At 42.4% G+C, this 143,381-nt stretch overlaps 5 protein-coding genes and 3 non-coding genes across 8 annotated transcripts; 5 read left to right on the top strand and 3 right to left on the bottom strand.

Moving 5' to 3' along the window:
- Positions 1–22,026: 22,026 nt before the first annotated feature.
- On the bottom strand, positions 22,027–70,828 carry MSH2 (mutS homolog 2). Its single transcript, XM_054290185.1, has 16 exons — positions 70,578–70,828; positions 68,252–68,406; positions 67,597–67,875; positions 67,146–67,292; positions 65,996–66,145; positions 63,683–63,816; positions 44,677–44,876; positions 39,540–39,649; positions 37,391–37,514; positions 36,225–36,375; positions 33,272–33,369; positions 31,540–31,785; positions 29,768–29,972; positions 28,721–28,968; positions 24,471–24,643; positions 22,027–22,433 (listed from the first exon to the last, which is right to left on the bottom strand). Exons 1-16 carry the CDS (start codon positions 70,795–70,797, stop codon positions 22,263–22,265), a joined length of 2,811 nt encoding a protein of 936 aa, XP_054146160.1. The 5' UTR covers positions 70,798–70,828; the 3' UTR covers positions 22,027–22,262.
- A 6,790-nt stretch (positions 70,829–77,618) lies between these two features.
- On the bottom strand, positions 77,619–82,970 carry EPCAM (epithelial cell adhesion molecule). Its single transcript, XM_054290467.1, has 9 exons — positions 82,910–82,970; positions 82,460–82,567; positions 81,637–81,877; positions 81,275–81,340; positions 80,024–80,087; positions 79,649–79,750; positions 79,299–79,496; positions 78,870–78,911; positions 77,619–78,017 (listed from the first exon to the last, which is right to left on the bottom strand). The coding sequence occupies exons 1-9, from the start codon at positions 82,968–82,970 to the stop codon at positions 77,976–77,978; spliced, it is 924 nt and encodes a 307-aa protein (XP_054146442.1). The 3' UTR covers positions 77,619–77,975.
- Positions 82,971–95,047: 12,077 nt separating this feature from the next.
- Positions 95,048–101,320, top strand: SPDYA (speedy/RINGO cell cycle regulator family member A). Its single transcript, XM_054290596.1, has 6 exons — positions 95,048–95,276; positions 96,294–96,352; positions 96,604–96,689; positions 98,297–98,468; positions 99,372–99,663; positions 101,229–101,320. The coding sequence occupies exons 1-6, from the start codon at positions 95,048–95,050 to the stop codon at positions 101,315–101,317; spliced, it is 927 nt and encodes a 308-aa protein (XP_054146571.1). The 3' UTR covers positions 101,318–101,320.
- Positions 101,321–101,497: 177 nt separating this feature from the next.
- Positions 101,498–107,813, bottom strand: TRMT61B (tRNA methyltransferase 61B; the record flags this gene model as incomplete). The annotated part of the gene is made up of 7 exons (XM_054290598.1): positions 101,498–101,623; positions 101,805–101,885; positions 102,464–102,699; positions 103,104–103,195; positions 104,432–104,622; positions 107,093–107,195; positions 107,301–107,813. Coding segments are annotated over 7 exons (1,260 nt in total), but the record flags the coding sequence as incomplete, so codon positions are not given.
- Positions 107,814–108,070: 257 nt separating this feature from the next.
- On the top strand, positions 108,071–132,041 carry WDR43 (WD repeat domain 43). Its single transcript, XM_054290595.1, has 18 exons — positions 108,071–108,290; positions 112,641–112,778; positions 115,154–115,275; positions 118,936–119,056; positions 120,193–120,332; positions 120,817–120,919; positions 121,994–122,058; positions 122,433–122,601; positions 123,107–123,193; positions 124,850–124,981; positions 125,496–125,633; positions 126,444–126,530; positions 127,765–127,796; positions 128,604–128,667; positions 129,517–129,630; positions 130,065–130,134; positions 130,753–130,808; positions 130,905–132,041. The coding sequence occupies exons 1-18, from the start codon at positions 108,096–108,098 to the stop codon at positions 131,022–131,024; spliced, it is 1,953 nt and encodes a 650-aa protein (XP_054146570.1). The 5' UTR covers positions 108,071–108,095; the 3' UTR covers positions 131,025–132,041.
- On the top strand, positions 115,670–115,747 carry LOC128946662 (small nucleolar RNA SNORD53/SNORD92). The gene has a single exon (XR_008483983.1). It is a non-coding gene; the product is annotated as a small nucleolar RNA SNORD53/SNORD92 (small nucleolar RNA).
- On the top strand, positions 120,433–120,516 carry LOC128946663 (small nucleolar RNA SNORD53/SNORD92). The gene has a single exon (XR_008483984.1). It is a non-coding gene; the product is annotated as a small nucleolar RNA SNORD53/SNORD92 (small nucleolar RNA).
- Positions 123,908–123,984, top strand: LOC128946661 (small nucleolar RNA SNORD53/SNORD92). Its single transcript, XR_008483982.1, has one exon. It is a non-coding gene; the product is annotated as a small nucleolar RNA SNORD53/SNORD92 (small nucleolar RNA).
- Positions 132,042–143,381: the final 11,340 nt, after the last annotated feature.

Genomic DNA, 143,381 nt, shown 5'->3' on the forward strand with positions numbered 1-143,381 from the left:
AGCTTTTGCTGGGAAAGCAGCCGTGCTGGTCCCTTGCAGTGATGATCAGTGTTTGATCAGTATTTTGGGTCTATCAGAGGTGCAGATCCCCTTGCCTCCAAATCCTCCTAGTCCCAGGGCTGTGTCACACCCAGGTGTGTCCCAGCCAGCTCCCAAGCCCAGACTCAGCATGAGGATGTAGCTGGGTTTGACAGTGTGTGTAACATCCCAGCATTCTATCCTCAACATCCCAAGTGTTTTCAGGATCAGACCTTCAGCAGGTGATGCTTTTTCAAACCTAAGGAATACAAAGGAGTCTCCATATTCCTTTTTTTGCAGACTGTAAGAGTGCTTTTTAAAGCCAGCGAGTCAATGCAAGATTAATGCTTTTATAATAACATACATAAACAACATGAAAAAATTACTTCTATTTCTGACAATGTGCAAATCAAACACCAGGTATTCTCAATGGGTATAATTTCCTATTCCATGCAAGTAAAATTATGTCCAGGAAGTTTTTGCTTATAGTATCATCCATGGGCTGCACAGGCAGTGCAAGAATTTAGTTCCAGTTTTACTGTAAAACCTCAGTATCTGAAAGCACAACAGCTAAAAAATGGTTTGGGGATTGTCTGTGGGGGGGGTTTTGTTTGTGTAAACATTGTTTATTTACAAAAATAAAAATGCTATAATTCTACATATACAATCCCATTTTTAGTTTTCACTAGATTTCTATTTGGTTGGATACTCTCAGCAAAAATATTTGTTCCAAATTTCCAGCCAATTTAAACCGCTTGAGTTTCAAGATAACCTGTTGAAAAGTATTCCCATTTATTTTGTTTCTGTTTGAAAGGGCACAGCTTGGTAGATATCTTTAGCTGAGCTGGCTTTGCTATCTCCTACTACAAACCTCAAAATTTTACTTTTGGAGCTGATTCCCCTGGCTTTGGTATTTGCTTATTTCTGCATTGAATTCTAGAAGGAACGAGCAGTTCTGTGCTGTTTTCTGGTTGGTATGATTTTCCTTTTTGCATTGATTGCAAATAGCTGAAATATGAACACCAGCAAATATTCCCAGACCCACCAAAATTAGTCACTTTTCTGAATGTTTTTCTTTTTTAAATTGTTTTGTAAAATCTAGAATCTGATTGTAAATTACGTCATGGTTGGAATTAGCAAACTGAATATTTTTTTTAACAGAATTGCTTGTCATGAATTCTGTGAAGGATGCTAATGATTCAGTTTCATGTAAAAGGACTTGCATATTTCATTTGCCCATTCTATCTAATTTCTTTCAAATTCTTAAAGTCAGAAGTATGTTAGTCCCATTTGGAAAAAGCCCTACGCTGAACATTTGCTCCTGTGAATAGAGCTTTCAGAGGGATTGAAACAGAGCCTGCCTGATTGCTGCAAACAGAATTGCATGTCTAGACCTTCAAAACCTGAACATTTGTACCTATTTGGCCATTGCAAACCAAGGGCATGCTAATGTAATTCCAATTCAAGCAAAGAAACATAAATCACAGGGTTGCTAACCACTTTTATCAAAAAGGCCACACATCTTCAGGGCCAAGGGTGATGGATGGGCTCTTGACACACAACAATGTTATTTTGGAGGTTGGTTTGGTGGCTGGGAGGTGGCTCTGGGGTGGTTAAAGCAGCTTGGCTGGGTGGATCCAGGCAGTTCCCTTTGCTGAGATGTTTGCAGTACTAAAAAAGTAAAAAAGATAATGGATTGAGCCCCTCTTGAGAAGCACAGCAAAGTGCTGTGGCCTGTGCTAGGCTGTTCCTGGTTCTGGCCACCTTGGAACCCTTGGTTGTTCCTGAAACTGGAGTGTTTGGGACAGTCCAGTTTGCTCTTTTCAGTGTCTCTGCACTGGCAAAGCAGCAATCCTACTGTGATGCTTCTCTCCTCATAAAACGGACAGAGAGATTTGTTTTGGCTTTCCATATGATGACAGCATATATAAATATTAAAAGACGAATCAATTACCGAGTCTGGCTATATTTGCTAAGAGATCTTTATCAGTGAAAACAAGAAGAATTGTCTTACCAGTACAGTGAATCAACAAAAGTAAGATGTTCTGAACAGAAAGTAAGGTGCTAAAATATACAATTGGACCCCGAAGCTCAGGCATGTGTCACCAAATTACCATTCTTTTCCAATGCTCAATGCAGCTGTGTCTTCTGGGAAAAAGCCTTGGTTTCTGCCTGCTCTGGGGCATGCAAGGCTTATCTTTTCTTTATCTGTTAGAAAGCAAAATGTATCTGAAGACATGCCTTGGTCTGCACAGCACTCAGGGGTGACCTTGCCTCCATCCCCAAATTTAAGCATGCCTGTGGACCGTGAATACTGATCCAGCCCCCATCAAAAAATGCACAGAATGTCCCTGCTTGGGGTGCCTGTGGTTTTTGGAGAGCAGCTGAAGGTCATGGCAAAGCACAGCTGCCTCCTCCAGCCCAGCCCCTGCCAGGGTGGGATCCATCCACTGCCAGCCCCTGGGCTGCAGCCAGGGATTGTGCTGCCAGGAGAGTGGTGCAAATCATCAGCAGTGTGCTCTTATCCCTGCCTTCCTAATGGGCTAAAAACAGTGGAAAACAGAGAGATCATTTTCTATTTTAATGATCAAAAGGGTGTTACCCATTATTCACAGCCTACACACAAGATGTTATGATTTTCAATTTTCCTGCACTGATCGTTCAGTCCATTTGGCAGCTGACCTTCAATTGGTCATGGTTTTCCAGAAAAATGAGGAAAAAACCCCCAACAGAAAACCCAAACACCCATTATCAGCATTTCAGACAAGAAAAATAATCGTGAATGTGGTGGTAAGGATCTCACATGCAAAAGCTTTGAGCAGAGCTGCCTCTGTTTGCAGCAGCTCGATGTTTTCATGGCAGGGGGAGAAGTTTGGGTTCAGGAGAGAACCAGATGGTTGTTTGGGGTGCTGGAAATTGCCCTACAAGCAGCTTCAGCATCAAAATGGCACTTTTGGAACAAATTTCTGCATCTGTTTTGACACTGTTAGGGACATTTCACATCCCTGCTGCTGAAATCAGAGGATGGCAGCAAATGTTACACGGGCAATTTACTGTCACATACTGTGCATATGGGTATTAGCCAGGGACATTTTCAACAACCAAGAGACATTTCAGCCGAGTGTTGGTCAGAAAAAAGGACATTTTGCCATTCAGGAAGAGCTGCAGCAGGTCCCAGTGCCTGACATCACCCAACATACTCCCAAAGAGCCGAATCACACAAAGATTACCTAAATAAACCAAAAGAGATGGGAGGGCCTAAGAAGCAAGTGTTCCTGTGGCTTGAATCTGGAGTAACTTGGTTGAATTACAGGTAGTAAATAACCTAATTAAATAGATGTCATGATTTAAATGCCTGCTAGAAGTCTAAAGGAGATGCATGTATTTTTCCATCACAATTTAGATTGTGTTTACCAAGAGGTGAAATGAAGAAACATAAGTTCCTGTAAATTGTTGATTGGAAAACATAGATTTTTACTCTCTTTCAGATAATACTTCCTTGCAAAACATTAAACTAGAATAAATTTCAATATTGAAATCTGTTTAAACAAGTGTCAGTATTAAAAATGCTTTAATCCTGGGTTGACAGGAACTTAGTCTCCAGCTCATACCAAAATTATGAGTGCTCTTAATGAATCAGTCCCACTTTTGATGTCAGCTCAGGATTTTTCCACTGTAAGATCTTTGAATGAAGAGGACTAAAAGCCATAAACAAGCCAATCAAAGGCAGATCACGTTTCTGCTGGTTCATTATGTACAGTTTGCAAACAAAAATGGGTATTTTGGGCTTGGCACCCCTTCATTCACAGAAACATGGTTATGGATCCAGGAGGCAGAGACAGCTGAGGTGCAGCTGCTTTGCAGAGCAGTGCAGAGGCATTGCCAGAGGATGTGTAGAGCTGGAGGTTAAGGAGACAGTGAAAGAACCCACTGGTGGTGTCCAGGGAACGTTCCTGTGTGTTTTTAATGCCGTGAAACATGATGGAGTATGGATTCTCTACATCTGGGAGGATGTCAAATCCCAGGTGACGTTTGGAATGTTGCAGCTAAGCTCCTGCAAAGACTTTTGAAATAAACAGGACAAAAAAAACTGTTGCCTGGGATGTGCATGTGAGTGCTCTTGTGTTTTCTTCTGAGCATGGAGGGTGGGAGGCGAGGCAGAAGCACCTCCTGGGTGAGAGACCCCTTGGAAATGGAAACCTCAGAGCCATATGTGGAGACCCAGGTGCTGGGTAAAGTGTGTATGGCTGAGCAGAGGCAGGAGGGATAACAACTGGTGGGATGTGCTGCTGATGTGCCCCATGGTCATCTGTTAAGTTCCGCAGCTGAGTGATCCTTTGCTCTGCAATAAAACAGAGAGCAGATGGAAACTGTTTGCTCTGTAAACAGCTACAAGGAACTCCCAATATATCCCCTCTCCACGACTCCCATTCTAATCAATAGAAGCCATCTGTCCAAGGTATTAAGATAAATCTTGGGAATTTTGATATTGACTGGAAAGGCACTTAAAAGATCAATCATAGTGCAGACAGAGAAATGTCATTGCCCCAAACGTGGAGGCTTGCTAATCTTGCCAGGTAACATGGACCCAGAGGGCAAACCTTCCTGCTTTATAAACCCAGGCAAAGCCCTCCCTACTGCTCTCCCCATGTCCTCAGCTAAATAAAACAGGCCCCAGCAAGAGCTGGTGCTGGGCACAGGCTGGGGATGGCACCTGCTGCTGCTGTGGCCAGCCAAACACAAAACCTGCCAGGGCTGCTGCAGCAGCCCCTGCCCACCAAAGCACACACAACTTATTTTACCAGCAGAAAGGATAAGGGTGGAAGAGTTGTGGCCACCAGAAGTTATGCTGGGCCCAGCAGTGAAGGGGAGAGGGAAAGTTTTGGCTGTTTAGTACTCATTTCATTCATGGTGGGTGTCCCCAAAATTGCTATGCTGGGAGTCTAATTCCCCTGGGATTTATTCAGGGGATTTATTCAGACCCTGGCAGGGGGCTCAGAGACCTTGGCACGGAGTCAAAGACACCTGTGCCTTCGACTTTAGCCCATGGAAACAATTCCCAACTTTGTGTGAAGATTTACAAGCCTCAAGAGTTTGAGTAGAATGATAGTTAATTTGTCACAGGCTGAAAAAGTAGAATTTTGGGGTTTTAGAATGGGGGTTCAGGGGGCAAGATGGTGGAATCTGGGTGTGTCCTGTCCTTCTCCTTCTTCTCATCCTCCATCTTCTGCTGTGATGGTGGCACTTTTGGATTGGTTTAGAATAGAGGCAGACTGTCTAACATAGGTGATAGGCTTTGGGAAATTATTGTAAATAAAATACAAAATTATTGTAAATGAAGTAGTTCATAGTATAAAAAGTTAACACCACCCCAAGGGCAGTGACTGTGCCACAACCTAACCTGCTGGACAGATCTCAGCAGGTCAGAGAAAGAAAGATAAGAGAATAGATATAAGAAAGATAAGAGAATAGATAATGTAATAGATAAGAGAAAATAAACAACCTTGAAAAGCAGAACTTGGCTTCTTCAGTCACGGGGCTGGGAAAAAAGACTTTCTAATACCTCAGGAGTCATCTCAACCACAGAAACCAGAGAAGAGCCCTGCACAGGGCTGGTGTTTAGGGATGAGGCAATGCCGGGGGGTTCATTAGATCCTGAGCACAGAGATTTGGGGATTTATCATGTATTGGGGTTTTCAGCGGTTCCAGACACCAAGCTGGGAACTTCATCGGGCTGAGATGACTGCTGCTGGTTTTTCCTGGGACTGGGTTTCATTGTCCTTCCATCTCCAGTGGCACCTGGTCACACACACCCAGAAACACACTGACACCTTCAAAATACTGGAGTGAATCCAGAGGATGAGGCTGGTGAAGGCTCTAGAGGATAAATCCCATGAGGAGTGACCGGGGGAGCTGGGGGTGCTTGGCCTGGAGAAGAGGAAGCTCAGGGGTGATCCTATCACTCTGCAATTCCCAAAGGAGGCTGTGGCCAGGTGGGATTGGGCTCTTCTCCCAGGCAACCAGCAACAGGAGTAGAGACACAGCCTCAAATTGCGCCAGGGGAAGTTCATGCTGGACATCAGGAAGAATTTCTTCATGGAAGAGGCTGTCAGGCATTGGAATGGGCTGCCCAGGGAGGTGGTGGAGTCACCATCGCTGGGGGTGTTCAAGAAACAGCTGGACATGGTGCTCAGTGCCATGGCCAAGTTAACATAGTGGTGTTCAGTCACAAGTTGGGCTGGATGATCTCAGAAGTCTTCACCAACCTGACTGATTCTGAAATTCTCCCTACACCACATCCAAAAAGTACATTTTGTGCAACTGTTGCATTTATACAGGAACATTATATAAAGGTTAAAATCCACCTCACCCTAGTCATGTAACCAGTTATTTTGGTGGAAATGACGCTATTTGAATGAGTCCCAAAGAAGATTTCACCTGAAATACCCTTGAAATGTGCTGTACAAGTCGTTAAAGTCCTCACCATGCCCACCCTTTTTCTCATTGCTTTTATCCACTTTAATTGGAATCTCACCCCATTTATTCCTCTGCCTGCTTCCAAGTCCTCTGTTTCCTTCCCACTGCTTTATTCTCCCAAGCCAATCCAAGAGCTGTGTGTGACCCTGTGACCTGCTGAAATCAGTGCCAGAACCCCCATGGCTGAGCTGATCACCACACCAGCCCTAAAAATGAATCACACCCTCGCATCTGCACTGAATGTCCTTGTTCCCCTTCCCTCCTTCATGCCTTGCCCCGAGTAATTCCTTCAAAGGACAAAATTCTGTCACTGAGGGTAATTAAAAACAGTTCATATCTGCTAGGATTGCAGGTTTAAAAATCTGAGTGCCAGGGAATCAAGGCGTTTGCTGTTTTTGGAGGAAACGAAACTCCCACAAGAAACATATAACTTAATTTTGCTGTCAGATGTTCCCACAGACTCTTCTTGAAAGTCAACCAAAGCTGTATATATGTTCCTGAAGTCAGTTTTAAAAAAGAAATTACATTTATATTTAGATTATCACCCTCCAGTCATTCAAAATGGTTCATGTGGGAAGTTTATAAAGCTATGATCAAACCCTTCATTTTGGAATTTATTGATGTTTGAGTGTCTCGGGTCTTCTGCATGAAAACTTCTGTTTGTCTTTCACACACACTTCGTGTTGGCACCAAGAGAGATGGTCCTGAGTGACCCAGCCCTGTAGCGGTGCCAAAAAACTGGGGACACTTTCCCTTTGGGACTCTTGGCAGAATGGGAAGAAGGAGAAGGAGCCCCCTTCCCTCACCCCAACAGCTGCAGGTGGATGCCTGTTGGACAAAGTTTTATGTCCACATGTCCATCACTACTTAAATGCCAATCAGTTGGCAAAATCCTACATGCATGGCTCCTTGGCCAAGGAAACTCTTCTGACCTTCTCATGCTCCTGGTGAGCCAGAGGAAGGAATAACAAAACACTTGGTGGGGAGGATGCAGTGCAGCCATAGCTGATGTGCCTGGGTTTGCTGCGCTAAGAGAGGCCATCTCATGGCCCCTCTCTGCTTTCAGAACAGTTTGCTCTCCTGTCACACACTGCACCAAGGGCAGGCCTGCGCACTAGAGGCACATGGATTCTGGCAGAGGAGTTCTGTGCTGTTCCTCTGTCTCCCAAAAGAGATAAATCCTCCATCCTCGCTGAGCTGTGCACCAGTGGCCATCCCTACCCCTTCCTGGGGACATTATATGGGGCAAGTGACTCCAAGCCTCTGCTCTTTTAGTAGGAAGTGTGGGAATTTGAGAGTGTCTTTCAAATAAAGGATTTCTGCTAACCTGTGATGTCCAGGGAAGAAAAGCTCCTCAGCCTGACACACTGCTGCAGCTTAATGACATGGAAAGATAAGTGATGAAATCAATGGAGACCAAACCAGAAGGACTCCTCTGAGGCAAGATAAAGGGGTACCTTTGCTTTATCCATGTGCTTCAGGCTCTCCCCAGCTCATGCCTGGTCAGACAGGGTCAGAATTCCTCTCCTGCACTCCTGGCCAGAGCCCTGTGCATGCCAGGGGCTGCAGCAGCCCATGTCTCATTACATCAACTGCATTTGCAATGCAAAATCAAACCAATTCATCTGAATTGAGCAGGGAGAGAAACACTCATCCCTGAAATCTCTGCAAACCAGGTGAAAAACCATCAGCAATGGGAAAGGAAAAAGCCAATATGGACAAGATTATTCATACCCATATAATAATGTTGACTTGTACCAATATTTATTTTTATCGCTCATCTTTGAAAATGTAGGTATAATTAAACAACCTCTCATGAGCATCATCTGTGCTAGTACTGAAGAAGTGAAATATTCCTACATAGATCTAATAGTTGATGGTAAATGTTAGCATATCCTTGAGATTTGCAAGACCATTAAAGCAGAAATTATCTCATATTAAAAATGGTTATAGGCAGTTACAGGCTGTATCCACAGCCCTTTAGGGAAAAAAAATGAACCATCAAGGATAATTTTTTAGTCATTGTTTCCATCTGAAGTGCATTACCTTTTTTCTAGCCCCTCAGAGCATTGTCAATAATGAGAAGCCTGTGGATGAATCAGACACTCCATCTTGGCTCCCTTCTGTTGCTGGTGATTTCCAAGCATCTCGTGACCAGCTGTAGGCTCCTCCACAAGCCTCTGAATGAGACATTTTTGGCACCCTCATTTCGTATACATTATTTGATGGTCTCGTGAGTCTTTTCCAACCTGAATGATTCTGTGAGTCTATACACAGAAAGATACCAGAGAGTCAAGGACTTGTCCACCACAACATGGGAGACCTGTGCAGGAATTAACAGCAAATCCTTCAGCCCCAGACCAATGTTGTAGGCAGCACATTTATCTCCTGAAGATGATCAGAGTCCTGACTCTAAAAATCTTGAACACCTTGGCTCCAACAGAAACACAGAGTATTCATCAGTTTCTGAATTTTTCACCAGACCAAATCCCTTGTGCACACCAAGTTGGTGAAAGTGGACACCAGGCAACTGAGATTATTATTATTATTATTATTATTATTATTATTTTTATTGGGAATTGAAAGAGCTGGAAGCAGATGTTGCCACATAAAAAGCTGATGGGGACAATTCCTCCCATCATGCAGGTATCAGAATTAGGGAGCAGGAATCAGAAAGCAGCTCAGCTCAGTGGGATTGTAACAAAACATCTATTTATCAAAGCAGTCTAAAAAAAGCATAGTCTAGGTTTTGAAACTGCTAGTGAAAAGACAGCTGCATCTCTCAGCAATTTTTAAAGCTATCCTAAAAATTACTTCATTTTTGCTTTGTACCTAGGCACTGAAAACCCAACAAGTTTTTTATGGTATCACGTCCCAGCCTAAGTGCATTTTGATCTACACTGCAATGCTGTAAAAAAGTTACATCAAAAGTGCAAGTGAAAACAATCATGAAGGATTGTTCACTCTTTTTGACTGGTTTCACCTACAAAGAGCAGAAACTACAGAGAGACCTGGAGCCACAGACAGGCTCTGCTGGAAAGTCCCCAGAAATATCACAGCCCTTTCTTGCCAGAGCACGTCATTTTATTTTCCAGAGCAAATAGAAACATATCCAATGCAGAATCCTGCCTCAAGCCACAGGTGCTCTTGCTTGCTTTCCCACAGAGGGGGTGAAGATTGGCACAGCCAGCAATACCATCAGAGAGGGCTCATGCACCCTCTGAGCATCTCCGCAGCGGAAAATACAACTCAACCCAGGCAGGGGCAGCAGCTGATGTGGGGGAGATAACTCCCTGTGCTCTGCCGTGAGCAGGGGCAGGTGCCCAAAGCCCTGAGGCCAAATGTGGGGAGATCTGGGTGGCTCTGGGGGAATTTGGGCTGCCTTTGGGGGCTGTCCAGCATCCATCTCTCAGCAGATCCTCCTCCCAGGGCTATTCCTGCATGGCTGAGAGGGATGGGGATGCCATGGGGGTCTCAGCACATCAGCTGGGGTGTTTTAGCCATTCCTCACCTTCCTGCCTCTCACTTTGGTCAGGCCTGCAGGACAACTCAGTGTCGGGATCTCTGGCTTGTCAGAGTGACCCCGAGAAAGGTTAGAAAGTCTCTTTTCCCAGCCTGGTGCTTGAAAAACGAGCCAGAGCTCTTCAGTTTTCGGTCTTGAAGATGTTTATTAATTCTTATCTATAAAATTTTCTTTCTGCCCAGCCGAGATCTGCTCAGCAAGGCAGCCAAAGGCACTCTGACTGCCCTCAGGGCCGTGTTGTCTTTTTATACTACAACCTATGTATAACATATTTACAATTACTTTCCAATGCCTATCACCTATGTTAAACAGTGCTTTCTATTCTAAACCGATCCCAAAGTGCCAGCATCACAGCAGAAAATGGATACCAAGAAGAAGAAGAAGAAAGGCTAGACATGCCTAAGTGTCTCCATCTTGTCCCCAAAACCCCCATTCCAAAAATCCTAAAATCTACCTTTTCACCCAGTGATAATTTTATTATTATACTATTTAAATTTCTGTGACTTTCAGGTCCTCATACAAAGCTGGTAATTTGCTCCATGGGTCAAAATCAAATCCCCAGGTGCTCTGGGCTGTGTGCCAGGGTCTCCAAGCCCTCCAAAAGGGGCCCCAGCAACTCTGGACATTCAAAGGGATGCACTGAGTTCTGACACCTCAGGATCCAAGCTCTGAGCAGGGCAATGGGTGCCACCAGAGTGCCCAGGTGTCCCTGGCAAGGTGCTCTTGGGGACCTGCATCAGCTGCAGGGCCACAGGGCACAGCCAGCATCCATCCCCTCTGCAAGCAGATGGTTTGGCACTGGTGCCCAAAATGCTCCTGGATGCCCTTCAAGCAAATAAATATGTAACTCCAGCAGAGGAGATTCAAAAAACATTTTTTAAAATTAAGAATATAATTTTATTAAAGGGTTTTGAAGACATTGTCTTTGCCCAAGAGAAGGAGAGGAGGGCTGGTGTCTTGGCAGGAGCCTGGTGTTCAGGGTGACATTGATGCTCTTTCAGAGAATCAGAGAATTCCAGAATCAGAGATTTCCAGAATCATTAAGGCTGGGAAAGACCTGTAAGATCACTGAATCCAGCCATTAACCCAGCACTGCCAAAGCCACCGCTAAACCATGGCCCTGAGTGCCACATCTACATCACTTTTAAATACCTCCAGGGATGGGGACTCCACCACTTCCCTGAGCAGCCTGTTCCAATAGCTGACAACATTTTCCATGACAAATCATTTCCTAATATCCCATCTATTTCCTCTCATCCTGTTTACCTGGCACGTTTCCCCTCTGCCCGTCAGCCCCTTGGCTCAGCAGTGGCACCAATCCCCCATTTCTGACAAAAATGATGTGGGATTTCTGATGATTTCATTCCCACATCCTCCACTTCTGATGAAAATGTGGTGCTGACACGGAGGCTCTGCACAACCTGCTAGAAGAGAAACAGCCCCCATAAAGAAAATCATTCCAAGGCACTGGTGGTACCCACAGATGCTCAGGGCTGAGGGGGTTTCTCAGGGTAAGAAATTATTTTGATATGCTCAAGTCAGCACCAGTAGCATCCATATAGTCAGGAGAGGATGCATTCATTGCATCATTCAGCACTGTCAGCCATCTTTTAAAGATTTTTAAAGTCATTTAAAATCTTTTAAAACTCCAGAAACTGCAGCTGGGTGTTATTAGCATCAGTCCTATACCCTGCAGTATTTTTTTAGTACCCCACAAAGGTTTAATATGCCATGCTGGCAGCTCTGGGAGCATCATCCTGCAGAGAGCTTGCTCCTGCTTGGTCCAGTGCTTTCCAGGAAATTTGTTGTGGGCAGGATTAAAGCACCTGCAAGGCAGATGTTGAGACCACGAGGAGAGCTCAGAGTAGGCAATATTTGCCTTGGGAGTGGTGTGGAGTTCAGTTCAAACTGCAAAGGTTTCTCTGCTCTGGTTAAATGACAAAGGGTGTGGAGACACCCCAGGGACAGAGAAGTGACAGGTCCCCACATGGATTTTCTTCCCCTGAACAAATTCAGCCATTCAAATCCCAATATATTATCAATAGACAGGCTCATATCTCCATCTGGACAGGCTGCAGAGTTGCAAGCCACTAAAAATAAGGGTTAGAATAAATGCTGCTCTCCCCAGAGAGGGGCTGAGTGGGGAGGGGAGGGTGACACAAAAGTGGTGCTTTATTTAGGGTCCAGCTTCAGGGGGGAAGCAAAAGAGTTTGTCTCCTTTCAGGACATCCACGAGGATGCCTGTCCATGTGCGTCTCCACTCTGAACTGGATAAAGACCAACATGTTTCTATATTGTTTTTCCAGCAACCATTTTTGGCCACTCAGCCCATTCTAAGGCAGAATCTGCTGACTTTCAGGGTGCATTGAAGCTGAGAACTTATTTCTGTTAGGCTGGTTTCTAGGTGGTCTCTCTGAAACTGCTACAAGCAGTGCCTGGCCATGGTTTCTCCACAGCTCACACTCTGACATGGAGAGTCAAATCCTACTCACCACAGCTCTCATGGGTGTTATTTACATGGCCTGACAGGGGGTGCAGAGCAGTGGGAAAAAAGCATTTCTAGAAAGGTGAATTTTCAGCAGGCACAACACAACCTGATGGCACCAAGCTTTCTGCCATCCAGTTCCTGGAGCTGTTCTGCCTGTACACATTCAGGAGCATCAATCAGCAGCCACTTTCCTCCTCAGCTGGAACTGAAAGACTTTGCTAGTGTATACATTTTTTAAAAAGAAGAACTAGGACTACTTTCTGTGTGCAAACATCTTTTGATGGTTTGTTTGTTTGTTTGTGTGGCTTTTTTAGAGCAGCATGTGAAGGGCACCCAAAAATTACAGCCTCTCCCACACTTCAGCCTTCAGCAGCCCATTCAGTTTCCAAGGGCTCAGGGCTTGGTTTCACTACCCAAAGAAGGGAGAAGTGAAACATCACACACAGACTCAGTGACTTCGTCCTGCTCTATTCAAACTGGGGCAAATTTTGTCACTGACTCACATAACAGCAAAATCAAGCAGCCTGCGGTTCTCCCTTTGTACCACTTCAGTTTAAGCAGATACTCCTCATGGCTGTGCTTCTCTTCTCCCCTTTGTTTGCCTGTTGAATTCCACAGTACCTAAAGCAGAGGAATTTCATGGAGCATTTGCACTGTGCTGGCTGCAGTGCAAAGCAGGACTGTGTCTAGGGACAGAACAAACTGCAGGAGAGGCAGGGCAGAGCTTCCCTCCCTCAGCAACCTAAAGGCACACAAGGCTCTTGGCCACTACAGCCAGGGGAGGGTTTTCCAAAATCCTCCTGTACTGATGTCTGGAGCTTTCTTTGCGCTCCCTGTGAAATGCTTTAATGGCTGCCTGCTCTCTATAAACCAGATCCATTGCAATCGATTTCCTAGACTAAATTTTCCCATTTGGATCAAGATCCTACTTGGGCAGGCCGCATAAAGGGACTGGCCCAAAGCAGGCACAGCAGCTCAGGATTTCACACCAGGCATCCCTCCCATGCTCCTGTGTCCTCCTGGAAGGGCCAAAGAGCAAATTTTCAGGCATTGTCTGCAAATGTCGGATTACTGCACTGTAGCCATGATATTTTCTGTAAAATCCTTTCCTTGGGATTTTTCCTCCTGAGAAGCTGACAGGCCTCAGAACCAAATTTAAACATTGATTATCTGCTGCTGTGGAATGCAACAGGTGGATCTGTGATTGGCTTATGTTGATTTGTTTCTAATTAATGGCCAATCACAGTCCAGCTGTCCAGACTGTCTCAGTCAGTCACAAGCCTTCGTTATCATTTTCTTTTTCTATTCTTAGCTAGCCTTCTGATGAAATCCTTTCTTCTATTCTTTCAGTATAGTTTTAATGTAATATATATCATAAAATAATAAATCAAGCTTTCTGAAACACGGAGTCAACATTCTCATCTCTTCCCTCATCCTAAGACCCCTGTGTACATGGTCACACTGCACTGGTTACCACACTCCCCCAAAAAACTCCTTGTTCACATTGAACACCTCCAAGCAGCCCGGTGCCTTGCATGATATCCTTTGATAAGGGTAACAGGGGGAAAAAAAATCCTAAGTGCATGCCTCAGGATGTGTGGGAGGTGCAGCAAAGGCTGGGATGGTTTGATTTCCTCTCATGTGCACAGGATAAATAAGCATCTAGTCACTGATGGAGATCAGTTCTCATTCTTGAAAAAAAACCACAATAAAACTGAACTTTGTAATACTAATGGACAAGATACTCATCAGCTTTCCAAGTTTTCCAGTAAGAAAATTACACTTTTATCTACAAACTACACTCCAGAGAGAAATTAAACCATTGAGAACTACTGAGAGCACAACAGCATTAGCATGGATTCATGGGCCAAATCAACAGCCAGTCTCATCTCAGGGTAAAAAAAGCATTTACTTCATGCAGCTCCTCTGATTCCCACTGAATGAGCACATCTCTTACAGGAGAGATTACAGAGCTCATCCTGTAGCAGAAAGATAAACAGCACTGCAGCTTTCTCATAACCACTGCTGTATCATGCTACATGATGCTTGATATCCAGCCACAGCAGCACAGAAAGAGGGGCTCCTGCAAGGTTTCCCACTCAGAAACTGATTTCCTTCTCAGAGTAAAAAAAAAAAAAAGAAAGAAAAATAAAATAGAGAAGGAGCTGTTAAAACACTGCTGTAGGGGAAATTGGAATATGACTCAGGTCTGCTTAGCTCTGCTCCAGGGCTGTGTCACTGCACTGCAAGGGCGGGTCCAAGTTGGAGTCTCACAGGAATTTCCCCCTCAGAACACCAAATATTTTAATTTGGCAAGCCACCCAGCCCTGCAAGTGTCTCACAGTGCTGGTGGCCCACTGCCTGCTCAGCAAGTGCTGCTCATCTTCTGGGGCAACTCAAACAAGTGGGTTTGGTCTCAGATGGCTTTTTTAAGTTAAAGGCAATAACCAGAGCAGAACAGCAGTGGCCAAATGAATACTGAAATAGCACCTTCCAGAACACTTCTGGAGAAAGGCCCAGCCTGTGCTGGGGGCCAGGGCTCCCACAGCAGCCAGAGTGCCCCCAAACCGGACCAGAGGAGACCACACCATGGACTCTGCACTGTCTGAGCTGCTCCCAGCTGGTGCAGTCACTCTTCTCCTCTCAGGCTCCTGTGCCAGCAAGGAGGAGTTCAGTTTTAAACCCTCGATTTTCACTGGGGGTGTTCCCACAGAGAGAGGGAACATCTCACAGAGCTCTGTGCACCCCCTGATTTCCTGCCCCTGCACCACCAGCCTTGGGCATCATCACACACATCCTTTCATACAGCAGGCACAAAATAAGCAGGCTCCCTTTTTTTTTAAACCTTTTAATGTCATTGACTCCCACCAAGGTGGGAGTGAGTTGCTCCAGTGCATCCCAGTGTCCCTGAATGGAATGATAAATGCCACAGCAGAATGAAGATATGAAAGATAACTTCCTGCAAGCAGAAAGGGAGTGTGAGCTTGAATCATCCATTACTGCCCAAGGTGAAAAGAGTCAGTAGGTACAGAAACCAAAACTCCCACACTGCCCCTCCAGGTTATGGCAAAAAAAGACTGCAGCCAGAGCATCTGCACTAAAATGAGCATCAGAATCATCTTGCTGGTAATTTGGATGGTGAACATTGATATGAAGCTTGGTTTTTAATTTTTACCTTCTTCATTAGCACATGAAAGCATAAGGAAACAACCTGCCATTATGCTGAGACCCTGAAAACCAAGAAAGGGACACTTAGGTCAGCAACAACCTCCAGCAGAAAGGCACAAGGAAGAATTACTGCAGATATCCAGCAGGAGGGAACTGCTTCTGAAACAGCATTTCCCCAGTCACCCAAAACCCAGGCTTGCACCATGGTAACACATGCTGTCATTCCTTGCAGGGCTTGGGACCACATTCTGATCAATCAGCTACATTTCTGATCCTTTGTAGAGTGTTTTTTGTTGAACCACAGGCCCTGGGGAGGAGGTGCAGCAAACGTGGCACAGTTTGCTGGCTCTGTGTCCCTGCAGTGCCACTCTGGCTGCACCTGCACAGGGAGAGCCCAGGCAGCTCTGGATGGGCTCAGGTGGGTGCAGAGAGGTTTAAAAGCCTGGGCTGTCTGCTGTCAGAGGCATCTGGGAACAGCCACACCAGCTGTGGGAACTAGCAGGCATGCTGAAAAGACTGATGTCGCAGACAACTTTTATGAAAAATCCCTTCCTTAGGATTTTTCCTCCTGAGAAGCTGACAGGCCTCAGGAACAAAATGTAACATTGATTATCTGCTGCTGTGGAATTCAACAGGTGCATCTGGGATTGGCCCATCTTGGATGTTTGTAATTAATGGCCAATCACAGCCTAGCTGGATCGGACAGAGAGCTGAGCCGCAAACCTTTGTTGTCATTCCTTTCTATTCTATTCTTAGCTAGCCTTCTGATGAAACCTTTTCTTCTATTCTTTTAGTATAGTTTTAATGTAATATATATTATAAAATAATAACTCAAGCCTTCTGACCTTCTGAAACATGGAGTCAGATCTTCGTCTCTTCCCCAATCCTAAGACCCCTGTGAACACCATCACAGACTGACAATCTCTGCTCTGAAGAGCACAGCAGTGGATGTTTTCCTGAAGTTCTGTGCACAAAAAGAAAGGGGCAGTGTGACAGTGGTCACAAGGGGTTTCAGGGTGAGAGAGAGACGAGAATGTAGACCTCATGTTCAGAATGCTTGATTTATTATTTTATGATATATATTACATGATGACTATACTAAAAAGAATAGAAGGAAAAGTTCTCAGAAGGCTAGCTAAGCTAAGAATAGAAAAGAATGAATAACAAAGATCTGTGTCCCAGCAGAAAGCGAGAACAGCTCTGCTGTGAGTGGTCAGTAAATCCAAACATCCACAGGAGACCAATCACGGATCCACCTGTTGCATTCCACAGCAGCAGATAACCATTGTTTATATTTGTTGCTGAAATTTCTCAGCTTCAGCAGGAAAAATCCTAACGAAAGGATTTTAATGAAAAGATGTCTGTGAGAGGGCAGGACAGAAGGTATTTCAAAAGCTCAGTATGAAAACAATTCATGTTCCTCAGGGTGTGAAGCAGCATCTTCAGGCAAGCACAGACACTCTTTAGAGTGCTGCCCAGCTTCTGCCTCCCCCACAGCATGGTCCAGCAGTGGGTTGGAGATGGGACCAGACTGCCAGAGTGATGTGCAGCAGCCCTCCCTGTGCAGGTCTGCTCTGTGCCAGGGCCATGGGCCCATTGCCAGAGTCCACAGCAACTCACAGGGGAGCAGCTGCCCAATTCTTGGAGAAAGAGGGAGCATATTGAAGCCACCCCCTGTGCCCTGCCCTGACAAGCCATGCCCTTGCAGCATGCAGCAGGACAGGGTGGGTCAGCAGGGGAAATGTTCTCATAAACACAGGCTATTTATTTATTTATTCACAGCTTTTCCCCCACTCTCATTGTTCAGCACTGGTGTTTCCAGTTTTCCAGCCATCCCCACAAAGGCAGGACCATCACATCCTTAAGGAAACTGCCACAGAAACCAAGCAGCTCAAAGCAGGTGCCAAGGCACCTTTTCCCCACAAAGGCAAGAAGGCAAACACATTTTCTCACCTCTAGGAAAGCCCTGCTTGCTGTAGCTGGAGGAGCAAACACAACCTGTCATCTGCTTTACACAATTGCTTCCCTCAGCTACAGGTTGGTACAGGGGACATCGAGTCAGGAGGGCAAGTCCCAGCTGCCACTAAAAGGGAGGATCAGAAATTGTCACTTCCCTCTTTAACAGCAGAGGTTGGTCCCTCTCAATTTGACTGGCAAAGCAGCAGGTGCAGGGATGCATCTACCCCTGTCCCACCCCATGCAAATAAAAATCTTTGCTGGCAGTGAGAGAGACACACACGCATAAAAGAAGCACTGGATGGTGCTCCCTGTGCACAGGAACAGTGCAGGAGCTTGGCAGGAACAGGGAAAAGGCTGGGAAAGGCTGCAAGGCTGGGAAAGGAACAGGAATATCTGAAAGACAACTGCTAACAAGGCTCTTTCAGCAAACAGCACCAAGAGCCAAGTTATACCTGCAAGGATTGTAGCCATCTCAGAAGATGACAGCATCTCTCCCCTTGTATTTTAAGGCTTCAGGCTCCTGAGGCCACTTCTTTTCCTTCTTCCCAGGTCAGCAAGAGGCAAAGAACTCAATGCTTGACCTCACACTTCTTCAGACGCAGAGCAGCAAATGCTCCCCCTTGATTTTTCAAATAAATCTGCCCCAGTGCAGAGTAGCAAGACCAACTGTCTCACTGCTTCATAGCCACAGAAATTGCTCAGCCTGTGTAGTGGCTGGGTGTTGAAAACCTCATTAAATTAATGCCATGAAAACCAGTTTAAACCAGCATGGTAATCTCGCACCAAACCAGATGAAACTGCTCACACAATCCCAGAGCTCAGCAATGAGCTCTCCCCCAGGCTTCCCTGGATCTGGAAAAGTCAGACCAGGAGCACTCCCGGCACTGACAGGGTGGTTGTCAGCCCAGAACAGCCGCATGCCCTAAGAACCGATGCAAAGTTGCATTGCTCTGCACAGCCAGGTGTCACGATCTGTCTTTATGAATGGGTTTCATGACGGTTTGTGGATTGATCTCAGGGTGCAAAAAGAGCTGACACGGTACAAGGGGGTTTGCAGTGATAATCAAAACAAATGCACCTTTATTGAATGACCACAGCAAAAAAAAGAGATTAAGGGAGAGAAAAAATAGAGAAAGAGAGAGAGAAAGAGGGGGTATAGCTACCAAACGTAGAGACGAAGTCCTTTGGTCCAGTCCAGTCAAGGATCTGCCTGTTACATCGGGGAGATCTCAAAATCTCTAGCTAACTCAGAGGTTTTTATTATGATAATTCTATTGAAAATTGTGAGAGGGGCAGCAGAGGAGACCCAGAGCCACTTGGTGACTGCATTGTTATTTGACATGAACAGGCACAGCTGCAAGCTGGAATGTGCAGACAAGCCCAAATCTAGCAGGCAGCATTCCCTGGAGTCTTCCAACCCTAACTGGAGCCTTTGACCACAACCCAAGAGGTAAACCCAACACTTCCTCATCAGGCTGGCTACCAGGTGCTCCTGATCCCTACAAGGGCAGTGAAATCACCAAAGGAAAATTAATTCCTTCAGTATTTGCTCACGTCCCCTCTTTTTTTTTACCTCATCTAATGCAGTTTTCTTCATGAAGAGCCTTCAAGATGAACAGAAAGACCATTTGCCTGCAGCCTCCAGTGCCCAGATTTCTCAGGTGAATGAGCAAAGAGAACCTTGCATCTTTATTGAAGGCTAACTCTGCATGGCCTCACTGCTCCTCAACAGCCTCCTTAGTTTCCTTTGGAATTTTGATAATATGTGCATCCCTGGCACAGCTCTGCAATAAGCAGACAGGCTGTGGAACTGCTCCTGCCCCATAGGTACATTTCTGAACAAAAAGCTAAATTGGGACCAGCAAAAATAGCCACTCAGCCTGCTCAGATGAAATCACAGTACCTGTAACCCAGTTTGCCAGCAGCTCTGGCATATGGAGACTTAACCCTGCCTGATCTCCTCCTGCCTATATCCAGCAGCAGAGGGAGGGGGAAGTGTAGTGTAGAAGAGAAAAACAGTGCAAAAGATTAGCTTTAAAATCTTGTTAACTTGCACCTTTCTCCCTTGAGAGTGTTGAAGGGAAACCTGAAAGGAAAAAAAAAAGAGAAAACCTGAATCTTCTTTGCTGCAGACACGCAAGACCCTCTCTGAAGCACACAGAAGGTGCTGCCCTGAGCTGGCCCATCACTCCTGAGTAACACATGAGCACCTTTCACCCTCAGACAGGCAAACCTGGCCACACAGGAACACTCTATCAGCCTCCAACTGCAATACAGAAATAGAAGGAGCCTGTCCTCAGCACACTGCAGGTACACAGAACTGAGGCACTGCACCCAGAAAGGAAGAGTGGACACAAAGAACACAAAGGGAATGAGGGAAGCAGAGAGGAACTCCTCAGTGAGGATCTCCTTGGCTAAGCAGACCCTTAAAGTGCACACAGGGTCAGAGGACAACAGAGAAATTCCTGGGAGAGATGACCTCTGCTGGTTCTATGCCTTGGTTCTCTTGGTTACATGGACACGACACTGAGCAATGGGTATTTTTGCCCAGACCACAGGGATCTCAGCATGCACAGGCAGAGGCTGTCAGTACCAGCCATTCCAGTCTCACAAGAATGTTTCTATCAATAACCTAAAGCAGTTTGAGCCAGCATTTTTGGATACTTTGGTGTCTGAAACAATCAAAATTGCAGAAACACACATTGTTACTTTATGCAACAGATTTTTCATTCTGATGCTTCTCCAGACCATGCATTAACTGTGCTGTTTGTAAATGCAAATCTGTTTTTGACTTTGTAAGCAAAATGCACTTTAATTTGATGGCCAGAAAGGTGTTATGCAGCACCCCAACCTCTCAAACAAGCCTTTAGTGCTTCTGTAAAGCAGATCTAGCATGTCCCAGTCCTGGCGTAAGTACAGGCATTATCCAAGAGCAAACTGAACATCCCACCTCTTTTATGACTATTTAAATGTTTAAATGGAGACCAGTGCAACACATTAATCTCTGACACAGCACTATAGCACAGCTTTAACAGCAGCACTGCTGTCCCCAGCACACACCCACTGATGCAATCTCTGAACACAGCAAGAGTTTGCCTAACATCTCCAGCATGATTTTATTTCTATCCTCTCCTGTGACAAACAACTTTTCCCATTAGTCTTTCAACACTGACAGTTTTAAATATAGGTAGCATTCTTCAGTTACAATTTAAAATGCTAAATTTCAAGGAGAAAATAAACTTGTACCAGAATGCTTTCAAACTGCCTCAATGAGAGAAGCACATCAGATAAAAATCAATGTATTCTTACTTTGTAGACAGCCCTCACTAATCATGATCAGCTCAGACATTCCAGTTGAAATGTAACTTCACCCCAACCTCAGCTCCCATTACAAAACCACAGCTCAGGCAGGAAGAGCAGCCTGCAGTGTATTTGATTCAAGCATTACCATTCACATGGCAAACAAAAAAAATCCCTCCCACCCAATCACCCAGCTCATCCCTTCCAAGACCTGTGCAGGTACACAGAAAAAAATCTCTGACAAACTGCAGGCACATCTGGTTGGAAAAGACCAAAGACTGTGGAATCCAACCATTAACCCAGCACAGCCAGGGCCACCACTGAGCCACGTCCCCGAGTGCCACATCCATGTGCATTGCCAATACCTCCAGGGTGGTGATTCCAACACTTCTCCAGGTGTCCTGTTCCATGGTTTGACAGCCCTTTTGGGGAAGAAGTCTTTACTACTACCCAATCTAAAACTCCTCTGGTGCAATTTGAGGCTGTTTTTTCTTGTCCTATCACTATTATCTGGGAGAAGAGACCAATCCCCACCTGGCTACACCCTCCTTCCAGGGACTTGTAGAGAGGGACAAGGTGTCCCTCGAGCCTCCTTTGGTCCAGGCTGCGCCCCCCCAGCTCCCTCAGCTGCTTCTCATCAGCCTTGTGCTCCAGACCCTTGTTCAGCTCTGCTGTCCTCCTCTGGAGCCTCTGCAGCACCTCAGTGTGTTTCCCATAGTGAGGGGCCCAGAACTGGACACAGCACTGGAGGTGTGGCCTCACAGTGCCAAGTGCAGGGGGACAATCCCTGCCCTGGTCCTGCTGGCCACACTCTTGCTGACACAGGCCAGGATGCCACTGGCCTTCTTGGCCACCTGGACACACTTTAGATGGTTTTTTTTTCCTAATGGAGCACTAACAGCATTACTAAATCTTCAGTGAATTAATTGATATAATTGCATCACACAAAAAAGAATCATGGCCTAGGACGAAGACTTTGTGTACCTACTGCTGCTTTCCAAGGCTCTGGCAACTGTTTGACACCTCAGCTGTCAGACTTTCTAGCACACTTCTGGTAAAGCATTACCCATTCTGTCTGTGCAGTCAATAACACTCAATATGAAAAACCATTTTATTGCAAACTTCTAACGGGACAAAATGATCCCAACTAAAGCAGGAATCTGGCACGTAACGTGCTCAGAATTTTTTACAAAATAATTACAATCCAAGAAAAAAATGCCTACATAAATGAGCGCAAGTTTCATAAAGTATAAAAGCTACAAGACAAGAAAATTATAGTTCTTTCAATACAAAATATGCTTCAGGAGCTGTATCCTGTTCTTGCACATTTCATGAAGTAACTTTCGTTCGAGAAATTATTTCATTCACAAAACTGTTGTTCTTTGCCAGCACATCATTTCTCAGCTGCTTCAACTTGACTTTGATGTCTTCTTCTGACATATCTGTCAAGGGCAATGCTTTCACTTGACAGAGAAAATCCTGAATAATCTTTTCACCTTCCTGAAATGAAGAGAAGGAAAAGAAAACAGAAAAGGTGTTTAGATTGCAAGCAGGAATTTTCCAAATTCCCTAGAGATACAAAGTATTTTTCATCAGCAGAAACTCAGTGCAGGCAAAAATCATGGCTATTTTTGTCCTTGCTATCAAGTTCTGAACACCAGAACAAACCACTTACACTGGTACCAGAAGTTCTTTTTCCATGCATGAGCAAAAAGCACCAGCTGATCAGCATAAACACAGTATTTAACATTGCAATCTCCTGTAAGTGTTCCACACTTAATTCCAGTGTGCAGCAACATGAGGTGAGCACTGCCAGCAGTAACAGCACCAGAATGGTCACATTACCCAAACCAGTTACTTTTAGAAGGGACTGTCAGTCAAAAGCAATGCTTCAACATGCAAAAGGAAAGGACAAATTGTAACCAAGCAACTGCAGAGTGGCCGTCACCAAGGAGAACAGATGATAATTAAGCTTTATGCATATGCTTTTACACAAACAGGCAAAGTGGAACTTCTAAACAATCTGACTTAAATAGCAAGAACAAACATTGCAATGAACAGCACTCAGAATCCCTGTACTGGAAACAACTGGTCCAGAATGCAAAAGTTTGTCCACTCCTCTGCACTGTAGAAGTCTACTGAAAAATTCACTGTAGAATTCTACTGAAAAGAAGAGTTTTCCTCTGATCATTTAAGACTGATGCAGTTGTTTTCAGAGCAGAAGTTTCCAAAAAGCAATAGCATCCTTTTCCCTCAACACATGATGTTAACCAAGGCAGACAAATTCCCTCTGCCATCCTATTGCCTAGAGGGTTTATGGTATATTTTCTATGACTGAAACACTCAATAATAAAACATGATGCTGTATTTGTCACAAGCTTTTGCTATGTCAATTTAATTTACACCAACTTAAGACCATGCAGCCAGGTCCAACTGATTTAAAAATTCCCTCACCACGATGCCTGACACAGGAAAGGTAATAGCGGAGCAACTGAGGTAGCTGGAGGGAAAGCCTTCTGGCAGTAAAAGGTAGAACAAACCAGAGATTGTTCCTGGCTCAGTAAGTGGATCTGATGCTTTAGATGAACAACAAATGCAGTTGACCTCTGAAACTGAAAATAAAGTAACAGGTAACGGCCTCTGTCTAGAGCAAAGGCTTTTTAAATGTAGGAAGTGTTCCGGATGTGGACTAACACTTCAAGGCTTCCACACACTGGAGTAGTCCCTAGTCTCTGCCAGAAGGAGATCAGGGTGGTACAAGGCTGTGGAGCTTCAGGCTGGCTGCTGGGACACAGAACCAAGCTCTGTGGTTTTGCAGCTTTGTGTGCATGCAGCCAGGAGGACCCAGCTGCACTGCACAAAAACCAGTGCAAGCCACAAAGCAGCAGCATGGATTTCCCAGGAGAATGCCACAGATGCCACTGTCAGGACTCTTAATCCAGGAACAAGACAACATAGAATATTCTGTGAAAGCTTCCTGGAGCCTTTGCTTTCCTCTACACTACTTGCAAAGGAAGGTTCTCTAAAGAAACTTTGCTTTGTGACACCTGTAAATCAAGTGTAAATCAGCCATTCAGGTACTGATTGGTGTGTAATTTGGTATGATCAGCTGCTGAGATGTGACAGGTCTCATGGGACATGGAAGGGCACCAAGGAGAAGTCTGGGTGTTCAGCTTTCCTCTGATCTGCTCACACTGGGCGCCAAGAACACCATGGCACCAATGAACACTCAAACAAGGAGGGGCAAAACCAGGTGTGACCCAACTGCAGGGCCAAGAATATTCTACACAATGGCAACAAAAGCTGTATTTTAAATCTATAGTTTTAGATAAAATTCTTGCCTACATTAAATTAATCTAAATCAAACTCACTACCCCTGAACATCTCTTCAACTCCTAACAAACATCGCAGCCAAACCATTTTGTAATGGAAAAATACATTACAGGGTAATTATCCTCAGGCTTTGGGGAAATCTGAATCCTTAAATGATTTTGCTTCAGCAATTCAAATTTTAAAAAAATATTTCTGACAGCAAACCTCTCTTTCTCTGTATAATTTCTTGGCTGGTGGTTCTCCTTCGGATTCCTTGGACTTGCCAATGTTTTGAAACTCCTCCAGCTCCAGTGCTTTCTCTCTTGCACTTTCTATCACATGTTTTGGGAAAGCCGCCAACTCTGCTACATGTATTCCAAAACTCTGGTCACAAACACCTGGATGCAGAGGAAAAAACCCAGTTAAGAATTCTTAGAAGACAATATTGGCTACACAGAGATTATATGGACATGCTTGTAATAGTTCTTTGTTCTGAAAATTAAGTGCAGGACATTATTTGTTTGTCCTCAAGATTTTCTGATTTCCCTTTTCCACTAAAAATGATAAAACAAAGAATATGCTCTTATTTAATTAAGCTCTATTAGAGCAATAATTGTAGAGCTCCAAAGTGCTTCAAGAAGAAATAGAAAACTCTTCAGACAGAAAGAATTTCCCTCTAGTATTTGAATCAAATTGAACAATGGTTTTTATTAAAGTATTTTGGCACAGTCTGTAGAATATAATAATTTGCATGCTTTTAATAGGTACCTCTGACATTTACTCTATACCTATATAAATATATGTGTGTGTATAGACAAATATTAAAAATGTTGTATTCTTGATCATCTCTCTCCTCCTTTGCATCTGTACCACATAATTCCTCAGTCTCCAGAGTCATCTTTAATTATATCAAAATCTCTCAACTGTAACTTCACACTTACTTCAATTAATACACTGTTCATAATGTGTTTGAGAAAAGTCCTCTTAATTGCTCAGAATGTGTAAATTATACACACTTACATAAAACAATTTTCACTTCAGTATCAAAAGCCCTCTGATAAAAATCTATCAAATCTTATTTGTTTACATTATCATAATTCCATTTGTCCTCCCACAGATATTGCTACATCCTTTTAATTCTGGTCTCCAGCAAGGAGTTAAGAATAAATTAATTACACTTGCAAAATGACAGTTGTTTTTGGGTTTTTTTGTTAACTAATCATCTATTAAATACCAAGTAACCAAAGAACAGGTGAAGGAAAACTTAGCATTTAGACTTTTTCTGTTTTATTAAACCTGTAATCTCTCAGGTTTCTTAAAGGAAATGAACCCATTTAAGCAGCAATTCATGTTCTTGATTTTGTTTTACAAAGACACACCTGCCCAGACCCAGAGCTAACTCAGTTCTCAGCTCAGAGAATCCTGAGCAGAGGCCTGGGGAACAGCACTTCATGAGTCTCCTCTTCTGGTGATTTTGTCACTCTTGAAGCACAAAGACATGGTTGGAAACACTGTATAGAAGTTCCTTATCATGTTTTCCAGGTCTGGTTAAACATTTCAAACGACATCAAACCTGCTATTTGTTTCACAACACAGCTGTATCCGAGCTGCCTGTATGCACATCCCTGATGGAGCAATGTGACAACCCCAAAAAAGAAAGAGCACAACATTAATGCAGAAACTTAAGGTGAGATATGTTTATCTGATTGGAGACCAGGTATTTAAAGCTGAAGATTTCATAGTGTTGCATCTCCTCTGACAGAGGTTTAAGTAGAAAGATAAAAATTTTGTGTCTCTATGCTCAACAGCACTTCCAAGAAAATGGGTGGAACAAAAAGACACTGCATGTACAAAGATGTGTATGACTAAAAATGGCAAAACTGACTGAAGAAAAATATGAAACTGGGCTTCTACAGTTCCTATCATACCCAGAATGGCTGAATTAATACAGGTTTTAAAAACAAAAGGAGCTGGGAATATCAGGGGGCTTTATTGTAGGAGCTACTGCTCCAGAAGATGTAGAAGGTTTTGATATAGTGTGCATTGATTCTCTCCTCAACCAACATGCTCAAACTGAGGCACCTAAAGATGGCTTGTTGGCAGATTCTGTACATCATCTCCTGCTGCTCAAAAACCACTTGGTACCCATGTGCACTTGCAGCAGTTCATGACTATTTTTATTACTATTTTTATTCAGTTCCAATGCCACACTAAGTCACCTTTTAAGCACCAATTTGAGCGTGAACATTCACTTTGTAGAAAGAGCTCAACATGTGCAGGAGAAGATGGGGAACAGCAAACTAGGAAAGAACCACAGACACCTCCTATCCAGTGGGAATCGGAGCCACAGCAATTTGGAGTAATATTCAAGCAAAAACTGGGCATTCCCTAGGAGCATTCCTTACTTCTGCTCCTGCTGTGATTCCCCTTGCTCAGAGCAGCCTCCCACAGTTTACAGAAAAGTACCCAAAACCTAACTCCAAGATTCTAGCCAGAGGGGAACACAAAATTAGAAGCGGTCATACATGTAATCTACAGGCAAGAAATGAAGTAATGTAATGGATTTAAAACCAGAAGAAATGAGTAAGAAGTAGGCAGTTAGTGATGTCATAGGAGTAAAACCAGCAAGGTATCAGACTCAGGATAGCCAGAGTGTTCTACAGTAACCCTGCTCTACCCATTCAAGTGTTACCCAAGTCATTCCTCTGCTGTGGAACTCAGAAGAGGAAAATTAAGAGGTACACAGAGTGAGAAGGAGCACTCTGCCCACATTTTAAATCAAAACTTCAGCCCAGAGGTTGCCAGCTGGACTGAAATACTCTAGTGAGAACAATCCAAAATCACTGTAGAGTTCACAATTAAATTAGAAAGCCATAAATGGGCACACCTTGCAAGGCACAGTTACAGCTCTGCTTTATTCAGCAATAAATACAGGCTGCTGCTGAAGGGAACAAAACCAAATGATGGGGATATAGGGAAACAGGAGAAATAGATGAAATTATGCCTAATTAAAAATTGTTTCATTTAATACTGAAAGGAATAACTGGATCCACTAAAAGACTTTAATTAAATACATCTAACTGAAATTGTACTAACAAAACAGGCTTCTTGTTGTTTTATTGTGATGCCATTTGCTAAAAATTACCCACATGATTTTCCCTACATCAAACCCCTGTATAAATTGGGCAACGTAAGACTAAGTCTTATTACAATGAAACAGCCATTATTAAAAACTGTCAGCACATAAAAGGTGCACTCATTCCTTTTAAAAGAACAGTTTAAGAAATGTAAGTCTCTTCCATTAGCAGGTTAAAATAGCTGTTTTAGGGAAACTGAAAATAACCTTCTGGAACCTTTCTTCTTTAAAAAAGAAAAAGGGAGCAACTCAAAAGCATCAACCTGAGTGGCAGAAATAGCCTAGACAGTTTAAGAAATAATCATTAACATCATCACCTACTGTGCTCACACAGAGCTCCTATCACACACACTGTCCATGGACAGAGAAGAATATATATATATATATATATATATATATACATATATATATATATATATATATATATATAAAATTACCCCAAGCCCGGAGTATGACACAAATTTGGGGGGGGATTTTTTTTTTCCATTAATGCTGGAACCCTGATTACTGAGAATTTTTGACTTTCTGTGCTGTCAAGCACTGACCCCCTAGAGAACACTGCAATTAACCTGAAGCCATAGAGAAAGCTTCCAAAATCGAATTATAGAACTAGGACTATAAGTGTGTAGTTTGAACACAAATGTATAATATCACAAAGCAAAAAACTTAGAGTTTAAAGTCTTTGAATATAGTAATATATATAAAACAAAATAGAAGTTTTAGAGCAGAAGTTAGTCCTTCGTCTTCATGAGTTTAAGTAATGTTGTTTAATTAGATTAAAAAGTCCACATTGAGGGTCACAAGTAGTTATTAAGTTAAAAATAAAAATAATTTCAGTGCCATTTCTTAATTAAACAGCTTATCCTTCAAAGACCTTCTAGAAAGAGAAATATGGCTCCATTTTTTAATTTATTAGTAAAGCACTGCAGAACTCACAACATGTAAGAATGAAGTATAAACAAACACTAATAAACATCTAAATCTGAACAAAAAACACTAGATCACACATTTAATCTCAACCTTAACAAAAAAGCAAAAACAAAAAAAAAAAAAAAAAAAAAAAAAACCCAAAAAACTAAAAAAAAAAATCTCCAAAAAACCAAAAGCAAAATAAGGCCAAAAAAACCCAACCAAACAAAAAACCAACAAAACCAAAAAACAACAATAACAAAAAAAAAAAAAAAAACAAAAACATAAAAACCCCCCAAAAAAAAACCAAAACAAACAAACAAAAAAAACCACCCCACCAAAAAAACAACAACAACAACAAAAACCTACACAATAAGACTTTCTCTCTCAGGACTCTCAGACTTTTCTCAAAGCTGAGACCCGGCCTTACCTTCCTTGACCCGATACAGCATGGTGAGTGTGTCATCGCTGGTCAGAGCGGTGACATGGAGGTTGTTTACTGTTGGCACTTGGTCAGCAAGAGCTGTGAGCTCATGGAAGTGTGTGGCAAACATGGCAAACCCACGGATTTTGCTGGCAATGTATTCCGAGATAGCCCAGGCCAAGCCAAAGCCATCGTAGGTGGAAGTTCCTCTTCCCAGCTCATCAATGATTATCAGGGAGTTTTCAGTTGCTGTCCTAAAAGCACAAGAGCATTTGTTTGAGAGCAGCATGAACTCTGGATTTTGGAGTACCACAAGTTCTGTTGTGGATGCAGAGCATGGAAGAGGCAAAAGACCCTTCTTATTTACAAATATAGTGCAGACACAGCATCACACAGATCATTCCACACTAGGTTCTTTGCCCCATTTAGACTTTGGCCTCTTGGTAGAAACTCTGTATGGACCACTGGAATAAACAGAAGGCTACTTCCAGAATTTATGCACCAGTTAAAAAGAACTTGAGATTCTCTATTGTATTTGGGTTGCCTCCAGACTAAGGCAGGAATGATGAATCTGACTCCATGTTTTCAGAAGGCTAATTTATTACTTTATGATAGTATATTATATTAAAGGATACTATACTAAACTATTCTAAAGAATACAGCAAGGATACTTACAGAATGCTAAAAAGATAATAATGAAAATTCGTGACTCTCTCCAGAGTCTCAACACAGCTTGAGTGATTGGCCAATGAGTCAAAATAATTCACAGAAAACCAATGAAACAACCACCTTTGGTAAACAATGTCCAAACACATTCCACATGAGCAAAACACAGGAGAAGCAAACAACATAATTATTGTTTTCATTTTTCTCTGAAGCTTCTCAGCTTCCCAGGAAAAAAATCCTGGGCGAAGGGATTTTTCAGAAAACGTGAATGTGACAATTCTCCACTAAGATTCCCCACAAAAGAAAAATCTCAAATGCACCTCTCTCAGAGCACTTCTTTTCTCATCAATCCCAACCAAGACAATCAAACAAAAGCACAGGACTTGCCTGAGGATTGAGGCAGTTTCCAGCATCTCAGCCATGAAGGTGGACACTCCTTTGAGCTGGCTGTCCCCGGCTCCCACCCGAGCCAGGATACAATCCACAATGGTTATTTCTGCAGACTCACAGGGCACAAAACACCCAATCTGGGCCATGAGAACAATCACACCTGTCTGCCGGATGTATGTTGATTTTCCCCCCATGTTAGGGCCTAAAAGAGAAATTTTCCAAAAATTAATTGAAAAAGCATCATCTTTTTACAATTCAACAGTTTTTTTTAAAGGAGAACAGGCTCTATATCAGAACAAAGTGTTTAAATTTATTACTCTCTTGCCAGAAAAGAGCAGCAAACTTGTCTAACAGGTGCAACAAGTGGCTCCAGGGCTAACAAGGCTTGATTGTTTGTCTTACTGAATGCTCCTTTTTCAAAAGAAAGGTGAACACAGAAAATCAGGGCTTTCATTAGTTTTGGGACTTTTCAAAAGTATAAGCAGTCATCTAAAACATGTATTCATACCTAAAACTAATAAGCTTTAAATTAAAAAATTATCAGTATTTATTTCTGCTTAAGAATTGTAATAATTTGTATAATAATTGTAATAATAAAATAACCTCAAACAACTATTAACATTTCTCTGTAAAAATGAAACAGCTTAGTTACAGACTGGGTACAAGCTAATGGGTCACTCAGAATCAGCAAACCCAGATATTAAGCAGTTAATTGTAACTGAAATACAAATGAAATAAAAAGTATTATCCAGAAAACCGGTAATTAAAACCAATTTTACACTTTTGCTAACCAGAAAAAGAAGCGTGTTACCATGCATTAATTCAGACTTTTGATTTTTCTTTTTGATTATGTTAGAAGTGCTCATTAATTATTCTCTAATTTCAGATCTTTGCCACTCAGAATGTATGTTAAGGACATCTGGATGGAAATTAAGATTCAATTAAATCTATAAACACTAAAAATGTTTTAGTGTGTAGTAAAATTATCTTAATTACACCAGAGAAAAGGGTAAAAAATGGTACAGTCATTGAAACATGTATTGCATTGAAAATCAACTTTAATGCTTCACAAAGAAAACACTAACAAAACACAACTGATGCCTAGTGGAATTTTCCAAATCACTTTAGCAGGGTCAGGCTTTCCAGCTCCTGAAGCTGCCTGGCTTGTGGAGTTACATTCACTAAGGTTTTACTTTAGGGAAGGACTAATTTCTTATTTTCTACTGTCCAGCAGCCTCTCTTTTCTTCACAAATGACTCTTTGTAAAGTAGCGATCACCTTCTCCAAGCAGTACACTACAACTAAAATTAAAATAACTAATTCCAGTACAGTTAGTTTGGATTATGAGAACTGTGCTTGTATGTACAGAAATATATAGAATATCCACAGTCTAAGGTAACATGAACATTGTGGACACAGAACTGTGCTTGTATGTACAGAAATATATAGAATATCCACAGTCAAAGGTAACATGAACATTGTGGACACTTTTTAAAAATATGTAATCAAAACTAGCAATAAATAATAGCTTACAAATACCCTCCCTTCTTTTCCAGAGCTAAATCTTATTCCCCACGCAGAAAGATGATAACTCAGTAGCTGCTCACCCTTGATGAGAGAAATCGTTTTGACAGAAATTTATTAGCTCGCTGATTTGTTTTGCCTGTTGCTGGTTTGGTTTTTTCCTTTTTAAAAAGACATCATTATTGGAAACACCCGAGACATTCACAAAGTACACAACAAACAAAGAAGAGAAGGGCAACGTTTACCAGTAATGATGTGGAACATCTGCTTGCCCTTCTCGAAGGTGATGTCGTTGGGGATGAAGGCCACGTCGTCCTGCGCCTCGATGCAGGGGTGCCGGGCCCCCCTCAGCACCATCCTGCCCCGGCCCTTCTCCAGCACCACGGGCCGCACGTACGGCACCGGAGCCCCGTTGGACACGTGGGCAAAGCTGACAATGGCGTCCAGCTGGGCTATCACATCGTTCATGGTCTGCATGGGCTCTGCATAGCCTGTGTGCACACAGGGAGTGGGAGGTCAGGGCCATCAGCTGTTCTTTTGCTCTGCTGAGAAGGTACCTTGAAGCCTACGCTGAGGCCATCAAGGTAATTCATCTGCAGTAACAACTGTCTTCAAGAGGAAAGTCACGCCCTGGGAGAGCCTAGGATGCAATCCTGAAGCTCCCATGCCTTGAATATCAAGGAGACTTCTTCAGACTAAGGAAAGGAGGAGGTGAGGCCATGTCACAGATATCTTTCATAAAAATCCTTTCTTTAGGATTTTTCCCTCTTCTGGAAGGCTGAGGCCCCAGAAAGAGAATGTAAACAATGGTTATCTGCTGCTGTGGAATGCAACAGGTGCACCTGTGATTGGCCCATGTTCCATGTTTACAATTAAGGGCCAATCAGGGACCAAGTTCTCTGGGACAGATTCACAGAGAGCTCCCTTGTTTATTCCTTCCTATGCTATTCTTAGCTTAGCAGCTTCTGAACTTTTCTCTCTATTCCTATTAATACAGTATTAATGTATTATATATCATAAAATAATAAATCCAGCCTTCTGATCATGGAGTCAAGATTCTCGTCTCTCTCTTCACCCCTGAGGAACCCTTGCAAGCCCGATAACCACGCCATGTTGATTGTTTTCCTCATCTGGAAATCCAGTAAGTTTCCTTCATGAACAATACACGGCACTCTGATGCTCACGCAAGCAAAGACACTTCAGACACAGCACAGACACTTCAGACAGAGCAGCCATCTGTGCTTGTGTGAATGATGGGAGGGAAAAGTCCGTCAGATACAGAGCCTGTCACACCAGGATAGATGGCCCAGCATCCCCACTACCAGCTTTTGAAGTTCTGGTGTTTGGCTTTTGAAGTTTTGGTGTTTGGTTTTCTTCTCTGAAAGGGATGAGGGACTGGAGCCTAAAGCCCAAATTCCCCACTGACCCTTCTGCTTTTGGTGAAGGATAATAAGGAATGCCGTGTAAGTAGGCAATCTTGGAGCAAAATATATGGAAATAACTTAGGAAACCAGTAATTTTTATTGTCATATAAGCAGTGACTAACTTGATCTTATACTCCTTATCAATGTTCTTAGACATTAGGTCCCACTCCTTCAGTTCTCTGTTCTCCTTTACCTCTTCTGCTGTCTGGATGAAGATGCCCAGAGTCAGGCAGGTAGGTGGAGGATAGATGTGACCCTTATGGCCTTATTTTTGTTCCTATTATGGGATTAGCATTTGCACACACCTCATCACTGCACATCTGCAGCAATGCCAGGAAAGGGTCTGGCGACAGAAAGCAATTCATATTTCAAAAAAAGACAAATCTCAAATGCACCTCTCTTCAATTGGTGTCAAAAGTGAGCTCACACCTCACTTTTGACAGCAATTCTTTGGGCAATATTACAGTTTGTCTCTGTAAAAGACCCTCAAAGAAACAGCAAGTCCTCCCTCCCAGCACTCCAGACTGACACACATCAACAGTGGCATATTCACCTGAAGCAATGTTAATGATTTCCTTAACAATTGCATCCTGAGCCTCTTCATACTCTTCCCTGTTCTTTATATATTCATCGTTGATGGCACTCAGTTTGCTGTGAACAAAACAAGAGTATTTAGAAGCTGTGATGTTCTGCCTTCACCTACAGTGCCAAACTTTTGGCCTCCTCATCTGAGTCTATACCAAGTGTCCCCAGCTGTTTTAACAGCAATGTTCAGCACAAAGACCACAAAGCAACTGACCTACAATTCATCCACAACAAGGCAGCCTCAAGATTAATTCCAAGTTTAAGATCACCCATAAGGGCCAAACCAGAAATTCTAGCATCAACACATGACATCATCTATGTTTGTTATAGAGCTGCTGTGTGATAAGAACTAGCGCTTCAAAGTGAATTTCTGGCTATTTTGCTACATTTTGCTGCTAAGCAACTGTGTAATTAGCCCAGAGTCCTACAACAGGCTTATCAGATCTGAAGGCATTGACTTCTTTCATTTGGTAAAAACACAAATTAATTACTGTCACTATGAACAGGTTCTGATCTTCCAAATAAGGCAAGCTGAAATAAAGACAAGAGTTTAAACAAGTTTTTATTCTTCTCAAGCTTGTCTCCTAAACAAAGAACAGGAGTCTGCAAGACTGAATAAGAAACACACCCAAGTAGTGTGCCCACACTACAGGCAGAAGTCAGTCTTGTGCTTCAAGTACCACCTACAGAAGCAACTATAACTTAACTAAGTACAGAGAATTCTTTTTTATTAGTGATGCACAGGCTGCCTCACTAAGGGAAAGTAGCAGATGACAAAGTACAGGTTCTAAGTACATCTTCTCAGTTACAGAAAAGCCTAACTTCATCATGCATTTAGATTCACAACACATTTGGAACCAGAAAAAGCTGTTTAACATTTCAGGGATGTTTTTTTAAAAATATCCTCCAAGTAAATGTTAAAACAAAATGCAATTAAGGTTTACAGTTTGCTCATTTAAGTAAATTGGTGTGAAATACACCAGCATGTCGGGGTCTCTCGCTGGTCAGTGACCCCAAGAAGAGTTCCAGAGTCTCTTTTCCCAGCCCAGGGCTTGAAGGAGGAGTCAGGGCTCTTCATTTCTTGGTTTCAAGGTTGTTCATTGTATCTTATCTATAAAAGTCTTTCTCCTGACCTGCTGAGGTCCACTCAGCACAACAATCAGAGGCACTATGCCTGCCCCCGGGGCGGTATTATGTCTTTATAGTAAAAACTACATGTACAATGTTTACAATTACTTCCCAATACCTGAGCTTCTACTCTAAACCAATCTGTAAGTGCCAACATTACAGCAGAAGATGGAGGCCGAGAAAAAGAAAGAGAAAGGCTGGACAGGCCCAGTTCCCTCCATCTTGCCCTGCAGAATCCCCATTCTGAAAACCCCAAAATCTACTTTTTCACTTTGTGATAAATTCACTATCATTCTACTTAATTTCTCATGGCTTGCAGATCTTTATCTAAGGTTGGTAACTTGCTCCACGGGTCATAATCAAAACCACAGGCATTTCTGGGCTCTGTGCCAGGGTCTCTGAGCCCCCTGGCAGGGGTCTTGGCTGCTCAGGACAGCCAGAGGGATATCCTGGGTCCTGACACCAGTACACTGGGTGGTGTGAACCAATATGTTTGTCCTCCTTTTCAAAGATAAGGATTTATAACTATGGAAGTGAGTGATTAACAGAAACCAGTCCCTACACCATCAAGCAGCTGAACACAAGCCAGCAGTGTGGCCCTGAGGCAGAGAAGGCCAAGGCCATGCTGGCTGCTCCAGCCAGAGTGGACCCAGAATGTTGAAAGAAGTCATTCTTCCCCTCTACCCAGCACTCCTGAGATGATATCTCTGATTTTGGGTTTTGTCTTCCCAACACTGAACCTGGAGCAGATGCTCACCACAAAGGCACAGAGCTGGAGCACGGGGCACACAAGGACAAGGCTGAGAGAGATTCCTGCCGAGGCTGAGAGGATCTGGGGTCAGCCTGGAGGGAAGAGGCAACAGACTCTCCTTGGAGGTGCAGAGCAAAAGAAGGAGATCCTAAGATCCCAAGATTCTGCGAGGAAAATTCTCCTTAGATCTGATCAGGAGAGTTTTCATAAATAGTAATTCAGCACTGGAACTTGCGCCCACGAGGCTGTGAAGAGGATGGGCACTTGGGCAAAGCCTTGGACTACCCCATCTAAGCTTGAGATGGAATCTAATTTCCAAGGTGCATCAGCTTTGAGTGAGGGATAAGAAGCAGCCTTCAACCTAAATTATTACCCAATTCTGCACATGCAACTTTCTACTTTATTTCCGCTGTGTAAAAACACTGAAGAACAGAGAAATATCTGATGACTGATGCAGCCCCTGCTCCTGCTAAAACACTCTAAAAGAGCTAAAATTCAACAAAAAAATATAGACTTCTCAGCTGATCTGTGTCAGAACTGCTGTCCAGACAAGAACACACTGAAACAGCCTCAATGCAATTAACCTGAAGACTTTAATTTTTTTTAACAGCTCAATTAAAAGCGCCACAGAATTGAAGTTCAATACATAAGACTAACAGAAAATAGAGAGGATTTGGAACAAAGGGGGAAAAAAAGTACTCAGCAACAAAATTCTGCATGTCACATTCGCTGATAAACATAAATTCCCTAGTGCAGCTTGTCTGTATAAACACTCACAGTAAAAGCAATTATGATACTTGCTGCAGCTAAAACAGAGAAATTAGCCCAAGTCAAAGGACCAAAAATAGATAACAGTTGGCAACATAGATGGAGAATGCAGCTTTTAACATAAACTCTATGCCAGTCCTGCTCAATATTTTAATCTGTGAGCCAATTAAAAAGGTGACAGTTTGTAGGGAATGCAGTTTATCAGCATAATTATAAAGGAACAATTCTATTACTTTCAGAACAGGTTTAAAAAACCACCAATATTATCTCATACCTGTTAGTAAATTTCACACCATTCTTCTGTGTATCAATGATTCCATATTTTGAATTGTTACGGAGAGCTTTCTCCTCCTTACAAGTTACCCTAAAGTGATGCCCAAACTGTGAATTTGTCTCCAGCTTGATACTTTTGCCAGCTTCCAAACCTTTCAGATGAAAACAAAGAAAAAGAAACCAGCTGTATAATCACAAATCCTGCAGCCTGTGCCATTCCTGCTCACTAGCCCTCAGTTCTCATGATTTAGCCTCTCTTACATGACCTAATTTAGTAGGTTTGTTTTGGTTCTGTACAGCTGTGAGAAATAGCCAGACCAAACACAAATATATATGGATTCATTCTCTGGTCTTACTTTAAAATGCTCTCAAACTGCATATTCAAATCAGGTTCTCAAAATGCAAGGACACTCTGCATTGTTGGTGTTAGCACAGCACCTTTATTATCATGATCCTTCTACTAACACATAGCTCTGTTACAAGATTTCTCATTCCATCCCTACACAATACTGGCTTTCCTTCTTCTCATCCAGGTATCATCTTTACATTAAAAAAAAAAAAAAAAAAAAAAGACAAAAAAAATTTGCAAGCTCTTAAAGATGTAACCCAAAATAAGTATAGTGTTGTCATTTTTCCTTGCCATATTTGCATTAAAAGTTGGTGGCTTTTTCTTTTTCTTAAAGTTGGTATTTCAATGCCCGATTCATCAGCTGCACATAGAATTTTCTGCATAGGATAATCAACACTTTAAATGTCTCATTTGCTTATGAGTTACATTTTGCAAGGAACATCAAAAGAAAGCTGAATGGACACTCAGGATAATGCACAGAAGGGGGGAAAAAAGTGCAGGTCCTCAAAGAATGTAAAACAGAACTAGAGCTGGCCAAGAGTTTGAGGAGTTACAGTTCTACAAAATGGATCCTGTAATATATATGATCATTTCTGAAATAATTTGGAATGTTGTTTAAAAAAAAATTAAGGCAAAGTTATAAGCCACAAATCCCTGTTTTCAACAGCTTGTACTGCAACAACCAAAGTCAGCCCAACTCAATAATATAATAATACAAACATCCTTTAACCCTTTAACTTCTTTATACCAGTTTTCATTACCTGATTGCAAAACATTTCACAAAAGAGACATGAATGAAAGGCAGTTCCCAACCCTACCTAGTTCTTTGGCTGCAGTCTTTAGTAAGGACTGCATTTTTTCTTCCAGTTCATTCATCTTCTCTCTTAATTCTGTTAAATTAGGATCAAAAGAAGCCTTGACGAGAAATTCATGATTCTCCACCTAGAGAAAAATAACAAGAAAAAATTTATATGAACATAAGTAATAATAAAAAAATCTTTCTGATCATACACAGTGAAATGAATTTACTTCATAATTCACATGAAATTTTTTATAAATACATAATGTTGTCTTGCAATGTTGTTTGTGATAGTTGGTGTCTGGTTCAACTGCAAAACAAACACATCTCAAATACTTGTTTTCTCACATAATGTACTTCATACACGCAAAATATACCAATTTAACAGACTCCTTTCTGCTGAAATGGAGTTGTCTGCACATTTATTTGCAAACAAATGACTGAGCAGTAGGCAGGGCAAAAAGGGAAGCCAGAGGAAATGAAATTGTCATGTACATGATCATTTCTGCTACCCTGGACTTAGGCAGCTAATCAAGACAGAGCATGGGGTGTTTCAAAACAAGAAGCCTTTGGAAAGTGAAGTTTCTGAATCAGTAATTTCTGCCCCAAAAGGGACTCTTAGAGGCTTAGGAAGGAACCTACATAGTGTCACCAAAATCCTATCGATTTCAACCCAGCTCTTGAGTTGAAAAGCAGACATGGTTCCTTCCAAGATTAAATTTTCAGAGGCAAGGATGAAGCATTTCATCTTTTTGTTGTATTTCATCTCTTCTCTCTCCCTTCCCTGTGCCTCCACTGCCAGGTGGTTGTGTACCAAAAGCACCACCAAACTTTGATGCTGCCCTGACTTGAGGAGGAGGTTGGAGTAGATGGTTTCTCAAAGGGCCCTTATAATTCTGAGATAAATAGGAATGGAAGTGACACTTTCTCAACTTTTATTACAGCTAGGTAAATGAATAACCATATCCCACGCTTTTTGAACTTAGATGTTTCTTTTTATATTAGAATGGATTATTGACATAATTTAGTTGCTATGACAACCTATCCTTCAATTGCACTCAGAATAGAACTGCCTATTTTATTTGAACTCCCTCAAAATCCAAGGGGAATTTCAAGTCAAAGTTCAGATTCTAGTGTTCATAGGGACAAGGTTTATTCTTCTGGTAAAACCAGTGTTGGCTTAGCTATAGACATTTTCCAGTACCTTGAAGGAGGGGAAAAATCAAACTTAATATGCCAGATTCTATGGGATTTGACTAAAAATAACTGACTTGTTATTCTGTTTAGAAGGACAACAAAACATTTTTAAAGTAGAACCTGAAAAGAAACTTGAAGAGCTGGACTATGAAGGGTGAAGGCTTAAACAGCTGTTACTTTTAAAGAAAACAGAGTCCCAGGGCACACAAACTGCATCAACAGATGGTCTGTAACTGGTATAAAGCTATAAATTTCTTCATTACCATACATCACAAATTACAGCAACATGTCAATCAAACAAGTCCTTCCATAAACAGCAAAATGCAGTTGATGGATGCACAACACAATACAAAGGAAGAAAACACAGTGCTCCTGCCTTTGGAGAAGAGTATGCATGTTCTAAATTTTTAACCCACTGCAGTTCTCACAAGTTCAACAAAGGGCCCTTACTACCATGTCTGGCACATGTTTAGGTAGTTCTCTTATTTCTGCAGTCAGCTGAGACCTTCATTTAGGATAATCCTAACCCCTGGTTAATTAAAAAAAAAAAGAAAACCTGAAAGACTCCCCAAGTAATAAACAAACCCTGGGCTACATTCTGCATTTGAGACATACCACCGTAACTTTAAAAATACAAAGTAGAGAAATGACAAAATTACTTCTCCACTTTTAATACTGATGAATACTACTTTAAAAATTAGTTTCAGGTCGACAGCATCAATGCACCCAAAGCATTTTTTCACTGGCTAGATAATTTCAGATAGTGGGTGAATATCCTGTTGAGTACCCTGATATATTAATAACAGCCTTCATATATTTCTAAATGCAGCATATATTTCTATATACAGCTAAATTATCACTAGCTACTTAATACAGATGATCAATTAAATTTAGTTCATATAGAGCAGATTGCAAAGCTCAATAAGCAACTTTAATTGCTGAGTAAACTCTGCCCACACAACATTTCATACCTTTTCCATGTCCAATGTTGTTTCTATCATCTCCAGAAACTTTGAGAAGTCAGAGCAGATATCATTAAGAGGTGTTATAAATACAGCCAACAACAACATCTGGTGAGCTCCTGTTAGGAACAAACAAGAAAATTATCATTCACAAACCCCCACAGATTTACCAGAATTCACTCACCCAAGATAAACAACACAACTGCTTAGCTGGTTAATTTTACAAAGATGGGCTATGACTATTTCACTGAAACACATGTACCTTTTTCTAAAATTGGTGGGATATTTTTCTGAATATCCCATCTACGTTCTGATTAAGCCTGTACCTATTCTGTCACCTTTGTTCATAACTGGGGGTATTAAATCCCTTCTACTATGAGTAAAACAACAAACAATAGTATAAATGCAAACCCATTGTCTGAATATTACCAATTCTTGCACATAAAATGTTGACATGCCTTCTGCAAAAAATGTGGGTCTTACCTTCCACACTCACAACTTTTAAGTCTTCTTAATAAAATATTACATAATACTGGGAATATTTGGTAATTACAACATGGACATAACAACTGAAGTGTATGTTATCAGCTTTTGTTTTCCACAAAAAAAGACATGTTATAACCAGGTCTTTGCAGTACCTTCCTTCCACTAGACAGGAAGGCACCAAAATTAACAGAAATACTCTGCAGCACCAAGTCAAACTGCACAGAACACATATTGGCTGGAAGTCCATGGAACACCAAAAGCACTGAACACCAAGAGCAGTTCATAATTAAATTAACATGCACAGATATTGCCAAATTTGTGAGGGAAGTATTTTCTTCAGGTACACATAAGCTACAAATAAGCACCTATATCCAGCAGCCAGCTGTGGAAAGGTTCTGTCAGTAAATGCATGTTTACATCTTTGCAGACACTTCAAGTTATGATTTAATCACAGACAGATTAGCATTATTGAGTATATGATTTACAAAAAATGCCTCAAAATGAATCCAATACTATGAGCTTAGACTCATTGAATTATGTACAGAATCATGTTGCTGCCTCTAATGCTTACAGGCAGGGCTTTGTACATTAACAGAGAAATACAGAATTAAGCTCTGGATATTCCAGAGCCTCTCCATTTCTTACCAGACTAAGAAAAAAGTCCTAGCCTCTCCCAAGAAAAAGTGCCTTAGAAATTTATAGAAAAAGTGCCACAGAAATTCATAGAAGTTACACAGTGAGGACACGGTTACCCAAGTGAATCTCTCCTCTCTCAGTTGAAGTAGAAAGAAAGTTTGGTTTGATTTCCTTTTCTACCATGCCTTTTTGCTTCCCCAGTCCCTCAAACTTTTAAAGTGAAAGCTCTAAACTGACTAATATCTATTAATAGAGAAAAAAAATTACATCTTGTTGGGAGATTACTGAACTTGCGAAAATGGAGTTTTCTGCTGATTAAAAATCTTCAACACCAAGAGATATGAAAAAAAGATTGTTTTCAATTCCAAATTTCTTGCTTGCTCTCTTAATAGCTTGGTTTTTTCCCTCCTGTAAGAAGACACATCTAAAACAACCTATAAAATAAAAGCAGCCAACAAAGAAGAAAGAAACTGAAGAGCAGAAAAAGTTTCGTGTCCACTCTTCAGAGTGGGCTTAGCAGTTCCCAGCAGACAGAATACATGGCACACACAATGAAATGAGCTTCAATATTCTTGAATCAATGAAAAACAATTGTGCTTGAACTTAAAGTAGCTATTATAATTTGTTTTTTTGAGTAGGGAAGCTTTATGATGCCATTTCATTATTTAAACTAGAAGGGTACACCTTGGACACCACAGGAAGATGTCAAATTCAAAAGTTGGAATATATTAAAATTAGAATTTATTATTTATTAAGTAAATAAAATACTGATGTATTTACATACATTCATTTATATGGGTCCAACTGATACACTGCAAAATTTATTTTCACTTTTAATCCAACCTCAAACTTGGTATCCAGCACTTGAAGGAAGTAAAACACTGGAGTCAGCAAATAATGAGGGTTTACAAAAGTTATCTGCACATGCTTTTCTTAAAACACCTGGCTGGCATTACAAGAATATGAGCAAGAAACACCACTGAAAAATTCTAAATTAAAACTCCAACATGCCTTGCACCTGTACTCATTAATTCATAGAAAAGATGCATTGTAAAAAAAAAAATGCTCTTTTGCACCTACTCAACATTATTAGGATGGAAAGTAACCACTGAGAGCAAGACTAATAGAGCTTTGCACCATCAAAAGCAGAGATGCATATTGATCCCAGAGCCTATCTGTGCCCAGGTGCAGGTTTTAATTTAAACCATAATTTACTTACTGAAGCACAGACAAGTGTTTATTACACATGTTAAAGACTTGACTATTAATATGCTTTAAAAATGTTGTCTGGCAATTAAAATAAAACACTAATCTTCAGACTTGAAACACACAGTTAGTTTGGCAGCAAAATGACACTGCTCTATCCAGGCAAAACAGACAAATCCCAATGATTAAGTGCACCAGTCATTCTGATAGTGCAATGGAAAGTGGGATAAAAGGAAAAGAACAATGGAAATTGGGATAAAATACAGTATAGGTTTTCTACAGGCAGATAATATCCATATGGTGCAACATCTGTCTGAAATACTGAATGCCTGAGACAAAGGGGACTCTGCAGAGCTAATTTGGGCTCTTCTAAAGCATTCAGCATGGTGTCACAGGAGGTGCCAAGGTGCAAGATCTGTGATTAATGCCATGACCAGAGTGCAGATAAAGAGCACATCACCCACTTGCAAAAGATGAACAAGCTGAAAGGACATCAGCTCCTCCAGGGCTCACAGAAGCATTTAGCTTTTTAAGAGGTGTGAATTCATACTAATGCAGAAAAGAAGGCTGCTTATAAATGTCACTAAAATAAACAATATGGAAGCTGTCAGTAGCTTATATTGGAATAAGATAAATCAGAAATAGATCAACACCTTGAAAACTGGGCTAATAGAAATGAAGTAAAATGTAGCACTGAGTAAGATGACACATTGATAGATAAATGTGTTTCCACTATGAGTAAGGGAATAATCAGTTGGATCTGACAAAGGATGGGAAACAGCCAAGTTTGATCACAACAGTCTGGGAAAGAACAGGACTGAAAGCAGCAGTAAGGGCATTCAGTCACTGTGTACAGTATGGTAAAAACACACCTGACAGCCAGCACACTATTCCTGTATCCTGCACATTTACACACTTAAGAGTGTTTGTTTGAGATGGGAAGGAAGATGCTTCAGCAGCTTCTTGAGGACAGAAATCTTGTAAAGGACCCAAATTTCATGCCCCAGCAATCTGAGTAATGAACAACTGCTCCCTTTTGCCAGCTAGAGTAAAATGATTTGATGACTCAGAGTTCTTTCCCATCCTATGCAGACTTCTTATGGCCAAACCAGAAAAAAGCCATCTTCACTCATCACCCCCCTCCTCAGCTTTCACCACCCATAAAAACAAGGATTTCAACAAAACAATGCTTCATTTTGAGGGAAAGGCAGTCACAGCTGATGGCTTTGTGGTTGTTCTGTATCCCCATAGCTGCTCTATATCCCCACAGCCATTCATAGGCAAGGGAATTCTGAAACTGGCACATACTCAGAATCGTCAAAAATCTTTCTGACTTTCCATCCCTTGATGAGATGCGACATTCTGTACAGTCAGAAACAGAGAAATTACCAGATCCAGTCTGAATCATTCATGTACATTGAAAATTACCAGACCATTCATGTACTTTGAACAGGTGGCACAAGTACAAAGAAAAATAAAAATAACACACCACCTATTTTAAACTATCTTTAATATACTGCTGGTGATTGCCCTAAGTCCAGCTGATTCATGTGTAGAACAGGAAGAACCCTTTGCAGTCTATTAACTTTTCCATATGGTGAGCAGTTTGCCTTACACAGCTTGCTCCTCAAAACTCTAAAAATGGAACTGTTTTCCTACCCCAGTGTTATGACACAGGAACTCTGCTGATCCAAATGGCAATTAATATAAAAAGAAGTAAAGACAGAAAGCCAGCATTCTGAATTAATACCTCAGTATGGGATGGGAATCCAAGGGCTCCATGTCAAGGTTAAAACAAGCAGTGTCTGTTTGGAAAAGCCACATGGACACAACTGAGGCAGCTGAAGAGTGAAACAGCTCTTTAAAAGCAAAAACAAGCAAAAACAGTTACATCTGCCAGTTCCTTCAGAGTTTCAGATCTAAATTGCTCTTGGAAATAACACAGCCAATAACCAAAAATTGATTTATTTTAAGATTAATATTGTAGAATTTTCATTACTTGAAGTTGTAAAATTGTAGTACAGAAAAGTATGAGACACTGGGTAGTTTTATTTTCTACTCAAATAGAGGAAAGAAATTTTTGTAACCATACCATTTCAAACAATTTTTGTTTTTCAGGCTTTGGTGCTTGCTTGACACAAAGGGAATTTCTAACAAACTAATGGGCTTCAATAGAAATGAGCTTTCTGGTAGGTAAGAACTGCTATTCCTAAATTGAATGCTGATCTTATTCTGTATTTCCTTGTTAATACACAGAAAAAGAAAAAAAATAGCAGCTTTTTTACTTTCTAGACTTGCTTGTCACAGCATTGTGCTTCTTACTAATGAGGACTGGAGGAAATCCTGCCATGTTACTTGTATCAAACACAGGAACATTATGATTTAAAAAAAGCCATTTGAGTTATACCACTAATCCTTAAACTGGGGGGATTTTGTGTGTCATTACAACCCAAAGTGGATGACAACACTATTATATGAATGGCATCTTGTTTGTAAGATCACAGCACACACACAGTTGGTCAGGAATTCCTAGAGACAAATCCATGTCAAAGATTCCCACACCACCACCCAACAGCTCAAGCATCCCAGCTACACACTAATTGGAACACATTTCCCTGCAAAGATTTGGCTATGAATATTCTTATGTATCTGATTGGCATTTTTGAATTTCAGCTCATTTAAAATTCAAATGTGTTTAAAGCTTTATTCCTGCAACAAAAGCACACAGGGAAAAAAGTCATCTTTGGAAATCAACGCTCTATTTCTTTGCATCATCAGTACACCACAAAACATAGGGAATAGATGGGGGTAGCAATACCTTCATGTTTCTGTAGTGCTTGTACAACATTGGGCAGCTGATTGATAGCCTGGAACATCCTGTAACAGTCTTGTAAGTTTGCTGCTTGTCTCTGAAATTTCTTTGCCAGCCGGTTGAGGTCTGGAAAGCGACGTAACAGATCTTCCTGGAGGCACTGACGTAGCTCTGGATCCATCACAAAAGCTTCAACCAAATTCAACCTACACGAGAAATTCATAACCATGATTAGCATGGCACAATCTGTCATTCTTTTATGTCATCAGTTATCTGACAGTTTCTATCTGTACTTTCTCGGTTTAAAAAAAAAAAAATCCAATGAAAACAGGACAGACAACACACGAGCTGAGAAAGCAAGGAGATTTAACCCATGTCAAGCTTCTCTAGTTTTGAACAGTCAGGGTTTCTAATGAACAGCAATTGTTGGTATTTGCCATTATTCCAAGTGCAAATACCAACATCTATCCTGTAGGTAAAGCTGACTCAGAACTGACTTTGAGATTAATCCATTGCCTTCACGAGCAAAAAAGTCTTCTAGCAGTCTATGGAAGACGAGGAATTAAGCAGGAAAAATAACCCCTCTGCTGGCAAAGTTTATCTCCCTGTGGTCAAGGCCAACATGGACACTGCACTGTGCAAGCCTGGAGCACAGAATGGGATGTGACAGTGTTCGCAGGGGTCCAAGGATGAGGGAAGAGATGAGGATCTGACTCCATGTTTCAGAAGGCTGATTTATTATTTTATGATATATATTATATTAAAACTATACTAAAAGAATAGAAGAAAGGATTTCATCAGAAGGCTAGCTAAGAATAAAAAAAAAGCAGGAATGATAACAAAAGCTTCTGTCTCGGACAGAGAGTCTGAGCCAGCTGACTGTGACTGGCCATTAATTAGAAACAACCACAAGAGACCAATCACAGATGCACCTGTTGCATTCCACAGCAGCAGATAATCAATGTTTACATTTTGCTCCTGAGGCCCCTCAGCTTCTCAGGAGGAAAAATCCTAAGGAAAGTATTTTTTACAAAAGATGTCTGTGACAACGGGAAGGCACCTCTGGGTCCTGACCACTCCAAGCCCTGCTGAAAGCAGGGTCCCAGCTACAGCCAGCTGCACATCCTGGGTATCCCCAGGGATGGTCCCAGTGTCAAGCCCTGGAACAGAGCCCTTGTGAGTGACTGCATGCCCCTGAGCCTGGCAGCTGGGTGAGTTCTCAGTGCACCACACTGTTCCGACCTAGCCCTGCTTTCTGAGATGTAACAGGGGACAGCGACAGCTCCAGCCACAAGAAGCAACATTTCCTGCTCTTCCCGTACCCAACCACCTAGCTTATCTATTGCAAAAGCTTACTGGGTTAGCCAGCAACAATTTTCCCTCTGTAAATCCATGCCAACTACTTCCAAACCACTGTTTGCCTCATGGCAGGCATTGGGGGACTGCATTCTCACCAATGAGGGTACTGTCTGCCAGCCTTGTCATCCCTGACTCCCAGCTTGCCTTCCCTTGCTGTTATTCCCTGACATTTTGGTTTGGTATTTTGTTGGGAGTTTTTTTCTTTTTGGCTTTTTTTTTTTTTAAGGAATGGGGGCCTTAAAATTGTGAAATAAATATTCTTTAAGTGCTCAAAGCAAGCATAAATCTCAACAAGAAGTGACAGAGCATTAAATTGTATTTCTCCACTAGAATGAGAACGAATTTTCATGCATTTTTTGGGGTTTTTGCATCAGTTAATATTGTCATCTCTACACATTTGGCATTTGCTGTTAAAAAAAGAACTCAGATATTGTTAATTCTGGAACACTGGGAAGGTCAGTGTTCTTTGATCACACTTTCAGAACACCAAGGAAGAGCTCTGCCTCCTTCAGAGACCTCCCCACATTACATACTGTGCTGATTTCTGGTTAATAATATCTATCAATATCTTTGCTTCAGCAGAGAGATTAATTTTATCTAAAGACATACAAGCAAGGAAAGGACAGCTTCCACCACATTATTCCTGCTGCTTTGCTTACTGACAGAAAAATGCATTTGTTTCAATTACAGTAACATCTGCACTTGCAAACTGCATTGGAAATTACAATTTTTTGTCATTCTGACAGCAGCGATCTCTACATTACACACTGCAGTGCTGTGCAAGGTGCCAGACACTGGCAACACCACACAGGGGTTAACACAGTCCACTGCTCCAGGTAATTAGCAAAGACAGGTAACAAAGGCTTTGGCTAAAGCAAGACAAGAGGCAGAGAGCCCTGGACAGGTAGTGGTACATTTCTGTATAAAAAAAATTTCCTTCTGGTTCAAAAAGTATTCTATTCCCACACTCCAGTGAATCTTCTGTATTATACTCAAAAAAAAATCAATGAAAAAGATGAGAGAAGGATCCTACCTTTATGCTTATCCATTCAACTACAGCCTTAATACATAAATTGAGAGATTGACATTACTGACACATAAGGGTGCTTTACCTCCAAAAGAAACATTAAAGTTTCAGCATGTACACAGAGCTTGTCAGAAACAGACAGGAAAACAATGAAGATACCTACTGCAAGCACACAGAACAGGAATTGTATGAGAAACATCATAAAAGCCAAGCAATTTTCCATTCTGATCCCTGCTGGTGTTTCTGAACATGATTTTTAGCTTTCAGACTTCTGACAATGGTTTGGAGGAATAACAAGAGCTACACAATCTCACCACAGCAGATACACTGCCATGCTTATCACAAATCCCTTCCATTTACCCAGCACACATCACTTAGGGCTCACATCACAAACTCTTCTCTCAGAAGTGCCAGCAGCCACCAGTGACCAAACACAGCTTTTAAACACCAGATATTGTTTAGATATTAAGGGGGAAAAGCACTAAGAACTGAACCAAACTAAAGACACCTGACACGACAGCCTAAAAATGAGCCAACTAACCAGATGTGCTCCTTCCCCACAAGGGATTAGAGAAGGAACCCACTTGCCAACATGAACCTCCCCACAGGAACAAAGCAGCTTGGCCATTTTTAGTCCTGTAATCTGGAAATTTGGCAAAAACAAAGCAGGATTTATTATAAACTTCTCCATTTAGCACACCCATGTATTCCTGCTGTTACCTTCCCTGTTCTTCAGCAGTTACAGTCATGGTAAACACACAAGAGGTTGTACTGTCCTGATGTTATGTCCTCTCACTTCCCAGGTATTATGCAATACTTGTCAGCTTATTTACTATTTCTCCATTATCAAAATACCACCACACCATCAACCCATAAAGAGGAACTAGTTGCAAAAATCTTCACGTTTTATTATGAGGAAAATGGCATGAATTTCTGGTTTAAAACCATCTTGCTTCACTTAAAAAAAACCTCAATATTACTTCACTTTAAAAAACCACCAGGAAGAAAGCCAGACACATTTGGAATGTTTATCCATTATCAAAGTGAATTTTAATCCAGAGAAATACTATTCCTGCCTGCAGCAGGAAACAAGAGTTTTCTGGGTTTATCCAACCTGCTGAAACTGCTGACTACCCCATGATTTCAACTTTGAAATTTCAAGTATAAAAACGACTTCTTTTTCTTATTTTGATGACCAATTTCACACATGCAAGAATGTGCAAAATTCAAGTTCACCATTAACATGAGATGCTATCTTGCCCTCTCATGGCTCATGTTTAAAGTCAGAGAACTTCAATTTTCCTCCAAGAGGTCCTTAGAAAATCAGTAATGCTAGCATACAGATACATGCACAGAATCACTTCTGAAAACTTACTAAATTCTGCACAGCTGCTGCAGGTCATTCTAGAACATCCCAAGCACAGGTTCTGTAGTCTTGAGCTCATCTTTACCAGGATCTAGGGGGTTTTCCCCCATTTGTGCCTTTTGCACAAATAAACCCTTCACTTTCATCCCACAACTTCCTCACCTTTTTCAACAGCCTCTTGGATAAGACCTGTCAAAGGCATTTTGAAAGCTCTAATTTATTTCTTTCCCCTCCTCTTTTGTCCACAATGACAAGTTCAGAGTTCTCAGATCAGCATGAACAATTTTCCTCTGCCAAAACCATGATAATTAGACTAACATTTCATGACCTTCCTGGTACTGTTCTATCTCCCCCCCCTACATTTGCCAACCACAAAGATACATCTGACAGGTTTGTGCTCATGCCACATTTTGCATAACAATTTTCTGTTGGTAGGAATGCATACAAGGCTGCTGAATGGAAAGGTAATGCAACCATAAGTCATGAATAATGATCACACGTAATAATGAAATCTAAGGACAGATTGTTTTTAATATAAAGTTCAAGTAAGGGGAGAAAAAAAAGGAAATACAAAAAGGAAACAAATTTTAAAATCCAAGAAAGTGTAACCAAACAACAGCTGACAACACTAGATAACTCATTTCTGCCACACAGCCAAAAGGAAAGGAAAATAGGGAAAAGCTTTCCACTTTAAATCTAAGGCAGCACAGTCAAGATGACAGAAACAATTATAAGTAGTGAAACCACACTAGGACATCAAGGAAATCTGTTTCAAGACAGTTATTTAAATCTGCAAAACTAGAGAACAAGACTGAAGCAAATGTAACAGCAAATCAGCACAAGTGCTTTTCTTTAATTTGGAAACAGTAACCACCTTTTATCCCTGCTAAGCACAACCACGGCTGTTTACCAGCTTTGAATTCTGTGCTCTCACAAGTGTCATTAGGGTTAGTGTGCCCTGGGAGACAAAGAGAGGAAAAACCCCACTCATCTCCACGTTTCTGCTGGATATTCCAACTCAAAACATTCCATCTTTCCCCCAGTTTTACTGTTAATTAGAGGCATCTCTTGAACCAGCTTCTGACAGAAGGCCAATGTACCACACACACACAGAAAAAGACAACAAAAATTTGGGGTTTTTTTCAATCTAATATATGTCACACACTTGCCTGAGCCTCGACAGGCTGCTTCCATTCCACTGATGTCTGCACCACATCTGACATCAGAAGAGATTTCTGCCTCCCTGGATACACCTGTGCAGCATTTTCCACCACCATTTTAAGGCGCCTCAACACAGATGATGTCAGGAGGGTTTAATTCTACTTCTAGATTTTTACACAGCTAAATATCAAAGTTTAAGTTAGTAGGAAAAATAGCTTAAGAAAATAGGAAAATAGAAAAAAAAATAGGCATGAACCATGTGAGATTTGTATACAGATTTTTATGAAGAAAGAAAAGAATTCTGCGTGTAGAAATAATAACTAAACTAACAGACTAAAATAAAAGACCACAGTTAGAAGGAATAGAGTATTTATAATGCCTGAGCAGGATTGGCCAGCAGGGGAAAAAAAACCACAAAAAAACCCCCAAAAACAAAACAAAACACACAAAAAACCAAAACATAAACAAAACAAAAACCAAACAAACAAAAAACCAAAATAAAGAAAAAGAAAAAAACCCAAAACAAAAACAAAACCAAAAAAAAAAACAACAAAAAAACCCCAAAACCCAACTAACCAGTGTGCAATAAGATTAGTTATAAAGCACCTAGAATTTTATTCTCTCCTCCACCAACATCCTACAAAACCCTGGACAGCTCTGCACCTCTCTGTCCATGCAGCAAAGAAAACATGTCCCTCAAGCACCTCTGCTTAAAAAAAGTACTCTGAGTTTTTTTTCTATCATTTCTTGAAACTGGGATCCATATGTAATCACTAATACATATTTAATAATGAGTAATAAATATTTAGTTATTACTTCAGGGTAGTGACTCTAAATCCCAATTACTCATAGATGTTTTCAGAAAAAAAAACACTGTACTAAGAATTCCACATAACACATGGGGAAAAGTGTTAATACTGAAATAAACTAGGAATGCCCTCTCTTACAGGAGAAGCTGACTTACTTTTAAGAAGACTTTAAAGTTTGTAACTCCCCTGACTATCTAACAGCTGAGTCTTCTGAAGAACATAAATTCTCTGCCTGCAAATGAATTTTTTTGACTGTAGATTAAGACCAACCTTCCTGTACCACTGTTCTACTTGATTATGCAGAATTTTAATCAAGAAATACCACTTACAAAAGCAGCATATTAAGGACTGCTTCAAAATACACTGAGACTTTCATCTCACCACGAGTTTCAGAATACGCACAGCTGTATCAGTTTAATTTCATATTTTAATTTCATATTTTCCTTATACAAAGGAAAGTGGAAAAACACCTCACATACCATTATTTTGTTTCCCTCAGGTTTCTCTCAAACTCAGATCTCTTCTTAAACCAATGCAGCCAAAGCAAATCCTCCCTGGACATGCTTAACCTAGACATGTAAAATGATACCCACCACCGTACCTGCTCTAATTGGGTTTTCTTTTTCACACAAGGCACACAGTATTTTAACACCCTGGAGGTACCCCAGACTACAGCAAGTTGCTGTAGTAGATAAATATTTCAAATTCTTTTTTTCCAACCAGAAATTTTTTCCCAACCAGAAATAAGCAAGGCACTGTCCCCTAAGCTCCCTTTATAAACCTCTCCTGGTGACCAAGTCATTCCCTAAACAATCATTTCTCTCCCAAAAATCAGCCATAATCCAGTTTGCTGCCTCAGGTAAGCAGTAGAGACCTTAATTTTACAAAGCTCTTTTCATGCTAAAGAACTTCAGTATACTTTACAGTCCTTGAAGCATTAAGGCAGACACCTAAGATTGGCACATGGGAGACTAAATCAGAAATCCGAACCCTGATAACTAAAAATTTCTTTAGTAATTCAGCACACAGTAGCATAAAAATCACACTGACCACCCCAGGTCATTTTGCCTCAGACAATTAGAGCTGTTGCAGGCATTTATAAAAATAACATCCAAAATTTCTCAGACAAGCACAAAGAAATAACAATGCAAAATAGCTAGGCAACCCACGCATGCTTTTGGAAGTGCTTGGTTATGCATAAAAGACATTTTTTTATGAAACTAGAGCAGTCTTTGCAAACAATTAGAAATAAATGTAACACAAACCCTGAGGAATAAAGAACCAGCAGCTTTAGAGAGACTAATAGCATCAAAAGCCATTTTATTTTAGTCATACATCACAGGCTTAGGATCACTGATCTCAGTCCCCACTCAGCTCATACTGGAGCCTTTGCACAGCCAGAAGTTGCTCTGGTTTCTGGCAGCTCCAGCTGATGGCAACATTCACCCAAGCCACAGGAATAGCCTTGGAAGGGGCTCACAACAGGCTCCAGTTCCTTTGAAGACACTAGATCTGAATCCAGGTTTTTGATTCCCTAGGAACTCAGAATGTTGCTTTCTGGATGAGCTGTGCACACACCTCTCCAGCACTTCTTACATATGAGACAGAATATCCCAAGCAAGGGGTCAGAATCTTACTGCTGTTTTAATGAAATTATACCAATTTGGCCATCCAATATCATTCAGGGTCCAAAATCTTGTGTCTGAGTATCACAAGCTGTTCAGCAGAGCAAGCTCTCCTCCAGCCCTCCCAAATTTGCATGGACACACAAGGGTCTATAAATTCAGAAACAACCCAGGCAATCCCAAGACACCCAGGTGGGAGGCTTGTGCTCAGGTATTGAAGACTTCTCCCTGCTGTCTGCCAAAAAAAGAGCAGCCTGCACCTTCACAGGGACTCCCCTCCATGTTAAATGGCTCAAAACCTTTCCCACCCACCCCTGCCCAAACCTTGTCATTGTTTGCTCCTGCCACATGAGCATAAAGTTGGTTTTGTTTCTGAATGTTACTGTATTATTAAATTACTTCACAGCTTCCCTCCCTGAAAACCACTGTCACGACCTAAACACCCCCAAAAAGCTACACTAAAAGATAACTGCTTACAAAAGACAACTTTGAAGATGACAGTGAAGAAGTAGAACAGTGTATATTCCTCCTCAATCCAGAATTTGAAGTGCATTACAGTTTTATGTGAGGGATGTGAAATTGCAGGCTTTTAACAAATAGGAAAATATTGTATCATACAGTAGATGAACAGACACAGCAAACCCAAAGGAACAAAGAACCCCAGGGGGATGCATTTCAGAGTTCACCAGTGATGCCTGTGTTCTTAGAGAGACAATGCTGCCACCCCAGCAAGGTGACAGCATTCCTTGGACTCTGATCACCTCTGCAGCTTCTTAAAAGCTTTTGCAACCATTCACAGTTCTAGACCCAAACAGAGTACCAAAACTTGCCCTCTGCTGAAACAAAAGTCAGAGAGACCAAAGAGGAGCTGGCTCAGGGCTGCAGCTGGAGCTGTCCTGCTCTGTCCACAGCCCAGCCACAAAGTGTGGAGGAACAAAACCTGGGAGAGGCACCTGTGGCCACCTCAGCTTGCCACTGAGGGAGATGCTCCCAGCTGCAGCCCCTCCTCAAACTGTTCCAGATTGCAAGGCAAGATGTTTTCTATTACCATCTGTATGGCAGTTGTCTTTTGTCAAGTGGGCAGTTTGCCTTAGCTCTCTCTCTGAGTGGCCACAATCACTCCTTCCTCAGGAAGGGATATCTGCTGATAAGAGGCTGTTGAATGTCACTGCATGGCTGATAAGAACTACAGCATCCCATTGGGAGATGCTCCACCCAGAGGGAGGAGCCAAGCATTGCTACCTGGATATAATCCAGAGGTTCTGAAACACCAGCACAGCTTCTCCACTGGATTCCCCAGAGGAACAGCAGCTGCCTCTCCTTCCAGTGGATCTTCAGAGGAAGAATGCATCCTTCTCTACAGGATCCCTGCTCCAGCAGAACCACACCTGACACTCCAGGACGACTGCAGCCACAATTCCAATGGGACTGCTACCAATGCCCTGACCCACAGGGTGTCAGGGTGGGTTCTGACTCTGTCAGTGCTGTTCTAGTGTCCTGCATTGGTTATTTTATCTTTTTATTTTTCTTCCCTATTAAAGAACTGTTATTTCCTGCTCCTATATTTTTTGCCTGAGATCCCCTTAATTTAAAATTTATAGCAATTCAGAGGGGTGGGAAGGGTTTATATTCTCCATTTCAGGGGAGGCTCCTGCCTTCCTTAGCAGACTCCTGTCTTTCCAAACCGAGACACAAACATGCATCTTCATTTGCTGTGGCTGGGTTTGCTCTTCACCTCTGGCTCCCTTGAAGCAGCTGACCCTGGGGTGGCCCTGCCAGCTGTGGACAAGCCCAGCTGTGTCCTGATGTTGGCCTGGAGTGGCTGGGAAATGATGCCCTCAAGCCCCAGTCCCAGCAGCACTTCCAAGGTGGCAGAAAGCAGCACTGCCACCAGGAGAAGTGTGAGGTAGGGCTGCTACCCACTGCTCTCCCACCTCCATACTCTCCCCATCAGATTTTAAATGAACTAAACCAAGGATCTACCTGCAGGCAGGGATCTGAAGCCCTCAGAAAGCATTTAGCACTAACAACTGCCTTTCACTCCACTGTGACAGTGCAGCTCCTCAGAACCCACTCCTACTGTCCTTTAATCTTAAATGTAACTCCAAGAGTCCACGAATATCCTGTTTTTCACAGCCCTGCTGAAGTCTAATCCCTTGTAATACGGACTGCAAGGTTTGAAGAGCAGCTTTAGACCCTAGGAGAGCCACAGAAATCAAACTGCACACACTTTCCAGAGCTCTGGGTACACAGAGTGCTACTAAGCAGCTACACAGATCAGGCTCCCTGCTGTTAGACCTGTAATATTCAACAATGTAAGAGAAAGCCACAGTCAAACATCAGTCTCATGCCTTTTCTAGTATCCCTAACTAGTCCCTAAGCCATCCTACCATGATAACAATAATGGATATTTCTAACTTCAGGACAGTCCATTTACAGAAAAATTTTATAATTCAAATAAATGCAGTGTTCCAAACAAACAGAGTTCACTCTCCTGTAGATCAATTATATTTATATATTTATATATGGATCAGGGAAGCAACAGACTCTTTACCACCTTACATGAATTTCTGAATACACTCTGAGTATTATGCCAAAGGCTAGAGAGCAAATTAAAGCCCTGGGATTCTACTGGAGTACCAGGCACAAAGTAACTACTTTTTATGAAAATCAAGCATGAAATTTTTTTACAGAAATCAAGCATTGAAAACTGCATGTATTGACTATGAGGCAAGATAATAAGATCAGAATAAAAAATAAGAGAGGATTATCAGGAAAAGCAGTTAAAATAACACTGGGTTTTTTTCCCCACAAGATACTTATCCAAGTCCGACATTACCAATAATTCACTATCTTTCCACAAGTGCTTATGAACTTTCTGACCTCAGCAGGTCAAGCAAAGTAAAGAAGAAAACAATTCTTCAGCAGAAAAATAAAATACTTGGTCTTAATTCTCATCAGCAAAGTACCACTTGATGCAATTAAGACTTTGCTCCTGAAGCAGACTGCAGCAATATTTTTAGAGCCTGAGGGAAGTGAGTGCCTGGCATCATGCTGAGGAACATGAAATAAAGCAGCACCACAGCAGCAGAGCTCCAGCCAGAACTGAGGAGCAAGTGCAGGACTGGGAGGCAGGCACAGAAATTCCCTACAAGGAGAAGACAGAAGGAGAAGGAAGAAGAAAGGAGAAAGAAGAAGGTGAGAGGAAGAGAAGGAGGAAGAGACGGAGGAAGACGAGAAGAGAAGAGAAGAGAAGAGAAGAGAAGAGAAGAGAAAGGAGAAGATGAAGAAGATGAAGATGATGAAGATGAAGAAGTAGAGGAATTAGAGGAAGAAGAGGACTCTTTCCTTCATTCCCAAGGCAAGGCTGGCAGCAGTGCCCATTAACCAGCCCCCTGCCCATGGCCAGGAGCTGTGAGCTGTGTTTCACAGGGTGCAGAGGGGACCTGCAGGAGCATTTCTGCAAGCAGGATGTGACCAGAGCTTGCCAGGGCTGTCACTGCTTCCCTCCAGGTGAGACTGAAGGTCCCCCATGCCCTGCAGCAGGAACACAGAGACATCTCCCTGCCACCACCTCACGGCTGGGACTACTCCACATTCCCACAGCAGACCAGCCCTGGCTCTACAAAACTCGGGTCCTGAAAGTATCAGAGCATTTAAAACAAGGAGTATTGCTCCTGTCTAGAGTCTGAAGAAACTTTCATACACCTGTTCATCCAAATTACAACAACAATCACCCCAGTCACACCTCAAACCAGAACCAGAGGTCTCTTATTTCCCACTCCTCAGCCTGGGTGTGTTACACACAGTACCAGTCACTATCTGATAGACAAGGAAACCAAAATATTACTTTCTCTTCCCAAAAGCTGGATTTGCCCAATAAGAACAAAGCACTTTTTAATTATTACCAAGAACTGCCACTCAAACTAGTTTTATATAACAGCACAAATCTAAAGAGATTTGATTCCCCTCCTCTTTCACAGTTAAGGAATAACAAAATTATTATCCCTAATGAATTAAACAGCCAGAAGAGGAATTGAAGTTAAGGAATTCAAAATTATTATCAGTTAAGGAATAACAAAATTATTATCCCTAATGAATTAAACAGCCAGAAGAGGAATTGGCATACAAAGGGGAAATTCTCACCTTATAGTAAATCACTACTTCACAGAATGATAAACAAGTCTTCCCAACTTTTAAACATGCATGTTTATAGAAGAAAAAAAAGGGGATCTACCAGCAAAGTTGAATTTTGAATATTCAATACAGCAAATCCTCTCCTACCTCAAACCCCATTGCAACCTTGCTGGACTAAACAGTCTCTTACCCTCAAGACAAAAGTGATAGGAGGATAGCTCATAAAGCAAGAAATAACTCCTGAAATCTTTGTCAGAGATGTATATTTTGTCTTCCCAATGTTTATTTTCATGCATATATATGGTCTTTTTCATAAAATTTTCATTGTCTGTTTTCTGTAGGAGCTAAAAATATTCTAATAGCATCTTCACAGCTAATTAGTCAGGAAAGCAGCAGGTTTATTGAGCAATGGTAGTGCACAGCTCCATTTCACAGACTCACTATTCCAATCCAAGGATAGGCAGATATCCATTCTATCCTCCTGCAGCAAGTTTGGCAATATAACTCACAACATAAATCAACTGGCATAATCTCTAGAACAGTCAAAGTGCCAGCACAAAGCAAACTCAATTCAGATTATTAAATCTGAACAAATCCTGGCTTCTGGTACTTGCTGACCTGAACTTAGGATGTTCATGAGCAGCTCATGGACCAGCTGCAGAGCAGCAAAAGGATTTCATTTTGGATGATAACTTTCCTCACTTTCTCATGGACTATTTTTCATCAGGTGAACAAGCCAAATCAAACTGATCTTTAGCTGAGAGACAAAAAAAAAAAAAGTTAGTAGGAGGGATGAAATGCCCCTTTTGGCAACTGCTGAGTTTTTTGGATTATCTGCTATCAAACATGACACCTTTGGTTGTTTAAGCATTATAAACTCCCCATCACAAGATGAAGGAGTCAGCTACAGGAACACCAGTGCCAATTACAAGGGAGCGGGTGGCCGTCCACAGCTAGGGAAGCAAGACTGAACCGTTTGATTTAAAGAGATTTTAAGTGCGAGCCATCCATGCAACAACTCAGGGCCACAGGCTGCTGCATGGTGCACAAGAGTCAAAAACAAATGAAAAACTTTGACACTAAATCCTGAAGACCCAAGAAACCCTACATACAGCACAGAGAGCGTGAGCCAAGTGTCAAGGCCATGAAGGCAAAAAGATCCTAATTTGAATAAAGACAAGAGCAACACAGTATTTAGGCTTGCAGACAAAACAACTGCCCATCTTTTAAGAACTCCTAATGAACCTCCATTTCTTATATGGTAACAAAGGACAATGAAGAGGATGGAGCAAGGACTCACCAAATACAGTCATGAGCACCTTCATTAACCCCACAGAGTGAAACTGCTCCACCCAAAACCTGCCAGAGCCACCCAAGATGGAAAAGCAGCAGAGGCTGTGTCCCAGCTTAATGCCTTAAACCATGGAGGTTTTCCCAGTCTTGCTTTTTAATTAAATATGGTATTTTGGGATCCAGTTATAAAAGTGTATTACTGCATGGTCTTCAAAGAATAGAGTCAGCTGAGGAAAAGGTATTTTCATTATTATTTTTTTGTGCTTTATTCCTTACAAGTTTCCATACATTATTAAAATTAAGAGGTTACATTTATTACACTACTCCATCAACCTTAATACCCTTTTAAACTGCTAACTTGTGCATTTCTTTAAGCTTGTGCAAACTCAGAGCAAACTGAACAAGTTCTATTTCTCAGCTGTCAAAAAACAAGTATTTCTTCATTTGCATTCATTCTGTACCAAAGAAACTCAAAGCTGTATGTCAATAAAACCATTAAAGACTCTTATAATCCTCACACATGATAAATGAAAATTAAATTACAAGCCAAGACAAAATTTTCTTGCCAAGAGCTTCCATGCAGTGTCCTAACACGCCACCTTTCTAATGTTCTTGGACATAAATTAAGCAAAGCAGAAACAATAATGTGGTCACTGTTCTGTCACAGAAAACAAACCATATTCCTGTATCCAGTGTTCAAAACAGTGACTACCAAGGACACTGTTACAAACCTGAGAGCTTTGCACCTGTGCATATCAAGTTTCTATGCATAATGGAAACTTGAAGGAAAGAATACTCAAACAGATTCTAAGCACAATTTAACTATGGCAGTGCCTTTCACCTCATTTTGGCAGGATGAGAGCCAAAGAACAGTATGGCAGCTACAGATTCACATTTCCCTAAATAAATAGCAGTTTCATCATGTCTTACAAGTCTGAAAACCAATCTGACATTTCAATCAAATTTTAGTTTAATTTTCATTTCTGCTCAGCCTCAAAACTCAGACACAAAAGAAATGACTGAAAGCTTAATCCTTCTATTTATTTTGCACCAAGTGAGGACTTGTCAGGAGGAAGTGGGTGAGCTAGAAGTATCAATGAGGAGATACTATGACTACCTGCTCAGTGCTGCACCACTCAATGCCACCTATAATTTATAGATTTGTAACACTGATTGCTGATCCCTGACCCAGCAGACAAACGATCTGGATAACAGAATACAAACAAGCAGGATACAAACACCAACATTGTCTTTCTGAAGGTGTCATGAAAGGAGTCTTTTTTTCAGCTCCTCAGACAAGAAAACTAAAAATAAGTCTTTTTGCAACACAACAATCTAAGCCTTTGGGTAGGTTTTGAGAACCTGGGATTTTGATGGCAATTCCTTCCTGAAGACATGGCCTGTGTGATGTGTGCTTTACTAGCAGAGCTCCAGTTTAACGTCTCTAGGCAGCACTCAATGGCAAACTCAGTTTTACAAGCAAACCCAAATGAAAACAGAGGTCAATTAGTAGTTTTGAAAACAGTAAACATGGGTGAAGAGGGTTAAAGAAGAAGCATTGAGACCTTCAAGCTCCAAACATTTCTCTAGGGAACTTGGTGATAGTAACGTTTGGAATGACAAAGGTGACATTTTTTGAGGCTTACTGGAAGCCAACACTATTTTCATGTCACTGGAGTGACAACTTCTTTCATGGGAAATATTTATTGCACCATGATCTCCATGACAATAAGAAATCACATTTCTGTCGTCAAATCTGTTCAGATCCAATCTGTATTTCAGAAGCTCCCCTAGAGGCATTGGGACCACTCCCAGAGCCTAAAATGCATTTTGAAGAGGTAATTTAGACAAACCTCTGTCACAGACATCTTTACATGAAAAATCCTTTCCTTAGGATTTTTCCTCCTGAGAAGCTGAGAGGCCTCAGGAACAAAATGTAAACATTGATTATCTGCTGCTGTGGAATTAAACAGGTGCATCTGTGATTGGCCCATGTTGGATGTTTACAATTAATGGCCAATCACAGCCCAGCTGGCTCAGACACTCTGTCCGAGACACAAACCTTTGTTATTCATTCCTTTCTATTCTTAGCCAGCCTTCTGAGATGAAACTTTTCTTCTATTCTTTTAGTATAGTTTTAATGTAATATATATCATAAAATAATAAATCAAGCCTTCTGAATATGGAGTCAACATTGTCATCTCTTCCCTTAGCCTAAGACCCCTGTGAACACGGTCACAAACCTCCAAGCTGGTCACATCTTCCCCTCCCTCAGTGAGGACAAGGCCAGCACACACAGCTAACACAGCTGGGCTCACTCTGTGCCTCTGCAGAGGTCCTGACAAGCACCGGAGGTCTCTGCAGAGCTCCTAACCAGAACAACAAAAGCAACAAAGCTTTGCAGGGGCAGCTGCAGGTTAGAAAAGAACACAAAAGCAGTGAAACCTTAGCAGCAGAACAGCCCCCACTGGAACTGCAGGCCTCTGCTTACAGCCCTTGCTCAAAACAAGGCTAATTTCAGCCAAACACTGAGCAAGAACAGAGATCCCCTCACCTCTCTGAGCACACATTCCAGAGTCTGACCAGCCCCATGCCTCACCCAAGGTGCTCCAAGAGAGCCAGGGCCTTGGGTTATGCTTCTTCTTCTTCTTGTCTCAAGCAACCAGCTATGGTGGGGTTTTCTTTATTTTTTAAACAAATTGCTACTTAAATAATCATGATGCATGAAAATGTTCGACAAACTTGCAAGTTTTACCTTTCCAGCCATTTATTCACCTCGAGCTTCCCAAATGCATTACTTGCTGACTCTGCCAGAGACAGGGTTTGTTTCTACACTGTGGCCTCCATGCAGCATGATATTTAGAAACACAGGAGGAAAGCGCAAAATAGGCTTGGATCAGAGCAAGTGATGTTTGAGTACAGCCTTCAACTCCTCTGAGACCCCTGCATCTTCTCCATGGGACACAGGCACATAAGAGGTTCAACCACAGTATACATAAAGCATTAAAAAGGTGAGCTGGAATCTTTTATTTATGGGGTGGATAAATGTCAGATAGAGTTTATCCCAAATACAGAAAAAAAATTAAATATATTCAGCATGAACTCCCTTCTCAGGACATAACAGAACAAGCTCTATTTTACACTGTGCCACGTTCCTCAGACTCTCCAGTACCTGAAGAATAAACATGACATACTGAAGCTGTATTGCAGTCAATTTGGTTATGCAATTAATACTTGTATTTGCACATGCTGCCTCTGCGACTACATTTTAATTTCAAATATGCTGACTGTGAGACAAGGAGCAAGAACCTCATGTACTTGCCTTCTGAACACACCACACAGGAGAAGTAGGGCTGTATTGTGTATACTTATAACTGATAATTATTTTTTTAATCAACGAAAAACAGCTGGATGCTGGCAGAACCCCAAGTCTTACAAGACAGGCAGCTACCAGGAGCCTCTGTTTCCTCAGTTCTCATCAGGAGCTGCTCCTGTCAGTAAATATAATTTCATCTGAAGCATGTGCACCATGTACTTTAATTTGTGCTGTTACTGTATCAATAGTCAACATGGACTGCTGATTCAACTCTGTGTTCCATTTTTCCATGCAGGTTAACAGCACACTGCAGATTACAAACTACTGAAACAAGTGCATTCCTTTATCTCCAAAAGATGACTTGCACCACCTGCAGGTCTTAGCAGAGGGTTACAACAATCTAACTTTGTGGGGGGAAAAAAAAAGTAAAACTTTCAGACCAATTTTAGGCTACTGGGACAACAGTTAAGTCAAACACCTCCTGTATAAGCAAAACAGGAGGCTTCCTTCAAAACAGCCACTGAACATCAGTCCAGCTTGGAAAGTTCTGCTTGGTTTGAGGAGTTTTGCTCTGGTTAGTGTCAAATGGGGTTCTTAAACATGGCACACTCCGAGCTGAGAAACAATCAGGAGCTCCCCTTGATGACGAAGCAGATGTAAAGGAACAACAGTCCAGGTATTTCCCTCTCAAGGCACCTTATGCTCTAAACTGAGGCTTGCAATCCTTAAAGCAACCACAATATACTGTAAAGTCTTCAGAAAACAACTTGGCAACTGCATATCTTTTAAAAGATATTTAAATCTGTCAGTACATCTCACTAACAGCTTCTCTTATCATACTTGTTCCTTGGGATTAAAAAAAGAACAGTCCTACACCCTCTGAAAAGCATAAAGTTTGGGAGGATGAAGCTTACAATTAAATTACATTGCTTTTATCTCAGAGAATTGAGCTCATCCAGGTAGAACTTGAAAGCAAGATGCATTCAGACAGAATGCAATAAAGTGAAAAGGGTCTCTATGGCATTTCAGTGCCCATTAGCAGAGGTTAAAGCAAAGCACTTTTAGCAAATTGCAGCTCCAAGGTCTCTGCAGCTGGGCAAGATACAGCCCAGTGTATCTTGAGGTTATGAGTGGACTTCTCTCAAATTCATAGCACTTGAATATAATGACCTTTACAGCTTCACTAAGGGCTTAACTTTATTTAATTACTCCTCCTTTAAATACACCTCTTCCCACATGCAGCCAACATCAGCCACAGAGAATAGCAACACAAAGCACAGAGGTGACAGTAACTCTACAAAACAGGTCAAGTTACATTTTCTGCCTACAACTCAACTCTAGTTTATATTATAAAGAAAACACTGCCTCTTCCAAACTTGGAAGATTTCTGATGTACAGTAATAAGCAAACGTGCCACACAAAAGTTAAGATTTCTAATGTTTACTTTGACACAAGAAAATTACAATTACAAATTTTCAAAATTTTAAAAACAACAGAATCATAGAATTAAATTTGGTTCAGATATTAAGATCCAAAACTGACAGACACAGGTGATCTTGGGTACTTAGTCAAGAACCAACAATGAAAGCTTTTGTAACACATGAAGAAGTAAGATACACCATTCAACAAACCTGGGAACAAATATTTCAGTGTCACATTAACAACATTTCTAAGTGGGTTCTGATCAAGTCCCTACACACCATTCTGCAAATGATGAGGAAAGGTAGAGTAGAAAAACTTGTTGAAAAGAAGCAGAATAATTCAGTCTCCAGAAATCTAGAGAGAAAACTATCATCCTGATTTTGGCTGGCACAGAGTTTATTTTTTCTCAGTAGCCAGTGCAGTGCTGTGTTTTGGGTTTTGCCTCTCCTTCCCATTCCACCAGGGAGGTGAGCAGGCAGCTCTGTGCTTAGTGCCAGCTGGACTTAAACAACTACTCTTTGCATAACTTATTTAAATATCAGCACATCCAAGCCAAGATTTCTTTTTTTGGTAGCAGGGATCTGTGCCCAAGAGCATATACAGACATATCTGCAATGCCTTATCTGAAATATGAGCCTTAGAGAATCTATCAAAGTTAAATTCAACTTTATAGCCTCTTCTGCTTTGTCAAGATAGATTTTAACACACATTTTATAGTGCTGATTGCTAGAGCTGCATGAAATTTGGGTTTAGATCATTAAAATATAGTATATATAGGAGTAGTTTAAAAAAGTGTGTAACTTGTATTTGTGTGGTGAACATACTCAAGACAGACACACGCAGCAGGAACACTGCCTTTGCAGTTTTCCTCTCTGAGAAGGGTGGAGAATCATCTGTGCATTCTCAGCAGAGATTTACCAGATTCTCTAAGGCTTCTTATCAACTGATACTGTTATCTACTGGCAGGGCAGCCACACTGTGACAGAGGTCAAGATCAAAGAGCAGGAAAGAAAAAACCACCACAGTATCTAGGCATGATTAGAGTGACCTACTGTGACCAAACATAGCTTTCTTCTGGGAACAGGAACACATCACAACTGCTTAATTCTTTGGGTGTTTTGTTGATTTTTTTTTTTAACTGGTAAACTTGAAGTGACATCAAAATATTATTATACAGACTGAGCATTTGCATAGGAACAAAGTCAGTAAGTGGCTGCTGCACTGCCTTAGCCTGTAGCACAGCATCATTCAGATCATCTAAACATATTGCACCTCCTCTTTAAAATGTATAATTGTAGAAAGCACTTAATTTAACAGCCAATTTGCATCTCAAAGAAAAATATATTCAGCTCTAAGTGCAATGCATTACAGGGTAGCAGACAAAAGAATCCAACCACTACTGTTTCTTGGTTGTGGCATTCTGTGTTTTAAAAGAAAGGGCCTTATATAAAATAGTTACTAAAGTGTTTAAGTCTATTAAACACATAATATTGTTACCTTTCTTCAATTCTGGTCTTGTCCATAAGTGGTTGTTTGATCCACTGATTAACCAGTCTTTGTCCTTGAGGGGTTCTGCATTTATTCAGTAATCCAGCTAGAGACTGGGCAGAATTTGCATTTTCCACAGAACTCTGGAAAGAATGAAAGAAAAAAAATAAAGGAACAAAAGGAAAAAAAAATAGTTACTGAAGTTTGTTGACACTCAGTGAATGACACACAGCTATTTAGGAACAGAACATGTTTTTTTCCCATTAAACTTGGCACCCACCAAAAATGGTAAATGAAACAGGGCAGCACTAAAGTATTTACACTCTGGTTCCTGGAACATGGGAAGGAAGGAGTGGGTTTGTCTATTTTGGAGCCCATCCTGACTGAACAGCAAAGTTAAAAGTGTACCTAGTCATGGGGCAGTTTGCACTTTGAGTAGCAAAAGTGGAAATACATCTACGTATTTGCTAGTTTGCCCTTCTTAAGGTCAAAAATAAGGGGCCCTGCCCATCACAAAAAAGCAGGAAGAAATAAGATTTGAGTTCAAGGGGTTTGGTTTGAGAACTTTGGGATTGCTGAGGGAGGAACAACACAACAGAATCAGGCAGTGGGGAAGAACAGATACTTCAATTCTCTCAAGCTTCCCCAGATCATCTCTGCAGTGCTATAAACACCTCTAAACTTAGCTCTGTTCAAATTACAGTTCATTATCCATAATTCAGGTTTAATATTAGCTGGACTCCAGACAGCCTTTTGAGAATTTTTGTTGTGGTTTGATTTGGTTTTCGCACAAACAGCTACGAAGCAAAAATTTTGGTTAATATTGAGCAAACAAGTTCGTTTCAACTCTTGACTTTGAAATTAAAATCTCAACCCCCTCTACACAAGAAAAGCTGCAATTAAAACAGCAGGCAAACATCCAACCAGGAGTAGGTCTGGATGCTCCTGTATGTAGAACTGGAGTCACAAGAACAGGAAATGAATGCCATGAGAAGCAATACTGACACATTCAGTCCCTGAATGTGTATGGGTATATTCTAAAGTGTATGGGTATATTCTCAGTGTTCTGGGCAGTATGACATACTAAAAACTTCTGAATGTAAGAAAGTGTCACAGAACACATACAAATATTATACAAAAATTACCTACTTCAGCACATCCAGTGTTTAGAGTTACATTCCATCCCACCAACTGCATCTGCAGCTCCATAAGATCTTTACCTACACACCTCACAGAGCAACTCAAACTACAAAATAATTTGACTTTGCTTTACTTCTGTCCAAAAACCTCCACACACACATCCTACCATGCAAGCAGCTTCCTGCTCCATGGAAAAGCCTTTGTTCCAAGGCTCACAACAGCCCCTGAAAACACAGCAGCATATCTCCTATCACAAAACATGCAACACTTGCAAGGACTTGTGAAGGAATGTAGCTAAAACAGAACTTCCTAGAACATCCTCCATAAAGCTTGAGAAGAAATGTAATTTTTGCTTCATTCCCTAGAGAGGCACACAGCAGCAGGAAATTAAAAAAAAAAGAAAGAAAAAATTCAGAACACCTCTCTTCAGGGGCTAACCCAGCTCAGATGCTGAATATATGCTCTGTTTTCTTGCAGAAATTCCTCCAAAGTAAACAGGGGCCATAATCTGTCATATCTTCCTATAAACCTGAAATGCAAGCAGATTGGGTCCAAGCAAAGATTATTAAGCAGAGCTTACTAACATGGAAACAGAGGTGAAAAGCTGACACCACTTTTGAGTCCATGCTTTCCTCTAACTGCAGAAATGGGCAAAGCAGAAAAGCAGACTTGGCAGGAGGTATGAAGGAGTCTGTCAATCTGTCTGGATTTGTACAAAATGTGTGTAAAACAGGTAGAACTGACATCAAAACATGACAGTTAACATGACATGGTGCTTTCAGACTGTTCTCAAGTGCTGTCCTGTTCACTGCCAGCCCTCCCTTCCTGACACCACTGGCACTGCTTCTGTCATGTGTTACACGTTCCAGTAACACCATCTGAGGTTTGCATTCTTTTCCCAAGAACAGCACTACTGTAGCCACTTCCTACCTCCTTGATGATCCTCTCTCCCCTTCTACATGTAAAATAAATCAACAAGAAACAAAATTTAAAAGGTGGCAAGAGTATCTAAATGTTTAAAACACACACTGGAGGAGAGTAACTGAGAAGAAAGCTAAAATGTAGAAGTTGCCATTCAACAGGATCTGGGGAATTGCAATTGGGCAGTCTGGCTCATTATCAAGCAGCAAAGTAATTAAGTATTTTGTAAACCAGTTACTAACTCAAGTAGGTATTTCTTACCTGAAAAAGGTTGAGGGCTTGAACAGCTGCATTGTCTAGAACCATATATTGACTAAGATCAAAGGTAGTCAGCTCAAACTGTCCAAAATTAGACTCGTCTGACAGCAACTCCAAAAACTTGATAACAGCTGACAAAGACGAAACAGCAACCTGAAGTTGTTTAAAAAAAAAACCACATCCTAGTTAGAAACACCCATGAATCCAAGAGGATTTGATAAATGCTCCTAGAAAATTACAGCTGGGGAGGACTCTGAGCCATGCCAACTCTGGCAGGGCTATGAGAGACTCATCCTGTTTGACAAGACTTCATTTCCATAGGGGCGCTCTACGTCTTTCTAGGCAGGTGCAAGAACAACACACGAGCCATCTGCATAATCTGATCAACAAAATGTGGAGTTGCACACCTTGCCAGCTTCCCAAAGCTGTTATCAGGATGCTTCCAGCTCAGGAACACAAACAAGTTATACTGCACAGATCAGTGAGATATGCTGGATCATCTCAGGACATGGTTTCAGGGTTAGTTTTCAGCCAGAACAAGCATCTGCTCTGACTCACTGCACAGCACTGCTGAGTGCCAGCACAAAGGAGAGGCAGCAGCACGACTGGCTTGTTCAGCTGCAACACGCTTCAAACAACTCTAATCTGTTATGAAATGACACATTAAGGGAGGATAATTGTGAACCTTACACCTGCAGTGAGCATCAGCAGTGAGGGCCATTTTCAAACTTGTTTATCTCAACAAATTGCCTCTTGTTTGCAGCTGAGAACAAACATGCAGGCACTAAATCATATACTTAAGCCGTAAGACAACACAAAAATATTATCATAAACATTACTCTGTTTTCAAATACCAATTTTCCTGTCATGCAAAATAACCAGAGTATTGTATTTCAGTCCTTAGGCTAGACAGACTACGAACAGGAGGCACCTCTTCTGCAGCCTATTTGCTTACTTATTAGAGTTTCTCCTTTAAAGCCATAAGTGAATGTTTTTTTCCATTTCCTCCAGGAGCCCTGATATCCAGCTCTGACACAGACCCAAGCTGAGCAGAACTGCTGAATGCTTCAGCAGGCATGCAGAGGAGATCAGCTCACACCAGGTGCACACACCACTCCACTTTTTAAAGAGAGGCACACTGAACACTGCTCACCTGCTTTTCCATCTCTGGCAGTGCTGCACTGTTCAGCTGCTCCTCCTTCTTTGATTTCAACAAGCGGTTGAGATCCTGAACAATATCTTTTGTTGTGAAATCTGCCTTCTTCCTGTCTGTAATCAGGATTCCTCCCCTCTGAATGACCTGTTGTTCACAAACACACACAGCTATCCATTAATTTCAATATTTAAGGGACAGATGTTGACCACATAGAAGCAAACCCTGAAGTGATACTTATTTACTGCTAGGCTGCAGGGAGAGGAATGACAGACAAGATTTTAGAACATTTATTGATTAAAGGGCAAATAAATCAATTTTGTATGCATAAATCAAAACTTCCTTGAATTAAGATATTGGTCTTTGGTTTTTCCACAAATCAGAGCCTGGCTAAAAATCCAGAGCTGAGCTTTTTAAAGGTTCTGTCTGTCAGCCACAGTGGTTCCCTTACTTGTCTGAGTTTCCCCATCTCTCCTGCAGTGTCTCCTCCTGGCAGCACACACTCCTTGGGGCCCAGCTGAACCAGTAGAGCTTCAAGGTTGGAGAACTGATCATTATCTGGGAACTCACAAACACTCAATTTTCTCAGTGTAGTGTCGACATAGCCCACTCCTACCACCCTCTGTCCATCAGCAGCAGACAGCTTCACCCCCACAACCCCAATGGCTGTGGACATGTCATTGTTGGCAAAGAGAACTTCCTCAAACTGGGCAAGATTTCCTGGAGAACCCTAGTGAGAAAAAGATAAATGCTTATTAAAAGAATTGTACACACACACTTGCTTTCTTTCTTTCAAAATAACAACTGATCAAAGTTGCACAGTCCATTCATATCAAATACACAGCTATTCTGGTTTTTAACCATTTGAATTTAACACAGAGGAAAGCACTTTAGGTTTCCTTTATTTCCCAATCTAAGGCAGGCTCTTTCAGCCTTAGAGCAGTAGAAAATACAGTGACATGCATAACAGCTATATAACTAATATATAACAATCAGGTGTGACTTTTCATCATCAGTCCCTCAAAATCCCAAAACTCCAAGCAGGAAAAAGCTATGGGGCTTTTTTCTTTCATCTCACAACTATAAAGAAAGGTTGAAAATTGTACCTTGTAAGCTAAATACCAGTCATTTTCCTTGACAGATTTGCTCCCTGCTTTGTTCTTGTAAACTTCGACTCTGTAATGACGAACCAGAAGCAGGTCCCTCACAAAGGATTCAAAGTTCATTTTACTAAGCACAACACTCTCAAGCTTCTCAGTTCCTACCAAAAAACAAAAAGAAAATTATGAGATTCCTGAATTTGTAATAAAGCTTATTTTCTATAATCAAAATCCCCAAGAACAGCCTTCAGTAGATACTGTCTTAATACCAAAGAAGCAAACTTATAGAATCCATGAAACAACAAAAATCCACAACATTAAACTGGTTAATACTAATGAAGAAAGCGTACTCTCTCTCTTCAAATAAAAACAATGTTCAAGTCCTAATTTCACTTAATAAGTATAATATATAAATAATATAGTATAATATATAATGTATAATATTCACTTTAATATACACAAAGGGATATGTTCCTCTCACAATATTCTTGACTTGATTTACTAATCAATTTCACACATTTTGATTTAATGAGGATTAGAAGTCTGCTGCAGATTCTCCTGCTGTACATCCTGTCTTTTCTGAATAAGCAGCTTCTGATGACAGAAAAGACTGCCACCCTATTCACACTCACACAACACTTGTGCCAAGCAAGACACTTCTCTCTCATCATAATTTATCCAGTTAAAACAACATATCATCAAAAAAATTAAGTTTTCATTAAAACCTAACTTGGAAAGTGCCTAATTGACAAATTTCTTGCTTCTGCTCCTGTATGTGGAAGCAGACGATGCAGCTGCACAAACTTAATTCCATGGAGCTGCCCAGAGGAGCAACACCACTTCTACCTCACCATCTCCAGCAGCAGCCTACTCACGGAACAAGGTAATTCCACTGCTGAGCAAATGGGGATTGCAGGTAAATAGATTAAGCTTTCTGCCAGGCTGGGAAGTGGAAATAACTCAGAATGGCATCAGACACTGGAGTTGGGTAAGCCACCAAATAAGCACAAGCAACAGGGAGTATCACATCTCTATTTTAGCAGCATGCCTTAATCACATTTGAGGCTCTTCCTCCCTTTCCATCAAAAATGTTAAACAGCAAGCTTCCACACCCACAGGAACTTATGGGTTTATTTTAAATAGGATTTTTTCATTTTCTTTCCTCAAACATCTAGTAAGATTTTTTGAAACAGGTAAAAAAACCCTCATTTTATATATATTCTCTTTCCCAGTGTAGAACTGTCCCAACAAAGCACAGTTTTTCTTATTTTTTCAGTTGAAACAATACAATATACTAGCAGGGGGAGGGGAGCAGCTGAAGTTCACGTGTACTTTGAAATCATCCTGAAAGCAACAGGTGCAGTTTTATGCTTTTAGTTGGATATGGTAGATAAGGCTTTAGAGGGCTTAAAACTGGAGCTGGTTATCACATGATTACAAAATCATGTAAAATAACTGCAAAATAACTTCTAAACTGAATACAACAATAATACTGACGCACGCTTCCAGTCTGGAAGACACACCAAGCTTTGGGGAAAGCTGGGGTATTTAAATGTTGGTTTTTCTTACCTGTGACCTCATCAGTCACAATAAAAAGGAAAAAGCATAGGAGAATGTCATGTTTTAATGCTGTTGCACATGCAAAAAATCGATTCATTAAAAGAGGTTTATTTTGCAAAATCTGAGCCAATAACTCAGATAACACAATAAATCAATTACACGACACTGTGTTCCTCGAGATTAAGGCTAATGCTAAGGTTTGTACCTTCCGACAAGATAATTTATCTTGATGCTCTTACACCCACACCTGCAAGCTGCACTGCCTTACACCAAGCGATAAACAAAAAGCAGCACGGGGCGGATGGAAAAAGAAATCTCATGAAGCACACAGAAACACGTGAAAGTAAAGAACTGTTCTCAGTGATTCCCGGCCTCCATGAAGCAGAGCGGACACGGGACACGGCCACCTCTCAGCATCTCCCCTCCCGCATCCATGCGGGCCGGGAGGGCGGGAAGGGACGGGCAGCACCGCCCCGGCCTGGGCCCATGCCACCCCGCAATGCCACCGTGAGCCCGAGCCTGTGACACCCGCAGGCCTCGGCCTTGCCAAGGGGCACCGCCTGCCAGGGCTCCCGGGGCTGCCAGGGGGATCCAGGATGTTCCAGAGCCTACCCGGAGCACCCAGGGGCCACCACCGCCACGTCCCTCCGCTCCCCCGGCCCCGAGGCCGGCCGCAGCCAGGCCTGGTGCAGGCGGCCCCCCCCGCCCGCCGCTGTCCATCCGTCCGTCCCTCAAGGCCCGCTGCCGGGGCTCCCCGCACGCCCGCACGCACCCGGTGCCCCCGCCAGCTGCCGGATGACGGCGCGGGTGCGGAAGAGGTCGCGGGCGGCCAGCCGCGCGTCCGCGCCGTGCGCCGTGTAGTAGTCGCCGCGCTCGAAGAAGCGCACGGTGGTGTCGGGCTTCTCGGGCAGCGAGAGCACGGCGCGCACGAAGCCCGCCTCGGCCCCCGCGCCCTCGGGCCACACGGCCTCCCGCGGCGGCTCCACCGCCATCTTGTGCCGGTGCCGGTGCTGCTGCTGCCGCCGCCGCGGCCTCCCGCCAAGCACGCCGCGCGCGCGCCGGCGCGCCAGCAGCGGCGCCCAATCGCCGCGCGGTCCGCGCCTGGCGTCACGCCCGCTCCGCCCAATCGCTGCGGGGCCCGCTCCATGCGTCACGCCCGCCCCGCAGCCGAGCCGCCCGCGTGGCGGGAGCGCGCAGGCGCGGCCCGCCCGGCGCGCCGCCGCTGCCATGGCAACGCCGGGGCCGCGTGGCCGGGGCTCCGCGCTCCTTCACCTCGCAATTACAGAATTGTGAAAAGTGAATATTATATGTCACTACGCAGATATTTACTCTATATGTTTTGTTGTGTTGATTAGTAGTGCTGTATTAACATTTTAATAGTACGATAAATGTGGTTTTGTAGTTAAAAGGTAACTTTTGTAGTTAAAACAGGACCTGTGTATGTGGGATATTTTTTTAAGAAAGGAATGAGGTACTCGCACTGAGATAGCAGCCACAGGACACCTTAATCTTTCAGAGAAAGAGAATTCATTGCTCCATTATCAGGAGAAATGAACTTCTTCCTGCCTCGCTCAGGCATGAAGACGCCGTCAGGATTAACAGGAAGAAGCTGACACGGACCAGACTCCTGTGTTTGAATGGAATTTATGCATCATGGATGAAGTGTATGAATATGCAACAGGCTGTTGCTTTTAAGGGTTAATCGTCTGTTAACGTGTGTCCTTTTTCAGCCTTATGTTGCCCAGAAAAAGGTATCCTGATTGTCCGTAACTCTTTGTTTTTATTGTCTCATATTGTCCTAATTCAAATTGTCCAAATTATGATTACTTTAATTGTATTACTATTTTTATAACGATTTTATTACTATTAAACTTTTAAAATTTCAAAAACAAGTGACTGGCGTTTTTCACAATGTGCAACCAGCCCATGGCTGAGAAACGCTGAAACACGCAGCAATTGCAGCTTAGCAGGCATTATTTCACTGCTTTTGAAAATGACAATGAGGTCCCTGGAGCAATATAATGATAGAATATAAAACATGTTCGGTCTGAAACCGTGTTGGAGTCAGATTTGGGTCTGTATCCCTGACACCCAGAGCTCTTAATAGAAGCACCCGCATATAATCATTCTGTGATTTTGTGTTCCTGAAGGCTAACACCAGGACAGGACAATCCTCTCCTCATGGAGACCTCACAGCAGTGACCACCTCAGCACGGCTGCCAGGGGCACCTGTCTGTCTGTCCAGCATTACCTTGGGCATTTGGAGGCGTTCTGCTCAGGCTGGGGTGGAATCACCGTGCCCGGAGGTGTTTAAGGGAAGGCTCCACGTGGCACTTGGTGCCCTGGTCTGCTCCACACGGCGGTGTCCGCTCGCAGGTTGGGCTCGATGCTCCCAGATGTGTTTTCCAGCCCAAAGGATTCTTGTGAAAAACGGCAATCACTTGTTTTTGAAATTTTAAAAGTTTAATAGTAATAAAATCGTTATAAAAATAGTAATACAATTAGAGTAATCATAATTTGGACAATTTGAAATAGGACAATATGAGACAATAAAAACAAAGAGTTACGGACAGTCCAGGTACCTTTTTCTTATTTTGCCCAGGCTTTTTCTGGGCAAAACAAGCCTGAAAAAGGATACATGTTAACAGAGGATTAACCCTTAAAAACAACAGCCCGTTGCATATTCATACACCTCATACATGATGCATAAATTCCATTCAAACACAGGATTCTGTCTGGTCAGTGTCAGCTTCTTCCTCTTAACCCTAACGCGTCTTCACGTCTGAGCGAGGCAGGAAGAAGTTCATTTCTTCTGACAGTGCAGCAATAAGTTCTCTTTCTCTGAAAGATTCAGGTGTCCTGTGGCTGCTATCTGGTGTGAGTTCTTTTCTTTAGGAAAAAAGCATCTTACATAGCATAGTTTCTATTTTAACACTTTGTTATAACCTAAATCTATATTTAACACACAACTTAAGAGAATTAATGCAGCAAAACTTTCTAACACAACACATATAATATTCATTCTAATATTTGCAAAAAGCCAATCACAAAATACGCATTTTTCACAGAAAGGCTTGTTGCTTAGGGGGTGCAGCATGGCAACACCTGACCTCCAATCAAGTTACAAGAAAGACATGTCCACTGATAAATGGCAAAGAAGAGCTGACTGGCAGACTTTGGGAGGGGCCAGGGCTGGCTGATGCAACCCCCAGGGGTATAAAAGACTGAGCATCCACCTTGAGGATGAACAAGCTATGTGTATGACTGAGGGGCAGTTCCCAGCACTGCAGCTTTTTCCTTATGTAGTCCTTTGTTGTATATTTGTTAAGGTTTAATTTTGACCCTTTTTAAATTTTCAAAGTTTAAAATTGTGACAATTTTAAACTTTGTCTCTCACAACCCATCGCCTTCCCCTGTAGCCTCTGCCTGTTTCTGTGTGCTGTTGTTCTTCCTGTGCAGCTCCGCACAGCTCAGCTCTGAGCTGGGACCTTTTATTTCCATGTGCTGCACCAGAACACTCCCTGCTTTTCCTCTTGCCTGTCAGCAGCAACAGGAATGAGATATCTGTAATTGTTATGCCCATGGCAGGTGGAAAACTGCTGCTAATCTAGACCTGAATTAATTTTTTTTGCCTTTGTACTCATGATATTTCATGAAAAATCCTTTTGCTAGGATTTTTTTCCTGAGAAGCTGAGAGGCCTCAGAAACAAAATGTAAACAATGATTATCTGCTGCTGTGGAATGCAACAGGTGGATCTGTGATTGGTCTCATGTGATTGTTTCTAATTAATGGCCAATCACAGCCCAGCTGTCTTGGACTCTCTGGTCAGTCACAAGATTTTATTATCATTCCATTCTTTTCTATTCTTTTCAAGCCTTCTGATGAAATCCTTTCTTCTATTATTTTAGAATAGTTTTAATATATAATTTTTTTAATATAATATATATAAAAGAAAATAATAAATCAGCCCTCTGAAACATGGAGTCAGATTCTCATCTCTTCCCTCATCCTGGGACCCCTGTGAACACCACCACAAACCTTCGTAGGCATAAGTAGCACATAGAGGAAAGTTACAATTGGTTTTCAGTTAGGAAAATGGATGTCCTTTAACCACTTTACAGGGGAAAAAAAGAGAAAAAATAAATTATTTTCACCAGTGGTTAATTGGTATAAGCTGTGATCTGTGGCAGCTCTAATGCCTTTGAGCTGGTGGGGATGTCACCAGAGAATCTGGTATCAGACTGATGTGTATCTGTGTATGCCACACGTCCCTGCAGCAGACACTTAACACTAACAGGATAAGAATATTTAGATACCATAAGTTTGAAAACAGAAAATATGGCTGTTGCCTTGTTGAGAACCTTTTAACTTTCTTCTGTTTACTTTTTTCACTCAGATTTGGCAGGGCCATGCTCTACTTGGCAGGCAAGTGTGAATTCTGCAGTGTGTTTCGAGGATAGTAGAGGAAAAAAATCACTTCTTACATGTGTCAGGTTTTTCACACACTATAAACTAGTCAGCATTTCCTCCACCATCACAGACCACCTCCTTTTTGTGCATGTCTGCCCTTGCATGTCCCTGCTAAGACAAGGATTTTAACGAAGATCATAAAAATCTGTGGGTTTGGGATCAACAATTCCCAACACACAGGGCACCCCTGCAGTGAGCCTGACTGCCTGCATGCCCTGGGATGGACCTGGACCAGACTGCAACCTCTCCTGGGAGCTGCTAGAATTCCCTGACTAGCACTTGTAAAGCTGGAGCAGCAGAGCTGCCAGCATTTTCAGTTTCCTAGAATATTTTCTGGCTATTTCATGTCATCCAAAGTCACTGTGTTCTAATGTTCAAAGTCCAGCAGGTGAGGATATAAATAAACATGGTTCACAAACAGTGTTTTTTCTCTTACCAAACTACTCTGACTGTTCAGGAGGGTAATGGGTACAGTCAACAGACCCCACACATGCAACACTGACCTTTCATTTTCTAGCTGTGGAAAATGTGCTTTGGCATTACTCAGGTCTTAGAATAAAGTTGTATGGACTTTATTGGTCATGCTTTTTCAAATATGTTACTAGCATACCCTCTTCTAAAAAGTCTGTCATTGTCTTTACATAAACATATATTTAATTTTACTCTGCAGTAATAATAATAATACATATTTGCTAGTGTAATAATTCATGAGGAAGTAATAGATTTGCACTTGCCTATACAAACACTATTTTCCTGTGTTGTACACCGCCACTAAGATATGTATTATTACTAGGGTTTCTTGCAGTTCGTGTCTACCCCTCTATGTAACACAAAACCCTCATTTATCCAGTCTTAATACACCTTCAATCTGTCCTTCACATGCTTTCTCAAAATTGGCATTATGTGAAAAGAGAGGAAATGTGGTATCTCAGCTTTGTGTAGAGCTTTAGATTTTAAAAATATGCTCCTTCACGTAAGGAAGTTAATGAATAAGGCAGATGGAAGTATCAGAATATTTACCTAGTTAAAAATTGATGCAGAGACTACTAGTCCTTTATTAAGTTCTATTTGTCCGTTTCTTTTACAGGAAATTCTCTTTTTAACTTTGCTGAAGGTTTTCCAATAGTATTAAAAGTGGTGTCCAAGTATCAAAATTGAGACCGTTAAATATTTTTGTATTTAATACCATATTAATTTTTAGTAGCAATCATTTTTTGCCATACTGCTCTGTATATGAAAAGAACTATCACATGCATATGTGGAGAGTTGACACAATCTGATAATGGCTTTTTTTTCCTTTGAATTTCATCACATTAGTCTCCTTTTGGTATAAAAATCTATAAAACACAATAAGCTGCAGGATACCAATACACTAATTTCTCAGGTATTTTCCCCCTCATCCTTTTCCATTTTCCTATAAATACACGCTTCTATGCAGCTGGAAAAGTGCAGTGTTTAGTAAATAGAACAACACAAAAGCCAATATTTAGAACAGGAAACTAATGAAAAAACTATCACTGATCACCACTTTGAGAGCTGAGCAGCACCATGTTAGTACCATAGTAACTGAATTTAGAAACTGTGCATTTGTTTCAGTTGTGGATTTAGTTAAACTCTGTCTTTTTAAAGAATTTCTGTAAACCTTCTGGTTTTCTAATCCCTTGGCTATTTTCAGCAAAATTTGACAAGGAAGAAGACCATAATACAGCACCAAGGTGACAGCACTAAGCTTCATACCTGACACAAAAACTCCACTAAGTAAAAAAAAAAAAGAAGAAAAACAAAAAAACAAAAACCTATCTGAATGCCTCCCTGCAGTGTGGGAAAAGCAGGGAGAAGATGATGTTCAAACAAACCAACTGGGACAAGGTCCAGGCCACAGAGCAGCCACAGACCAGCCTGTCCAGTCAAGTCTGCACATGAGCAGCTCCAGCCCAAGCACAGCACACAACACCTCCTGCCATCCCACAGGCCAGAAAAAAACCTGGTGAGAAACGGGGAGGGAGGGAGGGAGGAGGAGACAGAACAATGGCATTAGAATATTGGGGAGAAGAAAGAAACGATGAGGATACCATATTGCAGACATTTGAGGAAGTAGAAATGGAGACTGAAGCATTGGGGAAGACAGAAATACACACAGCTCACCACAAGAACAACTTACTGAAAACTTGGCTTTATTTGGTTAACAGCTTACAGAATTGTACAAAATTCATCACACCTCAGCAGATAGCCTGCACACCTGGGGAGAAAAGGAATACTACAGATCAGCAGGGGGAGAGCCTGCCCTGCAGAAATTATCATTGACAAAGCTGCCTGAAAAGGCTGCAAAACATTCCAGTAAATTCCCTACTTTGGGATTTTTGGGCAATCTCCACCACAGCAATGCATGCATGTGAGGTACCACCCTGATGAAGGGCAGAGGGGACACTGGTGAGCTGTGACAGTGGAGGTGACACCAGCACAGTTCAGCAAGATCCGTGTGGTATCCAGCAGGCACACTGATGGGGCATGCTTCACATTTCATTTCAGAATATCCTCCCAGCAGCTCATCCTACTTTTCCTGTTTTAGCCAGGGTGGGTCAAAACGCCACATTAGTAACAAGGTTTGTCATTCAGCTCCTTATCTTGAATCTCATTATTTCTTTGGCAACAGGAGTTACAGCATTTCCTTTATAAATCAGATTTGCTGGAGGGATTGCTAGCCAACATCCCTGGCACAGGTTCCTGACAGCCAGAGCAGGCTCTCCTGTCCTGGGAGGCTCAGAGCCCATGAAGTCTGGGCCACAGCTATGGCAGAGAACAGCAATAACAGCAGAAACGGCTCCTTGCTGTGCTGCAGCTTTGCCACAGACAAAATCACAGTAAATGGGGTAAAAACTGCTCTCACCTGCCCACCCCCAACCCTGCACCAGAGATGTCCTAGGGTAGAGGTTTATTTTAAATACCTACATAGCATTGGAAAGATCAGTCTGTGAATTCCTGAAATGACTGCATCCTCAGCCTGCTGATTTTTTAATACAACAATCTGTGTATTATCATTTCACTTTTGTTGCATACTTTTCACAGCTTTAAGAAAAAATATCATGCTATTGAGATACTAGATGGCCAATAAAAACCGCTAATTGGAGTTCTAGAACATTTTCAACTATGCTGAGGTTCCTGCTTTAAGGAATCAAACTACAAATTTGTAAGCATGATAATTTAGCAGATTATCATTTCACCATGGAAGAATTAGAAGCCTGTTTCAAAGTTTTATTAATTCAAGTCATAAAAAAGTTACAGCAACTTCAAATATGTACAAACTGCCATAAAAAGGTTGTGTTCAGTTACACAGAAGACAGTCTCATTACAACATGGCTACAAAATCATTACTTTCAATATAACTCCCAAAAGGGTAAAATAACCATTTAGGCATGTATGCTCCAAAACCCTAGTAACAGCAGTTGTTAACTCGTTTCATCATCATAAAAAAAATAAAATCAGGGAGCAACAGTTAAGTTTTACTTGAGTGAGATGGAGCATTTAACTCTCAACAAATAGTAGAAGTAGCTGAATGGTTACCAGCCTTGGCTGTTAAAGAGTTTTAACAATCATTAAGTGAGCACAATTGCCTCCCTTTCAAGAGGAAATTAAGATTCATGCCTCTAACGTTTTTGTTGTCTTCTTTCTTGTAATCTGGTTTACCTTCAGTTGATTTAGTTAAGCATTCAGTCCTCTATGCATTTCGTTCATTTCCTTCACCTGGAGGGGAGGAGGCAGAGGAGACATCAATATCTGTGCTGTTCCTAAACTTTAAGACTTAGTAAGTCATTGGGACTTAACAGCGTGGATTTTCATTAGCAAAGAGATTTGATGCAACACTAACAGAACCAATCGTGACAAACCCACGGGAGGGAAGAAAAAGGAGAAAAAAAAAAGGAGAAAAAAAAAAGGAGAAAAAAAAAAGGAGAAAAAAAAAAGGAGAAAAAAAAAGGAGAAAAAAAAAAGGAGAAAAAAAAAGGAGAAAAAAAAAGGAGAAAAAAAAAGGAGGAAAAAAAAAGGAGGGAAAAAAAAAAAAGGAGGGAAAAAAAAAAGGAGGGAAAAAAAAAAAAGAGGAAAAAAAAGGAGAAAAGCACTACTTAGGGCACATGCAGGAAGCAGGCAATACTGTTTAGCTGCTACAACATTGTTTGGATTCCTCCACAAAAGGCTCCACACCTGGGTGAAGCACCATTTGCTATTCCATTGGGAAGCAGCTTCTCAATGGGAACTGAGAGATCCATGCAAATACCTCAATAAAGGCCTTGCCACAGAACAAGACTATCAGCACTTCCTGTGGATTGCACAGCCCTTTGCTATACAAATGTAAAATAGAACTTGCAGAAAAACCGAATCCCACCCCCTGAGCCCTGGGAAAAGCAATCACCAGCTGCCTTTGAAACTAGTGCAGAACTACACAGAGGTGAAAAGTAGCTGCAGAATTTGAATACTTTCAGTCTCCTTCAACACACCTGAGGAACCCAAAGCCAGTTTTTAACCTAAAGCAAACTTTAAAGTTTCTGCATTGTGGTCAAGCTCCTTCCCACACATACACCAGGAACAGAAATTAATTACCTCAGCTTTCACGTACTTCCCTTTCCTCCTCCTTGTCAGGACCTGTAACAGAAGGATGCAATATTTTTTAAGTCTTGAAATACAAGTAACTTTATCTGGTTTTGACTTGAAAAGCACCAACTTGGAGCTACCTGTTCCCTATCCTTCCAATGTGAGGCAGGAACAAACGAGGTTGTTTGTCACTCTCAACTATTTTAAACCAGGAAGAACTTTGTGCACCTCTGTAAATTGTTCCCAGTACTTGTTTTCCGGGTGACACCCTTCAGCTGTAACCTGAAACAGTGACAGCGTGCCCATCACCAGTTTCCCACCTCCCACGACTGAAAGAGCAAGCCAATTTACAAAGGAAGACTTTCCATCAGAACCCAAACACGTGTGCTGTTACTTCCCAAATTGTCACCAGCACCATTCTGCTTTGCTGGAGCTTACCAGGACAACAATTGCAGCCACTATTGCTACCAGTACCACCACAATGACAGCAATGACGCCGGGGGTCAGGGACTTCATGGAGAACTCTGGTGCTATTTCATCAACGTAGTAGACCACTGTCTTCTCAAGCTTCACCGGCTCGTTGTCAATGCTGACATTTATCCCAGCATTATTATGAAAGATGGACTGACCTTTCACCTAAAGCAGAGAGGAAAAGACAGACTTGCTCATTCACATTGCAGTCAGGCATTTATCTCATCACAGGAATAATTCACCTGGCTTCAGCCAGCACACCCGAGTGCAGTGCAAGACACAAAACCAGCCTCTGCTTTGACCCATGACACACTTACATCTTTCTCAAAGTAGTAGGCCACATCAGCTATATCCACATCTCCAGCTAATTTCTGTGAGGCGTTTTGCTTCAAATCAATAGTAATTAAAGGGTTTTCATACTGGAAAAAAAAAATATAATGTGGTATTATGAAGGAGGTACTTTAAATCCAGCTATTGAATAACCACCACAACATTATGATCCAGTTTGTGAACTTGCATCCTGGATAAAGTTAATGGTTCTTGAAGTCAAGCCAACTGTTTACAGCTATTGGCTAACTGCTCGCCATTTTGAGAGCTTCTACTAGAACTCATGCTGTATTGCATTAGTCAAACACGAGTTTTTAAAACCAAATGAAGTTCTGATACTTTGCTAAGCTCTCTGTGGCCCTTACCAGAACATTGGCTATGTAGCGGCCATCCAGCTGGTAACGACTGGTGATGGTGTCCGTGAAAAACCTGCAAGGACACCAAAGCCATGGCTGTAAAAACTGCATTTTGTCACATATATCATCTGACAAGTAGAGAAGACTGGTGCAATTGTTTGCTCCTGCTGTCTCTGTGGTGGGTGGAGCTCAGCTAGCACCTAAACCCTCACCTCGTCTTTCACTCACTTCTCCCTAGCAGGATCAGGAAAGAATCAGAAGAGAAAAAGCAAGGGGGAAAAAAGAAAAAGCCAAACAATCCTCATCGTTTATTTTAAAGACAGTTTGGGAAGTGAAAGGGCTGGGTGGGGGAAATACAAAACCTCAAGTGATGTAAAAGCAGTCAGTCATCACTGACAGATCAACGTCCAGCCAAGCTCTGAGCAGTGGCCACTTGGGAAGAGACTTTCCGCCGGATTTATTGCTGAACGTGGCATTGTACAATATAGGCTATCTGTTCAGTCAATTCAGGTCAGCCTGTCCCCCTCCCAGCCTCCTGCCCATCCCCACCCTACTCACTGGGGCAGCAGAGAGAGAGTCTGAGAAGGCCCTGGCATTATGAGGGTGCTGTTCAGCAGCAGCTAAAGCACTGGTGAATTCATCAACACCATTTTGGTCTAAAACACAGCACCACACCAACTACTACCAAAAAAATTAACTCTGCCCCAACCAAACCCAGTGCACTCTCCTCATGCTACAGTTCAATAACTCCCAACAGTGAAGATGCACTTACTGTAAAATAATCACCTGTGTTAGACAAAAGAGCTTTACAGTGTGAAAAGCTCAGAAGAAGAGCTAGAGGGCAGCAGCTTTTGATTTGGAAAGGAGGCGATCCAATAGCTACAAGTGGGGTTTAAACAAAAACAAAAAAATAAAAAGCTAAACTCTCCTTTTCCTCCTGCTGCTTCTACATAGTCATTCTGCCATTTTTGTCAGTTTGCTTCCTGATCAGTTTCACTCATTACCTTCTATTCCTTTTAGTATATTGATTTGAGGGGAGAAAAAAACTAGCAATTTTAAATTGAAGGGAATCTCTTTAGCAGTTACTTTGTTTCGAAATACAAATTAAAGCAATTCTATGAAGAATCTGCAGCTTGCTTCTAAAATGTCTTACAAGTGAGTTCACAGGTCTGTTACTGCTGATGGCAACTATTTAGAAATACACTAGATATCTACCGGGACATAGATACACTACCATGACATATTACTATCATCACTTACTTCTTTAAAGATTCAGCGTTCAGAGGAGTATTTCTCTCAGCATGTCTCATTTCAATGATGATCCACCTGAAGTACAATGAATATTCTTGAGGTACATGCATATAAAACACAACAACAACAACAACAAAAAAAAAAAAAACTAACCCCAGGCTAAAAAACCAGAACAATGAGACAAAACAAGGCAAGTAAAGTCTTTTCCAAACCCACTCAACACCTCCTTGTTTCTGAAGGAAAAACACCCCAGCCAAATAACCAAGTGTCGATTGCTCCATCTTCATTCATCCCCAGTGCATCATTCACACAAGGCAGAGCCTCACACAGGAATGTTTTCGTGTCACAGCACACCCTGTTGAAAGACTTACATCGTTCTGACTAATTGATTGCACTTCAGGTCTGCATCGTGTTTGTCAGTTCTCCTAACTCCAGCCGTGTTCACACACCAACAGGTGGTTCCATTGCACTGCTTCGCCTTGAAAGCGCCACTGTTTTCACACTCGGGATCGTAGAGACCATCGGTATCTTCAAACGCATCTTTGGGTTTCTCACGACGACCCGACTTGGAGCCCATCACTTCTGCTTTCATCAGCAGGCATTTCGAAGTCACTAAAAACAGCCAGAAAGTCGCGTTATGCATCGGCAGAGCACGCAAGTCCAAAGCAGAGCTCCGAGTCCGCACAAACACCGGGTTACACCAGCGACAACCAGATCCGAAGCCATTGCACGGCAGAGCAGATGGCTGATGTGTAGGTCGTGTATAAAATCAATAAACTGGGCTATGGCAGCCTCTCAAGGCAAAGGCCAACAAGCCCAGCCTTGGGATTTACAGTTTCCGTTCCTCACAGCTGAGCTTGAACCCAGAGTGGGGTCTTGTCACAAGGCTCTGTCCCCTCTAGATTTGTAGGAAAAGTGAGGATATGCGCTTGTAAGGAAGCTAAACGTTCATCTTCCAAGAAATTCTCGCCACTGGAGGACAAATACTGAGGAGCAGGCGTGAGCCCACATCAGTACAAGCAGAGAAACCCTGATCGCTTCTCTTCCAACACCAGTTGATCTGGGAGACCAGGAAGAACAACTCCTTCCTCGCCTCCATTGTTTGCTGGGAGCTCAGCGGTCATTCCCACAAATTCCCCGGCTCTCCGCGGGCTCCCTTCCGTGCCCCCCGCCCTGCCGTGCCCCTTTACTCACGGGTGGAGCAATCCACGGTGGCTCCGGAGCCGATGGCTTGGCAGATACACCGGCCGCTGCTGTCCGTCCTGCAGTCGGTGACGCGCTTGTTCTTCTCGCACACGCACGCTGCGAGGGAAGCGCGGCCGTGAGGGGCACCGCCATGCCACGGCAGGACAAAGCGGCCCCGGCCCGGCCGGGCGTGGCGTGCCCGCACCCCCGCGTCCCCCCGGCCTCCCTCCCTCCTTCCCTCCCTCCCCGAGCGCCAGGGCTCCCCTCGGGGCGCGGACAAAGGGGCGCTATCCGGGCGGGCGCTCCTGCTCTCTACAGAGGAAAGGCGTCGCCTTCGGGGCACAGGGCGCCCAGCCGAGAGCGGGGCCCGGAGGGGTCCCGGGGCGGGGAGAGGGTCCCGGGACGCGGAGCTCCTTCAGGAGCGGGGTGCGGAGCGGACGGGCGGGTGCGGGCACTCACTCTGGGCGGCGGTGGTGGCGAGGCAGAGCAGCAGCAGCGCGGCCCCGCAGAGCAGCTTCATGGCTGGGGCGGGCGGCGGCGAGGCCGGGAAGGTGCTGGGGGCCGCGGGCAGAGCGGGAGCGGTGTGTGCGCGGAGCGGCGGCGGAGCGCTGTGAGCCGCCCGACAGGTTCCGCAGGTGCTGGCGCTGCCTGCGCCGCGCCCTCCCGGCTCCGGTTACACCTGGGAGGACGCGCGGGGGGAGCGGCGGCGGCAGCGGCTCCTCCCCCGGGCCCGGCGGGCGCGCTCTTAAACCACCGCCGCCCCCTCCTCCCGCCGCACCTGGGCGAAACTGGATGGGCAGGGCGGGGCCCGCTCCCGGCCCCAGCAGCGCCTCTCCTGCGGGAGCCATGGGGGAGCGGCCGTGCCCGCTCCGCAGCCGCGCAGTGAAACCGCCCCGCCTGGGCGGAGGGTGGCGGCGAGCCGGGGGACAGCGGCCCCCGCCGCCCAGGGGAAAGTGTTACTCATCCCGGGAGCTCCCGGGCGTGTTTGTCCTGTGACACACGGGCAGGGAGCGGAGCCCTCCCGGCTCGGGGCTTCCCGCGCCCGCCGCTGACCTTCGGAGCCTCGGGGCGGGCCCCGGGTCTCTGCCCCGGCCCGGTGGCCCCGGGCTCTTCCCTCGGGGGTGTTTCCACTCCCCGCTCGGCGAGCTGAGAGCGGACATAAAGGGGCAGGGAATGCTCGCAGGCAATGCTCGCGCTTTATAGTGACCTTTGTTCGCATCCAGGGGCCGTGTGAAATACTCCGTGCTTGACATAAATTCTGATAATTCCTCAGTAAATTAAAAAGCTTATATTATTATTATTATTATTATTAAAATGCTTATCTATATAGAATAAATACTTTCGTAAGGTTCTACACTGATCATGGGCTTAGTTTTTATTTTCGATTTTGGTTCCTTTCTGGAATACGTAGTAGATTTGCTCTATTTGCTCAAGGTTGCTCTGAAGATTCGCTCCTGGTACTGCAGTATGCTCATTTCCTCGCTCGGGGAAAAGCAGTCCCGGGTGCTTTGTCTCTGAGCAGCGCAGCTTTGTGGGAACCCACAAAATGGGAGGTAGTGCCAGAGCCCGGCCAGATTGCCCAGGAGGAAGCACGGGAAAGCCGGCTGCAGGCTTTAAGATGGCTTTCCAAAGTGTAGAAGTAATGTCAAAATGGAAGAAAAAAGATAGGTATGGTACACTGGAAATGCTTTGTGAGCCTTGAGTTTATTTATTCAGTTAAAAATATGCATAGATCTTTCTAAAAGATAGATACATTAGCACCCTAGAAAAACAAGTTATTTTAGTACAGGATAAAACCAGAATGACATCCTGCCCAAAGACTTGAAGCTTCCTCTTACCAGTTCACTCTACAACAAAAAAATGTCTCTGCTTTTGCATGTGGAGACGTCAGTAAGTGAAACTGTTTGAAAACTTTGTGTGACTGAAGTGAAACTGCCGGTGAGCTATCTTGGTGTTTTTGTCTCTCTGTGCAGCTGTGTTTGTGTTGTACCTGGTTTTGTGTGTTGTTTTCATCTCCAGTGCTCTGCTGCTGTCTCAGAGGGGTCTAAGTTAAAGGAGTATGGTTTTGCTCTTTGGATTTGCTCCTGGTGCAGCCCAAATTGAGTTTTGCAGCATTTGTCTTGATTCTTTTTCTGGTTTTCTGTGGTTTCTGATTGATGATAAGTATATTCTTCTGATACACTTGGCAAAGACTCAAAAGGGAAGCTTGGCCTAGCAATATGAAAACTTGGCAAGACTAAAGTCTCAGCTATGAACTTCTTGTATGGCTTTCATCAAGTGATGGCATTTTCCAGAAAGATGAGTAGGATCAATAAGCTCAGAAATGCCTGCCTTACTAAAACCCTCTTACTCTGTGTTAAAGTACTGTTTTTGTCAAGATGAGAAGAGCTCTCTTGTCATTATGGAATTGTCAGGCTGACCTACGTAAGCCTTGATAAAAGGGACCAATAAACTTTATGATAGGCTTTTGCCTTTATTTCATTTATTTTTTTAATACATAAATGTTGAGGAACAGAACAGGCTGGGTACAGCTAGTTCCCTTTCTTCTCCTGATCCTTGTTCTGTGCCTAGTTTTACAAATCTAAGCAGTTTTGAAATCTTGGAGTGACTACTACTGAAAGTTGCCCTCCTTCTTTCTACAAGCACCTTCAAATACCACATAGGCATATTTTTATCAGAAAATAGCTACAACCTTTAGTATCTAGGAGCTGAATGGCCTTAGAGTACTTGTGTGGATTAGAGCCTCTCACAGTGTGTTTTGGCACTGTTATGTTGTGACATGTAGTAAAATGTGAGTTAGCAGCTGTAGAAAGTATTTTGGTAACTCTGCTACAAACATAGAGGCATCATGCAGATTTTTGTAGGATAACATTTAATTTGGCTCCAGTTTGCAGGGGCTAATAAGGACCTTGCTACTTTGTGGTCTTGCCAGATTTACAGAAGTGAAGAAATGATTTTTTTAAATGATGCTCAGTATTTTTGAAGGAGAGTTGCTCTAGATGAGGTCACTCACCAGCAAGGCAATGGAAATGAGGGACCACTCACAGCAGAATTAATTTTACCCTCTTTCCACATTATTTTGAGGGCATCTTCTCAGTAGAATCAAAACCACTGGAGCAGACATGAGGCTAAACAGGTACAAGGGCCTGAGTGCTGAAGTTTATGACACAGGTACCTTGGTGTCTGGGGTGTTGGGAGGCAGTATCATTTTTGTACCTTTTGTGGTGCTTCTACCTCTTTGTGCTGAAATATGTGACCACGTTCAATGGCTATTCTATATTACCTTTCCTCAGCACACAGCTCTAAAGGTAATTGGTTACAAACAGGATAATTTTATCGACTGTTGGAGATACCTCCTCTTATCAAATAGCTGACTGCTGATTAGGCAGTGCAGTGTAGGCTCAATGTGGCTTTCTCTTACTAAAGCATAATTACAGCTCAGAGAAATTATAATTTAAATGCTAATAGCACTTTACTGGCTCTACTTTATAGCAAAAAGAAAAAATGTTTTGGTCACTAAACTCTACATACAAAAAGTATGTAAGCTTACATTAGGAAAACTCAAGTGATCTGTATTTTTTTACTTTTTGCTCTGTAATTTACATTGGATCCTGATCTGTTTGGAGAATGAAGTATTAGTTCACTAAAATACTCAAGGGGCATTGACTCCAGGGGGAGATTTTCTATTGACTTCAGTGAATTTGGAATCAGATCCAAGGAAATAAATCCAGCTCTTTCTGAAGCCAGTAAGAATTAATGTGATACTGGGCTATGAGGTGAGGTCATTTCCAGGTCTTCACTCGAAATTAGGTAAGTGGGGTCTCTGAAACTCCCCAGGCACAGAAAAGCGACAGAATCTCCTTTCAGGGAAAGTCGAAAGGATGTGTGAGTCACTCCCGAGGCATCAGGAAACATGCAAGGTGGGGCTGTGACATGCACTGTGATCAGCAGATCGCAGAGATGAGTGGCCACAGCGTGATCAATGCCACTGGGGTGTTTGGCAATCATGGTCTGAGATTCTTCAGAGGCTGCAAACCTGATTGGTTTTGGGTGTACCCTCCCAAAGATAACCAGAGTCTCATCCCTAGAAAATAGGCCATGTATGACACCTAGTTGGGAAGCACAGTCTTGTTAGTCTTTTTCTAACAAATTTATTGGCTTTGGAAAATTCATGAATTTTAACTGGTTACGGCTGGCAAAGGTAGAAACAACCAGAAACACTGATGCTCAAAAGTGCCAACAGGTATTTTGGACAGCCAGACATTGCTACATATGTCATTATATTACAGACTTGCTTAGGAACTTTTTATTAGGGCAGCTTCAGAATGTTTGCATTCAACTTTTTTTTTTTTTTTGTCATACTTCATCATCTGCATAGAATGAAACCTTGAAAGAACTGTAGGAAGAGGACAATATTGAGAAATCAGGTACAGTACCTTATGCATTGTGTGTTTTTCTGAAGATTCCATGTTGTCACAAATTGACACATGCTGCTGCTCAAAGGACTGTAATAAACCTGCTCCTTCTATTGCTATTTTACTTTTCCTGCCTTTTTGAAAACCACTAGTAAACAGGTAAGCCTTGTTACACTGCTTTGTATAATGAGAACATTTGGAGTCCTGGAGAACATAAATGTCTTGTGCATATGGAGGTGGTCAAGTATAGAGCCAAGAAAAAAAAAAAAAAAACCAAAAAAAACAAGAGCAGTCATGCCTTTCTGTTAGACTGTTAAACTACTTCCAAACACTGTAAAATAAAAAAAGAAAAAACCAAACCAAAACAAAAAAAACCCAAAACAAACAAATAAAAAAACCAGAAAAAATAATGAAGCTATTTTACATGTTTGGGTCTTTTTGGTCTGTTTCTAGATCATGACTTATTTTTTTAATAATAACACAGTGTTTGTGCATTTTGACAAGACTGTCGTGCACAATGAAGATGGAAATTAGTTCAGAGGCAGTGGCAACCCTGAAAAAGCTGTCCTCACCTCCAGAACCCCACAGCTTGGGTCTCTACCAGGTGGGAGACCTTAGAAAGTAAGAGTAGCTGCTAAGAGGTACTGGGCTGTTGGTTCAGAGGTTCACAAAACTAGACAGGGTGTAGCCACAGGAGAGAAATGCTCATGCAATTAATGTATGTTCTATTTGTGTCTTTGAGGATTATAGAAACCAACATGTCTGATACGTTGTGGCATCCTCACCTCTCTGCCAGGGCTTAGTCTTAACTGCAGAGGGTGGGGCCAGTAACAGCTTTGTCACCCTCATCTTTAGTACCTGAAAATGCATTTCCATGGCTCTAATACTGACAGCGTTTTTAGAACATCTTTTGTCAGCATTCAAAACTGCTCAAAGTAAACAGCATTAGAGGTAAAAATTGTAGTAACTCCTCACCCAGACTACTGAACAGCACTGAGGTAAACCTTCTAATTTCATACTGTGCCAAATCCCTCAAGTTTGTGGTGTTTGGAAAGGGCTCAGGGGGAAACAGAAGATCACAAGTTGTAGTAAAAGAAGCTCTTTTTACATTAAAGTTATTACAGTTTGATATCTAAGGTACTTTATTTTTTTCCCCTCTTTTAGCTATTCTCTGTGAAAGAAGATAGAGATGAAACTTTGCCAAAACACTTGTTGAAAACTGAGATGGTCCCAAGCAGTTTGTACCATGCTTTGCTGCGTGACAGCATCTGTGGGCTGTAGGCAGAACTGAAGCAAATGTTTGCACAGACGGTTGTCCTGTCCCTCAGGGTGGTGTTATCAGAAGGCACACTGAGTTCTGCTGCCATAAAACCTGCCTGCCATTGAATTTGCTTGTGCTGGGCTGGTGCAGGCTGCCATGGGGTAGTGAGGGCATGGACTTAGAGTTTGTCAGGTAACCCCCAGTAGGAGCCCACAGACAGGGCTGTGTCTGGCAGGGAGCAGAAGCCATGCACTCCTCAATGCAAACAGGGTCACAGCATGCACACAGCAGGCAGTTTCCAGGGAGCAGTTAACATGCTGTAAATCCCCACCCACTCTTGCCTCACTCTAATTTGTGTGCACGGTCATACCCCAAGCAAAGGTGAATAAATACACCCATGAGCTGGGCAGGAAATCTCATCGCACAAGCACCAACACAATGGAGAGCAGAGAGTGAGGTTCAAAGAGCTGGGCATGTCATTGGTGTTTTGCTTTTTTTGTTCCTCACTGAAATAAATTGCTTTTGTGTTGTGACTACTTTCACAGTTCGTGAGTTTCCCTTATATTTTTCCAGTTAGCAAAAGCTGTTACCAAAGTTCACCTGTTTCTCTGTGCACTTTAATTTACAGCCCTTGTACCAGTCACTTTATTGCTTCAAGCTCGGAGTGAGGGAACTTTTACAACCTGTGATTACTGAACTTGGTGAAACAAGAAAGCTTTTTGACCTGTTGTGGAGTAATTATAGACCCTATTGCTACTTGGGAGGGGCATTCAATGTTTAACAAACTGTGGCAGTTCTAATTTAACTATGTGGAGCCTGGACCACTGGATGGCAGTTAAAAAAAGCAAATCCTGGACCTTTTCCAGGTCACATTTTAACTTGTCTGGTTATAGTCTCTAAAGGGCTGTCCTTGAAGTTCTGCCTTCCCACTACTGAACTTGATGCTGCTCCTTTCCTAGCAGTGCAAGAGCATGGGAGCCAAATTGTTTGCCTATGAAAACAATTTCCTCTTGCTTCAAAAACTACAGCTACACTACTTTTGATTAATCCTTTCATGGGGTGAGTTTTCTGAATGCAATGCCACGCAAATACAGCTCTTGACAACAGAAAAATTGTCCTGTCTTAATCACCACTATTGTTTCATATTATAAGGATCATGGGCAAAGATTCAATTGTGTTCAACAGTATAAAAGACTGTTGAATAAATAGATTCTGAGTTTGAAAGAGTTCATGACCTATGTGACCAGTAAACTTTGAAACTGGAAAGCAAGATGAGAAAGATTAGATGAAATTTACACATTTTGCCCAGTTATAGAATCATAAGCCAGCTAGCTAAACCTTTGAACGTTCCCACCTATTCTTTAGCCATTCAAACAGCTATTATTTAGGAAACCTGCCTTCAGGAAAAGGATTAGGATCTTATTTTGAAAGCACTGATGTTTTTCTACTTTTGATGTCCGCAGATAATAACATAAGATATATTTCCTGGGTAATGGGTTCCTTGGATGTTTTGTAGTTTAGTGTATTAATGTGTACCTAAACATTACATCAGCGAGGCAAAGCATTTCTGTTAATTTCCAGATGGAATGAAACACTTTTTAGCTGACGCCATTTTAGAAAAAAGATTTCTTAAGTCAAATTCTTGAAACTTTCTGTGTCCAGCTACCTTTTCAGCGGGGAGATTTTTGAAGTCTGGTGTTTGTTAGTTGTTTCTGGGAGGAAAGAGGAGCAAAGGAAGAGGTGGAAAGTTCCCATTTTGCAGCGTAGGCAACCCAGCCCCTCTGCGCATGCACACGGGCAGTGCCCTGGGCACAGCTGCACACACCTGCTCCTGGCTCCTGCACCTGTCTCCATGTGCTCCTGGCTCCTGCACCTGCCTCTCAGGAAGCCTCCTGCTCCTGGCAGCTGGAACAAATGGCTCCAGGGCCATGGGGGTAGAGAGGAGTCCTGTGTATTAAGGCTCTTTGCACAATTCAGCATGAAGAAACGGCATGGGTAACAAATATAGCCATGGTTATTAAATACTTGCAAATCCAAAATGCAATCTTCAGTGGCTAAAAAATACTTAGAATGTGGTGGATGAAGTCAGAACGTTCAGAAACATCTAAAAGAAAACACTGCAGGTCATCTCCTTTCCCTGTAATGTAAAATATGCATGGCTAGTTTTGAGTTACTGATGTTGAGAGGTATCATTCATCTTTTGTGACATGGTGGTGAAGGCCTAATGTAGTCTCTATAATCTATTTAGTTTTACGGAGAAATTGCAACTCTTCAGTTAAGACTACTTTGTTTCATTTACAACCAGCATACAGATGCCAATCCTTAAAAATAAATCTTAAAGGCTTCCCCTGTCTGCTTGGAATTAGTTAAGTTCTTACAGGATGTATCAGTCTATTTACAGTAGGAATGAACAAGTTCAAACTCATGTCCCTGGAGATTTATGGAGATTTTCAGCTTGGCTGTTTTGCAGCATGCAGGAGCAGCATGTTTAAACATGCACTGTGTTTGCTGGCAGCCTCCACTTTCCTTTACCTCTTGCTCTGTTAGCCTAGTCACCACTCTCCTTGTGCACTGCCTGATTTCCAAATCATTTTTTCCTTAGAGCTGCTCCTGAGTTTCTCAGTAGCTGAGAATAACTACAGCTGTTCTGGTACTTAAATATTAGACAATGCTGTATGCTCAGATGTTCTTTTCTAGTAAACAAAGCTGGAAACAATTTTCCTGCCCATTCATTCCATCAGTGACATATACTTTAGTGGCACTGAACTACTTTTAATTTTAATCATATTGTAACTTTGTCAAAAACAAGGATTTAACTGCAAGGCACCTTTCCAGTATCCTTGCTGACTTGCTCCAGTAGCAAACTGGTAAAATGTGTTCAGTCTGTTATGCTTAGTCCTGGTTCAGGCACCTTGATTTGCCCTAAAAGTTTGTTTCTCACAACTCATCTAAATCCTTCCTCTCCCTTCCCACATATGAAACAGGTTTCTGGTGACAGATGTGGGTTCAGGTGGTTCATCTGTTCCTCTTTACTTTAATCCTGTTACTTGCTACACCCTTTACTCTGAAAGAATTCCCCTCATGTTCAAAATTTGCTTTTTAGATGTGTGTTTCAGTTTCACAATGGGTCTTTGGGAATGGAGCTCTCAATCCATGAGCATTTCCTTTAAAATGTGTTTGACTGAGAGGCCAGGCAGGTTCCCCCAGCAGGATCAGCAGTCATCTCTACAGGGAAGAGGGGTTTTTTTCCTATTTTGTGCTCCGCAGGAAGTAGGAAAAATCTCTAATCGAAAAATACATATTTTATTTGGGATAATGATCTGTATTTATAAGAATCAATGGTGGTTCTTCATTATTTTGTTTGAAAATAAATACCAGGAGTTTTACCTGTATTATCTTTCTTAAGGAAAAAAAAAAAAAAGTTCACTGAAAAGGATATCAGAGGCCAAAGACATTTCAAAAATATAAAAATCTGAAAAAAGTATCTATATCCTAAATGTAATTTTTAAAAATACTATCCCAGTATTTTTCCTCAGTGATTCTTCCTGATCTATCTGTAAACAACTCATTCACTGAAAAAACTTTAAGTCCTTTTTTTATTTAAAGGAATCAAACTGCTCTGCAGCTGCCTTTTTGGACCAAATTCTGGACAAGTATATAACTATATATCTCATAATGGAGTTTCAGTGTATATTTAGAATATTTTTTCCCAGTGTATATATAAAATTTTTATTCAGTGTATATTTCAAATTATTATATTTTATTTTATATATTTTTATATGTCGAATTATTGTTTTTTCCAGAAATAAGATTTTGTAAGGATCCCAGGTCTTTCAAGCCCAGGTCTTAGTAATTTTAGTCATAGAAATATTATGTCAAATAAAACAAGATATGCACATATTTATATAAAATTATTTATAAATTCATATAGAAATAAATATATAAATATAAATGCAAATACATAAATATAAAGATATATAAAAATTGGTATATATTAAAAATGTAATTTCAAACTGTGATTACATATAGAGATGAAGAGTGGCTAAACTGATTTAAGGACACCTACAGGAAGGGTTAGGAAAGAGGTACAGCGTGAAACCCCGTTTAACAAACGCTGCTTTGTCTCGGTTCAAATCGCTGGTGGTGAAACAGCGCTCCCTGATGTCCAACAAGCGGCTTGGAAGTCCAAAAGCTCCATCCATTCTACCCAGTATTCTTGGATGAATTGTTCAACAATCTTCTGAAAATTGTAGTTAATAAAAAGCAAAGTTGGGAACCAGTTAATTCCACTACAGAGTCAGGTAAAGTTCTGGTTCTTTATTCTCTGGTTCTTTATGGGTTCAGGGATCAGCCCTTCTATGTTGATGTTTTTCCATAATGTTTCCACGTTGAATCCTTGAGTCATCTCCATCTCATCCCTACCTCGGGCTGCAGAGTCCTGCAAGGGAAGGAAGACAGGGTCCCAGACATCCTCACAGCTCCCTCTCACAGGTTCAGTTTCCCCAAGGGTCTGATCCAGTGTTGTGCAATGTTCTGAATCAGGGCAGGACCCGAGTCCTGGCAGGCTGGGGACAATACACTGCTGGAAGAGTCACAGTACCTGTTCAGTGACTTGCTTGTGACAGATTTTTGAGTGAAAAAATAAGTCTTTTAATATTTTGTTGCAGAACCACCAGCTCAAAAATTATTTCAGAAGTGGGAGACCTACAGGAAGCTCTGTGTGGGTAAAGATTGACACTGTAAGTCACTTTTTATTGACGTAAAGGTGTAAAGAATAAGGAAGTATGCATGTCACAATTATCATTGCAGCTTCATGCTTTGCAATAGGGAATAAAAAAGAAGATTTTTTTTCCTGGTTTTAAAGATTAAGATGGTTATGTGGAAGTTTTTATAACTTGCCCTTCCTCTGTTTTACACAGTTATCAATTGATGAGTGCTTCGACTTTCTTGATGAAAAGTAATATAAAAAAAAATAAAAAGAGAACAATTAATGTAAGTAACTGCTCACTGTGAATACGTGTCCAAGAGAGAATCTCAAAGAAACAGACTTCGCCCTGCTGATGTATTTGGTATTGATTTGGCATTGTCCCCACCCCTCAGCCTGTTCCATACAGAGATGTTGTTGGTACATTTACCACTTGGTATGTTTCTTATCTCTCTCCCTGATCAGAAACTTGGCATGATCTTTCCCTGAATCTAACTCAGAGCATGTAAATAATTTAGCAAATTATTAATAGAAGATGAGGAAGGTGTAAAGAGGCCTCTCTTCTAATTACCATAACAAACGAGGCCACTTACACTTTAATTGGCCTGAGCAGGGGGAAACAGTGAAAATGGATGTATGTCTTGCCATCTTCCTAGGATAAATCTTTAGCTTTTCTAAGAAAAGGCAACAGTAAGATTTCACACTGAATCTTATTAGCAAAGGGATTTTTTCGTTCCTGTTGTTACATTTCAATAGACTGCCTTAGAGTAATTGCATTAATTGCCCCTGTAGGAAGGTAGCAGCAGGGTATCCTGCACCTCTATATTTAATGATCTTTAGAGTCAGGTATCCCTTCTCCTTCGTGTCCCATCTCTCCTGGGGACACGTTTATCAGTCTGGGGAGATGTTTTAATCATAGAATCACAGAATGATGTGGGTTGGAAGGGACCTTAAAGATCATCTCATTCCATGGGCAGGGTGGGACACTTCCCACTAGAGCAGGTTGTTCAGAGCCCCATCCAGCCTGGTCTTGAACACTTCCAGGGATGGAGCATCCACAGCTCCTCTGGGCAACTTATGCGTGGGCACCACTCCCAGAGAGAAGAATTTCTGCCTAACATCTAATCTAAGCCTACGCTAAAAGTGGTGAAGGGAAGGGAAGGGAAGGGAAGGGAGCGCTCTCAGAGCCCCCAGGCAGCCCTGACCGGGCGGCGAGGCGAGCAGGAGGTGCCCCCGCGGTGCCCCGCTCCCATTGGCTGCCGGGCCACGGGCGCCAACAGGAGGGGCAGGAAGAGAGAGCGACACGCCGTCCGATTGGCTGGGGAGGTGCGCGGCCCACGCTGATTGGCTGCGAGAGGCGCCACTCGAGGCGCGAAGGCGTGAGGGAAGGGACAGGGGCTGAGGGAGGCGGACAGGGGCCGGGGTGGCTTTGGGTTGTGGCGGCGGGAGCCGAGAGCGCCGCCTCCCCTCAGGGCCCTTCCGTGCTCATGCGGCAGCCACCCAAGAGCTGGGGAGCCAGGTAGGCTGCGGTGAGCCAGCCTCTGACAGCCCCCTGCCGGGAGACCCTCCGAAGGCTTAAATACATTTAATACGTCCCGCCAAAAATACCCGTGCTCACTGTCCCTTTGATATCCCCTCACATTTACGGTTACAAACACCACAGGTATGTTGGTTTCCTTGCCTGTGCCTTCAGGGTATGTCCAGCGTGAGGGATAAGATTAATTCCCAAGGGCAATTAGGAGCTCAAGACTTGATTTTAATCAATCAACATGGCTCAATCACAGTTCTGCTGCGTTAGTTCTATTAATATTCCTTAAAAAAAAAGACAATCACAAATTGGAGGGTGAGAACACAGGTTTTTTGGTAGATCTAAGGAAGTGTGTGCAGCTACAAGGCTCTGACAAACAGCAGCTTTTCCTGGAAAGGCTCTTTTCCCATTTTCCAAAGTTGATTGGAAAAAGCAAAATTGAAGGCTCCATCTACTGGGAAAAAATAAAGCTTTATAAAATTAGAACTAAATCAAAGAACTCTGATTTAGTTGGCTGTCTCAGGGCACAAAACTTAGATAATCAGTACTGATAAAATGAATTTTGCATCATCTGACAGAAGTTGAACTGAAAGTTCATGTGAACAAAAGAAATGTACTAGTGCTGAAACTGACTAATTTTGTAGTTAATTTCTTCTTATTTCTTTAACAGGAACCTTTGCTAAACGAAATGAAACACAATCTGGTGTGTCAGACACCTCCCACTGTCACTGTTCATGTAAAATCGAGTGCATCCAGATCACATCAGCAAAAAAAACTTACTAGACTAAAGAGACCTGCTTTTAAAGACCATCAAGGAAATTGTGAAAAAGGGGTTCCTAGTCAGAAATATAAATGTCCAAAGGGACCATGCCTAGTTATTCAGCGTCAGGAAATGACATCTTTCTTTAAATTATTTGGTAGGTTAATAATGTGAGATATGAATGAATTGACTGAACAGAATGTTTTATGAGCTCAGGAGTTTTGAGAGTGCTTTTCACATTGAGAGTAATGGCAATTCTTTATCAAAATGTTTTGGTGTTATAGTTTGCTATAGAAATATTTAATCCTTAAGTTAAAAATACAAGGGCTACCAAATTGATGAAAAGTATCTTTCTTAAATTACAAATGAAACCAAGGTGGTTTGCTACTTTTTATTTTATGATAATTTTTCTTACTATTTTCTCTTGTATTTCAACAAATACATGTAAAACAATGTGCATCTTGTTTTACACAAAGCTTAAAAAAAGGACTCCTTGTCTGTTAAATGTGTTCTTTACTGTGGGAATAAACTTCTGGGGGAAGAAGTGGAATGATCTAAGGAGTTGGAGCACCTCTTCTTTATTTGTATCTCTTTCACATGAAGTTTTGTATTTATTTAATTTAGCAAAGACATTAAGTAATAGTGGAAGATTACAGCTGGTTTTTATTGGACCCTTAAATACAGAAGTGAATGAGAGAGAGCTGCTGGTAATTACAGTACATGTTCATGGACAGTGAAGCACTGACCAAAAATAAGCAAGTATTGCCCTATAAAGGCTGCCAGGTAATGAAGGTGCAGGATTCTCAGCAGTTCCTCTGAAATAATGGTGTGCTATCACCTGGAAGCATGTAATGCAGGAAGAAATGGTGCAAATAGGAAAAAATACTGGTTATTTTTCACCTTCACCTGCTGTTACTGAGAATGGATGAAATGCAGCCACCAGATTTTCCACCTTGCCTTTCTGGTAGAGTTTGTTTCCTTTTGTCATGTAAGCTTTTTTCACACCTGAACCTCTCCTACTGCAGTAGGGAGCAGTTTCTCTGTTTCCTGCTGGCTGGTCTAGCTTCTTTTCTTTCATTTGGTTTAATGAAAGACCATCTGCTATTTATTTATAAATACCTGCTGACACAAACAGTTTTGGTGTTTGAAATGCTACAGCTTTCTCTTGTTACAGATGATGATCTAATCCAAGACTTCCTTTGGATGGACTGTTGCTGTGAAATTGCAGACAAGGTAAGTGTATTTCCTTCTCAGTTAACAGAACATTCATTGGGTGAGAAATCTGCCCTTCATTACTTGATACTTTAATGCAAATACAGAACATCTTTTTCTAATGGTTTCACGTGGAAGTTTCAAGAAACTTAATTCATGCTTTCCTCATTGTTAAAAATGATGAAAATATCTTGGTGCAAGATGTGTGAATCGATGTAGGAAATACTGTATCTAAGTAACACATTGATACTTCATTTTACATTTTAAAACAGTATCTCTTGGCAATGACTTTCGTTTATTTCAAGAGAGCTAACTTCACACCAAGCGAGCATACCAGAATCAATTTCTTTGTGGCTCTGTAAGTACTTTAAAATTATCTGGTTTCATTAGAATAAACTTTGCATTGTATTTCTTTCTGACACTTATAACTATAATAGGTGATGAGACTTCCTTGAGGAATACACAAACAACCTGATCTAGGGAGGGGGTGGCATCCCCAGGGGGTGGCAGGGGGGCTGTCCCTTCCCACCCAGACCATTCTGAGGTTCTGTGATAATCTACACACTGTACATAACCAGTGCAAAGTCACTGTTCTTCCTGAGATGGGACAAGCTTGAGCAGCAGGCAGGGCTTGCTTGCATGGCTGCAGTGATACACACAGTGGCATTCTGCCCACCAAACTGAATCTGGGAGCTTTTTAAAGCATTACAAGAAATATTTGCAGGACAATACACAGCAACATGTATGTGGCTGCCAGGTGCTCATATAAAACCCTATTTCATATCTTTGCCAGCCTTTAGGGCATTTGTAGCAAAACATTTCACCATGGCATCTCAGGAGTAAATTGTTATTCAAGTTTCTGTCAATATATTTAAATCAACTGTAAAAACATTGCTAGAGAATTTCTTTGAACTTTTTTTAACAGTTGTAAAATGCCTATGCTTTGAAACAGTGGTGGAATCAGTAATCCAGGCCTACATAACCCTCTCTATTTGGCTATATCTGCAGAGTGTTCTGCATTTTTTTTTTTATTTTTAAGTGCTATGGTGCTCAGGTTATCTTTTGTTCCATGGCTTCTCAGATGCTCTGATTTGCACACTAGTGCAGGGGCAAAGGTGGCTGTTCTTTCTGCTGTCACTGGTGCTGTGGGTGACACCCACAGAGCATGGAGGAGGGAGCTCTCTGACCCCCCTGAAGGGGGAAAAGCCAGGCCAGAACAGTGAAAGGATTAGAGGGGGACAGAGAGTCTGGTGAGACTGGGACTAGAGAGACTATTGGGGTCAGGAGCAAGTGAGAATATTGGGGAGGAGACCAAAAGTCCTAATTTTTCAAGTGTGATTTACAGGAGTTTAGTATCAGGTGGGTCCAGAGGAAATAAACATTTTCCTGTTGTCTGAGAAGACAATTTAAAACTAAAAGTAACTAAGTAGTGAACAAAGGGAAGAACAGAGACATTAAAAAAGTAAGTTTTGCATTTCTAACTAAAGGTAGACCTGTATTTAGTTGTTTGCTCATAATTTAATATGAGCAATGTAATTTTCCAAGAATAGCTAAAATCCATAAAGTAAAAAGTGAAGAGTTTAAGAATTCACAGGAGAGTTTTAAGCCTTATTTAAAGAATTTAAAGCATCAGTCAGAAATTGTTCATTTTATTGAAGGGTTTCTTGCCAGCTTGGAGAAGGATGTCAGGATGTATTAGTTCTTGCTTATCTATTAATTTAGGAAACTCAAGGGTAAAACAATTTCTATAGAAGCTTGGGTTTTTTACCCAAAGGATGCATATGGAACTAATTAAGAAAATACTGTATTCCAGAGAGTAGGCTGTATTTTGTTAGGGTTTTTTCCTCACAATACTAGAAAAAAGAACCACTGCAACATAGCTGTTACTTTATGTTAGAAATCATTCTAATATAGTGCTATAAGATTGAATAGTGTTTACAAACATAAACATATATATATTTAAAGGTATCTGGCAAACACAGTTGAAGAAGACAATGAAGAAGCAAAGTATGAAATTTTCCCATGGGCTTTGGGCAAAGCCTGGAGAAAGCTGTTCCCTGATTTCCTAAAGTTAAGAGATCAGCTTTGGAGTAGAATTGACTACAGGGCTATTGTAAGCAGACGCTGCTGTGAAGAGGTAGGGAGGGAGATTTCATATTGTAGATGCTGAAATCACAACAAGTAACACCAGCTTGCAATTTAGCTCTGTACAGCTAACTTAGTTTCTTCCCTAAAGTAAACAGACAACCCATGGGAAAGAAAAGATGCTGCTAAAACGTAATGGTCTATTTATCCTCCATAGTTTTTCCTTCTCCATTTAAAATACATTATTTGAAACAGTGTTTTTTAAGTAAACTAGAATATCTTATATTGCACTACTGTTAAAATTGAAGCTTCTATTGACTAGTATTTGCTTTGTGCAAATATATTTTTTATTTAAAATCTACCTTAATTTGTTTCACTTCATCCACTTTAGAAATAATTTTGTGTGCTTTACAATTTATAAGGAAAAAATATATTTCTCACTTTTCAGGTGAAGTGTGTATCTGGAAAAACCCTTGTCATGCTCTAAGTACATAATGTTTACTTCCAGATGGTGGAAAATCAAATCTCCCATTTACTCTAGAGGCCCATTTCTGGGGATGGGATTAGATGCTATGGGAAAAGCACAAGGAACAAGGCGAGTGCAGGATGCTTTTCCTTGCACACCCTCCCAGCTTTCCACTGTTGTTATTTCAGTGATGATGAACACTGCAGCTCATGTTTGGAGCTGGCCAAAGTGACCATCTTGTGTCCAACACCCCCACATGAGCTGCTGTTTGTGATGACACGTGAACATACAGGGCTGGAAGCTGGGATGTTTCCACACCTGACTGTATCAGGATTACTTCCCCCTGCCTAAGGACAGTGAGACAGATAAGAGATGATGCCCATTTCAGCTAGGTTAATTCCCTGCCATACCCTAACTGGATCCAGTTTTCAGCTGTGTGTTTCCCCATCATGTTTGCTGTTCCTGATGCCGCCATGGCTGTTCCCACAGGTGATGGCCATCGCTCCAACACACTACATCTGGCAGCGAGAGCGCTCGGTGCAGCACAGCGGCGCCCTCAGGAGTTATGAGGATCAGGTGCAGCTGCCCCGGGGCCCCAGCGCCACCCCCACAGACTGCCTGCTGTGCGGGAAGAAGGGCAGGTTTGTACGGCTGGGATTGTCATCCTCCTCCTCCTCCACCGACACGCTGGAGATGATGGACCTGCACTCCTCCCAGAAATCAAAGGACGCCTTTGCCACTGACAAAATGTTCATCGACTCTCCTTCTCATAAAGCCCAAGGTATGGTGTGCGTTTCATGGTATAGGAAAATGCTGTGAATAATTTTCCATACTTGCCCTTCTGAGTGCTGCAGGAACTGCTTTGTCCCTCCCTATTACACCTCAGCAGAACTGTGCTTTTACCCTCATGGATTCATTTTCACATAGTGTATCCTGATTTCCTGGAAGCACCAACTGCTTTACATTGAGTCTCTTCATGTTACTTTCACCTACTACAGTAGATGTTGGGCACATTTCAGTATTTCAGTATATTTGCATGCTTTAGTTACCAACTGCTTTACATTGAGTCTCTTCATGTTACTTTCACCTACTACGGTAGATTTTGGGCACATTTCAGTATTTCAGTATATCTGCATGCTTTAGTTACCAAGTGCTTTACAGTGAGTCTCTTCATTCACCTACTATGTTAGATTTCAGCTGCATTCCAGTCTACTCAGGCATTATTTACTATTCTTGCATTCTAAAAGAAACTGAGAGTCCTGTTTTCAATGATTTTTTATGGCTGGAACAATAAGAATACTGGTATGTGTAAAGTGAGTCAAAGTGTTCTTGCTGAGAGCATGTTTTGAGACAAGCCAGGATGCTCATTTGTGGTATGGGTTTGGACATAGGTTAAATCACAATGTCCATTTTCCTCTAAGTATCTGATTTGTTGACAATTTATACAGTACTGTTTTAATACTGGGGTATGAGTAGAAAACAAGATCTTATTGCAAGAATTGCTTACATAATTGAATCTCTGCCCATCAATCTACTCACAATGGCATCCCCAGCCTTTGCATTAGGGCCCTCTGTTACATACAGCAGCTGTGGGGCAAGCCCATTATTAAATTTAGTAGAAGTTAAACACACTTGAGATGTAAACTTCCTCAGGCATCTGGGTAAGGCCTCAGCTCTGCAAAGACTCTCCTGAAATTAACCAGTGCAGAGTTCCTACTATACTTATCTAATACAGAGGTAGTTATTTATAGCTCTGTATATTTTATTTGCATGTATTCTCATTAATATCCAAATTTTCACCATTACAGTAAGTTTGTTACTGTTTTTGACAGCTTTAGTACAAATATGATTCTCAACTTGGAAAAAAATTGCATTTGACTATTTCCTGAGATATAAAGCAAGTCAGGTGTTTACAAAACAAAACTTAATAATTTAATGTGTTAAACATCACCACTTACTCAGGAAAGACCCAAAATGACTTCAAGTCTGTTTTTACTTGAGAGATCTGGCTTCTCATCTCTGACAAGGGCCAGAAAAAATGGTGTTTCCTCCAACCATTTGAAAATACTTCATATGAAGCTTATTCACAAATAAGCAGGCAACTTGCAGCATGAGTGCTGGAAGGGAACCAAAGCTGTGCCTGTCAACAACTGTTCTGATGTTGAAATAAGCACAGCTTTATCAAGTGAACACATTCAGTGAATTTCAGTATCTCTTTAAAGTTATGCTTTAAGAACTTTGTTCTTAAAGAAACCTATAGTTGGAAGCCAGCAAAGTATTCACTACAAAGGAGAGCCTTTGATTCTTCATTTTGTTACTAAAATTTTTTCTCCCTCTTTCTGGTAGACTGTCTGAGGCTGTCCAGCAAAAGGCAACCATGCAGCACCCTGGATCAAGATAAGTCTATGGACTGGTTTACAAGCAATGGGGAATGAAGTGCACCTGATGAGACAGAAACAGATTCTGTGATCTGCAGAACAACCTGGGCTGCATCACAACACCAAAAGTGATGATTCACTTCAAACTTTTCCCTTTACATAGTGGGATAACAGTTGGTGTTTCAAACCTGATATAAGGTAGAAATCAGAGCAGTCATTGCTTAAAAGTTACACAACTTACAAAATGTAGCATCTACTTTGTTATGTTTTATTTCATTCTGATACAATACTCAAATTAGCAGCTAAGGAGGCAGCAGCATCAAGAAAGCAGCGGTTGAAACTTTCTCAGCTTGGTAAGGAACGCTAATTAAAAAACAAAAGTTACTACTTTAGTATTTCAATACACAATGATTATTTTATTATTATAAGTTTTAGGGTTTCATGATATAGGAAAATACCAAATGCTAATACAAAAAAAAAAAAAAGGTTTATTTGAAATAAAAATACCACTAAACATTTAAGATAAACTTTTTCCAAGTCTCACCTGAATGAGCTTCCTGCCAATGGGATGGTCGGGCAATGTAAGGCATTGAGTGGTTTGTTTCAGCAGCAGCACTGAGTGATTCTGTGAGAAGGACATTTCTTTTTATTTTGTTCCCACAAGTTTAAGACCTACATGCAGCCTAGAGTAGACAATGTACATGTAATATTTTTCCCTGATATGTTTTATTTTTTTTGTTGTCACCGATCAGAATATTCAGAACCCTGCATTTTGCAGATCTATACAGTATATATATTTACATGTCATATAAATATAATATATATATATGGCAGCATTTTTGGATTTGCCAGAACAGCATAATTCCAAAACAGAGCTCACTGGCCATTGTTTCTCCTAAGGAATCCTTAAGTCCATCAGGGTCCTCTAAAGCAGCTTAGTGGTGAGCATAAAGAACTGAATTTTCTTAAGAATCTAAAATTTGAGAACAGTAGTAGAAGGGCAGTCACTCTTTATTGCAGATTGAAATTTATTTTTTTAGCCCAGATTTTTAGGAGGATATTTTAACTTAAATAACAATTAATAGTCTTCTTTAAACCTGACAAGTTCTAGGGTGTCCTTGCCTATTCTCAGCTGACCTAGGTAAAAGCACTGGATCATCAAAGTGCAGTAATAGGGGATCTCACCAGCAGTGAAGTCCTTACCATTGTATTCGCTCTTCTTAAGAACTGCTTCATCCTGAATATGGATTTCTTCATATTCATTTGGAGGTGGTTCTTCAATATTTTCTTGAGTTCCCACCACTTGGCTTGATTTGTTATGCTTGAGTTTAGCAGGGAGTACTGACCAGCTCCTGTGAGTTACCTCAATTATCCTTTCACACAAAAAGGGAAGCTTGCAGCTCCGTATTCTGTCTAAAAGTTCAATAACCTGTGTGATGCTTTTGAAGAAATGCAAAGGATAAAGTAGTATTTTGAAAACTCAAAGCATAAAATTTCAGTCCTACTGACTTTGGCACATTCTTTACCTTTGGGGTTACACCAGTCCTTCAGTTTTAGGGTAAACGAGCAACCTGACTACTGCATTGGAGAACAGTGCAGTTACTTTGAGGATGCCATAAAGGCCAAACTTCACTGACCAGAATGAGAACATGCCCCAGGCAGATGCCAAAGGGTTTGGCCAAGTGTAATTTATACTGAGTACAACTCCCAAAGAAAGTTACATGGGGAAAATCCCAACTTTGTTAACAATTTCATTAATGCTGGATGTGTATTTCAGAAGATGCTTGGTTTTGTACTGAGGCCAGGTAATGCCTGAGTAAAGGTGCCAGAAAGAAATACTTACTTTGCCAAGTACACAGCACACACCCCACCTTGTTTCAGGCTTGGGTGTACAACAGGCAGAGCACACTGAGGGTCCAGCATGTCCAGAACTACCTGCAAGAGAAAGACATATTAATGTACACTGGGAGAACATATGTACCTCTACCAGAGTAACACACAACAATGCTGGGGGGAAAAAAGGTCATGGAAAAGAGATGCATACAACAGCAGCGTGTAATCAGCCTCCAGTTTTATCACTGCCTCTCAAAACCTGAGGTGCACCTACACAAAATGAAGTCCTCTCTACTTCCAAATGAATTTCTATTAAAACAGCAAGTAGCATTTGGCCAACTAAGTAGGTCTGTAGGAAGTTAAGCCTCCTAATAATTAAATCACATAATCCTGACAGTAATAAAAACTTTTAAAAGACTACATTTACTAACACATTTCAATACCTATTTCTCAAAAGTGAAAAAAAAAAGTTTGTTCAAATGTATAAAAAGACATTATGATCACAATGTCTAACTTGCTGTAATTTCAAGATTAAAAATATTTTGTGTCTTTGGCAATTTACCCATTTTCTGCTAGGAAGCTATCCAGATTGTAGAACAATGGGATATCTATACTGTATATAGGATATTCAGATTGTAGAACAATGGGATATTCTGAATATCTGATCCTTCCTGCAGGACTGTTACTTAAAACATTTTTGAAAAGGTATTTTTATGCTATGTTTTATATTTCTTTGCTTGCACCATTTTAAAAATTGCTATTTGTTTAAAGCATTTAGTAAGTAGTTGTAAGTAGTTTGTCAGCTTTACAGGGAAGAATGGTAAACATCAACCTATTTTCCTCAGCAAAACTCCTTTTAGGAAATCTGGATACAAAGAAGCAGGACAGGAGAACAAGCCACAGCATTCTCTAAATTATGGTGTAGTTACATTGTCCATTCTATATATCTGGTGGAAAAGTGGTCACATAGTTGCATATAAATAAGGTTCTGTATTCTTCTGAAATTTAATGTTTGAAATATGTATCTCATGAAAATATCAGTTTCTCAAAAATACAAGAAAGCAAGTTGGTATTTGCTTACAAGACAGCAGTAATTAATTGTAATATTTCTATCGTACAGCTTTATCACTCTTTCATTTGACAACCTGTAACTGGAACCTTGAAAACATTTGTATCTGACAAAAAAAATTACAATGTTTCTTTCACTGATGAGGACCTGGAGTGTTATTTCTCATGTTACACTAGATATGGGAATCCCTTGTGAGTGTGAGCACTAGAGGTTTTCATTGATGGAGAACAGCCAGGTGTCAGATGGGGGAGTTGTTTGGATTCACTCACTGCATCAAGTGTTACAGATTTCAGATCTGCAGCAGCTGCTGAAATGTCCTTCAGAATGAACTCCACGTTATCTGGCCACTTGTCCGTGTGTCCGATTCCCCACGCAGAGCGCCAGTGCCTGTAATTCTTCTTTGCTAAATTATGGTGATCCTCTCTGATTTCATAACTCAGAACACGGCCCTTGGGCCCAACTGCAAACAAACAGAACACACTCCACTCACCACTTTACACTGCTGTTACAAGGAGTTGGGGAAAAAACCCAACAAAAGCAGAAACCATGGTCTATAACATAAGCACACCTTTCCATCGCCACTTCGGGAAATTATCACATATGAAACAATCAATTACAATCTTTGTTTTCTTTACATTTCAAACAAACATGCAGAAAAAGTGCCATGTCAGTTCTTTCACAGACAGCAATCCATCAATGCAAAGATGAAACAAAGTGTAGCTATGGTAGTACAGACTGTTCCAAGATGTTCTCCTGAAGTCACTCGTGCAGCAAAAGACAAGTTGAGCATCTGTGGCCCCTGCTAGATCCTTCTGCTAGAGCAACCAGAGGTACCAGCTGGGAATGCTGCACCAGTGCTCACAGGAACCTGCTCACTGATCTCAGCCACACACACACATTTTCCAGTGTACTCTTTTATTTACCAGGTTTGTGTAAGTTTCCTGTTACTGTCTGCAACAGCAGTAAATTATTAAGTCTAAATTTACTATTCTGAAATTTACCATGAGTCCAATGTACACTGTTTCTCATACAGGATGCATTTCCAGGCTGTGCAGGCAGACAGCAGGGTGTGCACTGCTGTATTGTTCCATATTTGTATTACTCCAATTCCTCAAGCCTATCCCACCACTATCTCTCTCCTTGCTACTTTGGAATGGGTGCAGGTAGCTGTCAGGAAGCAGCAGCTCCCCAGGTCCCTTCTGTGCCTTTCTAGGACATTTCAGTCTGAAGTCACCAGGTCCCTTCCCACACCTATGTGATCCCACCGCAAATCCATTCAGATAACTGAGTAAAAGAAGGGATGGATTTCTCCTTGATCCAGCTCACTCCACATCAGACACAGGCCAGAACCAGCTGGTAAGAAAGAGAAGTTTGCAGCACGTTGCCTTTGATCACCTGAAGCAGTTGTAGAGTCACAGTGCCAACTCCTTGTTACTTTAGATTATCAGTTTAGAAACATCAGAAAAATTAAATTCCTCACACTGGGGGGGTCAGTTTTACCCCCACTAATTCAAAATAATTCCTACTTTTGAAACTGCTTTTTAAAAATAAGAAAAAGGTGAAATAGCTAGGCAAAACTTCATTACTGTGAAGCTACAGGATACATACAATTTGCATACATCATATTTTCCAGTTCTCAAAGATCTTAAAGTCATGACAAATACCACTCTCTCAACTCCTGTTTCATGTCAGCAGTTTCTGGGAATTATTAAAGAAAGAATGGAAAATAAAATATAAAAGGAATAACAATTAAGAGATGAATGAAATCTGTTAAATCAACAAGAATTTTGGAAATTAAAGAATTCCATGGACATTGGTAAGGTGCCCACTAGATTTGGATTCCAGCATTTACCCACACAGCAGCTGTTTCTCTTTTTGGGTATCACTGCTGTGTATTCAATGGTGGCAAAAGCAGCCACCACTAGGAACCATCAAATCAAATCTATTTATTTCTGTGTCAGCACCAAAGTGTGTTTAGTTGTGACTAAAACTGGCTCTATTTGGTGCCAATTTAAATTCAATAAATTTGAAAATAGCAATGCAATTTCATACCTTTTCCCCACTCCTCAAAACAGAGCTGATCTGGCACACAACAACTGCACTCTTTCCCTGGATAGGGTTAACAGCCTGCTAATGCCAATGATTCTGCCAACTTGGCCCATTTATAGCTAAATCAAAGTGACTAGAAAAAAGTGTTGGACAAGACTGAAAAATGAGAGGAATAATTGGCAAGTTCAGGTGTTGTTGTATGAAATGGCCACAGTAGGCTGAATACCCAGGGCAGAAAGATCAGCTGCTGTGTTTTGCCTTAGCCTGTAGCAGGTATTCCATCTCTTTGGGTTCTGGGTCTGCCTGAAGGGCAAGCTGGGGAAAGCTAAGGACTCCTACCTTCCCTCTCTCTAAATGGAGAGAGAAGTGCTGATCTTCATCTTCTGTTTCATCAGCTTCTAGCTCCTACAGCAGCAATGTTTGCTTTGAGGATAATCCCACGCTAGCTTCAAAATCCCAATGGAATTAAAAACCCCAAACACCAGTTCATTCCAGAAAGATGATCAGAAGAAACCAAGCAATAGCAATCGGAGGCAGAAGGATGGAGAGGAAGCAGAGGTGCAACTGCTGACCTTGAAACTTGGGCCCAACATATCAAGACCAGCTGCAGCTGAGTGATCTTGAGGCATGGCTGAAACAGCTTTCTGCAGGGCCTTTGGTAACCATTTACACTACGGCCCTCTAAGCACAGTCAGAATGGTTTGCAGTCCCTGTGCTGATATAACTTTCCTTCAAATCAACAAACTATACATGAACTGCAGCAAAGCTTTCATGAGCTGAACAGTAAGGACCACAAGAACCAAAAGTATCTGGGCAAAAAAAACCCCAAGTTGTGAGAAGGAAATAAATAAATACCGTGTTGTCTAAAGCCAGATTCTCACCTGCTCTTGACAGAAACAAGCTCATAGCACCAGACCCGCTGCCAGTTTCCAGCACGGTGTCTCCTGGGTGGAGATCCATCATCATTAATAGAGCACTTATATCCTGCGAGCGAGAAAACCATAGCACGTTACTATTAAAGCTTTAATATTATTAAAGGTGAAATTAAAGGTGAGATTCGGCCAGCAACCTGCCAGCCACCAGCGGTACCTTGGGGTAGGCGATGGTGGCTCCCCGCGGCATGAGCAGCACGTACTCGTCCAGCGAGGGCCGCCTCAGCAGCAGCCGCCTGCCGGCCGACGTGCGCAGCACCTGCCCGGGCAGCTGCCCGATGATGTCGCGGTGGGGCAGGAGCCCGCCGGGGCTGCTCAGCACCGCCTCCGCCGCCAGCCGGCACAGCACCTTCAGCGTCCAGTTGTTCTTCCTCGGCACCTCCGCCAGCGCCAGCTCCCCGGCGCGGAAGGGGCCGGAGCGCGGACGCGCCGTCCCAGCCAGCGCTTGACGGGGGGCAACCATCGCCACCTCCTCCTCCTCCTCTTCAGGGCGAGCCTGAGGCGGCTCCGGCGCTGCCGCCGCCGCGCCCCGCGCCACCGCCGCCGCTTCCTCGGGCGGCAGCAGCCGCCTCACCCGCTCCAGCGGCGACAGCGAAGTCTCCCATGCCCGCCTGCGAGGCTTCCCGTCAGCAGGAAAAGAAGAAGAAGAAGAAGAAGAAGAAGAAGAAGAGGAGGAGGAGGAGGAGGAGGAGGAGGAGGAGGAGGAGGAGGAGGAGGATGAAGAGGCGGCCGCCTGGCGCAGCGCGCGCCAGGCCCTCATGGAGCGGCCGGGGGCGGGAAAAGGGGGCGTGGCTCCCCTCCGCGACCGTCGCCCCGCGCGCCTGCGCCGCACGCCCCGATGACGCTATACGGCGTCATCGGGGCGTGCGGCGCAGGCGCGCGGGCCGAGCACGCGGGCGGTGCATGCGCCGCGCGGGGCGGGCCGGGCAGAGGCGAGGGGAGCGCGCGCGCCATGGCGGCTCCTCCGTGCGCCTTCTCCCCCCGCGGGTGCCGCTTGTTCGCCTCGGCCGGGCCCGATGGGCGGCTCCGCGTGTGGGACACGGCCGGCAGCCGCCTGCAGCACGAGTACGTGCCCTCCGCCCACCTCAGCGCCGCCTGTACGTGCCTGGCCTGGGCCCCGGCGGGTGCGCGGCAGCCCCCCAGCAAGGTGCGTGCGGGGAGCGGGGAGGCGGCGGGAGGGGGGCACGCGTGAGGAGCGAGATGGGGATGGGGATGGGGATGGTGGCCGCCCGAGCGGCGCTGACGCGTGGCCGCGGCCCGCTCGGCTTCACCCCGCCCTCCCGGCGCCATGTGGCCGGGCGGGCCGGGGAGCGGGGTGGGGGTCCCGGAGCTCCGCGGGGCTCGGGCACCGGCCCGGCCCGTCCCCCTGTGCCCCGGGGTGTGCGGGCTGCCCACGTGTGGCGCGCCCTGGGATGGGGGGGCGCGGGGGGAGCCGCTCCCCCTCCCAGGATTGCGCTGCTTATGATAAATTTCACGTGTTGGTGGGGGAGGCGGCGCTGGAGGCTTAATTTTGTGGTTTTTAAAACAAAAATTCGACAGAAGCACTGACTGTTGAAAACCATTTGTCTCTCATATTATCTGCGTGGAAGAAGCCTTCCTTGAAGAAACGAGGTATGTTAATTGATGGCACGTCTTGAGTAATTGAAAAGGCGATGCTGCAGAGCGGGTCAGCTGCTGTGCACCCCTTTAGTTCCCTCTCCGGTAAAGGTAGCATCTCTCCACGCTTCCTTAGCCTTGGAAGTACTCCCGTGCAAGCTGCTACACTGTCTATGATTCATCTTCCCGAGTCCAGGAATCCTGCAAGAAGGTGCTCAGTAGTTTTAATTCACAGCGTGCATCGGGAGTGCTTGGATGTTCTCCACCTTGGATCGAGTTTTAGTTAACGTCACCTCAGGTGAACGCTGAACCTGAAAATATGTGGAGTATGTACTGGGGTGCCTTTTGGTCTTCTGTATGTTGAAGTAATTCTTTAGCTGGAATATACCATTTCCTGAGGAAAAAAAGAACGCAAAACCTGCATAAAATATGTGAAATCCACCCCCTTTATCATAAGAAGTGAGGAGGGGTTTTTAAAGTGTGTTTCAGTATATCAGCAATTTGTATTTGAAATGCTGTTCAGGCTGTTTCGAAATGCTTAAAACACAGATTATCAACCCAAGGGAGGGCAATATTGTTTTGATCCATTGAGCAGCTTTGAAAACTCCCAGGACATGTGAGGAATGAAGTAGAAAGAGTCAGTTTTAGGTGGCCTGAACCTGTTCCTTTGTCATGGAACTTTGCACTAAAAACAATCCATTCATCACTTGCAAAGCTGTATAGGTTCATTGTTCTTAAGTTCACTGAAGCTGGCATGTGGAAATGGGGTTAATCTGTCCTGTATGAAATAAAACTAACCTATACACACTGTGCTGCTGTGGTGCCATAAGTCAAGCACAGGAAGTTTCTGAGGGGCTTTTAAAACTGTTTTTTAAAATAACCTTTTCTAGAGGCACACTCCTAAGCCCCACAGGTCTTTGAATTTAAACTGGTTTAAGGTTATATGAAAGTAACCTTATGCACCTCTCAGTGCTTTCTAGTTACTCCAGTAGTTTGAATCCTGTCCCCTGCTCCAAAGCTAGTCCATTTTGAAGTGGAGCTGGGAAACATACTGTTCCTTACAACAATTGTGCCATAAAACCTTTAAAATTCGTTGGGTTTTTCCCTTACACTGAGTTGCAGAACTAAAACTGGCATAGTTATGCCAAAACCATTTTATTAGATGTGTTTTTTTGGTGTTATTTAGTCTTTTGTTCCTGGAGAGTTGACATCTGTCTAGTTCTGTATCAGGTGGTGAGGGGTAGAGCTCTGCCAGTGGGTAGCTCTAAATGGTGTTTGGCCAAATTACACTTGAACTCAGTATGTTTTGGGCTGCTGCCACGTTCATGGAGGCCATGTGGTGCAGGGGAATATCAGAGCTCACGTTTGGAGCTGCAGGCTCTGGAATTGCTGATGCAGGGCTGCCTTTGCTGGGATGCTCCCTGCCCACGAGCTTCCAGTGGCAGTCAGTGCTTCCTGTGGGCAGCTCCATCACCTCCTGCTGCACGGGGTGCCTTGTGCACCTCCAGCATCCAAAACACCTCCTTCCACTCTCTTCCCAACAAGCTGCAGCTGCTCTGTCACTGTCAAGTGTCCAGACCTTTAGATTTCCCCCCATTTCAGTGCTCTAAGTGCTTTATTTCACATAAAGCAGATTTCTGTTTAGAAAGTCTCGGTGGCTTATCAAGTCAAGGAAGAAAATTATGGAAAAATGTGTGCACAGTTCCTTTTCAAGTAACTTTTAACCATCTCTCCATTAAAATATTTTGCTTTTTCAGACAAACTTAAAGGATTTCTAAATAAGCTTCTATAAATCTGAAAAAGAAATTAAATGACAAGGAAGCTGATATTTATCCTGTCCTGTCCATGACAAGAGGGTGCTCTTGTATTTAAGACCCTGATCCACAAGTGAATCCCACATGGATGTTAAGGGCACTTGTCATTTGCTCTGTGTACTAATTTAATGTAGAGAAGTTATATATTTTTTTTAAGTTCTTAAAGTTTTTTTTTTTTTTTCCAAATCATCTCAAATGTTAACAGGTGTCTGAATTTTCCACTGGCATTTCTTCATGCAGAACTTTCTGATAAAGTGCTCCCCTCATATTGCAGATAAGGGGTGGTCAGTAAAGAAATGCATGTGGAAAAAAACTGGAGAAACCTTCACTGCCCCTTGCTTTTTCCTGACTGTGGAAATAATTCTGTACTTGTGGGAATTCCATTGTGCCTTTGAATTTTTCCAGGGAGATTTGCTATAGCAAACTGAAAAAAAAATCTGTTAAAATATTTATTCAGGGGAAGAGAATAAAGTCTGTTATTAAGTTTGGCTTTGCTTTGCAGCAGGGGTGTGTGGGTTAATTGCTAAAACTACTTTAAAAGATGGAAAAGTACCTGAAAACATAGAGGTTGTACTTGCATCTCTGCTCTGTGGCCTTTGGCTTTGCATGTCAGACTGCAGTTTCGATTAATTGCCATTAGTTTCTCAGCATCTGTCTTAATATTTTATAAATAGAATATATAATTATATTTTATAAATATCCTTCAATATTTTATAATTAATGTATTTTTCTTTCTCAGCAAAGATAAAGCCTAAACAAATACTTGCAAAACCCCGTAATTGTAATTTCTCAATAGTCTGCTTTTGATGTAAAAGTTATCTTTACAGCAATTTTGTATTTTTTGGCCTAAGCCAAAGCACTTTTCTTTGCAGAAGGTGTTAGCTCTGTTTAATACAGAAGGAATAGAAAATCCTTCTTCAAAGAGCCAAAATATTTATCCTTCACTATCAAACTTTGATATCTTACTTGTGGTGAAAATTACCACATCCTGATTGTCATATTTCTGGACCTGAGTAGAAATGATTTGTCTTCACTGTGTCATGTGTGTTGTAAAACAGATGAGCTACACCACATGGAACCTGAGCAGATCTGGTTGCTCACATTTTATCAGTGTCCTTGGGCTTCTTCAGGCTGCTTGTCAGTGAAAATAGATTTGTTGTGCAGAGAAAGCATTAGCATGTGTGTAATTTTTAAACTGGGGAGAATGCTTTGCTGTGATATAAGAAATGTAAGGAGGCTTACCAAGGTCCAGTTTAAAAACTAATCAGTGGCATTAGTGATTTTTTTTCTTTTCATGTCCTTGAACAGTTTTTTTATTTTTTTTTTGTGTGTTTGCAATTAGTGATTAACCCAGCGAGAATGAATATGATTACTTCTTCTGCCCTCTTTATTTTAGTTTCATGTGTTTAAGAACCAGTTTTATTCCTTCTTCCCTTCCCAGTGATCTGCATTCTCACATTTTTGGTTAAGGGAGACAAAGTGAAATCCCTCCTTGAGGTGGCTGACAGCACTTACAGAGCAAGAGTGTGGAGACTTATGGATTGCCTGATCACCTGAGGACCTCTGGTGCAGACAGCAGGACCTGGGCAGAGCACTTTCCTCTGAATCCCAGTCACTTCCCTCTGTGGATGGGGTAGCACTTTCTTTTTAAGGAGCATTATGAGTGCTTCAGATTTGCAAGACTCTTTTGATTACCTTTTGAGAAAAAAAAAAATTGATCATGATCAAGCGTTTCCATTGTGTGGATGAAGTATTCTGAATGTGTTGATCTTCTGCCTCTGGGATAGGAAATTTGTAAAAAACTTTGAAGTGTTTTTTTTCCCCACATGCATGTGGTTGGGGTGGTAGCAAAATGGTCCATACCAGGTGTTTCCAAGTGACTCATAGCAAGTTTGTTACCCTTTTTCATGGAGGTGCAAGATGAGTTTCAAGGATTGTGTACACTTCAGTGTTCATTATCTTATTGGTGTTTGTGCTGGCTGTCTGGATCTCAGACTTCTCTCAAGGTTTTTCTTCCCTCTGCTTTAACACTGAGATTAGCCAGTCAGACTGATGTATTTCACAGTTTCTCTCTTTTGGTTTTCCAGGATGGCCCCCAGAGGAAAAAACGGAAGTCTGAAGTTGGAGGAGAAGTGGACAAGCAGTTAGATATCCTGGCTATTGGTACAGCAGTTGGTAGCATTTTGTTGTACAGCACAGTAAAAGGAGAATTACAGAGCAAGCTAGTAAGTATTGCACTCTTCATCACATGCTACCAAACACTGATAGTTTCAGTCAGTTTAGACCAAAAAAATATTGGTTTCTAAGTTAGTGTAACACTGTCCATGGATTTGCTACTTTCCATTAAAATAATAGTAATGATGAAATTCCTCACTGGAGAGTTAAATCCGTGCTGGGACTGTCATACCCTCATTTCCTGCATGGCATTGTGGAAGGACAGAACTCACCAGTGCTTGGGAGGGTGTCACACTGATGGACTCTTCTGTAAATTTACCTCCCTTGTGGAAGCTCTTAAGCTCTCAGCACATGATCTTTTTTGAATAATGCACAGTGACTTTAATTTTGCCTTTCCAAACTCCCAAGCCTCCATTTTAGTTGTGGGTTACATAACAAGCAAAAATAAATCCCTAAGAATGGCTGTGAAATACTTTTGAGATACTTGGGGTATACTTTTGCTTCTAAACGCAAAAGTTGTAGGTAGGGTGATAAACATACATGAATTTAGAGAAGGAGTAATTTCTGAGAATTAGGATGCTTGCAAGTGACAGTAACTAATGAATATCAACTCCCATTATATGGAAGAACTGTGTTTGAAAAGTGTAATTGTAGTTTGTTTGAAAACACTCTTTTTCCATAGAAGACAGCATGTTTTATGAGTACTTTGCTTTTTACATATAGGTTGAATTAAAAGATTATTCCTGTTAAAATAAGAGATGTTACTTTTAGCTATCTTTATGGAACAGAGTATCTTGCTGCAATGTAGTTTGTCTTGCTCAAAGCTCATTTGCATCAGTACCTTTGGGAGTAATCTGAGCAGGTTGTTACAATCCAAATAGTGAAATAGCCTCCATTAAATATTTTCATAAATAATTCAAGGTTATATTTGGAGCTGCAGAGATTTTGGTTGTTAAGAGAAGTGATACTGCTTAAGGGGTTTTCTGGTCTGATGATAGTATGCTCCTGAATGCTAATAGAAAGGGAAGGAAGGCTACTCACCTCTGAGTGCCCTTAAGGAAGGAGGCACTTAGATGACTTCAGCAAGACACCTGTGGCTGTTCTGTCCTTTGAGCAGATTTCACACAGTTAGCCTTGTTTGGCTGTGTGTATAAAAACAGCAGGCAAGACAATTTTTTTTTGGAAGGGATCAACAAAATCAGTCTCCAGTCCAGTGGCATCCCACCCTGAAACTGAAGGGATCATGCAGGTGTGTAGGTGCTTGTGGTCAAAAAGGAATGACAAAAGACACGAGCCCCACAAAATCTACAAAGTTGTATCAGTAAATTATACACTTGGCATGGAAATTGGTGTCTTCTAATATAAATGCACAGCGGTGGGTTTTGAATAAGGGGTAGGGCAAAAGAGAAGAGAGAGAAAGGAAGGAATGAAGAAAGAAAAGTCACCAGTCCTGGCTCTAGCATCAAACCAGCTGAGGGGTGTCCATTGTCCTGGGGCATCCATCACTCAAGCTTTGTGGGAGCATTTTTTATAGACCAGCTCTGCCCACCCTGGAGCAGAGTTTGTCACTTTCTATGAGAATTAGTTACCATGTGCAGTTTGCTCTAGACCTTTCTGGAAATGGGCTGGAGGGCTTTGGGAGGTTTTTGGTGGTCTGGATCCCCCCTGCTGGGGGTGCCTTTTGTCAACAGTCCAGGCCCAGTTCTTGAGTTATTCCTGTGCTTGTGCTGTGCTGATCATCAGGAGCCTCAGAGCAAGGCTGGACCAGCAAAGTGCTGCCCTTCCTTTGCATGCCCCCATCTGCAGCCATGTCCTGTTCTTTCCCACAGTGTGTTCTTACCAGCAGTCCTTGGTTGGCTCCCTGGCAGTCTGGCTGTCAGTGTTTGAGACATACACATCAGATTATCTTATGGACTGTCTTCTACATGGCCTGCACAGGACAGCCCTGGGAGTCACACTGTGCACCTGAGGGCATGCTCCAAATGCTTCTTGAGCTCTGGCAGGCTTGGGGCTGTGACCACTTCCTTGGGGAGCCTCTGCCCTGTGGGTGAAGAACTTTTTCATAATGTCCACCCTAACTCCCCCCCTCCCAACACAGCTTCTTGCCATTCCCTTTGGTTCTGTCACTGTCCACCAGAGAGAAGAGATCAGTGCCTGCCCCTCTGCTTCCCTGTGCGAGGAAACTGTAGACAACATCTCCTCTCCTCTAGGCTGTGTAAGCCAAGCCAAAACACTTATGTGTATGTACCAAAATGTGAAATGTCTTTAATTTATATAACTGTCATGTATGTTCTTTGAAACCACACACACTCTTTAAGATGCCAGTGTGTGGAATTTAGCTCTCAAAAGCACCTTGTTCACATAGTTGGTGTGGACAGGTTGTCAAGACTACTCCAGTGAGTTGACCCTGTGTTACCTTTTGTAGGATGGTGGTCATGACAGTAGAGTAAACTGTGTGAGATGGCATCAAGAGAGCTGCTGCTTGTATAGCTGTTCAGATGACAAACACATTGTGGAATGGAACACACAGACCTGCAAAGTAAAGTGGTGAGTGGTGCTGCTTTTCACTTGAATTTCTTTACTCTTGCTTTTGTGTGTTTTCTCCTTTGCAGGTTTTGGAAATGCTGCACTCTGCTTTGCAGGCTTCATGCCCACAAAGTGACTCTTGGCTGTTATTTTTCTGAGATCAGAAGTGGTTTTATTAAGGAATGAAAGCATAGTTGTCATAGTTAGGTATCTTCCTCTGTGGATTGGAAAGGCTAGATGAAACTGTTCTGAGAGGTGTTTGGATCCCTCCATGCTAACTTTTGGTGACACTGAAAGACTGAAAGTCCCACTAAATGCTGAAAAATCTAAATTCTAGAAAAAATCCTTGAGCAGATACTGGAAGATCTCATTCCAGGAGAACCTGCTGCATGCACCCAGCTTTGCTCAAAGGGCCTTGCTGTGATGATAACCCACTTGGTTTCGCTTGCTGCTGATGTGCAGTGGGGACACTTCCACTTGGCTGTCTGAGCAGGCTGCTACTGTTAAAAGTACTGTTGAGCAAAACTGAGCTTACTGCAGAGTAACAAAATGTCTGGTGTAGGCAGTTATTTTTTTCTGTAATAAAGTCAAATTCTTCTTAAACTTTAAAGAAGAAACCAAGATTTCTATGAACATCCTGGTTCCTTTTCTTCAATAAAAGCCTACTGATGGTCCATTGATCTTTCTCTCGATCTTGTTTCTGTTTTTGTAATGTTTCCCACTGTTGGTTATTGCTACAGTGCTCTTGGTTTTATTAAGGTTGGCACAGGCACTGCAGGCAGCTCATCATCAGTAGCCTCTTTGGTATCCCTAGGAAAGAGATCTTTAGGCTGTATTATGTTGAGAACCCATATAAAGTAGCAGGAGATGGCTGTAAAATCTCCCTCTAGCCTTCTCTATGAGAATTGAGCACACCCAGTTCCCTCACCTTTCCCTCCTCCATGATGTGCTCTAGTCCCTGAGGTGCCCTCGTGGCCCCCTGCTGGATTTACTCCACCATGTCAGTGACTTTGTGTCCTGTCCCCCTGAATGCAGTGCTCAGGTGCAGTTCCAGGAGCTGCACAGAGCAGAGGGGTCCCATTCCTTGACCTGCTGACAGCACTCTGGCTAGTGCAGATCATACAGATCATCCACAGCTGAGCTCATTGCCACAAGGACTCCCTGCTTGCTCCTGCTCAGCTGTACTGTGAGGACTGCAAGTCTCTTTTCTTCAAAGTTCCTTTCTAGCTCTTTGTCCCCAGCCTGCAGGACTTTGTTTTCCTCTCCAGGTTTGAGATTCTGACAGCCTGTTTCTTCTCAAGCCTGCTGAGATGCCCCTGAGTAGCAGCCCTGTCCTCCAGGATATCAGCTGCTCTCCCTAACTTGGGATTGAGTGTGAAGTTATGTGTGCATTCTGTTCTGAGATCATTAATGGAGTTTGGGGCAGTTATGGAGGATTTTAAGCAGTATTGGGATGTCCTTAGCGGGAGTAACACCAGCTGGACTTCATAGCAGTGATCACAGCTGTTTGAGCTCAGTGATGCAGCCTGATTCTGCTCTCCTTAGAGACCATCCATTCAGGCTACAGATCTCCAGTTTGGCTGCAGGGATATGTGAGACCTTGGCTTCAGCAATGCTTTTGACAACTTACATGTGTCTCTCCTCATCAACCAAGGAGATTGTCTCATTAAGGCAATCAGGTTGGTTAGACATGGTTTGTAATTCTATGCTGGATGTGCTCAGAGACTTTTTTTGACCTTTCAGTGCCTGGACATAGTTTCCAGGTGGATTTGTTGTATGACCTTCCGTCTTGTTTCCTGGATCATTCTGTGCATTTATGTTCTTTCCCTGTTTCAAAGGAATGCTCCATGCATTTGTATTACACTTCGCTGTGGAGAAACCTCTCTTCTTTTTGCCTTCCTGGCATGTCATTGCTGAAGTGCCTTCCTAAAGCTCCTTGTCTTGCAAGGCATCTCACTGTTGTTCTGTGAATCCAGTGGGATCAAAGCTCTGAAGCTGCCCATGGACCTCTCATTCACCCTGTTTGTATCTCACAGTGTGTTCGTGTACAAGTACTGGAGATGTGTCCCAGCCATGCTGCTTTCCCAGGAAAAGGGAGAGGTTTTGCTGTCATACATCTTGGATGTTTCCCTCTGCCCCCTCCCATACCAGGGACCATGGAGTGGGGGGACTATGGTTATGAAATGTAATTTGAAGCATTGTGTTCTTTAAAATTAAAGATGGCAACAGAAAATAATTCCCAGAGTGTATAGCTAGAAAGTACATGAGCAATGTAACATCATGGTCTTTACCTGAAAATTTTCTGTGTTAATGTTAGAAGTCATAGGTAAGGTAACTCAGTTTGGAAAAAGTAGAAGAAATCAGTTCTCCTAAAGTTTTGCCTACCAGAAGGAACAAATTATCCACATCAATTGCTCACACCCAATGTACACATGAGGGTGCCTGCATTCCTCAACACTTGTCAGGACCCAGAAATTAATATTTGTGCAACCCACAGAGAAATCAAGATGGTTGCTCCTGGGGTAGAAAAGTGGTATTAAATTTTTAAAATTTGATTTGCAGGCTTCTAGACATGTTCCTATAGAGGTATGGACTGCTAGGAAGGGAATTGACACCTGCTACTGTAGGAGTACTCCATAGGGCCACTTCAGGAGGTGTGTGCAGCACACGTGAAACCTCTGGCAGAGGGACAAGCTGTTGGGGAGGAGAGAGTCACTGAAGAGGCAAGGCAAGGTGTTGTAGAGAGATAGACTGAAACATTCTGGATGACTTCTTGTCACTCTGTAGCTTTTTCATGTCTTAAATACTCTTGACTATTTGGAGGCATTCTGGACATGTCCTTTATGAGATCCTGTTTGAAACTCTTTCCTGTAAAAATTTTATAAAGAGTATCCAAAGTGCAAACCAAGGTATTTTTGCTGTACTTTATATTCTGAAGTCTAGTTTAGACTCATCTTTTTAGTACATTTAAAAATACCTTCTTAATTTATGTTAATAAAGGGTTTAAATTCTTAAGTCATGATCTTGTCTTCAGAAGAGAGCACAAAATCTTGTCATACTCTCTGTAAGGTGCAGTGTTGTCCACATTTGTGGGCTGTAAAATTTTCAGCTTCTATCAAAGGTGATACAATAAATAATCCCTGTTTTAGAAAACAGAAGAGGAATTTCTTGGTCATGTGAAAGTTGTTTAGAAATATTTCCAAGAAGACTGTTTACAATCAAAGTATTAAGGTGAAGTTTATTATTGTCAGTGGCTTCAGAGACTTGGGAGGAAGGTCAGTAACTGAATAGGCTTTGAAACTCAGAATTTTAGTGTTGAGAAGACTTTTTTGAATGGGTTGGTGAATAGAGAAGTCTTGAAAATGGTATGGCTCTTCTTGCCCTAATTTCAGAAGTAGAAAACTTTGAGAGGAATTCAGGACAAAATAAGCAAGTATTAAAAAAGTCAACAGTTCCGGATTGAATAATTTTGTATTTTTGAGTTGTGCATTTTTGTAAACTAATTTGAAGGCGAAGTGCAGAGGCAGAATAGCTTTGGCTTCTTGACTGCTTAAATCACTGGTTTTTAAATTTTACCTTAAATTTTCCATCACGGTGGTTTTGAGATTATCCTAATGAATACTGTTTTTTTCTATTTCTCTATCTTTCTCCTTTTGTACAAAAACTCCATCCAAATTCTAGTAAGTGGAAAGGCGACAATAGCAGTGTCACCTGTCTATGCATCAGTCCAGATGGAAAAATGCTGCTGTCAGCTGGTAGAACTATAAAACTGTGGGACTTGGAGACCAAAGAAGTCTACAGAGTAAGTACCTCTGTTAAACTAGGTGCAAAAAAATGCCCTTCATGGTTGGTGACACTCCCTACCTCATGTTTCCTGATCAGACATCTAAAACATTTCACTGTGTGAGGATACAGTTAGCATTTTTGGGATTGCCGGACATTTTTGTTGTGATGGTACCCTAAACTGTGGTTTCCACTTGCTGAGAACTGAATGAGGACATTAAATTTTTGTTTCTGAGCATGCTGCCTGCATCCTCTCCCAAGGCTGTAGGAAAATGATGGATGCTGTTCTTTTTAACTGGGTCCCTGTCTGATACCCTTCTGTCAGGAGAACTCTGTTCACCACTGTATCAGTTACTGCTGGCATGGGTTTTATCATGAGTCCCTTCACAAAGCCTTCGAGTTTCCTTGCTAAACTTCATGTAGCTGATGGCATTATCAGTTTTGCTGTTGAAACAGTTGGAAGGCATAGGAGCAACTCCTTATTGTTCCCTGAGCAGGGCTCAGACATTGAGCAAATGGCCATGCTTTAGCTGATCCGTGAATGCTGCCGTGTTCTCTTGCCTGCTAGCAGACAGGACAGGGATAGTCTCTGAATCTCCTGTCAGGTGAGTGTGTCACATGTGCTGTTACTGTGGGCTTGCTGGCACATGGCAGCTACCATGTATGTCTGCATTCTAGAATGACCAAAATCACAATATTTGCAAAAGTAGATTGAAGAGCCAGTTTTGGGGGGCCCTTGGGGGTGGTGTGTTGCCCAAGTTTAGTGTCAGCACACGTGTCCATTGTTTAAGTTGAGAATGCAATTGAATCTAGTTCCATTGGAAAGGTTGAAGTGGAAAGCTGGGGGGCACAGGGGAATGCTTTGTGACAGTAACAGCAGGTGGATGTCATTTCTTTTGCATGGATTTAGTCCCACTGAATTTGCCTTTGATTCCCCATTTAAGTTTGAAAATGTTGATAAATATCTGGCAGATCAGAAAAAGCTTCCTTGACATACAAAATTGCAAGGGAACTGATCACTTGTTACAAACCCCTGAGCTGTCCTTGTTGACTTAGTAACGCTTGAATCTCTCCTAATGTTTGTTAACTAATGTTTTGATTTTTGCCATATGCCTGCTTACAACAATCATGGAAAGGTCCTGTTTTTTCTCTTAGCATTTCACAGGCCATGCTACATCAGTGTCATCATTAATGTTTACCACAGTGAAACCTACAAATGAGAGTAAACCCTTTGATGGAATTACAGGACTTTACTTCTTGTCTGGAGCTATACACGACCGATTATTGAGTGTGTGGTATGTAAGCTTTTCATCATCTGTGACTTATCATTTTCAGCATAGAGCCATCCAGTGATGGTGATTTAACAAGGTAAAGCAGAAGGGGCACTCTGGAAGAATGCAGTGATGATCTCTTTATTGGTGGTTTCGACTCACTGATTGTTGAGTGAAGACGAGATTTTCCTTGGCTGTGTCTGAGCATGCTTCCAGGTGCCATTTGTATCATCACTAGTGTGTGCCAGAACATACTGTGTAATAAACCTCCTTGTTCTTTGCACTTCTTGTAAGGTTTATGCAGTTTTCTTGCTCAGTTTGTGGCGTTACTTTGCTCTTAGAAATTAGAACATTTTGTAAGCTGAACATTGAAATGTCAGTGTGGTGCTTTTGGATATAGGAGATAGCACCACATTTACTAGTGATTTATAGGCTTTGTAATGCTTGTCTGGTGCAGAGAATGCTGTTTGTGCTGTGGTAAATAATGTGTGCTTTTTGTGTCTTCCAGGCAGATCAGATCAGAGAGGAAAGAAAAGAATGCTGTGATGTCTTTCACAGTAACAGATGAACCAACTTTTGTGGACCTGACTGTATCAGAAGTCAAAGAAGAGGTAGGAGCAATAGTTTGTAAACAAATATATTCAACAGTTTTCACTTACCACATCAGTTTCCTTTTAAGGGTGTAAAGAAAGAGGCTTGCTTTGTTTTTGGGTTCTGTTATGCAGAGATGAGATCCAAATACCAATTCATGGGTCTAAGAATATTTATTACAGGTGCATTTATAAAGCTGGTAGTTTGAAATGCTCCTTTTCACAGCTACTAACTTCAAATTCAGTGGGCTTTTTTCAGAAATGTTTTTCATGATTGCAGAAATGTCATTTGCTTCCTATTTAGAACAAGTTAGTAATTAAAATGGTTGTTAGAACTTGGCAGCAAAGAAAAACACAAAATAAATTATTTCTAAAAATCTGGTTTGGGTATGGTCCTGGTTTATTTCTGATTTCAAGTGTTTTTGGCAGTGTAACTGCATTTGGAATTAACTAGCTTTGAATGAGTTAAAGTAGCAGTGTACATTTGCCAAGTCTCTCAGTTTTAACAGCACAAGTCTTTCAAAGTGGTTGCCTTTTGAAAAATGTGTGAATGTGAAACACATTCACAAACTGTTCCCATAATTATTTAAAACGTTTTTCTCCTGCTGCCTTTAAGTTCCATTTCTCAGAGCAGAATTTCATGTTGTATTTTTCTGATATTTCCAGTTCCCTCTTCCTGCATGTATGGGAGAGTATTCAGTATCGTACCCCTGTCATTTAGTTTCTGAGAGGAATCATCTCAGTTTCTTTCCTCTAAGCTTATTCACAGAGTCAGTGCCTTTGCAGAGCTGAGCCTCTAGACATGTGTCTGCTACTGTGCAAACTGTTTAACTCAGTGCATATTACTAGTGATAAAGTACAGCTGTGAGTTATTTTATTAATCTTCTAACACTTGTATTGAATGTTCCTGAGTGATTACATCCTTGGTCTTTTCAGATTTGGTGTAATGTTCTTAAATACTGAAAAGTTCAGATTGTAGCCACACAGCTGTCTCTTGATGTTCTAAACTTCCTGAAGGGGGTCTCTTGATGTCCTGAACTTCCAGGAGGGTTTTTCTTTGATCTAATGAAGCTCTCTCACTGTGCCTTCTTTCAGCCTGTGAAGTTAGCAGTTGTGTGCAGAGATGGGCAGTTGCATTTATTTGAACATATCTTGAATGGGTAAGTTAGGATTCACCTGGAGGGTGTCTTTGGGAAAGGTCTGGGGTTACCGCAAGGCAAAGCTCAGTTTTATTGTGCTGCTGCCTTTAAGCTCTTATAAATGCTCATGAACCAGGTTCCAGCTGCTTCTTTGCCTTGGGTTACTGGGCATGTTTTTGAAGCACTCACTTGTTGGGAACTGTGTTGCACTTTGGTATGAGGTGTGGCTTTAACCCAGATTTTTTGTGTCTGTGCCTCATTTTAGCCATCTGTAAAAGGTGTAAAATGGCTGAGTTTGCTGAGGACCTGCTAATGAATGATGCTTAAATGTGCAAAATATTAAAGTGTTCAAGCTAAACATCTTGAAATTTTTTAATTTCTTTTTTTTTTTTCAGTTATTGCAAAAAACCCTTAACATCAAACTGTACTGTTCAGATAGCAACACCTGGGGATGGGGACTCCACACCAAAGCCAGTCCCTATTCTAGCAGCTGCATTTTGCACAGACAAACAGTCTCTGCTGCTGGTGTATGGAAACGCCTTACAGCCCGTCATAGAGAAAGTGGTATGTAAAACTCAACAGAGAGGGTTTGCATTCTGTAATATGCACTGCATGCTGCTTCCAATTGGAGAAATTTTTGGGTTTACTGGTTTTATTTGTACTGTTTTGAAATGATATAAGCATACAAAACATATTCATTGCCCTTGTTTTGGGAGCTGTGACTGTTGGACCCAAGCTGTTTGGAAAGGCAATTTGTATTCTTCCATTTTTTTAGTTGGAGTGCAGGTTGATGCCATTGCTGACTGTTTCTTGCCAGCTAACTCAGCTCTTGCTGAGTTAGGCCATTGAAACTGGTTTTAGTACAGTTCCAGTTTACTGTGTAAATGTCCTCGGAGAGCATAGAGATATGGTAACAAAAGGGAGATATGCAAAGGAGCTGCTATTCTAGAGTGAAAAAACCATTAATTCTAATTTATACCATTGGAATTTGTTCTCATCTTTCAGTAGCATCATGAATCACAGGTGTGAGTGTCAAATATATTAACTGCTTTTGTTCCTGTCCTCCTAGTCTTTGAACACCAGTGAATCCCACATATGTTTGGTACGGGACATCCAGAAAGTGTTGTCACTTAAAACAGATGCTGCTGTAACAAAGGTGAGTTTGCATAAAGTGTGGTTTTGTTGCTTCTCTTCTTTTCTTTCAGAAATGAAGCAGGTAATATTCACTGCTCTCTTAAAATGAGATTGGATTTCTGGATGTACCTGTTCAGAGCTGCAGAAATATCTATAGATGTTCATAGCACTCAGGCAGGAGTGGGCAAAGAGATCTTCATGGTTCCTGTGTGTCCTGGTATGTGTGAGAGCACACAGTGGCCCTCTTGTAACCCAGCAGATCTGCTTGAGAGACAGGGCTGATTGGTGTGGCTTTCCTGCCTCAGATCAGTCCTTCCCTTGGAGTCTGTACAACCTCTTTGACCCTGATGGCTTAGGGTGAAGGTGGGATGACTTTGTTTTAGAGTCTAAATGAAACGTAGTGGAGCCTTAATGGGCAAGTATAGGGACCTGGGAATGTGAGCTTGGCACTTGCATGGCAGCAGTGTCCACTGAGGCCACTTGGCAGTGTGTTCTCTCATGCAGGATCCCCTGGGTATTTAGAGACAGGCTGTAAAGTTCTTAAACCTTGTGCATATTCAAGGTCTTGAAGATTTGAAATGCTTGGAATATCAGTGAAGTGAGCAGACAGTGCTGTTTTCCTGACCCTTCAGTTATCTACTGGAGCTGGTGCTCCATCAGCCAGGCAGGGTTTTGTGCTGATTGCTCAGTCCTGGGGCTGGTGGGTAGCAGGGCTCAGGTGCAGGGCCAGTGTGGCATGCAGTGATGATACCCATCTTGGTTTCGCTTCTTGCTGAATTCCAGTGAAGACACATCTCTTGGCTGTCTGAGCATGCCCTGTGGGGAGAAGGTCAGTGATGAGTGTGGTGAGCTAAGGGCAGAGTATTTTATCACCACTGGTGTTCTGTGGTAAAATTCTTGATGCAGAAAATCAACTTTTTGGAAATTGGAAGTTTATTATTGGAAGATTATACTTTTATAGAGGCCTGGATAGAAGTGCTGTGGTTTAGAGAAATGTTCTGGAAGTAGCAGAGAATGCATTTTTGATATTCTACATTCTCTGTGAGTCAGGGGAGCATTTGGTTGTTAAATACAAAATTCCTTCTCCTTTGTGTTCATTGAAGATGGTACCTCAGCTTGTTTGGTATAAACTAAGGTGTCTCTGTCACCATAGTCACAGCCTAATTCAGACAACTGAGTTCTGTGTTTGAGCACTCCCTAGAAGAGGAGAGTTGGGATTGAAGGGAATAGTGACTACCTTTTGCTGTTACATTGTGTTGCTTTTCTTGGTCAGTTATTGCATTCCAGTGGATGCTGAATTAATCTGCATGTGGTTTTATGGAGCTGAATGTTGGCACAGGTGGTATCTATCTATTGCCACCAAAACATCCAAGTAAATGTTGTTTGATACAAACAGTTCTGTGAATGTTACAGCAAAAGCTTGTAAGAAATGTGGTTCACAGGTTATTCCCGAGAGACCATTGCTTTAGTTAATTATGAAAAGTAACTGTCTGTTTCTTGAGGTTATTAATTCTCTTAAATATGTTGGATTTGCCTAATATTCATGTCAAGAAAATGGGTTGTGTCAGGCTGGTTTTACCATATGTGTAAGAGTTGCAGAATAAAATCCATGTTTTAAATGGGAAGAAAGCTCAGGATGCCAGCAGTTCATGCAAATGTGGTTTTCTCTGTGTGCCAGGTAAAGACACCTGTGGTGAACTCGGACACCAAAGTTCTAGTACCTGGCATTCCAGGACATAGTACAGCTGTCAAAACTCCAGCCTTGGGAAAGGAGAAAAAGAAGAACAAGAGGAAACCAGGAGAGACAGAGGTAAAAGGCTTCTTATTTCAAACTCAGCAAGACTTGAGAAACTAGAATCATAAAGTATCATTGTACCTTCTTTAGGTATATTTGGATTTAGGTGAACTTGGATTTATGTTGTTTGCTGTGGAAGAAAGGTTAATGTTACCATCTTTCTGTATGAAAGAGACTTACCCCTGCTCAAAACATTTATTTCATTCAAGCCCTCTAGCCTTTCAAATTGAATTTCAAATGAAATTTTATTTCATTCAAAACCCTTGCCTGTGGTTTTGCCAGGTTGTTGCAGAACTTTGTCACACACTTGTTGCTGCCTATGCCAAGATAGATTAGTATTTTTCAGCCAAAGCTTCATCTTCCTTTGTTTTCTCATGCTGTCTCCTCTCAGTGCATTTAAAAGAATACACAAAATTTGTGTTCTTCTCCAGCAGAGCTAGTGGGGATGCTCTAAGTTAGGTACTTTGCTTTCAGCTGACACTTGTGAGAAGCCACTCTGAGACAGCGCTGCCTTATTTCCCCTCTGCAGGAGAGCATCGAGGAGCGCCTCGGGGCATTGGACATTGATGTGAGCAAAGTCAAAACTCCCGGTGGCCTTCCCCAAACAGACAGCTTTGCTGTGCTGCTGGTCCAGGGCTTGGAAAGCAATGATGCAGAAATCCTAAATGTAAGTCTTGCAGGCTCAGTGTGTGCTGTTCAGTCTGTGCACTGGGACTGGTGGGGAGCCTCCCTGAAAGCAGGGAAGGCTGAACAGTTCAGAGCCTGTTGTTTCTCCCAGCTGCTTTTTGCTGGTTTGCTGCTCAAGGCAGTGCTATTAGGAATTGGTGTTACTTTTCTGTTGCTACCTGCCTTGCTTTCTGAGTCAGTCCCTGATCTTTGAAGGCACTTTGTTTATGATAAATTTATTATGTCACAGTTCAGATGTTTTACAAATGGTGCTACCAATGCACCTCTGCTCCCTTTAGCTTGGACTGGAGCATAATCTGTGCCTAGTCCCCTGAGGGTACATTTTTCAGGCAGGCACTGTTTGAAAAATTAATTGATGACAAGTTTCACTTGAAAAGCTTATCTTTACATTTGGACATAATAGTACTGGGGCAGAGAACTGTTAGGAATTTGATGCTGAACAGAAATTTCTTGTCACAGTTGCTAGTGAAAGGCATTTATTTATGGAAGTCAGAAAATACCAAGGGAGATTTTCATGTGCCTGTAATGCATAATTTTTAACATGTGGCAGGTGGACTAGAGGCAGTGCTAGATTGTTTTAGATGGGTTTATTGAGTGCCTTGACTTTGTTAATTGTACCTGACTTGGAAAATGAAACTCCTTTTCATAGCTAATCTTTTGCTCATTATCCTCAGCATAAAAAGTAGTGGAGTAGGAAGAGAGATACAGGCAGGAATTTTTGATTTTCCTCGTTGCCCATACACATATTAATGCTGAATTATTCTCTGATCATATTTTTTCATTTTAACAGAAAGTGCTTAACACAAGGAAAGAAAATATAGTAAAGAACACAGTAGCCAGAATGCCTATACATGCTGTCATTCCACTGCTGCATGAGGTAAGAGAGCCTGCACTTGTACTGTCATACCAGCCACATGGGATTTGCCTTCCAGCTGCTGAAATCCAGGATATGGCTCTTTATTTTTGGAATTGGTTTGGTGCTATAAGAGGACTGAAATGTTTCTTAATTTATCCCTGATTCACTTCTTATCTTTTCTGGCTAAGCTTAACCAAAGGACCAAGTGTCACTGTCAAAGCTTACTGTCAGAGCATTAGATAGTGTATTACTATCTTAAATGATTATGTGGGAAAAGAAAGGGAAGAGATTAAGCAAAAGCTTGTTTAGCCCATGGCAAACAATCACCATTACATCTTCTTTTCATCTACTAACATGGATGATAATTTGAAGCATCAGAAAGTCCATTTTGCTGTACTTAAACTTTGAACATCACTTAATAGTAATTTTAAAAGGGGTTTGGCTTCTGAACTGCTTATTCAGTGATATTAAATAAACCTTTTATTTGGACAGAAATACTTTAATGATTAGCCTTGACTAGACATTACTTTTTTAAACCAAACATTGGTTAGTAGCTCTTGTTATGTGAATGATGTTCTATTGCATAAGTTAATGGTTCAATTTCCTTTTTAATTTCTATTTTAATGTGCTGACCACAAATAAGATTAAATTTTTTTAATGGTACTGATCTTAACTGAATTATGCAGATGGCCTGGTGCTGAATGTTTGGTCTTAGAGCACCTCCTTAGGCTTATGTGAATGAGATGCTGTGTTTCTTCCCTGGGACCTTTGTCAGGGGATCTAAGGACAAATGTTTAGCTCTATAATCTCAGTGAATGGTCAGACCTTTGTGTAACTGTCTTCTCCCAAGCTTGAGATTTTTTGTGTGAAATGGCCATTAACCTGATACTTCCTTCACTTGTTTCCCCAACTTTTCCACCCTGTAACTGCTCTACTAAGCAGATGAACAGAGATGAAAAGTAAGAGGTTTCCTCCTACTTATTCCTGCCAGGTTTAAGCTTCAGTGGATATTTTGCATGTTAAAAACTCCAGCTTTCTTGTAATACTGAAACCCAGCTTCTGCAAGTTACCTGTTAGAGGGTGGTAGAGCCAGCAGTGTAATTTTCTGGAGCCTGGCAGTGGTTAATCCCAGCATACTTCAAATGCCTGGAGAACTTTCTGCCCCAGTATTGGGGCTGTCAAATGATCTCATGTTGGGGTTTTAAACTCACCATGTTTGTTACTTATTGCTGACTGGGTTTTCTTGTCCTTTTAGCTTACAAAGAGATTGCAAGGCAACCCATACAGGTAAGAGACTGCTCAGCTACAGTTCAGTTCACCTAAGACTTCTCATGTGTCTGCTATGGTCCCTCCTACCATGTGTGTGAAAGATTTTCATAGTAACTGCAATTAAACTGCACCATCTGGAGGTAAAAACTCACCTTATTGAAGGTGAAAAGAGGAATTTAAACACTTAAAGCAGTGCTTGGTCAGGGTGGCTGAAGTGAAATTAAAAATGGAAAAGGATACCTGAAATAAGCGTGTAACCCTGAGAATGTAACTGAACGCCCCAAATGTTTATATTATTGACTTGATCAATAAATAAAATAACTCTCAGGTGTAGAGCTTGTGTAATTATCAAATGTATTTAGACATCTCTTCATGTGGTGTTTAATAACAGAACCAGCTTCCCCCTCTATCTTGTTGTGTTGCCATAAGGATGGCTTTGTTGAGATGGGCTGTGCTAAGTTGTGGGGGTTAGGTTGGTTTGGGTTTGAGTTTATTTTTTCTAGATTTAAATTCTCCCATTGTAGGTGGAGAAGAAAGTATCATGCTTTGATCTTTTATTCATTTGGACCATCCATAAAAGATTTCAGAAGCACAGACCCCTGAGCTTGCCTAGTTTAGTCCCTCACTGAAATGTCTGTTCCTTTCCTAACAAATAACTTGCATACCTCGTGAGGATAGCCAAACTTTACATTTCCATCTGCAGAGAGCATTTATCTTGCTCTCTAATTAAAGAGGAACTTTATATAGAACTATTTAGCATCTAGGATGTGAAATTGATGTCATTGAGGCAGTATCTCTTGGATATAACTTATTTCTCTTTTCCAGTGCCTCACTAATGGTTCGATGGCTGAAGTCTGTTTTTACTGTACATGCATCCTACCTTTCCACAGTAAGTGTTTTTCATTCATGCCCATGCAGTGAAGTAAAACTATATTTAAATGCTTAAATAAATGTATTTTCTTTCTTCAAGAATCTCTCTCCTGCTCTCTGCATATGGCAGTGCCCAAATCAATGTATAGAGAGCTTTGCTTACACCACTTTTGCTGAGCCCACTGCACTTTGCTGATAAATTGTTTGTCTCAGTCATCCCTGACATAATTATAGCCATCCCAAAGTCAAACTAAGATAGGTTATGTCACACTTGTGAGAGGGAGCAAAATAACTGCCAAAGAGTAATCTAGTCTGTGTCACTAGATCTTACAGAACTAAATTTTCTTTGTTCCTATAATGCTCATATTGAGGCTGTCTTGGGCATGCCCAGATTTATAGGGTAAGGGTGCCGAAGCTGTAGCTTCTGGATTGAAGTCCAGCCTTGCCTTACAAGTGATGGATGCAACACTCTTGCTGGGTTAAGAAAGAGACCTTTGGGCAGTGTCAGTCCTTTCAGCCATCTGTTATAGCATTGCTGAGCAGCAGAACTTGCACCATTGCTGAGGCTGCATTCAGACACTGGTGTATGTTCACAGTTTTCTGAGCAGTGCTTTGCCCCTGCGTGGCACAGACTGGGAAGGAGAAGGAGGCTAAGAACTGCCATGCTTTAAAAGTAGATGATACTTCTAAACATGGCTAAGTGTTAATTGATCAGGCTGCAGGTGGTTCCTCAGCTCTCCCTTCTGTCTAGAATAATGTAAGCAAGTGTTGCTTGTTCCAAACATACAAAAGTAGTTTAAAAACCAAAACATTTGGGATGTGTTTGTTAACAGCTTCATTTTTTTTTTCATCTGTCTCTTCTCCCAAGTTGCCAGACCTTATTCCTCAGCTGGGAATGTTATATCAGTTGATGGAGAGCAGAGTAAAAACTTTGCAAAAGCTTTCCCGTCTGCATGGAAGACTCTTCATTCTTGTCACCCAGGTGAGTTTCAGCTACATAATATGGGATGTGCAGGGGTGTTGTTTGACTTCCTGTTGGGATTGCAGCTGATGTGATGTGTCCTGGGCACCTTAATGCAGCTGCTGTTCAGGGATGCTGGTAATGCTCAGAGCTGGCCATTAATTGACCGTCATGTCAGTCCGTGCTCACTGGGACTGTTTTGTCCTGTCAAATGTGTCTGCTCACCCCTAGAATTTGAAAGAGGAGTAAATAGGAGGCACTGGGCCACTTTGGAGCAGATGCATCTCTGATTTTACTTTGTCATTTGTGCTTCTTTGGCTGTTAAACCAGCACTGTGAGTGAATTAATGCGTGCTACCCTTAATGTAGATTTAATTTACATTGTTAGGAGTTTTTTTGTCTTTTAAGGTTGAAATATATTATTTAATTTAAGGCTAATCTTTAAATTCCATTTAGGTTGCAGCATCACAAACAGTTCAGGATGTACCTGAGGTTAATCAGACTGCAAAGTTAGTCTATGAGGATGGTAAGTGTTGTATGCTAAGTGTAGCTCATCTCCTGAATTCACATGACAGCCCACACTTGATGGCTGTTCATTATGCACCTGTGCTTATCTACAGTGTACAGTCTGCAGATTGAGGGGTTTTGTGAGATGTCCATGGCAGGAAAATCAGTGGGTAATGATGTAGACATCTTGTAGTTAGTTACTCCTTCCTTGCCTTCCTTTTATCTCCTTTAATTCCCTCTCAGCCTTGCTTCACAAATAAAGAAATCAGTGAATTGGAAATCCAGTGTGCTTCTTTAACTTACCTGGTAACCTAAAATTTCTAATGTTACCTGCCCTTGTGTTAAGGTGAAGGCACTGTTGTGTTTGAGTCAGCAGGACATCAATGTAGGGGATGTCCTTGTGTGTGAGTGTGTACTTCCAGTTTGGCTTTTTTTCCTTCTGCATCTTCACCTGTGTACTGGTAACACAAGTGATCTGCTCTTAACTGGTGTTGGTTACCTCATCTCCAGGTAGAGTCAGTTTTGGTAGGGAAATAGCACAGTTTGAACACTTGGCAGCACGTGGGACTGGACTTTGTTTGTACAATGACATTTTAAAGCCTGTTCCCCAGACTGAGAGATTGCTTTCTTTTTGCAGAGTCCTCAGAGGAGGAAGGCTCAGATGATGAGATGATTGCAGATAAAGACTCTGACGTAAGTGGAGTTGGACCAGATCTTCTCCCCATGTGCTTGTAGCAGAAATAGTGTGACTGACAAAGGTTCAAACATTTCTGTTTTATTTTCCCCCAGGAAAACTGGGATGAAGATGAAGAAAAAGAGGAGCAATCTGATGAACAAGACATGACTGTTGAAAAGGAAATCAACGGTGATTCTGATTTGGAACCAGAAAATGAAAGTGAAGAAGAGTAACAGCACGAAAGAAATTTTAGCGGTTTGAACAAGTGGGCCACCAAGCTCATTGATTCTGGATCCTGTTGCTGAAAGATGCTCTACTTGCATATCAGGAGTGCAGAGCATTGCACAGCCTGTGTGCAGAGGCACCTGTGGGGCACTGCATTTCTGAATCCAGAATGTTTAACCGTGCCAGCCTTCTCTCGCCCTCCTTCCCTGCGCTTACTTAGAGAAACATTTCCTCCACCTCCTGGTCAGATTATGCCTGTCATGTGGACATGCATTTGTATCTCAAGTGAAATAAATCTGCCACCGCTGTTTGTGTGGGAAACTTGGTTCAGCTTTACATTGAATTTGTTTCAAATATTCAAGGATCAAAGACAACTGGTCTGTACCTTCTTTCCATGCTTCAGTTAGCAATAGCAAGTGGGCATCCTTCTGATTTTTTTTAAAAAAAAAGGAAACTGAAAAAAGGAAAAAAAAAGATATTTTTGTAATATTTAAATTCTGTCCTGAAATTCTTTTCTTTCCCCTCTTTCATTGGCTTAGCCATACGTTGGCAATATGTAAATGCCAACTTGACTTAAAAGTGGATTTTTCCTTTTTTTTTAACAAATTTGAACTCAAGACTTTTATATGTGTAAATCAATGACTTTTCTTGTGCTTTAAAAGGACATTAGAACTATCACTGGCTCCTAATTTTGTTTTAATGGAGGCTGTATATAAGTTTAATGCTAACCCAGAGGCCAGACCAAGTTGAGTTGGGTGGGGAGAGGGGAGTGACACAGGGAAAGGAGAAGGTGAATGCTTGTGAATACATAGCTCAGAGCTATACCTTTCTTACGGATTTTTAATCTTTCAGTGGCAGAACAAGGACAGCTATTTGCTCAGCTAACAGAAGCTGAAGCGGTGCAAACACATTTTTAAGAGCAAAACAAGGTAAAGGTTTGAGCCATTCACCACTATAATGTACAATAATATATTTGTCTATAAATGGAGCTGTTGCAACTAAATACCACCCTCTTTGTAAAGTGAATAAATATACATCTCTTTTACCAAATACCTGTCCTGTGGTGTTTGTTGAGAGAGACCTTGGGTAGCTTCAGGTAGTGGTTAAAGATGAAATGCTGCTTGTAGAAAGCAGATTTCTAGTGGAGGAGGAAGGCAGCCTAAAAGGTTATGATGTTCTGCAAAGAATCTGTTGTTACAGACTTGTCTCCCTCCCTTTTGGTCATATCCATGGATTTGTCCACAGCTTGGCTTGCACTGGGGTTGCAGCGCTGTCTGGAGTGAGGGCATTGTGTCATGGACAAAGCTGGGAGATGTGTGCTTGGATTTGGAGAGCTGGAGGTAGAAGGGCAGCAGGTGGAAGCTTTCAGAGTCTTTCAACTGACAGTGAATCAGTCTTACTACTGTGCACAGCTGGGCTTTGTTTGTTTTCAGTTCTGAGGTGCTGTGAAAATAAGTGCCAACACTTGTGCATTGTCTGCTCAAGCCCCCAGAGGAGGCTGAACTGATGAGTCAGTTTTTCAGGCAATCCTGCTGTCAGTATGTGCAGGCAGGCTTTGGGTTGGGCAAAAGAGGGGTGGGAATGGAGGGGTGTTCCCTTGGGGTGAGTGCTGGTCTGCTGAGCTTTTGATGTGTGGAGTAGTGCAAGGAGCCAGCTGTGTTTGAGTCCTGCAAGGTCCTCCCTGTGTCTGCATCCCAGCCCTTCCAGAAGTTGAAGCAGAAGCCCTGGGTTGGGGTGACAAAGCAGAGTATCCTGTTTGTACTGTTCAGGTGTGGGGAATGGTGGCATTGGGAACTTGCCACCACTGCCCCTTGTTACCTGTAAGGTTGGCATAGCCTGTGCCCATCATTCCTATGCACCAGAAACTGTTCCAGAAGTGAAGCTGGGGGAGAACCTGGCAGCAGGAAGAGCAGGGGGATCTTAAGAGCATTTTGTTCATTCTTGGTTCTCACAGACATTTAGATCCTGTGAATCTGTTTCAGTGACAGCCAGCTGGTGGCAGGGGGTGAGTTCTAGTCTCCTGCTTTGGGGTTAGGACAATCGGTTCACCCTGTCTTCAGCCCTCAAGCAGCTGCTCTGTGTGACACTGTGGCTGTGCCAGCTGCAAACAATTGGGCTCCTTGGTTAGAAACTGCCCAGCTTTTGCCCAGCTATTACCGTGTCTTGTTTATAGGTGTGTGTTTAATGTATGTCCAGGCACCACTGCAGGGCCTCTGGGGTTTTTGTTTGCTGTGTTTCATGCAGTGGCCTTCCCAGTTAGAGAAGTAGACAAACTGACTGTGGTAAGGAGCAGTACCAGAGGTGGCCAGCGGGTGCCAGACCAGCTCCACAAAGTTCTTTGCATCACAGGAACAGCCCGTGACTCGCCTTTGAGGACGGTGTAAGGATGGGTACTGGATGCACCCTGCTGTAAGGCGGGGTGGTTCACGTTCATGCCTCTTGTTATGCTCCTGCTTCCAGAGGGACTTGGTACCCCACCAGCACTGGGGGTGAGAAGTGTTTGTTGCCTCCCTTCCTAAGTATATCAGTGCTCTGTCTGATTCCTGCAAGATTCGTTTCATAGGGGAATAAGAGCTGCCCATGTGGGATGAGCACCTGTGTCTGTTAAATGCTGTGCAGTGTCAGAGTTACAGATGTTTTGCTTTCAGTCTCCCTCTGTGCTATAGGAAGTGATTTATTTGTTTTTAAAAAAACCCAACAAATTAAACACGTTTTGGGTTCATCCTCTAAATAACTTTTGCTAACGGCTTCTCTGTCCCAAAAAAAGTATCTCAATGACCTTGGTTAAGTATAAACAAAAGTAAAATGTGCTATTGGAGAGGAGGAGGGTGACACGGAAAGGAAGAAAATAAGGAAAGGTTTAGGATGCACAACTAGTTCTTAGAGAATTCCTAATTCCTGGCAGTGGGCACAGAGAGACTTGCCTCTGCTGCTGTGGCCATTCAGCCATGGGCAGAGCAGCTGCTGGGGCTTCCCCCATTCTGCTAACAGCAGTCTGCCTCCAACATGTGCACTGTAAGGCCATGATTTTGCCAGAATGTAGAAAACACATCATTTGGATGTATTTTGATGTTGTCTATGATCACCTGACTGGAGCAGTTTGGTGGGCAGGATGCCCTGTGTGCAAGGGTCCTGGCAGGGATCGGTGGCTGGCACAGGCACTGGCAGTGTTATTTTCCCAGGCAGGCTCCTGATCCAGCTGTGGGGGAAGGCAGCAGCAGCTGGATCAGCCCAGCAGCAGCAGCACATGGAGGAGACCCTCATCTGCACAGAGCCCGTCACCCCGTTGCTCCCCCCATGGCAGCGAGGGATGATCCCGCCGCAGGGGAAGGGCTGCGGCAGCCTGGAGACTCCTTCAGCCACGACTTGTTGCAATCTCCTTCCTGCAGCTGTGCCTGGAGCATGCTGGCCTGCAGTGGTGCTGCAGGGTCCCAGGGATGCTGCTGGGCTCAGGGACAGAGTGTGTACAAAAGCTGCATTCCAAGCGCTGATTGCGAGACCCCGGAGCCGCTGGCAAGTGCAGCAGCTCTTCTTCATTTTGTGCAGGTGAGAACCCAGCCTTGGAGCCTGTCCCTGGGGACAGGGAAATGCTCTGAGTGTAGGTTTGAATTCTCAGGGACAGTCAAAATGAGAACTGTTTCAAGGCAGGTATTGTAATGTTGGGTCTGGGTGTGTCTGCAGGAAAGAAAGCAGGAATAAACCCATGCCACAATGAAGAAGAACTTTGCATGGCCAGTTTGCACCCTGCAGATAAACTGATTATATTGACCCACTGAACACTGGGGGCATCTGATGCAGAGTGCAAAGCCTCTTTGAACAGATAGGAGAGATGAGACTTGAAGAAATAATTTTGCAGATGCAGAAAAAGGGATCAGACCCTCTGGTCCCTTTGCTCAGGGTTAGCTCTTCCAAATCCTGGGCATGGCCCCTCTTGGAATGCTTCCTTTATTGCTGATATGCAGCTGAAATACTGATTGTAGCTGGGGAGAAGTATTGCTTAGTAATTTAGGTGATGTTTTTGCTGGATAAATTCTGGACTAGAAATGGGCTGTACCATTAAAACTTGCTTGTCACTCTTTTATTATTGACCTGACTGTTTTACTGTTTTACAGTACAGGGGATAAAAAAAATCATGATTTAAGAAAGGTTTTTTTTTTTTACTGCTTGGCTGCCACATGGTTTTATCCTCTGTGAAGTCATGTAAAGAATGATTAGCTCTCTGAGTTCTAACAGCTCTGTTGGAGAGTATTTCAGAATGACCTCCCCTGTGCTATTTCCATTAAGAAAATTTTGAATTGTTAGGTACTGCCAAGATCAGAAATGTTTTGAGGCAGATCATGTTTATGTTGGGTTTGGTGTCTCTGCAATAAGCAAGCAGGGAATAAACCCCTGGAACAATGAAGTAGAGCAAATGACAAATGTTAATAGTCAATTTGTTCCCCACAGATGAGGCTCCCTGAATACCTGGGACATCTAATGGGCGTGCAAAGCTTCTTTTACTTCTAACATGTGGTGCTATTGTTCATGTGCCAGCACTCTTTTTGTTGTGAAGAGAGACAAAGAAATCCCAAAAAGCAAAACCCACCTAGAACTGGGCTGGTGCAGGTTGTGCTGGACACGGCCCCAGCGGCAGCAGACACGTCTGGCTCTGCCTCTGTGTGCCGAGCGCTGGCGATTGGAGTCACCCGGCCTTGTTCTGAGGCTGGGACCGAGCTCCCATCGCTGCCAACTCCGAGAGCCATCCCAGATTCAAACCCTGACACTTCTGCCTGGCAGAAGCACGGGTTTGAAGATGGATTTCAGCAGAAAAGGAAAAACCACAGAAGGAAAAGGTGTGGATAGGAAGGGAGCGAAAAAGGCTGGAGCCAAATGCAAAAAAAACCCCCGCAGACTTCAGGGAAAACTGGTCCATGGTGTCAGTGGTGGCTCTGTGTCAGAGTAGGTGCCTGACAGCTACAGATGGTCCTGCAAGGACACCCATGGCATCACAACATTGTCTCATTAGTTTATGCTGCTTTCTCCTTTTTGACAGAGGCCAAGTGACTCCTTCTGTCTGCCACGACAGGGTCAGTGGCCACAGCTGACCCCAAATTGGACACGGTCATGAGATTCAAATCCTGTTGCTTTCTCTGCCATCAATGTCAGGTCTCACTATAGATAAATGTGTTCTTCCTCTGCTTGCTGATTGGGTCCAACACTGAGGATGGTATTAGGGTGCTACAGAAACATCAATAAGGCCTGCCTGCTTGCAGAGAGGTCTTTGTGGTTTTCAGAGCTAGCAGTCACAGCTGTGTGGGTCTTTACTGAGTATTCACCGAAGCCCAGCCTCAAGAAGTAATCTTTTCCGCCCTCTTATCATTGCAGCCTTCCACCTTTTTCTTCCAACTTGCTAACTCAGTACTGTTCAGAGGAATTAAATACATGCTAGTTCCATGAAAAATAAAAACAAAGCAACCTTCTTGTCATATATATTACAACAGTTCTATTACCATTACATTGCAAAGGTTCCATGTTGCTAGAGTGCGCGAGGGCGTCCGTGGCCCTAAGGTCCGGCTAGCTGAGGGGGGTGAGATTGGCCGACGCCCCTGCGCATGGGAAGCCAGCCCCCCTTGGCGTCTTGGCCTCAGGCTGGGCTGGATCGCGGAGTCGGATACCTTGCGCTTAACGGGACGGAAGAGGAGGCGACCACTTGCGAGGGTTCAACGTCGGTTTATTGAGAGCATCCAACGGAGGAGCAACCAACAGGTGTGGCAAGGAACCCACAGCAAATGGCAGAGAACAGGGGGAGCGACAAGGTTTTAAAGGGAAGGGGAGGAGAAAGGAGGGAAGCCCAGCAAACCAATCGGTGAGCAAGTAGGGTGGTACATAACATAACTGACATGTGGACATAACAAATAAACATAAAGCAAAGGAGGGGCCCTGGGACACCAGCCAACCACGACCCCCAGAGAGAGGAAAGTTCTAGAAAGCTGGGAGGAGTGGGGGGTGATTGACTGGGCCCAGGGAGGAGGAAAAACTAACTTATAAGGTGGTATAGGGGAGGGGAAGTTACATAACATGGGAGATTGGCAGCTGAGGGGGAAGGGGGCAACCATGGCAACTTAACTGTCAGGGCCACAGTGGTGGGAAAACTGTGAGGGGAGGAACCATTTAACACAGAACAAAGGGGGAGCATATATAAAATAGGGGAGAAAACTGGGGAACTTAAAAACACATCACAACACTAGAGTTTCATACCTCCTTGATGTTTCTTGCAGACAGCTCCTCTAGCACTGACTCTTCCTTGTCCTCGCTGTAGCCAAGTAACTCCAGCTTCCACCAATCCACTGTTTTATAACACTGTTCTAATTGGCTACAGGTGTGCCCTGTTAACATCAGGCCTGCTCCTAATCTTTAGTAATTGGTTCAGCTGCAACTCTTTAGGGGATAAGATTACATCCTATACCACCTTCATTTACCCATACTGTATCCCCCTACACCTTCTGATTTATTAAAAAGCCCCATGAGCGCCTCATCTATTAAATGGGTTGATTGAAAGGTGGGATTCCAGAGCATCCTCCACTCCCAAGGACCCTCCCTCCTCTGCCTGACTGCAAGGATGGTGTGTGGAACCATGGAGGTCTGGGCTCCCGACCAGCTCAGGGGGCCCTGGCAGAGGCTGCAGAGCAGCGCTGGCCCCAGGGTCACTGCCAGGGAGGACAAAGTGAAGGCTGAGTGTGAAAAATGCCACACATTTTTCAGACTGAGCCTGGCTCAGCCTCACATAGAGGTGAGGTTGGATCTGAGCTGCTCTCTGTTGGGAGGAGGGGTCTTGTGGCAGCGCAGAGAGGCTGTGCACATTGGCAGGGAACAGCTGAGCCCTGCATGTGCCCCCTGCAAGGAGCTGTGCTGCTGCCAGTGGCCCTGGAGCTGTAGGGCTGCTGATCTGTGGGGCAGGGAGAGGAGCAGCAGGGTGCATGTGCAGCTGAGCCATTGCTGGAGAGCACAGGGCTCTGGGCTCCCTGCTGTCCCAGGGCAGCCCAGAGGCCAGGCTGTGCCTGTGGCAGCTCTGGGGAATGGCTCAGGCTTTTCCCCCTGGCCTGCTTAAGGTTGCTGCCCTTCAGAGCATGTTTCCATGTGCAGCTGTTTAGGAATTTCCAGGAAATGTGTCCCATGAAATATGGAGCTTCATGTGATAAATGAAGCCCACACCTCAGTTAAAATTTAAAGGAAGTTTAAGAAGAGACAATAGGGGACAATGTCAATAAAGCAAAAGAAACTGTGCTGGATGCTTATCTGCAGTCACAAGTGCACCAATCAACACAGCAGCACCCCTAATTATACCCTGGGTATTGCAACAGCCAAATACATATTCATAATGGTAATCCATATTCAAATACTTTAACATGGTTCCCCCTCCATCCCTCCCCTTCAGAGCATGTGCAGTCATCCTCATTGTGGTGTCCGCTGCTATTTGACACAATCAATGGGCCTCGATTCTTTCATTGGTTAACATTCTTTCAATGTTAACATCATCACAGCACAACATTCGTATTAAAAGAACTCAAAGCTTTAACGTTGACAAAAGTCAATATTATAAAAGACATAGTGTTCACTCCAAGGTTTGTGAAAGCCAACACTGTAACATATGTATCACACTTAAGATGCTTTACATTTGCATCTTGGCCTCTGTTAAACTTTGTGTCTCCATTTTGCAGATCTGACTGGCTATACTCTTACCAAGAAGTTTTCTCTGGATGCTTCTTACCCACAAAAGTCCTTGATCCCATCCAGAAGAGCTCTCTTTCCTCCAAGATCAGGAAGAATCTGCCACCTGCCTGAAGAGTGTTTGAAGAAGAGAGTTTGTGTTAGGCTTTAAAGTTGCAGATGCACATATGTTCTGATATTTAGATGTAGTTTTGAATAAATGTGTTTTGATTGTATCTTTTAAATTTTGATGATATATTTTTAATTGTATGTATTTTATTGTGATTTAAAAAAAATTAAATAAAATAAATTCAAATAAACCAAGCAGACAATTCAAGACCCAGACCTTCTAGCCTAGAGATTCTGGGAGTGCAGCTCACTCGATGTGCCAGTGTCTCACCACGTCCTTTCCTCACTGGGCCTCTCCTCTTCTTTTGCCATGTTTTCTTTGTGTCATTTGTGCTGCTCTTTCTTACTTGGCATTAAGTAAAGGGGCCACCTGTTCACATGCTTGGGGGACAATGGATCCAAAGGATCCTGTCTAGTCAAAAGTTTTCTACTTAGATGTGTTCTGTGCTCACCAAAGGCCTGAGCAAAGAAACAAAGACAAGTGTGACCAAATGGCAAAGCTTTGCTCCTTTGCAATCTCACACAGATCTGGCTCACAGGTGTCTTCAGTCACAATTTCATAGGTAAGAAGATGTTGTGCATTTCACTGGGAAATGATGCACTGCTTTGGAAAAGCCATCTGTATGTACATTTACCCAGCATAGCAGTCCAGCTGTGTTGCTTGCAAATTGTTTGCAGAAGGATGAGTGGACTGTGAGGCCAATAACAAGTGACAAGGCTTCCTCAACTCTAAACCACAGTCTGGGTGCCATTCAGCCTAGTGCTGAGAGATCATTTGTTCCCATGGAGCTGTGCTTGCCAGGGTAAAGAATTCCTGCATAGCTGGAACAAGCAATTCTGGATTCAGCTCCAGCTCTTGATTGGCTGCATGATCATTGACAATGCCCCCTATTGTACTTGGTTACAATATAAAGATGTATTCTATTCCCATCTTCAAGAGCTATTGAAACCAGGAGTGGCATTGTTCTTTTCCTTATCTCCTGTTAATGGGCCCATCAATGCCTTTCCCCATGACTCAGAGATAATTCCCTGTGGGAGCCCTTTCTGTCTCATGCACCCACCCCATGACTCATGGAACAATAAGAGCCCATTGTGAGATGCTGTGCCCGGGGGGAGGAACTAAGCATCCCCACCTGCATATAATCTGGAGTTTGGGACAGAACAAGCAGCCTTTCCACTGGATTCCCAGAGGAACGGCCGCCTTTTCCACTGGATCTTCAGAGGAAGACTATACCCTTCTAAAGGATCACATGTGCCACTCCAGGAGGAGTGCAGCCACCAATCCAACTGGACTGCTACCAACACCCTGACCAAGAGGCTGTCACTTTGTATTCTGACTCTGACAGTGGTTTTTCTTTTGTATTATTGCATGTTTTTTGGATGGGGTATTTTTTTGTTTTGTTTTGTTTTGGTTTTTGGGTTTTTTTCCCCTTTTCCTAATAAATTGTACTTCTGACTTGGAGTCTCTCACTGGTTTTGCTTTCAAACCAGAACGCCTATCCGGAAATTATTTTGCAGTTTTCTTTCATAGTCATTTGAAGCTTTTAACTTTCACATTTCAATTTGCTTTGCCTTAAGGAAAACCACTTCTGGTCCCAGTGCATACTGCAAACTTTTGCCAGCAAAGTCCTCATGGTTGCCAGCTTCTGATGTTAAAGAAGAAACTGCATGTGAATGTGTTAATTAGGTTTTCTGATGGAAAAAACTCTATGTCACGTGGCTGCATGTGTTTGCTTAGCTATGGGTTTAGTCCTGGCCTAGTAAAGCCCAGGCAGGGTGGCATGTTTCAGGGAAAACTGGTCCATGAGCTTATGGGGTTGCCATCAGCAGGAGATTGAATGTCTCTTTTGGGGATTTCTCTGGAGACACAATTAGGGACCTGCTCCATGGCACAATATTCTCTTAGATCTTTCAAAAATATCCTAGAAAAGGCAGTGAAACTTCACATCTCCTTTCTCAGCCAGTGTTGGAAGAGGGGCATTCTTGTCCCTCCTCAAAGCCATTGCTCTTGCCCACCAGAAACATGAACATCCACAAACAGCAATGATGCATGGTCCTCCTGCTGCTGCTTCAGAGCTCTGGCAAGTGCAGACCTGGGTATTACCAATGGGAACACCTGAATGGCATTTCATGCTCCTTCAAGATATCCAGATCTCAGGGCTTTTAGTTTCAAAGCAGCCACTGTACTGGCTCTAGGGAAGAGCAGTAAATGGGAAACAGTGACTGCCAGCCTTGCAGGCATGTGGAGGCAAACCTGGAGTGCCTGTGTCAAAAGATGAATGGGAAGAGTGTAATTCCAAAGCCAAAGCTTCCTCAGGAGAGCAGGATCAGTTCTTTACTGCATGCTTGCATGAAAATAATTTGGGACCTTGTCATGGTTTGATGCTGGTGCAATGCCAGTGCCCCCATGAAAATACACTTGCCCTGGTGTCTGCTGTGAGATGTGACCAGGAATAAGCAAAGCAGACCCCCACTTAGAAATAAAGAAAAGAAAACTTTATTAACTATTTACAACTATATGTAAAAAGAAACAGACAGGAAAAATTAAAACCTTCCAAAAACATTTCCTCCTCCCCCACCAAATCTCCACTACATCCATCCCTCAGATCACCAACTCTCAGTCCATCATCACCTTTTAGATAATCAATTTTCAGTTCATCAAGAGGAGAGGAGTCCCTCTTGTGCCATAAGCTTCCCCTGGAAACACCGTTGAAACCTCCTGTGTTTCCATGTCACTTCTGGCACCACCTGGAGAACATTTGCCATCGTGACCTCTTCCTTCCATGCCCAGTGCTCTCACCACTGAACATGGACCAGAGCTGCTTCTAGGGTTTTCCTTTTAAGGATGCTTGTCCCATTGCAAAAAGAGCACAGCCTCTCACCTTTGGGACATTAGTCCCCCCCCAAATTCACCCCCTGGGGCCGAGGGGTCTCAGCACTGAACCCTCTTGGCTCTGAGCCATTGCCTCCCCCTGGATGCAGTCTCTGTGTCACAGGAAACATGGTTCTGTCCATGGCTATACAAGAAAAGTCCAGCTAAGGCTACTCCATCATCTCTTCCCACCTAAGATTCTTCTCCACTCTTCCGAAATCTTTCACTTGCACGAACTTTCATCACACTTGCCCATTTCCTCCTCCATTTCACCTCTATTCCTCTTCTCATTCAGATCCAGGAGGATCAGTACTTGTAAGGTTTCCATTATTCGAGAAAGGGGTTAAAATCTCAGGCTCTGCCTGCTCAGGGCTCCCACTGCCCTGCCGGCACCTTCTCTCTGCACCCCCCTTCTCCTTCTCCCGGCCATGCTATCAAATTTCAAGGTGGCACCGCACAGGCTGGTTCTCTCTCTCTCTCTCTCTCTCTCTCTCTCTCTCTCTCTCTCTCTCTCTCTCTCTCTGGAGGCGGGGGGGCGGGAGGGGGATGAGGGATGGCTGCCCGATGCCTCTTGGTGCTTCTCCACCCTGCCATCCTCAAGGGCCTCTTCACCTCCCATCTCTGTGCAAGGCCCGGCCTACCTCACTCAGCCACATGACTTCCCCTCGCACGCCCAGCAGCAGCAGCTGGGCCAGGGGAGAGATCCAAACTCTTTCCCCACCAGAACCCAAGAGAGCTTAGTTTGCGAGTGCTCTGCTTTTAACCCCTGTGTTCTCAGAGGCGTATCCATATCCTCAGTGGCCACACCAGGTGCCAATATTCAAATCTAAACACCCATTGGTTTGACCACAGCGTCCCAGAAAACTTACTTCCTCTAAAACCACGACAGACCTCCTTTTTGTATCTCATGCAGAAAAAGGGGGCTTAATAATACCATACTACTTAAAACCACATTGGGACCTAGCTCTGTAGTGGTTCACAATGAAGCAGACTGCCTGCTTTGTCACTGCCAGCCCTGGTGACCCTGTGAGGGACTGTAGTTTATCCCATGCCTGGTTTGCCTCCAAGCAAAGCTTGGTTTTGCCAATTAGTTGTGCAATAAATACAAGAGTAATAAAATGGACAATTAAACTGGTCACTTTGGAGGATATGCTCATGGTTTCGCACATCAGTCCTGTACCTCTTGCTCCCACGGCTTGTTACTTATCATGAAATATTTCAGTGGAAAAACTCAGATCCCATGTTAGATCTGAATCAAATTGCATCAGATCATCCATAATTCTGGTGGCAGGAACAAGACAAAAGCCTTCTGCCTCTCACTTTAGACTATCCTGGATTTCTGCAGCTCTTTGTGAAAGCTGCTGTAGGCAGAGTGTTTGTAGTTGTTTGAGGCCGTTATGAGAGATATGAGGAACAGTCTGCAGGACTCTCCTGGCAGAAATCTGTTTGATCAAGCCCAGGTACACGGTGCTGGCAGAAGCAGAGTGGCCCTGCTCCCAGCCCGAGAGTGTGTGAGCTGAGCCACAGCGGGGAGAAAAGACACCGAGGGGCTCCAGCCCAGCTGCTTCACCTGCCGTGGCTGCTCCATGGAGCTCTGCCACTGGGAGAAAGTCAACGCTGGACAAGCCCCTGAACTTGCATCTGCTGCTGGAACTACTCCATGATAGCTCCTGTTCTT

The sequence above is a fragment of the Melozone crissalis genome, unplaced genomic scaffold (genome assembly GCF_028551555.1).
Source record: "Melozone crissalis strain CALT ecotype California unplaced genomic scaffold, PUWL_Pcris_2 ptg000081l_1, whole genome shotgun sequence".
NCBI classification, from domain to species: domain Eukaryota; kingdom Metazoa; phylum Chordata; class Aves; order Passeriformes; family Passerellidae; genus Melozone; species Melozone crissalis.

Coding starts and splice junctions, on each gene's coding strand:
- WDR43 (XM_054290595.1), top strand. CDS start 108,096: ATGGCGGCTCCTCCGTGCGCCTTCTCCCCCCGCGGGTGCCGCTTGTTC. Junction 122,059..122,432: donor TTTGAACATATCTTGAATGG/GTAAGTTAGGAT, acceptor TTTTTTTTTCAG/TTATTGCAAAAAACCCTTAA. Junction 122,602..123,106: donor AGCCCGTCATAGAGAAAGTG/GTATGTAAAACT, acceptor CTGTCCTCCTAG/TCTTTGAACACCAGTGAATC.
- SPDYA (XM_054290596.1), top strand. CDS start 95,048: ATGAAACACAATCTGGTGTGTCAGACACCTCCCACTGTCACTGTTCAT. Junction 98,469..99,371: donor GCAGACGCTGCTGTGAAGAG/GTAGGGAGGGAG, acceptor CTGTTCCCACAG/GTGATGGCCATCGCTCCAAC. Junction 99,664..101,228: donor TCCTTCTCATAAAGCCCAAG/GTATGGTGTGCG, acceptor TCTTTCTGGTAG/ACTGTCTGAGGCTGTCCAGC.
- MSH2 (XM_054290185.1), bottom strand. CDS start 70,797: ATGGCGGTGGAGCCGCCGCGGGAGGCCGTGTGGCCCGAGGGCGCGGGG. Junction 36,376..37,390: donor GACTGCAGCCAAAGAACTAG/GTAGGGTTGGGA, acceptor TTCATCTGAAAG/GTTTGGAAGCTGGCAAAAGT. Junction 24,644..28,720: donor GCTGTATCGGGTCAAGGAAG/GTAAGGCCGGGT, acceptor CTCTGCATCCAG/GTGTTTGTGACCAGAGTTTT.
- EPCAM (XM_054290467.1), bottom strand. CDS start 82,970: ATGAAGCTGCTCTGCGGGGCCGCGCTGCTGCTGCTCTGCCTCGCCACC. Junction 82,568..82,909: donor CGCCACCACCGCCGCCCAGA/GTGAGTGCCCGC, acceptor CTTCCCTCGCAG/CGTGCGTGTGCGAGAAGAAC. Junction 80,088..81,274: donor AACGCTGAATCTTTAAAGAA/GTAAGTGATGAT, acceptor GTGTCCTTGCAG/GTTTTTCACGGACACCATCA.